At 39.7% G+C, this 144,179-nt stretch overlaps 2 protein-coding genes across 4 annotated transcripts in view; one reads left to right on the forward strand and one right to left on the reverse strand.

Moving 5' to 3' along the window:
* Positions 1-1,910: 1,910 nt before the first annotated feature.
* Positions 1,911-96,751, forward strand: Tspan12 (tetraspanin 12). 3 transcript variants are annotated; one of them, XM_042272823.2, is made up of 9 exons: positions 1,911-2,256; positions 29,354-29,509; positions 30,468-30,603; positions 43,439-43,521; positions 44,379-44,514; positions 66,998-67,072; positions 70,890-70,997; positions 74,782-74,925; positions 94,731-96,751. In XM_042272823.2, the coding sequence occupies exons 3-9, from the start codon at positions 30,538-30,540 to the stop codon at positions 95,034-95,036; spliced, it is 918 nt and encodes a 305-aa protein (XP_042128757.1). In that variant the 5' UTR covers positions 1,911-2,256; positions 29,354-29,509; positions 30,468-30,537; the 3' UTR covers positions 95,037-96,751. The 3 variants fall into 3 exon arrangements, with proteins under 3 accessions (XP_042128757.1, XP_042128758.1, XP_076422277.1); XM_042272824.2 differs by lacking the exon at positions 1,911-2,256 and adding an exon at positions 28,923-29,081; XM_076566162.1 differs by lacking the exon at positions 1,911-2,256 and adding an exon at positions 29,114-29,144.
* A 31,816-nt stretch (positions 96,752-128,567) lies between these two features.
* Positions 128,568-144,179, reverse strand: part of Kcnd2 (potassium voltage-gated channel subfamily D member 2) — a 498,401-nt gene continuing 482,789 nt past the window's right edge. Inside the window, exons 3-6 of the mRNA XM_006994492.4 lie at positions 135,948-136,043; positions 135,184-135,276; positions 132,186-132,433; positions 128,568-131,199 (exon numbers count right to left, since the gene is read on the reverse strand). Coding sequence (XP_006994554.1) covers positions 131,022-131,199; positions 132,186-132,433; positions 135,184-135,276; positions 135,948-136,043 — 615 coding nt within the window. The 3' untranslated portion in view covers positions 128,568-131,021. The remainder of the gene's footprint in view (positions 131,200-132,185; positions 132,434-135,183; positions 135,277-135,947; positions 136,044-144,179) is intronic.

A 144,179-nucleotide genomic window follows, 5' to 3' on the forward strand; every position in this document is an offset into this window, starting at 1 on the left:
GGATGAGGGCTGGGTCAGAGTGGGGAAGGTTAGGTGGGGGTGGGGGAGTAGGAAGAGGGGGATCTGTGGTTGGTATGTAAAAAGAATAATTTTTTAAATAAAAATAGTATATATATATATATATATATATATATATATATATATATATATATATAACTTTTGTGAGACCAAGTCAGCTAATCCTCATATGAACCAGATCAAAGAAAATTGTGGACTCTAGACAATAGAACATCCTCTTTGGAAATGCTATGGTTTTCGGGAAGTTGCCTAAAGTCTTAATGTCAAAGGAAATAGTCCAGAGGAAACCATCCCTGCAGCTTTGGATAGCAGCAATATCAATCCTATTGTTTAAACTAATATTTAAATCCTTGAGTAATGAGGGGAAGCTGAGTGCTTTTCATTCTTTCCTTTTTTTTCTATATTCTTTTCTTCTTGGTGTCTGGCTATAGTCGCTGCTTGTAGAGATTCTAGGAAGAAGGCAGGAGCGGTACAGTGCTAACAGAAAAAGATGATAAGGAGAATGTAGCATGAATCTTAAATGGTCTTATTAATAAAATCAAACCTGAAGCAGGTATTGGGGTGAATGCTGGAAGATCAGAGAAGCAGAACAAGCCACAGCCACCTCACTCTGCCAATTCCTCAGCTGATCCTGTTTCCTCAGACTGGAAGCCTCTGTGTCCTCATGCGGAATAGATCTCAGCTGAACTGCTTCTCGGAAGCCTGAAAGCTTAACCTGCACTAGTTCCTGGTCCTCGAGCCTTATATACCTTTCTGCTTTCTACAGATTAAAGGCTCACTTCCTGGGATTAAAAGCGTGAGTCACCATGCCTGGCTATTTCCAGTGTGGCCTTGAACTCACAGAGATCCAGACAGAGTTCTGCCTCTGGAATGCTAGGATTAAAGGTGTGAGTGCCACCATTTTCTAGCCTCTGTATCGAGTGGCTGTTCTGTTCTCTGACCCCAGATAAGTTTATTAGGGTGCACAATATTTTGGGGAACACAACACCACCACAGGAGGAGGGGATGGCTTCATTAATTATATATCACTGTAAGCTTAAAATAGCATATTCACTTTTTTAAATGCACAAGTTTAAAGAGGGGGAAAAAGCAAAGAGTCAGCACTGACTTATCAGCTCCCAAGTGTTTGCACTATCTCATCGAATCTTCGCATTGATTGCACAAGACGTTCCATTGGATTAGACGGGTCATCTTGTGATGACAAAGTTCAGTGGTTTAAAACAGCAAGGCTGATAGAGCAGGCGATTCTCAAAGGCATTGGCCATCCATAGCACTATAGCTGTGTACTTCATCATGCTAACACATACTTCTTAGATTGTTCCAGAAATGAAGAGTAGTTGCAAACTCTCCCAAGCCAATGCATCTTCCAGAACTGATATGTTACTTCTATTCGTCACTCATGGCTCAAACAAATGCATAAGCTCGAAAAGGAAGAGAATGCACAGCTCATAGGAGGAGAGTTACAGATACTGACAAGCAGTCTTGTTTGCCCCTAAAAGGCAATTTCCCTTTTTGAAGATGAGAATGTGAGATTCTGGAAGACATGGACATCTGAGACAAACTCATGTTCCCCTTTAATAAGCTGTTGGGATACACATCCCCCAAATCTTTTTTCTTTTGTATCTTGTTGCTTCACATACATTCACTTTTACATTCACATTAATGCAACACACAAAACAAATACATTACTTCCCTGGGGAGCAGTGAAGGTTGTAACTCATATCAAGGTTGGATCAGTGTCCCAGTTTTGGATGAGACACTGATACTGCATCATGTAGTTCCTTTACTGATATTGAGATAAATATTTTCAATTTCATAGTCCTATTTTGTTTTGTTTGCTTTGCTGTTCCAAAGTCCTTTAGCACTCATGAGGCCGTCAGGAAGCTCTGTGTGCACTTCCAGCCCAGTAAAACCATGGCATGTAGTTCAAAGAGAGGACACCAATTAAGCTAAGAACATTTTCCAGATTCAAGAGAGCCTCTGCATTTAGAGCATGGTCTATGGATCAGTGGAGATAGTAGTTCAAAGGGACCAGTCAGTTTCGTAAAATAAGCACCTTGGTTACCCATTAAATTTGCCTTTGTAAATAGAGCAGAGCCAGCTTCTCTTTGATCTTTGGAAGACAGTTCAGCATGCTATACATAGCACAGAGATGAAAGCAGATGAGGCTGCTTAATGTGAAATACACCACCGAGTGATATACAGCTTTGAAACTGCTGGGAGAGGCACACGTCGTTTGTAAGTAATATCCTTGTTTTGTAGTATTTTCATAGGGCGGTTGACATTAATTTCAGGGTTTTAAAGATTCATATAAATAAACAATGGGCACTGCAGGGAAAGTTATAAAACATGAGTCATAAATATGATCAATGGTCCATAATCGCCTGCATGTACCTATTTCCTTCCTTTAAAATTACATCTTACACTCACGTTATTTCATAAAAGGTCCTTTGTCAATCTCTCTGATGCTCAGGACAATGATTTTTTTTAATTTAATAGAAATGCTTCAATGACATACATTTGATTTTTTTTTTCACTAGCTGGTTGGAACGGCTCGTGTTTGTGTTGGTAGGGGATGGTGTGTTTGAAATAGAAAATAAAACACATTGTACTTTCTATCTCAATGACCAACTACTTGCTCCTGGTAACTTGTGTCTGAGGCATATCTCCCCTCCAAATGTCAAATTTTATCTTAGTTTTTAATGGCTGCAAGGCAAGGTCATTAAAGGTCTTCTCATATCTAGTTTTTTCTTTATTCTGTGTTTTGCCATTTTAGTACAGAATTTAAATCTAAAGGAATAAATCCCTGTTGGATTGGATTTTAACAAAGGTACGAGATGACATAGGGAGGGGCCTGGGTGGGATACAGTAACCGGTTTCCGCCCTCACTTATTTCACCCTGTAGAATTTCTTGCGAACAAATACACATGATATGTGAAATCATCTTACTTTAACCTTTTCTAATGTTTGCTTCAAAAATCCTTATTTTTAAAAGGGCTAAGTTATCTCCAAAGTCTGAGTTTTCAGTATTTACCAGATTACATTTTCTTTAATAAAAATTTTAAAGTGCCTACTTTTCAACTGTTTTTTATTTCCAATAAAATAATTTTATTTATTTTCAATAAACAATATCTTCTGTATTTCACTTAAAATTTATTTTTCAATAATGCTTATACTTGACAGTATGTCTTCATGTTTTAAAAATAAGTTTTGATATCTTTAAAAATTAGAAGAAAATTGGTTATAGACAAATACACAATTATGTAATGATATCTTAGATGCATATATGACCAAACACATGATGACTACACAAAGATACTCTGTTCAAATCTTTGGCAGCTACATGGAAGTGGTAGTTTGTTACAGCAATAAAAGAAAAATAATAAAGATTTTGGCACCAGGAATGCATTTGCACCTGTCCAACACATATCAGGTGTGTGTGTGTGTGTGTGTGTGTGTGTGTGTGTGTGTGTGTGTGTGCACGCACTGAGGACTGAATCTAGATTGGGTGCTCTTTCACTGAGCTACAGCTTCAGCCCATTTCATAAACTAGAGAAAATAAGTGTGAAGGAACTCAGTTTAATAATAAGAAATCTGAAAATGTAGGTTGCATACACAATTTTGCTTAATAACTTTTTATATGTATAATTTATATCTCCTTTTTAATGAAAATAGCTTTATTGATTTTCTCATTACACTGATAATAGAAGAACATTAACACAGGAGAAAAACCCCAAGCATAATCCAGTCCAAATTCATTTCAACTATTGTGAATTTCACCATTTTAAAACATCTGCAGTTAGCATTTTGATGATTTTTATGGAAATTGGAAATATATTCTATTCTTATACCAAATCATTATTTCAAGATAATACTAGACTTGTAATGACTTTAAATCAAGATTATAACACTTCTGACCTATACTTAATGTTGCCAGAAACAAGTCCAGGATGACCAATTAAATTTGAATTTTGAATAAGCAATGAATACTTTATTTTTGGTCAGTCCCTCTTGGACATACTAAATAGAAAAGAATATGGTTTATCCACTATTCAAATTTAATCAGGTACCCTACGTTTTTATTTTCTATGTGTAGCATGCTTCCAATATGATTTGGCTACCTTAACTAAGAACAGGTGATTGAACATACAGTTAGATGTTCTGAGCACATGTTGGCTTGACAATGTTGGGCAATGCCTATAAAAAGTAAGAGCCTCATACTTATCAATTCTCAGATACATTTTTTTCATATTTAACATGATTAAATTACAATCAGTGGCATTTTCTAATGTTGGTTGGACAGAATAGATTTGTATTTTATTGCCCACAGAAGCTTGTTATCACCACTAGTATTGAAGGCAACATATAGCCATAAATGTGTTTGTTAATCAGCAAACCATTCCAGGAGCATTTGGAGGAAAGACTGTAACTACTGCTGCTAGATATAGCCATGTTTTTGATGTGTTTCATTAGGATCTAGGATGTGCAATTATCAAATCTGAAGAAAAGATATATGGTTTGGAAGAAAACCTTGGATCTTTTCTTGGAAATGCTGCAGCCTCAATGTTATTGGTGGTACAGAGACAAGGTGTGTAGAACAGCATCAATGCCAATAACGTCAGGTCAAAAAGTGGCTGAATATAGTTAAACTCCAAGTGAGAAATACTACTTGGACTACTTTAAGTGCTTTGTTTTCTATTTGCTGTAGACAGTAGAGAGACATGGTAGAATCTGACCAAAATTAATCTGGGAGGACCTTTAGTTAGCATACGATGGTAAGTCTTAACCCCCATCTTTAAGAAGGTCATCACAGAATCAGGCAGATGTTCAGTGCTTAAGAGCACTTGCTTCTCTTGCAGAGGAACCAAGTTTGGTTCCCATTAGCTACATAGTGGCCGATAACCACACATAGCTTCAGGTCCAGGGATCCGGACACCTCCTTTTGACCTTCTGGGCACCACGCATTTATATGGCGCACATATATGCTTGCTGGCAAAACACTTATCCACATAAATAAATAAATACATACATAAATAAAAAAACAAACAAACATAAACAAATTACCTGGGAACAAAGGTTAATTGTGGAGTAGTAGCCCAGCATGCACCTGTCTGTGGGTTTGTTTCCCAGTACTTCTAAAACTCACAGGGAAGCAAGCAAATAAACCAACAAGTCACATGAGATTGTCATATTTTAATTGACAAAGTTTCATGTTCCCTAACGGAACATAAACTAATGTTCTATGCAATACTTACTAGGAAGTGAGCTGGAGACACAGCTTGATTGATAGAGTCCTTGCCTAGTCTGCAGGAAGCCCCAGATTGGATCCTAGCACTGCATGATCTGAATATGGTAGAAAACATATGTAACATCAGCAATTGGAAGAGGAGATGACGGAAGCCAGAAGATCAGACAGTCATGGTCATTCTCAGTTACATAGCAAGTTCAAAGCCAGCCTCAGATACACAAAAATCTGTCTCAAAACAATCAGACAAATATTAAAGAATCACACTATCAGTAGATCAATAAGAAGTTAGAGTAGATGAAACACAGTATTTGTTAATGATTTGTTAAAAGTGATGTTGAGTTTTGAAAAATATGTAACTCTCGTTATGGCTTTCATAAACCTAATTGATAATGGAATTATGTTTTATGTAACATAATTTACTCTTTAGAAGTAGTTTTCAGTGGGACTTCATTATGGAGACAATGTCATACATGGCCATTTTTGTCATTGTTATGCTGGGATCTCATAATAGGGTCAATGTTAAGAAGGAATTGGTGCTGAATAGAAACTAAAATAGTGATCCTTTTTTTCTTCATTGTCCATTAGTTTAGCTAATCTGCTTGTTACCTTTCTTTGAAATTATAATTTAATTGTAGCATTTCTCCATTCCCTGTCTTCGCTCCAAACCCTCCCATAATGCCTTCCTAATCTCCTTTACATTCATGGGGTCTTTGTTCATGAATTACTGTATGTACATATGTATATACCTATATATTCCGAAATATAACCTGTTCAGTCCATATAATGTTATTTGTATATTTGTTTTCAGGGCTGACCATTTGGAACTGGACAGCCAATTGGTGTGCTCCAGCCTTCCTCTGTAGTTGCCTAGAATTGCTTGTTATCTTTATCCAGGAATTACTGGTTCCACAGTGGGTAGATTTAGGAAACCAGTAGGTAATATTGAAATAGATGTTTCAAAACCAGTTCAATAATAAAACATTTTTTTGCAATTTCTGCTGACAAGTAAAGAAATAAATGGAAGGAATACATAAAAGTCAAACTTTAAATGAAATAATTTTAGTAACAAATATGTAATTTCATTTCTTGTATCCCGTATCCCCTCCCAGTTAGAGCATGTTCTAGCAATGATGAGGACACAGGAACAGGTAGGACAGATGTAAGGAAAAGCCTTGAACCAGCAGCTAGAGCATTTATAATGAAGTCCTGGCTGATGAGTAGTACACCATGTCTTCTCTCTCCTCTGATTATTCTCTGCAGTAAGCCTCTTAGCACTTCTACTGTGACTTTGTCGGGGCACTTGGAGGGAGTTTCCATTCCTGATTTTGGAACTGAGGGGATTTGAGAAACAGACAATGGATCCTAGAAGAGACAAAAAAGAAGCTGAGCAGCTTCTAGGCCCGCTAAACTTGACATCAGTTTGAGATAAAGTATTAATGGAACCTGAAAACACTGCAGATGAGAACCCCAGTGGCGTGCATATACAGGCAGCATCCATCTTGACTCCTGTGGCAGGAAGCAGTGCACAGCTTCTCCCTGGTCCCTTAGCAGAACTCACTCTTTCTTCCTCCTTCCCTGCTTCCCTCCTCTCTTTCTACTTCTTTCCTCCTCTCCCTGTCTCCATCCTTCCCTCTTCCCTTCCTGGCACCCCTCCCCCCATATCTAGAAGGCAACCTCCCCACAGGATGGACACAGACGTTTCGATCTTCTCGGCTCCCTTGTGTTCAGGAGCCTAGCTTTGGAGGTAGTAGATGAGATTGAACAATTACACTAGTAATATTTAGTTTAATGCACTGGGAAAGGATTATCAACTTCACTTCTTTTCATAGCCAAAGCTTTGTCTTTTATCCATTCTTCATCAATAATAAAGCGGGTATTGTGAGCTTCATCTACTTGACTCCATATTTGCTTTCTAGTGTCCAGAACTTGCTGAGAAGGAAGGGGTGTTACCTATCTGGCTCCTTTCAATCCTGACATAAGTTATCTCAGGTTGATGTCATTAATTACCCAATCATATTCTTACCTTCTCTTCTTTTGATCCCATGTTATCAAGAAGCCCTAGAATGGTAACCTTAGTCTTTATAAGGCTTATTTCTAGGAAAATAACGTGTGCAGCAGATTTTAAGTATCTGGTCTCTTTGGTATTTATATTACTCCTTGTGAATTAACAAATAGCCATTTGATTTGATACTTCTCTTTTTATTAACCTGAGCCTGGTTAATATGTATCTCCCACAAGAGAAAGGTCAAGCCACAAGATAATCTTGACATTTTTATGCCAAACAGGTAAAGTTATATGCTTTATCACTTTATCTGATATGCTTTTAATATCAGGAAGAGTTTCATTATTTGACTACTGAGAGAAAAATGTATGATTTCTTTACATTCAAATATGTTCATCCTGAGGTGTAAATTATATTTACTTACCTCAAGAACTGGGAAAAATAAAATCAAAATCAGAGATATGGTTATTTGGTTGAAAGTTAATAGACTATAAACTGACTTGAAATTGGATAGTGATATGATTCATTTATAATATATATGAGTCATGTCAGCATTTTCTCTTTTTAGTTTTGAAGTTCTTATTACAACGTACTATAATCAATTTAAAGGGCTCACAATGTTTTCATGTCATAGAAAAGATACAGTCTTGTCTTAGGGCTATCCTCCAATTATTGAGAAGCTTAGAAAATTATGGTGTGGGGGGACGGCTCAGTGCATAAAGAGCTGGGCTTGAGTTTGGATACCCAGCACCCATGTGAAAGCTGGTGCCACCTATAAACCCAGCTAAGAAGGGCTGAGGTAAAGGGGATCCTTGGAGTCCACTGGCCAGCTGGCCTAGCTAATGAGTGAATCCTAGGTTCAGTGAGAGAACCTGTCTATGAAACAAAGTGGATTCCCACAAATAGACCAAACTACACAACTGTCACACATATGTAGAGGGCCTAGGTCGATCCCATGAAGACTTCCTAGCTGTCGGTCCAGAGCCTGTGAGCTCCTATGAGCCCTGGTTAGTTGTTTCTGTGGGTTCCCTTGTGATGACTTTGACCCCCACTGGCTCATACAATCCTTCCTCCCTCTCTTCACCTATTGGTGGGACTCCTAGCAGTGGTATGTGAGCCTGTCCCTCATGCTTGAGCTGGCTTTTGAGAACCTATTCTCCATACTGGGTTGCCTTGCTCAGCCTTAATACAAAGGGAAGAGCTTAGTCCCACCTCAACATGATATGCCATGCTCTGTTGACATCCATGGGAGGCCTGCCCCTTTCTGAACAGAAACAGAGGAGAAGTGGATGGGAGGACAGAGGGGAGGCGGGAGGAGGGAATAGGAGGAGAGGAGGGAGGAGAAACTACAGTTGGGAGGTAAAGTAAATGAAAAAACTTTATAATAATAAAAAAGAAAGAAAACAAAGTGGAGCGAGATAGAGGAGTGCAGCCAACATTTCCTTCTGGCCTCCACATAATGTGTACCTACATACACCCGTGCGCACTCATGCCATACACCACACACACACACACACACACACACACACACACACACACACACACACAAATAATTTTGTGAGTTTTTCTTTGTGGAAAAGGTTATTGTCAATGGTAGGCTTTTGTAACAGTGTCTTGCTATTCAGTCTAGACCAATGGTTCTCAGCATGTGGGTCATGACCCACATATCAGATGCCCTGCATATCAGATATTGACATTAAAATTCATAACAATAGCAAAATTACAGTTTTGAAGTAGCAATGAAATAATTTTGTGGTTGGAGGTCACAACAACATGAGGAACTGTGGTAAAGGGACCCAGCATTAGCAATGTTGGGAACTACTATTAGATTGTTCTCACACTCATGATCTTTCTACACTAGCCTCCCTAGTGTTAGGTATCACAGTGAGCTTCAAAATGCATTTTTTCATGTCTAGGAAGATGTAGACTTCACTTTAGAAAGGTTCAAGGGAATCAAAATACAATATAAATTTTCCATTAATGTGTACATGTTTGCTATAAGAAATGGCTTGTGGGTTAAGAGCACTTACTGATCTTGGAGAAGTCCGATGTTCAGTTCCCAAAACTCACCTGGCAGCTCACAACAATCTCTAACTCCAATCCAAGGGAATCCAGTACCTTTTTCTGGTCTCCATAGGCACATGTACTTGGGCACATTAACTGATACAGGCACATTTGAGTGCGTGCACACACACACACACACACACACACACACAAATCATATTTAAAACCCACATTTACTTTCAGTGATAATTACATATTCCAAAAGTTCCCAAGCAAGTCAACTTTGGTAATAATGAAGATGACTTTGTACCTTTATTAATATAATTGACCTAACTTCTTAATGACCTTCTAAGACATTTAGAAGGTTTTTCCATGTCTCTGGGCCTAGCATGATGTATGGATAGATGGCTAGATATGAACAAGCAGACCTTGTGAATTCCAGGTGAACCTTATGCTCATTTTCAGAACTTGAACAAGATAAGAATCTTTAAACTCCTACTTTTCTAATTGGGTGATAACACATTATAGTGGTGTAGTAAAGTTTTAAAGTATTACATCAAAAAGCTTGTTTCACAGCTGACTCAGTGGATAACAGATGACATTTGTTTTTGTTTTCACACCAGAGCATCTAGCATGCTAGAAAGATGTGAACCACTGAACCACATCCCTAGTTCGGACATGATTCTGATGAGTGTATATAAACTGAGATGAGTAAGGGTTAATTTATTGCAGAGGAATGAGTGTGTGTGTGTGTGTGTGTGTGTGTGTGTGTGTGTGTGTGTGTGTGTGTGCAGAACCAGCTGCCTTGACAGCACTCTGTTGCAGTGAATCATGGCTGGCTGCCAGACAGAGGCTCCAAAGCCTCTTGTGCAAAGTTAGGTGATGAGCTGCATAGTATAAATGATATCATGCTGAAGCCCTGACTTCAGATTTCGTGGGGTAGGAGGCCCACACAAACTCCCAGAGAGCTCATACTCATTACAGTCAGAAAAGTCTGTAAGCCCAACAATTATCCATATGGCCTTTTGGGATGTTTACTTAATTCTTTAGGATTTCTTCCCTTCATCAACTATGTTCCCAGGTATTTTGGTCCCATGACCATTGAACGCTTGTCTACCTCCCCTCTATCCTCATGATCATTGGAACTAAATGAACAGAATTTGAACTGTTTATGGAACTTGTAAAAAAATTATCTTTCATATACTGTTGTGACTGGCATAATTCTGATATGGCATTTTATATCAAGCCACAACTCTAGCCTGCATTCAAATAACAAACAAGATGGTCTAGAGTTGAGGTGTGGGGGTCTAAGATGTTGACAAGATTCTGGATGTCAAGACTCTGAAACAGAGTGTGCGGATTTTTAAAAACAGCTACATAAGCCGGGTGGTGGTAGCGCATGCCTTTAATCTCAGCACTCGGGAGGCAGAAGCAGGCAGATCTCTGTGAGTTTGAGGCCAGACTGGTCTCCAACGTGAGTTCCAGAGAAGGCACAAAGCTACACAGAGAAACCCTGTCTCGAAAAACCAAAAGAACAACAAAAAAAACCAAAACAAAACAAAACAAAAAACAGCTACATAAAAAGGAAAACAATTCGTCCTGCATGGCAGACTTGTGGACATTAACTAGTTTTCTGTGAGTTCTTTGGATATATAAAGAGTCCTTTTATATGAAATAATAGAGATGTGATCTAATGAATGCCAGAAGAAAACTGATACCAATTCCACCAAGAGAGCTGAAATAAAATGCTTAACCATCATTCCAAATCTACTTGGCTGATATCTTCAGTCAGGTGTGCCAGTCAAAAATTCCTTCTTGACAAACTGCTTTGTGGGAGACCAGCTCCCACTTTTTTATGACAGGGAACCCTTGAGGAGAGAGGGATAAGAGCGTTAGGTAGAAATACAGAAGTAGAAGGATAGAGGGGAGAGAAACAGAAACACAGGATAGCCTCGGGAGGGCCCAGATCATTATCCACCTACCCCTCCTGTCTCGTCTAAAGGGCTATTTATAGGAATGCCAAGAGGTGGAGCAAAAGACCTCCCCCTAGCTCAGCCAAGTGTAGATCCTTCCAATCACCTAGTAACCATGCACATGGTCAAGCAGTCCTCTAATGCAGCTCTGCTGGGTAAAGCAAGCTCAGATCTCACTAGGAAGCCTTTGTGGGCCTCCACATTGCTTCATGGTTTTTTCCCCAGACTAGTCCAGATGAAACTAAAGGTTTTAATTATAAAATATATTTTGATTAATTACATTTTTTTCAAGTGTTAATTACATATCTTATGATAATACAGGCTTGGGTTGAGTAAAACATTTTTAGTTATTATTTTAGAGAAGTTAATTATTTTAGTTTGAAAAATGTTTTGAGACTGTTTCTAGAATAATGCTAATCCATTCGAGGATGAGCAATGGAAATTATATTTAAAAGGCTTGCTGGCTAATGACAAATATAGATGAAAAAGATGATTGTAAAGTATAATTTGCCTGTCCAAGGGGTTGATGTAATGCGTTCTGTGAGCATTGGTGAAGGGCATGTAACTATCCTGGGGCTGTGGGAAGTTTCGATTTTTGTGTACTGTATTGGAAATGCCAGTGGGTTGTCAGCAGAAAACTGGATTTACTTGTAGCAATTTCAAGTACAAGTTAGAGATAGGGCTAGGGAATATTCACAGTCATGGAAAAAAATCAAATGCCTCGAGAACATTGCTATTCACAAGGAAGTGTGTTATTCTTCATGGTGAGTTTTTTTTTTCTTATAAAGGAAAGATTTTAATTGGCAGAAGTTCAGCCCATTGTCACCATGGTGGGGAGCATGGCAGCGTGCAGGCAGACGTGGTGCTGGAAAAGTGCTGAGAGTCCTGCATCTGGATCTGCAGGCAGCAGGAAGGGTGGGAATCACTGGGCTTGAGCTTTGTGAAATCTCAAAGTCCACCCTCAGTGACATTCTTCCTCCCACAAGGCCTCACATTCTAAACCTTTCAAATAGTGCTTCTCCTTGATGACCAAGTATATGGAGATGCAGAATTTGGAGTTTGCCCTGCTGGTTTGGGGTCTTGCTTTGGTCCAGTATTTCCTCACTGTGCTCCTTTTCCTCACTATTGGAATGGTAATGAATATTTTGTATCCATTTCGTATGCTGAAAGTATGTGATCTGCTTTTTTGATTTTGATTTTACAGGGGTTATGGTTAAGAGATTGGCATCAGTCTCAGAAGAAACTTTGAACTTTGGACTTTCAAAGAATGTTGAGACTGTGATAAACTGTGGGGACTTTTGAAGTTGGACTAAATGAATTTTTTATTATTGCTCTAAGCCTAAGAAGGTCATGGAGTGAAATGTGGTTGTTTGAATGATAAGTTTTAAGAATATAGGAAAATGAAAACTAGTTTTAAGTATTATTTTGGGTGGCTTTAGATCTAATAGACAAAGATTTGATCATTTTTGTCAGGAATGATGCAAGAAAAAGCAAACTCCTTGGTTGGTTGTCCTAGTCTCAGATGCACAGTGCTTTTTGCTAGTTCCTATGACAGTCTATGAAATTAGTAAAAAAATTAATAAAAAATTGAAAGCAATAAAATAGCTACAAGTTGATACCAAAGGGTCAAATGTTTCAATTTAGCATACTTTCTTTGTGACTCTAGATATATTTTGGTCTATTTAAATTTTATTATGTTTTTCTCATAAGGTCAAATATGTGCTTTTAGTAAGGGGACCTGAAAAACATACAGAAATTGATGAGACTATTAAATCATTCTGAGTCTCTTAGTTCTGCTTCTTCCCTAGAGTTACTTATTATTCCTATATTTTCTACAATACACACACACACACACACACACACACACACACACACACACACACATATATATATATATATATATATATATATATATATATATATATATATTCACATGCTCAATTGTATTTTCTGATCTGTCTTATTTTGGGGATCATAAAAGCATTTCTATGGCCACTATTCCTGTAGCTATAGGGCACTAGCATAATCTAGCAAAAATAACTAAAAAATAAAATATCCAGATCTGTTATCTGGTTATTTTTATAAAGTGGGATAAATCGTTCAACAGCTTAGTTAGTTCTGGATTAAATTTCTAGCCATTTTTAAGTATGTAATCTTGGAACCTAGTTTAGGATATCTAAAAGGAAGTCTCAGAAATGAGAAGGGGACAAGCTAGACTATTTCAGGTAAAAGACACAATATATACAAAGATCCAGGGAAAGAAAAAGGCCAATATAGTTGAAAAACAAAAAGTGATTGACAAGCTGGGCGGTGGTGGCGCACGCCTTTAATCCCAGCATTTGGGAGGCAGAGCCAGGTAGATCTCTGTGAGTTCGAAGCCTGCCTGGTCTACAGGGACAGGGCAGGCACCAAAACAACACAGAGAAACCCTACCTCAGAAAACAAAAGAAAACAAAAAAAATGAAGAGTGATTGACAAGAAAGGACTGCACATGTGTTTGATGATGAGTTCAAGCAAGGCTTAATAACTGTAGGGAAGAGCTTGAATGATGGTTCATCAGGCAAGGGCACTCGCTTGTGACCTTGGTTTCACGTTTGGAATTCACGTAAAGTTGGCATGAAAGAACTGACTCTACAAAGTCGTCCTCTTGTCTTCACACACACACTGTGGCACACACTCATTCTAACAGTCAAATGCACATGCACACGTGTGCATGCACACACACATACACACACACACACACACACACACACACACACACACAATCATGTATGTGAATGTGAGCACCCACCTACACAAGGAACCAGGGTGATGAGTTTGTATTTCACTGTAACTGCATGAGGAATATATCTCAGTGTGTAGGCTTGCAAATTACCTATTTTCTCTGTGTGTTTATGGTCTCCTTTTTAGGGAGAGTGGATTAGTAAGGGTAATGCAGATGTGACACAGGCTGTGGAAGCAGTCCCCCAGGGGCATGACAGGCATTTGCTTAGGTTGATGGCAGTAGACACAGACTGAGAAACAACTGAACATCTTATTGGAGTAGAGTTGATAGAACTTACCATCCAAGTGACTACACCTAGGGATAAGAGTGACTGGAGGATTTAAAACTCGATTTCCAGTTGGGAAAAAATATTTTGAATAAATGGTGGTAATTCACCGCTTACTTGATGAGCAGTGTGGTAGTCTACCATGGAAATACATTGTATACATTAAACCTGAGATGATGTGTGAGTTTGGATACAAGAGTTTGGAGTTCCAGGCTAGGGTCAGAGTATACCTGTAATTTAAAGCCGGAGAACTAATTAGGACTATACAATGGGATGGAGTGACTGTGGAGCCAAAGGAAAAGAAGACAAACAGCTGGAAGAGACAAAATGCTCAGCCATGCAGCTGTTCTCTACCCTCAGAGCCCCGCAGAGTGAGCGGGCTCTTGAAATTAATCCTGGGTTAATTTTGCGGGGTAGGAAGGGAACAGTAGAGACATATATGAAACCCCTAAATAGAAACAGCTGCTCGCTCTTCTGCGTCGTAACCCGATGACTATTTATTTAGCTTCAGTAGAATACTTTGTTATAGGAAATATTCTTTGGCCGTGCGTATCTGACATTCTACCAATGCTTCTTTGACTGTATGGATACATTCACAGAAAGGCATTTTTAAGTAGAATTAGAATGTTTACAATGTATAGAAAATTTGGAGACATCATATGAGTTATTCCAATGAGCCTATGCTACTACTAAACTTGTAATGCTCTGTGTGTCATGGAAAACGAAGCCTCCTCTATCTATGCTCTGTACAGTTATCAAAGAAAGTAAGGTCACGTTGGAAATTTGCCTCTCCTAGCTCTGTTTCGTAAGTGATTGTTTTTTAGTTGGCATTTACTGGAAAGCAATAATTTAATAAGCCCATGATAGCTTTTAAATAATTATTTTGCAGACTAAGAAGTTTTTCTTCCTTCTCCTTATTTGGCCTCAAAGCCTGGAGTCTTTTGTTTGGCTCTGTTTTCTTTCTTTCCTTTTTCTAAGGCCTGAATGAGTTGAAAATCTAAAGCAACCCTGTGATGGTCTGTACTGGGGTTACTTAGTTAAAAAACAAGTTCAGCAAGTTTTAAAGAAAAGACCTGTTGGTTAAGTAGAAGGCAAATATTTTCTTTAGTGCTGAGTGGGAAAGGGGAAGTCTCAAGTGACATGTCACTGCCCATCACTTCTCACCAAAGCCCCCTTTATCGCACAGAATAGGGAAACAAGGTAATACATTTAAAATAAGGTGAATTTACATTAGTAAAAAGCCCATTTCCTCATATAATACAGAAAACGGCATGCTTTTATCCAGCACCTCTGATTCTGTTTTTGTAAGAAAAAAAACCCCAAGTTCTTACAATTATTTGGATATGTTTTTGACAAGGATGGACTAATTAAGGATGACAAAAGGAAGACACTAAATATAGAAAGGAAGACTAAAACAAGTATCTTCTTATGGCTGTCCCACTGTGAGCATGTGGTGGAGCCAGCACATCCCCTCATCCCAGATGCCTCTGAAGGCTTTAATGACCCCCTGGAAGACAGCCATGTCTGTGCACAATAGTAGTGACCTGAGATTTGCAATAAACTCTAGAGCAAAAGATTTTTCTTAACGGTGGTGATCGTAGTTCCAGAGTACTCAGTTTGAAAAGGGGAGAGCCAACATGTTCTGTGTTTGAGCTGTGAAAGTTAAATATTACTGACGAGGTTTGGTGTCTGCTACTCCGGGTGCCTTCAAAGTTTAAAGGGAATTTGTTCCAATGAAATACTCAAACTCAAAGTTTCTTTGGGAGTATATTGGAGTTCCAAAGCTTTCTGGTCATGACACAACATTCACAAAAGAAATGCTGTCCTTGTTGGAGAAGCCCCATGTTAGCTCCATAAATAGATATTCTTCTACTGAGGGACCAGGGCAAGAAAGGAGGCAAAATGTCATGATTTTCCAGCATCACGCCAAGCAACATCACTGGGGTAGAATTCAACAGTGGGAAAGCAAGTTCAGTCTTGTCTCTGAATCTGCTTTAATGATGCCTGCAGGCATGCTGAGGTAAGGCGGCCTTGTTGAAGGACAGAAGGGCATAAAACCTCGCAGTCTGAAAAGAGAAAAACCTTGTTGTTGAATATTACTTTAACTGTGTAAAGGTGTGTTACATTTGTTTATGCTGCATTGGTTTAATTATGCAAAGATGTGTTGCATTTGTTTCATCTGACCTGCCTGAGGCACCTGATTGGGCTAATAAAAAACTGAACGGCCAATAGTTAGGCAGAGGAGGGATGGGTGGGGCTGGTGGGCAGAGACAATAAGTAGGAGGAGAAATCTAGGCTCAAAAGAGGAGACGAAAGAATGAGAGAAGAAGGGGGAGGAAGAGGGGAAAAGAGAAGGACATGCCGGGGGCCAGAAGCCAGGCAGCCTCCAGCCAACCAGACACAAGAAATAGGAAAGTACAACATACATACATACATACATACATACATACATACATACATACATACATACACAGAGAGAGAAGGAAAGGTCAAAAGCCCTGAGGCAAAATATAGATAAGGAGAAACAGATTAAAATAAGAGCTAAGATAAGGCCGAGCATTCATAACTAATAATAAATCTCTGCATCATGATTTGGGACCTGGTTGGTGGCCTGCTGTGTCCTATGGTTATAATATTGTTCTTCTACTCTTATGGTTTCTGGAACTTGTAATATGTATCCATTAAGAGACAGTACTAAATATATTTATAGTCCAGACTTCAACAAATTAGGATGGGCATTCCAAACCTTTGGAGCATGATTTGGTAGTGAAAGTACTTAGAGTAGAACCGTGTTGTTCAGAAGAATACAATTATTTTCATGATTATTTTGATTATACCAATGCTTGTTAGAAGAATATGGTCTCTGGAAAAAGTGGACATAAATTCTAATTGAAAACTTCAATCAATGACATGTAGCATATATTTATTATACAAGTGGCAATCTCCACTTATATCATCATCATTATCATATATTATTTTACTAAATATCAATTCCGACAGAAAACTTTTCAGAAATACTTTTGAGACTCTCTTTATACTTCAGATGTACAATCAAAACAATTATTATCAAGTGACTTACTTATAAGTCCAAATAAATGCTCCATTTATATATTGAGACACAATGTTTTGTTTTTGTTTTTATTTTTCCAAGACAGGATTTCCCTGGGTAGCTCTGGCGGTCCTGGAACTCGTTCTGTAGACAAGGCTGGTCTTGAACTCAGAGATCCACCTGCCTCTGTCTCCTGAGTGCTGGGATTAAAAGCATGTGCAAGTGAGCCTGGCCACAATTTTTAATATATATACATGTATTTGAAATATCTCAGGACCATAGTATCACAAAATTTGGGAAAAATGCATTAAGCACTGCTTCTCCAAGCATGAGTTTTAGTGGACCATAATCTTTTCTATCCTTTGGTTATAAAGGAAGTTGTTTTGCCATCGTAAGCAAGTCGAGAGAACTCAAAACCTCTGTATTGGCTCTTGAATTGGTCTCATCTGTGGTTCTACTCGGAACGCCCAATGTATGCCCTGACCAAGGAAAATAGGGCACATGCATTAAATAGCTTTTCCATAACAGAACTAACTTCTCTTCTACCCTCCTGCAGACCCTGGTGATCCAAGTGCCACAGTTTTCAGGAGGCAGTAAGGGATGTGGTGCTGGCAAATAAATAGTCCAACAGGGTGGCTCAGAGCTCCCTTGGTTATAGAGGAAAGAAAATAAGCTATTAGGTAACTGTAGAACTTTATCTCTTCAAAAATAATAGGTCAAATTTAGTCTCTCTGCAATTTTCTTCAGAGACTTAGGGATGCTCAAAATGGGGCTGGGTAGATGGCTTAGCAGTTAAGAGCACTGACTGCTCTTACAGAGGACCTGTGTCTGATTGCCAACACCCCCAGGGTGGCTCACAACCATCTTTAACACCAGTGCCAGAGGATTTAATGCCTTCTTCTGGCTTATATGAACAGTAAGTGTACAGCGGTGCATATATGTGTGTGTGTATATATATATATGTAGGTTCTATCATCCATCTATCTATCTATCTGTCTGTCTGTCTATCTATTTATCTATGTAGGCAAAACACACTTGCACACATACACACAACAACCTCCAAGAAAGAAAGTAAAAGAAATGGCCACCAAAACAAGAAACAAAAGAAAAACAAACAAAAATGCCATTAATCACTTTCTTCTATAGGATAGGTAAGATGACAGATAATAGACAGACAGATAGATTGAGGGATTGGTAGATTATTGAAGACCGATGGGGATACACATTATATATATATAATCAGCCTTAGATCACCTGCTGAGCAATATGAACACAGCACGATCTCTGTGTTCCTGTTTCCACATCTTGCAAGCCATATTGTCAAGGCTTACTTTTCCATTTTTCCAGCGTTATTCCAGTGTCCTTTGCTCTCCATTTTCTCCTCCTCCTCCTCCTCCTCCTCCTCCTCTTCCTTCTTCTCCTCCCCCCAGCATCTTTCTTCTACCCACTGTTGTCTTCCCTCCTCCCTACTTTCTTCTCCCTTCTCTGCCTCACTACACCTGTCTTTTCTACCTCCGCTCACCTGGTGTTCCACTAATCCTTTCTTTTCTCTTCTAATGCTTCAATACCTACAATTAGCACCCATGATGGAAGTTTGGACAAGATTCTGAGGTGAGGAGGGTGTCTGGGAAAGGCTTTGGGGTACAGGTATTGTAAAATATTCATATGTGAACACACTCAGGTTTTGTATAATTAAGATGCCTACAAAAACATATAAATAGGTACAGATTAAACTCAATGTGCCTTTAGCTGCTCATTAATTAAATGAAGTGAATGCTTATGATTTGTTTTATCACTTTTACATTAAGAAAATTTCTCAAATGGAGGATAATTACAGCAGAAGCCTAATTACATGCTAACAGACCATAGTCTTTCTGTTCTGATGCATTAATGATTTCTTTTGTGTTGTAATTGTTGTATTCATCAGGGCATGGTAAGTGTTTCCTTTGCAATAATCATGTGGAGGATGCAGCGTGCCAATGGGAGATGTGACACTGAAGAATGAGCCAAGGGTTTGAAAAGTGTTTTTGATATTTCTAGCTGAATTCACTGCAGCTTGGCTACCTACATTATGAAAAAATTTTAAAAGATTTTGAAGTAAGCTTTCTTGTTAGACGATCTTTGGATTGCCAGCCCACAACTAATGACATGGAGACTTAATATTAATTATGAAAGCTTGGCCTTGGCTTATCCTTTTTTTTTTTTTTTTTTTTTTTTTTTTTTACAACTAGCTCTTATAACTTAACCTGCTGGGTGGTGGTGGTGCACACCTTTAATCCCAGCATTTGGGAGGCAGAGCCAGGTGGATCTCTATGAGTTCGAGGCCAACCAGGGCTACAAAGTGAGTTCCAGGAAAGGCGCAAAGCTACACAGAGAAACCCTGTCTCAAAAAACCAAAAAAAAACCTACTTAAATTAACCTTTCTCTATTAATCTACATTCTGCTGCATGGCTTGGTTATCTCTGTTCTGTACTGTATGTCCAACTTCTTCAGTGTCTCTGGTGAAATCTGGTGCCTAGATTCCTCCTCCTCTTCTTCTCTCTCACCAGAAATCCTCCCTATCCTCTCCTACCTAGCTATTGGCCATATCAGCTCTTTATTAAACCAAACAGAAGGTGCCTTAGGCAGAGACACATCTTTACAGTGTACACAAGCATTGTGCAACAACACTTGGGACTCTCCTGTGAGTTATAGCAGAAAACATGTCCTTTGGAAATCATACCTTTCCTTCATTCTCTTGAATTGAAAATCACAAGAACACTTTCACTGAGTTACTGCAGATCACTGATCCACTAATTATTTTGTGATGATTTTCAAGTTTTAAAAAAATCCAATAATATTGTCATTTGGCACTGTAAATGAATGAAAATAAACTAAGTGCATCATGATTTATGTGCTCGACTATGGGTCAGAAGAACAAACCAGTAGCTAGCTATTGGTTGATCCAGATTCAGAAAGTGCGATTACACTCACGATGAATGCTTGAGGTCTAAAAGAAATTATGAGTAAATATGAATGTAGGTGCCTTGTGAAACTGTGTATTTTAATTATAACTATTTTAAAACTTGAAAAGACAAGGGAGAACCAAAAGTAAAGCAGACTTAACGTTAAAATTCTTAGATGCACCCAGAAAAATGATGAATATTTGATGTATATAACACATGGGCCATTTCTGAAGTTCTCTTAAACAGGAGGTTTTTGTTATTGTTATTTTGGAGTAAAGAAAGTATGTAAACTAACTTTGTATCTTTGAAACCCTCCAGAACAGAGGTAGGGTTTGTCTCTATCAAAACTGTTAGGTTTCAAAAGCAGGACAAATAGCTGAGGCACCTATTTTACGTACCAAAGCTGACTGGCTGGCTGCTTCTCTTGTATTCTTGAGTGCCTACCTGTTACCGGACATCCTGGCTGGCATACCCCAACCCCTACCCTAACCTTCTCCAGCCCAGTGGCTGGGTTGCCCTTCCCTATAAAATCCAACCATTTTGGTTACCTGGTCCTTTTTAGAGTCATCTCTTTGGGCCTCCTGGCTGATGCACTTGGTTCCTCCCTCTTCCCTCTCCTTCCCTCCCCTTTTCCTCACATGGCTCAGGGTCACGTTCACTCTGGACTCTCCCAGCTGTCTCTGACTCTGGCCATGCTCTCCCACACGGCTGTAATAAGCCTTTTCCTCCACCACACCTAGGAGCATCCATGTCCTTTCCCCTTTTCTTTCTTTCTTTCTTTCTTTCTTTCTTTCTTTCTTTCTTTCTTTCTTTCTTTCTTTCTTTCTTTCTTTCTTTCTTTCTTTTTTTTCTTCTTCAAAAACATTGAGCTATTATTATCTATAGAATTAAAGGGCATACCCTTATCATACTAGCTGGTGAGGTTTCTAAGATTGGATGTTAGAATCATGAATATTCCTCTGGAACACAGAGGCCATCTGGAGAGGCCCGGAAACAAATGAGACTGTTCTCTGTTTCTACCTTGTGTGTCGTGATGTGCGGGCTGTGTTAGGACTAGCATTTCAGAGATGAGTACCAGGAAGTTACTGCTGAGAAGACGGAGGGCTGGCTTCCGAGCTCTGGGGCAGCAGCCACGGCAAGTCCTGTCCCTTCCTTTCCTTCCTCTGTCTCCTTTCTTTCCCTCTTCCTCTCTCCTTTTTCCTTATTTTCTTTCTCCCCTCTTTCTTGTTTTTACTTTGTCTCTAGCTATTTTCTATACACCTCCCTGTTCATCTCTCTTCCTCCCTCTCTCATACACAGTTTCCTTCCATTCCCGCTATAGTTCTGTGCTTTTATGCTTCACATCTCCTTCTTTGCCAAATCCTTTAGAATGACTCAGTATTTATAGAAATTAGTGCTTATTAAAGCATGTCCAATGGAGTACTAAGCTTATTTGGTGTTAATAAGAATCTCCCATATGTACACACTTAAATGTGTATACACACAACACACACACAATACACACCACACTTCTGACACATACACACACACACACACACACACACACACACACACACATATATATGTATATATATATATATATATATATATATATATATATATATATATATATATATATTAAAGGGAATTTCTTTCCTATAGGAGTTATCAGAACGGTACATTGAAGGGTTTGCCAATGTCTAGGAAACAAATATAATAGCTAGTGTTTCCCCTGCCCTTAGACTCTTTAAAAGATTAGTTTGTTCCCTGTGTTAAATACTGCCAATGGAGAAGGTCTTTTTCCCAGATCTCCTCCAGCACACCCTACCTACTGCAATCAAAATAATCTTCCTAACTGCTGTGCAGCCATTTGTGTCTAGGTATTTTGCTGGGCTACTAGGTCTTAGAGGACTAGGGCTAGACAACCTCGCATTGCATTTTTGTCTCTGGCCTTTATTTAACATGTTCTGCCTTGATTTCCTCATGACTGAGATGGACAGAGCATTAAATTGCCACCATTTGTATGATGCTTGAAGATAGTGCCTACCATTTAGTAAGTAATGTAAAACAAAACGAAAGTTTGCTTTTTTTTTTTTTGGTGGGGGAGGATTATGTGAAAGCTGAAAGTTCTAGGGTAGAGGCAGATAGTACATAAAATAGATAAATAAATAAACGAGATAGCTGTGCAGGCATCTACGTGAGAAGTTACCTGGAATTTGGAGCTGAAGCTTTCTTAGTCGGTGTGAGACACCAGCGAGAGGAGATATGGGGAGCGTAGAGACCACAGCAGTCTGGGACGTGCTAAAGCTTGTTCTGAGTGGTCTTTGTGGTGCTACAGAAGCCCCTCCTCATTCTTTGAGACATAAGTCAAAAGCAGAAGTGAGCCTAGGCTGTACTGGTGTCCTTTAGGAAACTTTTCCTGAAGGCTGTCACCTTCCGTAAGAAGGCTGGTGTGCAGAAGCTGGCAAGGTGGTCTGTACACTGCATCAGAAATCTGCAGGTGTTTCCTCCTTCTGGCCCCGTTCTTGAATCCCCAAAGGGAGTGAAAGTTGGAAACACTTTTACCCACTGCTCGTAGGAAAGTGGCTTAGCCTATTCTATTTAAACCTCCAAGGACAGTGTGACCCCAGCTAAATTTAGGCCACTCACCTATTACACAACCTCTATGGCCACTTCAGGAGGCAGAGGTACAGATAAGGAAACTGAGGTTGCTGGCAGTCTTTATCACTAGCAAGAGCGAGAACCAACACTCAAGTGGAGGCACCCCTTCAGACTTCTGCTGTGGTTTGCTGTGGTTCATTCACATATATCAACATGCAGCCATCACTGGCTCTAAACTCATGACAAGTTGCTCAACCCAGCATTAAAATCTTCAATCCAGAAGCTGCAAACTTTCCCAAGTATAATATTGGATTTTTAAAATTAGTCTCCCTGTAACCTTATTCCCTGATTTTGTATGGACTAGAGTTTAGATCTCAGGATCAGCCTCAGAGTTTGGGTTTGGCAAAGAGTGTCTAAGTCACCTTGACCGGAAAGGGAGTCTTGCTTCAGGGAGACTTTCTACACCCTCCCCCCCTCCGTCCCTCCCTCCCTCCATCCCTCCGTCCTTCCCTCCCTCCGTCCCTCCCTCCCTCCTTCTGTCTCTGTCTCTCTTTCTTCTGCCCGATTCGATTCCTTCCCCTTGAGATTTGTCCATCTGCCAGGGCACCTGCCCCACACCATTCGCTGTGCCTCTTTGACTGCCCTCTGCCTTCCTGCTGAGATTTCCACCTAGGGCTTGCCAATACATTCCCCTCATACTCCGTTCCGCTTGGCTGCCTGAATTTACACTGCCTTTTGATGAGTCTTTGCTCAAGTTCCAGTCACACTCTAATTGATTGGTCTAGATTTTAAGTTCTGGCCGTCCTCATCTGCTCCCATAACTGAGAGAAATGAGGCTGTGTGTGAAAGCTTCATGTGCTGTGGACTGGGTAAGTTTGTCTGGGAGAGTTGGAGGCTAATAGCATGAAGGTTGTGGATCAGAAGGAAAGGGGGAGCTGAACATATGATGTCATCGATCTATAGGTAAGTTCATGACAGCAAGGGGAAGGAGAAATGGGGAGAGAATCAATTTAGGTAGCACAAGTCTCCTGTTGGATTCTTAGTTTCACATGTGATTTAAGGAATGGCCATTGGGACTTACTTAATGAAATGACACTGTGGTCAGCTCTCCAGCCCTGGCTGGCCACTGCTGGTTCCTAAGCTTCCTTCCTGGAAACGGGGACCACTTTATCCCACACAGCAGACTTGGATAGATTTCACAGAGGTAACAGAGACTCATAAATCATCAGCAGAAAACTCTTTCTCTCTTTCTCTCTTACACACACACACACACACCACCACCAACAACAACAACAACAACAACAACAAAACCCTAAACATATTTTAATTCTTGCAATCCTGTTACGTTCCAAATCTGTTCTACTGCTAGTCACAGTGACTTACTTTGATCATAAAGTTAAGAGATGTACTCTAATGATGGAAACACCTATAAGTCATTGAAATTAATTGTGGGGGTTCACTATGGAATTCCTCTGCTGCTGGTACACATCACCACTTTCTCCTTTCCCCCTGAGATTAGTGGTCAGTTTATATTGCTTTCTGAGAAAGAAAATCAGCCCTAAAAAGATACAACATAATGGAAAACATCTGTGTCATTTAAGTAAATATAGCATCACCACTAAAAAGAGAATAAAGATATTAGTTTTTTCTCATCCTTCAATCATGTGTGCATCCATACTATGAAATATGAAATAGAAATTCACTGCAGCTCTAGATAAGAATATATGGTTTTGGCTATCAAACACACATAAGTACACCTTTATGCACACATGTGCACACAGACACACATAGATACACATATAATAAGAGAAAAATTTAAATCCCAATGACACTATTTTTGTAAAGGCTGAATTCTAATAACAAAATCACAGCAGACACTCCATATAATAGTTATCTCATACATGTTAGAATGAGCATATTTGTGTTTGAGGTAATTAAATAGATATCATTTTAAAAATCAAACATTTCAATATTATAAATGAATAAACATTTTATGAAGTGTCCAGTGGGAATAGGAACTGAAGGAGCAAAAGGCGAGGGCATGTCACAGATGGTTTAGTCTTTCTCTGATTGTACTGTGGACATAACCCAAAGCTGTCATCCTGATACAGTGGAGTGCTTGTGATAGCTCTGTTAAGGACAAAGGGTTTGGTGTCCTTGGAATAGTTAAATGCACTTGTATTTTTTCTTTTCTTTTTACATTCATTTTATTTTAAATAACTGAATTTAGGTTTTTCATAAAGGAAAGGCATTTTTAGAATTTCTAAGTTTTGCACCTGAAGAGAAAGTATGCCAACAAAGCTGTGACTTGAGAGTTGGAGTTTCTCTAGAACTTTGACTCTTTATGGTCTAAGTTTCTAATGATGATACCTACTGAGTACAACTGGGTTGTTGGTTCCAATCCCTGCTGGTTAATGAGTGCAAAATCTCTGAAGTTGGGACAAGAGTTGCCCCAGGTGCAGAGACTCTATTCTGATTGGTTTAATATCCATTGTGGTAAAGCCATACTTATTGCTAGCAACTAATTCATTCATGCCTATGTCACAGTGTCATAGGAAATGAGGCAAGAGTGACAACTTCCCATGCTACCTCTGAGGAAGTTTCTTTAATCCCTAGAGAGAGCCACAGGGAGGAAGCAGTTTCCTTTTCCTCCAGAGACAGTGACTGAATATGAAGTATGGATTCACATAGTGGCTTTGTGACTGTGAGAGGATATGGGATGGCTGAGGGCACTGAGATGATGCCTGTGTGTCAGAAGTCATAGGAGAGAAAAGACCTGGCCCCATGGCTGCTACCGAGTAAAAGAGCTATTTGCCAACTCCTTGTCCGGTAAAACGCTCTCCTTACTTAGTGTAGTGGCATTTTGCGTAGAATTTCTAGTTTCCAAGTTGTAGAAATGTTCAAATTTAGTTAAGAAAAATATAGGCTATTAGTTAAATAATGATTTCAGGTAAATACTGAAAGCTACATATAGTGGTATTAGTTCTGTGGAGCATGGGGACATTTTTTGTTTATTTGAAGTTTAAATCTGACCAGATATTTTGCCTTTTAAAAGTTTTCTTTTTCTTTTTGGGATAGGGTTTCACTGTGTGGTCCTGGCTGTCCTGAATTTCATTAAGTAGACCAGGCTGGCCTGGAACTCACAGGGATTCGCCTCCTTCTGCCTCCTGAATGCTAGGATTAAAGGCATGAGTTACCATGCTCAGCAAATACCTTGCATTTTATCTGGGTATTTTTAAACTTATAGTATCGTGAACATTACTTGATTCAGCAAAGAAAAGGCTTTTTTTGTTGTTGTTGTTGTTTTATTGGGCATGTGCTTTCAGGAAAAGAAGGTAAGGTTATATTCCATAGCTTGAGCATGTGTACTTGACCTAAAGCTAGTAGAAAATGACCAGTCTGTCTTCCTTCTTGGAGCCTGCCAATGTACCCCCACCCAGATTTGAGATGCTGTAATATAGGTTAACAGTGGAAATAGGAAGACAAACCTTATTTAGAAACTAAAATCTTAGATACCCCTTTACTAGCTACATGCATAGTCCTGAAGAACTCAGCTGAGTCTCAGTATCCCATCATGGTTCTGAGAAGTTCATGTGCCATTGTGGGAAGCAACCATTATGGTATGCGCATAAAACTTGTTAAAGAAAACTGTTAGCCTCTTTTGCTTGATGACTGTGAAGAGTTCAACTGCCTTTTATTCTCAGAAGCCAGCAAAACTCCTTCATTCATGCAACCAAACACCTGTGCTGTTCCTTCCTCTCCACACTGAGCAGCATGGGTAGACAAGCTGTGCACCAGGCAAGTGCCTGGTGCAGAGAAGAGCCTGTGCCTGTCTCACTGCGTGGCTGAGTTTTGCTTTTCACTCTGGGACTGATAGAAGAGTGCTCGTAAGTGCAGATCTTACTCATATTATTACCATTAAATAAACAGAAAGGAACTGTTGTGCCTTTTCTCAGCAGGCAGGGACTTAACATTTTTAACATCTTCAGCAGGAGGGAGGTACAGTAAGTGCCGTACACTCAAATAATACTTAATGAAGCACACACTGCCTTCGAATGGGTTCCTGCCTTCTGGGCAATGAGTAGAATATGCATTCCTAATATGCTGCTCCTTACTCCAATGGCAATGGTGCCCATGTAGTGAATGTGGTTTGAGAAAACTACAGAGCCTACAGAATGACAGCTGTGATACCCACCCCAGGAGAGGGAGGGGAAACTGACTACCCTCATGTAGCCCAAGAGCTCTCTGGTAGGAGACCTTGCTCAGGCTGTGGCTGCAAAAAGGTAAAATGAGGGTAGAGAAATTGCAAGCGGTATGGTCCGACTGAAACCATCACAACTGCCCTGTCCTGCAATGTTTTAAATGTGATGACGGCTCTTATATTGAAGGTGATTAAGCTCCTGAAGACCATTTGTCAGGAATGTTAGAGAAATAACTACAGTTGTTTTCCTCTTTCTTATAACGTGGGGGATACTCTTAGCTCATCAACTGGCAGGTGAGGAATTTCATCCTGCTCCATCTGAAGAGGCTCCTTGGCTCATTTGAGGCTTCCACGAAACCTTAGTAGATTTTTAAACTTTAGTGCACACTAAAGTTGCCTTGGGAATTTTGAAATAAATTACATGCTAAGGCTACACCTTTGGAGACTCTGACCTCAGTGTGCTGGAGTTCAAAGAGATCCTAACACAGTGACTTTGAGAAACACTAAACTGTTGTACTAGACAGACAGCTGGGATCCCCGCTAGCAGCATGGACTCTGATTGGACTAGGAGGTGATGTTAAACTATTACTTTGACTTTCTTTTGCTTCCACATTCGTTATTTACTATGCAAAGAGGCAACAAATGTGCCTCTAAAACACTTTTATCTACTTTATTATTTTATCATTCTAGGGTAGGTGACCCTTAAGCGCTAATCTTCTAACAATGGAGGGGGTGGGGGTTGTTCTGAGACGTGAGCATTGTTGGCATTCCTTTTCTCTATTTTAATGTCGAAGCCTCCCCTCTATGAGGAAATTTTTACCTCTCTCAGGAAGTGTGTGGCACTAACAGCATTTGGGTGGTGGTTTGTCTGATTTGCCTTCCTTGTGAAGCAGGCAGCTGACTTCACTTGTGAACACACCGATAAAGGATAAAAGCGCCTTCCTTGGCTCCTCCCCACAATTCCAGAAGTCACAGTGTTCCTGGGGTAGGAGTCATCTGATGGATGCTTCGCTTGGCAATTTGTGTGGATGGCTGTACTTCTTGTATGCCTTTTAGGGCTGACTGTCTTATGATCTGCTTAGGAAGAATGTTAAAAGCTTAGCCCTGGGCATCCACATTGTCTCACGGTGTTGACCTCAGTTCCAACCAATTTAGACCATGTCTCCCTGTCACTTTGGTCACACAGCAGACAGGTGATGATGGACACAGGCTACAGCTGCAAATTGTACCGAGGGCTCCAGTTATTAGTTTTCCTCAAAGATGTTTGGGTCTCAGGTAACTCACACTTATTAGTTTTTATTTGCTGTTAGATGTGGGAACAAATGATCACAGCAATGTCTACTGTTGTGAGGGATAAGACACAATCTCTTTTGGGGAGCAACATGTTCCAGCAATTTAATTTTTTTAGTGTGAAACTTCTTACTTCTGAAATAGAAGCTAGGTTTGCAGAGATGCTTTGTGGTTATCGTGATACTTCCTGAACTTCTAGTTTAAAAAACAGGGTGGTTTTCCGAAGACTCACCGCCCTGTGTGCATTTTGAGATTAATCACCACTTAGAACTTAGTCAACACAACCGGGTCGAGAGAAATTTGGAAAAGTTTGGATTACTTGTGAAAGAATTAGCTTGTTCTTTTCCCTATCTGAAATCTAAGCCTGGAGAGGGATACATTGATGATTTTGCAAATGTTAGTGGATCGGAGTGAGGCAGAACTATTGTTTTATATATTTATTTATTTATTTACTTATTTTTGATTGGGGAGTGCCACAAATCAATAAAGATCACAGGGCACCATGTTAATGACAAGTCACAGGAGGCGGCTCCATAAAGGTTGTGAAAACCAGTCTCTCATTGCAGGAATTGGGTTGGCCACCCGTGGCCCCCCTTCTCAAACACAAATATTTTCATATAATAAAAGCCTGTTTCCTTATGCTTATAACTCAACCTCCATTCCTGAGACGACGCCTCCATTTTAAAGGGATTTGCTGCGAGGACTCCTCCCGGCCTTGCAGGTTTTTATCTCTTCAGCATTCTATTTTGCAGAGTTGAAGAATCCCTCTGGGGTGTCACTCTGGGTGAGAGGGACAAGAAACACCCACTAGGACCCAACCCGGCAGCCAGCGGCCGAGCATGCGCTGAGAGTTTGTGCAGCTGGCCCTGGCTGCCGCGGCTGCCTTGTCCGGACTTGGCGAGGACTTGGGAGGGACAGCGGTGTTGGGAGGTGGCTTAGCAGAGACTTTCCAGCGACTGCTGCCCGGCACTTTTTTTTTTTTCTTTTTCCCAGGAGTCAGCGACGGCGACGGCTGGGGAGAGTAAGACAAGGAAGCGCCTGCTGCTGGAGCCAATGCCGCCCTTTGGCTCTCCGGGAGGAGCGTCCCTGCCCGGATGAGTGTCCGCAGTGTGTTCCCGACTGTCCCCCGGCGGGAGCGCTGCTCGGAAGGTGAGTGGCCACAAGTCCTGCATCTCTCCTGCCCGCGCTCCCCGCCGCCCGCCCGAGTGGCTTCTGCGCTGCACGGTGCGACCTGCCGGGGGCGCGCGGCCGCGGTGGCTTTGCCTGACCGCGCGGGCTTTGTGCTCTGCGGGCGGCTGGGACCTCAGGGTCGCGGCGGCGTGCAGGGCCCTGAGGTTGGGGGGTGGGTTAATGACCTGCCCGGAGTGGGCACAATTGCACCGGCCCTGATTCCCCAAAGTCCCCTCCCCGCCACCCCTCTACCCCGCCCCGGGCTCATCCATTATTCCCGGACGACAAACAGTGTTTCTCACATTCTCCCAAAGAAACCCTAGTCCCGGGGCGGAATCCCAGTTCTGCGCTGCGCCCCCTGTGGTCCCCCCGAGTTCACACCCGGGCTGTGCGACCTGGTGGTGGGGCGGGGAGCGCGGAGCTGGGACTCGGGAATTGTCCTGTTGAAAAGGGCACTTGTGTGCTCCGGTTCACTGTGTGTGTGTGTGTGTGTGTGTGTGTGTGTGTGTGTGTGTGTGTCCGTCCGTCTGGGGGAGTGAGGGTAGCAGTGGAGCCTGTGGCATCTCCAGAGACTTAAAGGTTTGTAACCTTTAGGACAGTTGCGAACAAACAGTCCCCTGGGAGGGAGCAAAGAAAGTCTCATCAGAATGCAGGAGGCCGCGCCGCAGGTCTCCTGGGAACCGGTTTACTGTACACCTTCATTCATCCGGAGAGTCAGCCTTTTCTCTTGGCAGCAGGTGTTATCTGAAGCCACGTTAGAACTTTTGGGAGTTTTGTTCCCTTTATGACTGTAACAAATGAGTTTTGATAAGACGATGTCTCGAACAAACTAGGCTTGGGGATCTTGGGGACCCATCCGAGGGCCAACAGAACACTAGGGCTGGCAGAGGGGCGCACTTGCTGTGAAGTTAGTTCTCTGCTGTACCCGCCCCTGCAGATCGCGGCTGCTTTGCCTGCCCCGGTAGGATGTGGTGAAAGGATGGGGCTTCTCCCTCCGGAGAGTCAAAATGGCCAGAGAAGATTCCGTGAAGTGTTTGCGCTGTTTGCTCTACGCCCTCAACCTGCTCTTTTGGGTAAGTCTACAGTTCCACCATCCCAGCAGGTGAGCATGGCTGGACCTGGTTTTCTGCACCACCAGAGAAGGCGCCAAGGGGCATGGCTCAGTATTAATTAACGACGTGAGATCACATCCTCTGTTTTTCAGAGAAGGAAAATTTGACCTTCTTAAAATGCCTTTGATCTAGCTCAAGTTCCATCTGCAATTAGAAAAAAAGTCCGCTCCTGTATACAAGTGCCAGTAACGTTAGACTTGAAGCTAATCTAAGGATATAAATAAATGCACGTGCTTGTACTGGTAGATAAGATAATTATGACATACTACTCGGGAACCGCTGGTTTGCAGGACTTTTAGATAACTGTGCAAGCCTTGCATTTTTTCTTTACATCATAACTCTGAGCCTATAAAACTTGGTTGGGGCAAACGGTCTTAATATGTCTTTAGAAGGATTCATACTTAGAGATCCTATCAAAAGTCTGGATAGGTTTTTAAAGGGAATTCCATACAGTCTAAAAGGTGGTTTTCACATAACTATTTCTAAGTTGGGATGTTTGAGGAATTTTATGTATGCTTTTGAGAAAAAAAAAAAGACACAGCCATTTAAGGAAACAAAATGCATAAAGTTTAACAGGCCCATGGAAATTATGCTGCATGAGTTAGTGACACTTCATGCTTTTATAAAGTGTTGATACTGTATTATTTATAATGCTTAGAAAAATGTAAATATTAAAACTGTGAACGCTACTTCAGAAGGCTGTCACGCTTAAGCAAATTCTCTTTTGCCACTTTCGTTTCCTTTCAGTAATTTATATTCAACATTTCCTGCTGGAAATTTCAGTGTGCAGTTTATTTATTTCTCTGTCTGTCGTCTGCCTAGCATTGGCCAGCCCCTTATTTCCTGACAGCTATTATATCAGGTCTCTAGAGGATGGCATTTTTGTTAAATTGCTCCTTTAGGATTGACACCATTCTAAGATGATGAATTAAGTCGTTAATAAGTCATCTGAACCATACCCAAAATGACAACTTTTAAAAAGTCAATATGAAAATTAAAGCATCGAGTAGTTACATGTGGCATTTGGAAATGGAAAAATCACTAATTGATTTCACTGTACTTTTCAGTTCTAAAAGGACATATTTTAAAGTGGGTCATTAAATTACTGATTTAGCTATCAAGTATTAAGACTCTGAACTCTGTAAAATGTGTATTATTACTCCTATTGCTGGTTTTTGACTTGCTTTCTAGTGACAGATTTGTTACCGTTGCAGTTTCTCACTAAAGGAACCTTTATGGAAGGCCTGTTGAACTTCCTTTCTTTGTAAATCAGGAAATTAAGAGCCAGTGAAATGGCATGTCAGAGGTCAGCTATTCTGATGGTGGTGCCAGGGACAGGGCGAAGCTCACCGGTACCTAGACGGTGCCTTTAACATGCAGCCCCTGCTCACCTCGGAACCTCCTCACTAACAAGATCTTTGTTGTTCAATTAAAAAAATAAATAAATAAAGCGTTTGGGGGAATTTCTTAATTTTTTCTTCCATTGGGGAAAATACCCAAATCATTCTGCAAAGGTATTACTCTTCTGAATAGAGAAATTTGCTTTAAACCACCCCCCACTTAATCATTTGCAGGCCCCTTTATGCTACTGCTAAGTGTTATTCTTTTACCGTTAGCCTGTCCTTCAGCTTTCTGACTGTGACAGTATGTGTGTTATGATTTGCAAGTAGATTGTTCCCTGCTCTGTCTCCAACCCTCCTCTCTCCCGTCCAGTATCTCCTCTGTAACAATCCAGCATGTCTTCTCCTGTGTTTTAATTTGTTTTAGACAATTGCTATCCACACGTATCCATTTTCATGTATGTTCATGATTTTTCATCTCATTATTTTTATAATTGCCAAAGACATGAGATTGCTTATACCAGAATACATGTGAAGACAGCAGTCACACAAAGACAGAAGCCTGGTTAATGTCAGTAAAATACGAAACTACAAAGTAGCTCCTATGTGGTTAGTATGTATTTGCTAGGTAAATTTAGTGCCTTGGTTTTCTAGTCTTTAAAATAGGTAAACCGGTTCCTGTAGTTTTAGGGGTGTGCTGAGCATTCAGAACAGTGGCACGTAGTGCTGTCAGTTTAGGAGCTGTGTGGCCAGCATGGTTACCACAATCTTGCTAATCTCCTCAAGGAGACAAACAGGAAGTGGATTGCTACTATTCCTGGTAGCAGGAGTGGTAAGTATTATTGTCCTGGTGAGAACACTGTTACTGCCACCACCACTGTGCTTTTGATCTAGTAACCTTGTTTCGGCATCTATAGCTTAGAAATAAAGTCATCACCGTATCTTACTATTTGTAACAAAGTATCTGTTGCTGCTTTGTTAAGAATACTGTGCTTTTCAATTTTGAACAATCTGAAAATGGAAAGTATTATGTTACTATTACTTTACCTTTTACCTCTCCCAATGCCGGCAAGAATTACCACCTGTAGTGAAACACATCTTTATAGCTTTTTTTTTTTTTTAAATACAAATATTCTGTAGACAGGTATGTGTTCTTTTATAGTGCCAACACCTTTTGTCTTGGTTAAGGTTGCTTTTTCCATATAGAATTTAAGATTTAAAAAAAGTGAGTGAGTGAGTGAGTGTGTGTGTGTGTGTGTGTGTGTGTGTGTGTGTGTGTGTGTGTATGTGTGTGTGATGTGTTTGTGGGTCTGCCAGTGTCATGGCCTGTGGGTGGACGTCACACGAAGATTTTGTGACATTAACACCCTTTTTCCACCTGTATATGGATTCAGTTGAACTCCGGTACTCAGGCTTGTGTGGCAAGCCTTTTCTGACTGAAATGTAGTGGTTTATTTATTTTTTATTCAGTTACAAATATCTACAGGACTGGGCATGATGTCTCATGCTTGCCATCCTAGCAGTAGGAAGGCTGAGACAGGAGGATTACTGTGAGTTCAAGTTCAGCCTGATTAGGTAAGAGGTCTAAGCCAGCTCTTGGATAAAAATGAAATTTTGTTTTAAAAATTAAAACAAGCAGCAGATAAACAAACAAACAAACAAACAAACAAACAAACCCTTCTGAAATGCTTGTTAAACTCTTATGAAATGATTATTCTAACTTTGGAAAAGCTGGCAGTATCTTTTAGAGAGAAAGCAAAATAGTTTCCTTTTTTAACCAATTCAGGGCAGCTTTTAGCCCCTTTACTGGGCCTGTCCCTGGGTTTGTACCTTCTAATTTTCGTCACTGCCCATACACAGGCTTTCTTTCTCCTTCCTTCCTTTTTTTTTTTTTTTTCTTTAGATAAAGCAGTACTCAGAAGAGTCCAGTAACATGCTAGGAAGCCTTAGAACAGGAAGTCCAGGTCCAGCTTTGTTTATTTATCCGTATGTAGAAAAGCTATACTGCTGGGAACCATGCTGAATGTATTTTCAGTGATGTCAAGTAAACCTCCTCAGTGGGGAAGGATTGGCTGTCCACCTGCTCATTCCAAGACCTCTAGAGCTGGCCTCTCAGTCCACAAAGTGCATGAAAGTCACCAGAGCATGCTGCTAAACTTCAGGCTCAGCTTCTCTGTGTGCCCTTGTGCACAGGTGTGTGTGTGTGTGTGTGTGTGTGTGTGTGTGTGTGTGTGTGTGTGTGCTGGAATTGAAATAAGGGCCTTGGACATGCCAGGCACGTGCTCTGCCACTGAGTTACATCCCTGGCTCTCAACATGTTAATGAAGTTTCTCTGTCATATAATTGGTCTGAGCCATTCCCTTAGTTATCTTTGGTATTACAAATGTGATATCTACATCCCATTTCCTAAATCAGACATCACATTCTGACTACAGAGAGGAGATTGTTTCTCTCTCTCTCTCTCTCTCTCTCTCTCTCTCTCTCTCTCTCTCTCTCTCTCTCTCTCGTTGGCAAATTGGCACACCTTCCCTTGTTACTCATACGGCTCCAAAGTAGAACCTTCTATGCTCCCCCCCCCCAAGACAGAGTTTCTCAGTGTAGTTTTGGTGCCTGTCCTCTGTAGATCAGGCTGGCCTCGAACTCACAGAGATCCGCCTGGCTCTGCCTCCAGGGTCCTGGGATTAAAGGCGTGTAACACTGCTGCCCGGCTCCCCGCTTCACATTTTAAATAGACAAACTCATACCTTTTATGTATTGTATTGACACTCAATCCCCTTTTCCCCACAGTGAGTTGTTTTTTTTTTTTTCTGCAGAAGAGAACAATATATTTTAATTGAGAAAACATAGACAACTTATATAATTTTTGCTTTGCTATACTCAGAATTGAAAAATCTTTAAGGAAAAGCATAGATCTTGAGTATTAACTTTCATAAGTACAAGGTGTCGATGTGTTTAAGAGGAAACAATCCACAGGTCCTCAGACCCCAGTGCCCTGTGTTCTCTTTGTTCCTGAGGAGCTGTCGCTCTGACCTGCTGTCTGTTGAGTGTCTTCCACGTTATGAAGAAGCTTGACCCTGCTGTGGTTGCACAGGGACGCTGGTGCCTAGTGTGTCATGGGTGCTGTGTAGCTGTGTGGGGAGCAGCGCACAGGGAGTGATTGACACTGGATCTCTGCTGCTGATAGCTTCTTGCTGCCCAAGATGCTGAAAGGATGGAGATTATTTCTATCTGAAGCATCACACACTTCCTGTTCAAAGGACACATTATTTAAAGAACTGAAAGCTTTCTTCTGTTTTAAAAATGACTTCTGTAGCTTTCTGATATGGGCATTATTCTTAGGTGATATGTGTCTGTTATTATAAAGAGAAGTAAGTATGATTTTTTTTAAGTTTGTAAAAATGGAAAACACTTTGTATTTCACAAAATGTGTATTTGTTTTTAATTTTCTCAAAGCGTGCTACCCTTTCTGCAATGTTCAACTCCCATTTCACTTTTCATATGAGTGTCATTGGTGTTTGCTTACCATTTTAAAAGATACTAAGAGTGGACTTTCCCTGAGTAAACATGAAAAGAGACCTAGAACGACTAAAAAGTGAACAGGAAATCTTGTTCATGGCTTAGGGATGGGCTGGGGATAGATGAAGAATCAGCAGATGGGGGAGAAATTCTCCTTGTGTTCTCTGGACATCAGCATCCGTAGTGAGATGCTTTTCTACTATATACTCCTTAAAAAGTTATACTTTCAGCAAGTGGGAGTTTATCTCCAAAAAAAAAAGTTATTTTGTCATATTAAAATACTTTTAAAATTGATACTTTTAGCTTAATACTACGAATGGTATTCAAGGGCTTAAAAAAAAAAAACTCTTCCTAAGTGGTGGTGAAAAGCCATGTGATTTTTTGAGCTTTCTTAAAAATAAATTTCCATCATGAAAAAAAAAATTAATCAAGGCAAAACTAGTATTTTAAAAATACAGCATGTCTCAGCTGTCACAGGCTCGAGTCCCTGTGTACCTCATGGAATGCTTCTGTGGAATAGATGGTAGATTCTGGATTACATCCACTCCCACTGGAGAGAGGAACATTGGCTCCTCACCCATCCTACCAACATCACTCAAGGAATGACCCTAAGCTAGCACTCTGGGACAGTGGAGTTGACTGCAGCTGGCCCAAACTGTAGTGCCGAGTGAAGCATTCTACCTTTCATTCATGACCATATTCATTCACTTGTAAACTAGTGTGATTTTGAGAATGAAGATGATAACTCCACTGATTATACCAGCACATCAGAGACTTAAAGTGAGTCTCTCTGGTCCAGGGAATGAAAATCTTCCTATGTAGGGAGGGATGATGATGCATGAAAACTCTCATTCTGAACTGTTATTCTGGGTGCTATTGATTGCCACCGCTGGCTGATTAATGCAGTCTGTGCTTAAATGATGCCCGTGAGTAATTTCCCAATCTTCTCTGGCCATTATTAACATTGTCTATTCTTTCAAGATGTTGATAAATAGTTTCATCGTTTGTACTTCTCTTCTGTCACCCACTCCAACAAGGGAAGCTGGGAAGGCACGCAGGGCAGGGGCGGAGGTATCATGGGAACACGTAGCTTCAGCCTCCAAACCAGCAAGAATTTATTTTACTTTTAAGTAAATAAAAAGTCATTTTTTAAAGAAACAATGCTCTTGCTTCAGTCTCAGCATTTACAAGATGAGTAGATGGAGCTTTCAAAAACCTGGGGTCTTTGTCTGCGTGCTCTTTGTGGAGACAGGAGAGCTAACCTCTAGACCTCGCTGACATTCTGTCCTTGCTAACAGAGTTGACACACAAAGGAAAGCTCAGGGAGGTAGCTCTAGACAATTATCATTCTTGAAGAGAATCTGTACCTCTGCCATGTTCTATGACTTATGTAAACAGTTGAAGAAGTCCAAAGCTTTGTGTTTGGCAATGACCTAGTTTGGGCAAACTATAGATATATACTTCATAACACAACTTAGAAAATGTGGATGCACACACAGTTCTGATTTGTAAAACAACTTGATTTAACACTCCTACCTACATAATTAGATTCAGGAAAAATCAGACCATGCTTTCAACAAAGCACATTTGACATTTCTAATTATTTGTGGAGAGCTAGCATTTTCCTAAGCATTTCACAAGACAGGATGCGGCAAACGACAAAGGCATATCTATGAAGTAATACTTGTGTTATTTTCTGCATGTTTTCTAGATGTTTAGACAACACATGACAGTACTGGAGATCATGAGTAACAGGTGAATAATTATGTCCCAGACTTGATCCATATGTATCAAATTCATAAATTAGAATACGAATACCCCATAAATACACATGGTATTTTATATGCTTAGTACAAAAAGGGGCAATGTTAAGTCTAAAACAAAATAAAATCTAATTTGGAGAATTGTGGGGCGTTTACCCACCACCCCCACAGCTTCCCAGAGTTTTCTTGAGTGCGAGCAGCAGGAAATATTAGATAGAAGGATTTATAGCGGAGAATCTTGCGGAGATAAACAGATAGAAAATAAAGGATAGCCTCGAGAGGGCCTGGAACCTATTCCAACAGGCCCGGACTGTCTCTGGTCCAGGGTTTTTATAGAGACGCCAAGGGGTGGAGCAAAAGACCTCCTCCCCCAGCACAGCCAAGTGCAGACCATCTCAGACACCTGCACTCAGGCCCGTGGTCCTGATCATCCTCTATTTGGACCTGCTGGGTAAAGCCACGAGGAACCCCAGAACGGGCTCCCACAGAGAATTCACAGAAAATACCGAGATTGAGTTAGAGGAGTGTGAGTTGTTCCTGGAAGTTACACTTCTGGGTTACATAATGTCAGGATGACTTTAGTGAAATGATTCTGTCGCATTTGGGTTTAGTTCCTTGATGTAGCCATGTGCCATTTGTGCCTTCTGTTGCCGCTTTCTGAGCCTCGGTGACTGCAATCACTCTCTGAGGATGAGATTGTGTTCAGGCCTTTAAGCCAGTTATTTTCAAAGGTGCTCGCTTACTGTGGTAGAAGGCGAAGTGTTGATATTTATCTTGACCAGTGTTCCAGACACTGCTACGATGTTTGATAGACACCGGTCTGCGTACACAGTGACACGTGGTAGAATGTAAAATTTACAGTTTAACGCATTCCTATACCAGTTTCCAACCTGCATTGTAAATCATTACATTGTCATTTGGCCAGCATCTCCCTACAGAAAGTTTCTAGCATGTGAAGTTCTCTTAAAGCGTCTAATTTTGTTAAAGATCTCTAATACTCATCTTGCTTAGAAAGCAGAAAACATTTCCATGCAGTTTAATTCTTTTCCCATTCACTCACCCAACTGGTATTAGGCCCTACTACTGAGTGAGTCCTCTTCAGTTGGGTAGGTAAAACAGGAAATGAGATAGAGGCTCCCCCAGGACTGTGGAGAGAGCATTCAGAGTGCTGTGGGTAGAGAGGGAGGCTGGAGACAGTCTTTCCACTCTGACAGATGTTTGGACTGTTCAAGGAGATGTGGAGGTTACTTTGCTTCTGAGGACTGGAAGGCTGGGGCGGGGCAGAGGCAACTGCAAAAGCCGACATGGAACATTGGGAGGTGTGCACAGTGCCCTTTGCAAGGACTTCCATCATTGTTCAACTATGGGGAGGAGTTGGCAGCAAACAGGATTGAAGAACTGGATTAAGGAGTGAGTAGGAGGGCCTTGTGTGACCTCTGCAAGGCATTTAAACTTTATTCTTTAGGAGGGAGATGGGGGAAGAGGCCGTAGGAGTTGGGGAATAGCATAGGGACAGCTATGTGTTGAAGCATGCTTGATCCTGCATTGTGGAACAGGAGTCTATGACCTGGAGATATATCTTATGAAGATGATTGCTACATCCTGTCAAGAGAGGATGGGGGCTTGAACTAGCAGCAGGAGATGGGGAGGGATTTGCCAGACACCTCTCAGGAACCATGTGAAGGATTCAAAACTAATTAAATGTCCAGCGAGGAAGGAGAGGTTCAGGCTGTCTGCCAAGTTGCCAGTTGATGTGATTGAAGGGTTCATTACTCCATTCACTAGGCTTGTAAACAGCGTGAGGGGCACAAAAGAACTAGCAGAGCTGAGATCAGCTTTAGACATGCTAAGATTGAGAATGGCCATCCAGTGGCTCTCTGTGCTGTCCACTTGGTAGACTTAACATATCCAGTAATTCCATTTCTGAACTGATTTGGGAATAGTCTAGACTCTTACATTGAGAAAGATTAAGAGAAACTCTTAGGTCAAAAGTGATATGTGATAATAATAGATAATCTATTTGTGCCCATTTCATCAAAAGAATTTTCCATAAAGCAGATTTTTTTTTTTTTTTTTTTTTTTTTTTTTTTTTTTTTTTGGTTTTTTCGAGACAGGGTTTCTCTGTGTAGCTTTGCGCCTTTCCTGGAGCTCACTTGGTAGCCCAGGCTGGCCTCGAACTCACAGAGATCCGCCTGGCTCTGCCTCCCGAGTGCTGGGATTAAAGGCGTGCGCCACCACGCCCGGCAAAGCAGATTTTTTTAAATGATGCTGTAAAAGAGAAAAAGCTCAAGACTAAGGAAAGAATAAAAGTCATACCAAAAGTTATCAGCTGAAAAGGTACAGAACTGGGGTTCCTACTTGGAGTTCAGAGTTCAATGGCTTCCCATTGTCATCATGGTCAAGGACACACACCTTTGAGGTGTCTTTGAAAGCTGTTACTTGACCCCTGCCTGCTTGTGCATTCCCACCAGGAGCAATTTCCCTTTCCTGAACATATCATTCAGCCTTGTACTCTAGAACCTATGCTCTTCTCTTTGATGGGAAAGTTCTTTTTATCCTTTTACTTCCTAATTAACTTGACATTGCTCTACAGATCTCAGCTACCCTAGAGAAACCCCTTTGACCCTGTGGAGTCGGAGTTGTTAAAGCATCGTGTAGTGTTTTTTGTTTTTTTTTTCCCTGCACTTAGTACAGTTTGCAGTCGTCCATTCATACCTCCTATGAGTTGGTAGTGTGTGTCCTCTTCCCTTAGTTAATTGCATCATAGAGATAGTATCAGTTTCTTCTCATTACTGTGTCTCTAGCACATAGCACAGTACTTGGCCAAGATCAATGCATATTCTTTGAATGGAATAATGACTTCAAAGCCAAGGCTTTATTCACCCTGCCTTTTAATAAATGTCTTGAAACATACAGTTAAAAAGAAATGAGTTCCTTTTTTCTATTTCTTTCTTTCTCTCCTTTTTTTTTTTCTATAAGTGGAAGAACTGTGTCTAGTGACCACTGTTAATCAATTTTACATAGTGAAGACTCAGGACTGTAATGTTGAAAATGGACTCAAAACACAAGGATGAGTTGGATGGGCGAGAAGAAGAGGTGGGTGATATGATTAAAACACATTTTACTCATGTAGGAAATTCTCAAAATGATTAAAAAGAAAAAAGAAAGCCATTCAAGGATGGAGATACAAAGATCATTTCTTACTTTGGAGAGCAATAAAAGGGTTCTTTATAGCTGCAAAATAATTTAAAATAATGGAATATCCTAACCCTGTGACATTTACAAGCTAAAGACCCACATATTGCCAAGTAGATGTGAGATGAAAGGTGTGTGATACAGCTTTGTAAACAAGTGATGGGAGAGTGAATTCATCCACTGGCTTCCCAGCGGAGCCATTCTTCATGGCTGGGAGGACATGAGCTCCTTGGAAGCTTTATCTAGAGAGCCTGTCTCAAGGTCACTGTGTGCGTCAGCTCAGCGTCGTTATCATCTTAGATGACTATCCCCTCAGCATTAACTCTGAAATGACAGATGTTCATCAAAATGCCAGACATGTTAAAAATCCAGTTAAGTCAAATTTCTTGAATGGTATACTATGTTTAAGAAAACAAAGACACATTTTGAAAAGACTTCAGATAAAAATAGGGAAATCTTCAGAACTCAGGAGCCAACTTTCCCTTTTAAGCAAAGGTTTCCAGGCAGAATCATTACCAACATGTTTTAGGTAGGTCTTTTTTCTTGCATTTTTGAGTTATGACAATTTTAAAACACATTTCAACTTGAAAGGGCTATAATTAACCTCTATTTCCTCACTGCTGCATGTCAGTAGATGCCAACACATGCTGCTCAACTTCCAGCCAACCTTACCTGCAGGACATGGTTCTTTATTACTGCCTCTCAGTCATAGTTAAATTTCATCCACAATTTACAATAGATCTCTAGAAAATAAGGGGCCTTTAAAAATAAAGTGAATTTGTATTCAGACCTAAAAGAATAGTCAAGTTCTTAGTTTTGTTTTGTTTTATTTGTTTGTTTGTTGTTTTTTTTTTTTGTTTGTTTGTTTTTTTTTTTTTTTTTTTTTGGTTTTTCAAGACAGGGTTTCTCTGTGTAGCTTTGTGCCTTTCCTGGAACTCACTTGGTAGCCCAGGCTGGCCTCGAACTCACAGAGATCTGCCTGGCTCTGCCTCCCGAATGCTGGGATTAAAGGCGTGCACCACTACCGCCCGGCTAAGTTCTTAGTATCTTTCAACATCTATTCAATGTTAAAATTTCTCCAGTTGTCTGTAGATTTCTTTGCAATTGATTTGTTGGAATCAGAGTTCAAAGCAGACCAACATACTGCATTGGGCAATCTCTTGAACTTCTTTTAATCTTTAACAGGTTTTCTTTCTTTCTTTTTTTAAAATTTTTATTTCAATGCCTATTTTTTAAATTGAAGAAGAAACAATCTTGTTTGTCTTGTGAAATAATTCATGTTCTTGACTTTATTTACTGTATCCTAGAGGTGGTGGTTAGATCTATACCTTGTAGTTTGTTCCTATATACTGATACAGCTGATGCTTAATTGGATTCAAGATTGACACTTTCATAAAAATACATTATATAGATTTGGGTGTAGCTAGAGTTTTCTTGCCTGGCCCACAGTCAGGACAAATCTTTGTCACCTACCAGTCCCACAGCCGCTCAGACCCAACCAAGTAAACACAGAGACTTATATTGCTTTACAAACTGTATGGCCATGGCAGGCTTCTTGCTAACTGTTCTTATAGCTTAAATTAACCCATTTCTACAAATCTATACCTTGCCATGTGGCACGTGGCTCGTGGCTCACCGGCATCTTTTTCTGTTGCTTATCAGGGTGGCGGCTGGCAATGACTCCTTCTGCCTTCCTGTTCTTTTATTTCTCCTCTCTGTTAGTCCCGCCTATACTTCCTGCCTAGCCACGGCCAATCAGGTTTTATTTATTGACCAATCAGAGCAACTTGACATACAGACCACCCCCAGCACAGCCAAGTGCAGACCATCTCAGACACCTGCACTCAGGCCCATGGTCCTAATCATCCTCTATGCGGACCTGCTGGGTAAAGCCACGAAGAACCCGAGAACGGGCTCCCACAGGACATACAGAATATCTCACAGCATTTGGGTACTGCTGGTTGCTCAGATCACAAGACCTACAGTGTCTGATTGTCTCTCTTATTGAACTAGATGGGTCAGTTGGGTCTGTGACCTGCAGTCTGGTCTTCTCATTCTCCACGCCTCTCTCAGCCTTTTATTGCTGCAGTGGTCCTCAGCCCTGCAAATGAGTTGGAATGACTGTGAAATTGTCACACTGTTGATGCTTTGTTCCTGCTCCAGGGGCTGGTCTACTGTGGGCTCAGGAAAGGTTTGAGTCCTGGGTGACTCTAATGTACAGATGAGACTGAGAATGTCTGATCTGCTAATTTTGTCTGGCATTGAAGAATTTCCTGAATAGCTCCAGTATTTCAGGAGAAGTTGTTAAATGATGTCACTGCGTACAATGGCTGCATGCATGACTAGCTATTCCACTATTAAAAATCTCACCCAGTCTTTGGTTCTGCCTTTACTTCATATAAGAGAAATAGAATAAAAATAAATAAATAAGAGGTTCATGTCATTTTTCCTGAATAGTGATTTGAGTATCTATCATGCTATAATGATCATCATTGATTTTGGAACATAACAGTCTTTCAAACCATTGCATTTATTGCTATTACTTTCATTCTAATGTCTACTTTGTTTGGGTTTTAGTCAATAGAAGCTCTTTTTTGGTGGCCCCTGGGACCCTTTTGACAATATTTAATTGTTCAGTAACCATATTTCATTGCTTCATTGTGTTTAAGAATGAGAGCTTTAGGTTCATCTTATTCATTTAGAAGCTGAATTGTTCTTAGGAAGTTTCTTCACTGAACTTGAAGCCACTCACTTAAGAGCTCGCTTGTCTATATCCTGTTTGCAGACATTCTATTTAATGTGCATGTGATGACTAAATGGACTAGTCAGATATTTATGGTGTTAATAAGATTCCATAGAAAGCCAATAGATAATTAGGAAAAACATGAAAATTATGTAACAAACCCTTCATTTAAGGTTGTTAATCTTCAAGTGAGTGCTGCATAAATCTCTGGTAACAAGTTTGTTATTTTTTCTCCTTAGTTAATGTCCATCAGTGTCTTGGCTGTTTCTGCTTGGATGAGGGACTACCTGAATAATGTTTTGACTTTAACTGCAGAAACAAGGTAGGTCTATTATTGCCTATCGAATTCTTTCACTTGCTCTCCCCAGATCCCAGTTTTTAAACATCTTTGCTTTGACCTGTTCATTGAACAGTTCTCCTATAACATCTTGAAGAACACCCTTTCCTGCACCAGCAACTTATTTGCTGGAATTCACATTTTTTTTTTCACATTCTCATTAAGGGATGCCACTAGTCCTTTGAGACATCAGGTAATAATACATTTACATGGACAGTTCTGTGATTAGTAATGCTCAAGTTGCCTGGTTTGTCCTGATCTCTGAGTGGAGACCGTAATATATACTACTCTGAGTATCAAGTAAGGATCAAGTGAGAAGAAACCTTTTCCAAAAGTCCTTAATATAACAGAGCTTATAAGCACTGAGTAATGGCTAAGTTTCATTATGGTCACTATCACAGACTCTGGTTAATGACTACGTATGTCCTAGCAAAAAGTCCGCTCCTTACCTTATCCTGTGACTATATCTCAATTTTCCTAGGCGTTCCTGTTTCCTCACATTAGAAAATGATTAATTATGAGGGATAATAAAAGTGGTATAGAGATTCCAAGATCAACGTAGAGGGCAATACCCCTGGTTGGGACTTCATGTGATTTCCTTAGGCTAGTGCTTTGGACCCTATATTTAAAATGTGTTGGGGTAGAAACACTAACGCCTACATAAAAACACTATAAAACTAAAGCAAAGGTAAACTAAGCAATAAAAGTCACCAGCTTTTGAAGGATGCTAATTTGCAGAACCACAGCTAATGGTGGCATTTGTTCAGTATCTGGGTCTGGGGAGCATTTTGATCTTTTTGATAATGTTCTATTTATCTTGTGATACGATCTTCCTCTTTTAGGGTAGAAGAGGCTGTCATCTTGACTTACTTCCCCGTGGTTCACCCTGTCATGATTGCTGTTTGCTGTTTCCTTATCATCGTGGGGATGTTGGGATATTGTGGAACAGTGAAGAGAAATCTCTTACTTCTTGCTTGGGTACAGTGTTTATACCTCGTCTTTATTATACTTAAAGCATCACACGATAACGCATTGTTATGAGCCCATCACTATATTATCAACTCTAAGAGGTAGTCAATATTCAGTATCCTGTCAGAAGGGACCTTTCTTTCCAAAGAGATGACTTTGGTACAAATATTTGCTATATTTGCATAATGAGGCAGGGAGACAACATATGCTATTTAATTATTTCACTCTGGCTCTGTTTTGATATTTTTCTTTTGAAAATAATTTTTTTTTTTTTTTAGTGGTACAGACCTTCCTGCCTTCAAGGCTAGAGTTGAGACATCATAATGGAAATTTTCTCTTTTTAACAACCCGCCTGGCTACCCTATTTAGAAATTCAGGGTGTGAGATGAGATGGATGTTATATTGTAATCCCCACGCTGCCTTATATGGTCTGGTGGATGCAAGAGTGTCTTGGTTTCTTTAGGCTAAATGTTTTGCTTTTTTTTTAAGTTCTGAAAGAGTTGTACTAAAGTAATTCTTAAATTGATTTTACTTTTTCAGCTTCTATAATTAGTCTTATAAATAAAGACTGCTAAACTTTAAAAATTAAAAATGAGAGTCAATTAAAAGAGTTTACCTGTACATTTCTAAAAGAATACTGAAAGCAAGTGACATTCCTATGCCACCAGGCAATGAGCCTGATAACACGTAAACAGCGGCCATGAGAGACCCCAGAAAGATTAATTCATCAGCTATATTCCTTTCTTTGTAGTAGGTTTTAAAATGAGTAGTTTGCTGGTGAACTGGAGCTTTGGGCAGAATGAAAGACCTACTTTTTAGCACTGAGACAATTTCCTTAGGGCAAATACTTCCAGCATGGCTGACTTCAAGTTACCATGATGACATCACTGCATGCTGGGCCGGGGAGGAGCGAGCACAGATGGGCTTGCCGTAGCCAGCTTGCTCCAATCTATGCTTGCCAGGCTCCCATCCATGCCAACTCAAACAGAATCTTACTGTGAAGCTGGTCACAGGAACAACCTTGGATAAATTCTCTGTACTTTCCTTGGAGAGTAACTCCCAGGTTGGAGAAAAGGAAAAAAAAAAAAAAAAGAAAAAGAAAAAAAGCTGTAGAACATAAACCATACTCATAGGGTGGAAAATGTGCCCAGCACCCTACTTCACATGTGGGCACATAGAGAAAAGGAGAATAGTGGTAGAAGAGTTTCTGAGCTCAAGTTGTTCTTATGATGTCTTTAAAATACTTGGGTAAGTTTAAGAATTCATGCGAATGACTTTATATGTCTCCTATAATCTGAATACTGCAAACATGTATTTCAACAGTAAGAAAATCTCAGCAGCCTTCTTAACAGCCACAACGCTACAATGGTCTCTCAAGACCAGTTTATTTTATATCCAGTTTCAGCATGATTGACATTTTCTGCTTCCTTCCAACTTTTACTCTGGATAGTCCTTGAAAAGTACGAGGTGAGGTGGGGTCAGGTATATTATGGAACCACAAAAACATTTGAGAACACATTTTAAAAACCATTTATGTATTCCATTAGGCCGTTTCAATGCTAGAAAAAAAAAAAAGCCAGTAGAGTAATTTGGTCTGCTACTTGACATATGACCCAGATTTGTGAATGAGTGTCTAGTTTGTGATGTGGAAAAAGGACTTATAATACAGAGTGGCACAAAGGACTGAGGTCCTATTGGCATTAACTCATTCATTCATTCATTCATTCATCCTTTAAACACTAGTGAGCATGTACATGCTGCATGACTTTTTTTTTTTTTTTTGCCAATGGAACAGTGCACATGATAGATGGATAATTCCACTATTCTCTGATAAGACCTCTAACAGGGTTTGCAGTGGGTACTCTGAGCCCAGAGACAAACAGCTCCAAGCACAGTCTTAAGGGTCAGTACCGGTCTAGGGTTGTAGTGGTGATGTTGAGCACATCTACCGTATGGCCCTGTTCTGTCTCTTCTCCCTTCGTTTCCGTGTGTACTGTTTTCATGAGGTACCTCCAGGCTATTGCTGCCCTCTTAGTCCATCGGTGCCGCCTGCATCCTGGTTCTTCCTCCCATCGACCGTCTTCGACACTCCAGTCTCCATTCTCCTCACAGCAAACTTCTAGACCTTGCTCTGTCTAGCTCCGAGCACAGCTTCTCCATGGCTAAAAATAAACTGCACTCTCAACTCCCAGTGGTCCATCACTCACAACTAATACGTATCTGCTGTTTCTCAAGCTGTTTATCCCCCAGCCTCCTCCCCAGGCTCCCCTGCCGTAGCCAGTCCCGACCGGTCCTGCTTCTACAACTGCAGGAGCTCAGCCCATTTTTTGTTCTTATTTGGTTTGCTCTTGGACAAGCTCTCGGAATACAGTTTTCTGCCTCCACTATTGCCTACTCTCACCCATTGTAGTTCGCTGAAGGCAATGCGACCATGATTATACTCCTCCTCGCATGCTCTAAGACTTTGAAAGTCTCCTCGTTGGGTAGTGAAGATTTTCCAGGCATATGGAACGTGCATCAAACCCTTCTACAGCTAAGCCTTCATCTGCCAGTTTTAACCCTCTCACCTACTGCGTTATTCTCTAGTGAGGGTGTATTTGCTGATCTCTGGGCAGTTCTTCTTCTCCCTTTTCCCTACTTTAATCCTTGCTGTCTCTTTAAGAGTCCTTTTCTTAATACTTTTGTCTGGCTATTACCATCCCATCATGACTTATCTGAAATGTTATCTCCTGAAATAAGAATGACAATGATGAGAAAAAGTAATAGGTAATATTTCCAAGATGCTTCTCATGCCAGACACTGTGGAGTTTTACCCAATTATTGTTATATGAAGATTCTGACATGAATTAATCAACTTTATTCTCCCCACAACTCGAATGAGATAGGTACTATTATTGTCAGATAATTTAGATGGGCAATCTAGATCGCAGAGATGTTAAGTGACTTCCCTGAGTCTGCATTGTTCTAACATAGAGAATCTGCCACTCAGACCACAACAAGCCACTTTGGATAACTTATATTTTGCTATCTTACTGTATAAACACTGACCTTTCCTAAGTTGTTAGTAATGTGTGTTGCAGCATATAAAGCATGTTAGATGTGGTTGTTGACTTCAAACATGACAGCAATAGTCTCTGTCTATTCAACTAAATGTTAAATGTAGCTCAGAGAGCTTAGTAACCAGCTCAAGGTCACTGAAGGCTGAGGACTATGGCTCTGGTTCAGACCTTGCTGCTTCTGATTGCCAAGGCCAATTCTCACTGGGCCCTTTCTCCAAATTGGAATTCCAGTGAGTTGCCCTTGTCATAAATTTCTTATTATGTGAAATCAGTCAAAACTACCATACTTTGAGCAACCGTTCACCTTTCCCATTGTTTGAGTAAATGTTTATTAAATACAGTTATGGTCATGAAATTAGCATGGTCAGAGAGAGAGCGACCAGCACATTAGAGTGAAGATAGTCCCTGGGATACAGTGTGAGTAGATGGATGAGCTTGGCTGTTGGGAAGATTTAGATTACAGAGAGCAAGGCTTGGCTAAGGGTCGGGGGGTCAAGTCAGTGCAGAATGTAACACTGGTAGGTCTTGGGTAAATATTTGTGATGCAATCATCATGGCTTCCTTCTAAGTGTCTCTGCCTTTTATCCTGATTGGGAAAATTAACTGGAGGTTTATTCCTTTTATTTTAGATATATAAAATACTTAAGTGTGTACAATGTGTTTCTCCAATGTATCTGTTTCCCTGTATTAGAACTTATTTCAGTTTTAAGACTTATAAGCCAGATTAGTGTGAAGAAGCTATTTTTGCTTTGTTTTATTTTTTCAAAACAATTGCTATTTCTGAGAGTTGATGCATCTCTTCAACAGTTAAGAAAACAGGACTTTCAGTGGGACTGGGAGGAAAAGAGTCATCATCCGACAGTCCGGTGGAAAACAGTGACAGGGTCTCCTTCCGAACAAATCCTTGTAACCAAGTTGCTCTTGCCAAGATCCACGCCCCAAGAAAGACACTAAATCAAACTATCTGTAAGCAAACAGGCTACCTATCAAAAACATCTGATGAATGATCATTAGTGTAACCCTTGTATTGAATTATTGGTTTATAGATGCAAGGGGTTAAAACACCCTGGTTTAAGTGCCCAAATAAGACACAAATTGTACAATTAAATTTAAGGTAAATAATGGATAATACTTTTATGTGAGTAGGTCATGTGTAAAGTTCAGAACATACATGTACCAAAAATATTATTTATTGTTTATGTGAGATTTAAGTAAGCATTCTGTATTTTTTAAGAATCTGCACACCTTACTCTGATTAGAAATATTTTCTCTATCATCTTTTTCTTTCTGGTGCTGGAGATAAAACCCAGGGCCTTGTATATACAATACATGTTACAGCCCAGTCCTAGATTTGATCTTAATAACTATGAAACTATCAGAGAATAAGAACATGCTTTTATACTTCTCTTTTAAAATAAGATTTATTTTCATGTGTATGAGTGTCTGACTTCATGTACGTAAGTGTACTATGTATGTGCCTGGTACCTGCAGAGGTCTGAAGAGAGCATTGGATTCCCTTGAACTGGAGTTACAATCAGTGTGAGCCTCCATGTGGGTGCTGGGAACCAAACCCAGCAGAGTAACAAGTGCTCTTAACCATGGAGCTATTTCTCCAGCCCTAGAAACATATATCCCTATGAATAGATTAGGAGTAATTAAATTCTAATTACAACTAGAACATTTTCATTTTCTCATAGGTCAGAAATAATTGGGAAAAGAAACTTGGACATGTAGTGACTTTCAAAGTAATTTCAGTAGCATGAATTCCCTCAATCTTTCAAAGAGAAATTGAAGTTAAATGGAAATTGGTTTTAAGCTTTAGATAGGTACTCCCCAAGGCTTTAGTAGGAGACTAAATGAAATTCATTTGTTATTGCAGTTCTGCTCCACTATTAAGGCAGGCATTAGCGAAGCCGTGCCAGCTCGGAGGGAATGTAAACAGACTAACAGACAGACACTCTTAGAGAGTCCGCAGCCGCCGACTGCGACCATCAGGTCATCATTGGCCAGAATGGAAAGCTAATGTTTCTGCTCCCATGTCAGCACATCACAGGTCACCAGTGGCCGGTCAGAAGGAAGCTGGTAGACATGTGGAGAACCTGTGGATTCCTTCAAGGAAGGTTATTCTTCCACTTTATCATTCCAGACAACTTGAATAAGATGATTGTGTTTGTGGAAGCATTTCAAATGCTTCCTCAAAATATGCAGTGATTGAACTGGCTCTGAACAGTTTCCTTCATGGAAATTAAAGAAATCTTCAACAACCTCAGGGGAGTTTCCTTCCTTCAATGGCATTGTTTAAAACCATAATAAAAAACTAATAGATCCTTATGTAGTAATAAATTTTCTACAAACCCTTGGTTAAAAATTGTCTCTTAGGTAGCTGAACATTTTATAGTTATAAAGCTATTCATTAGTTATCAAGTTAAAGTAGGTCTGTTAGGTAGAATGTTTCTTATCTGGTTTGAAGTTTTAAGTTGCAAATCCAACAACTTCAGGTTCCACTTCTAAACTGAGGTCCACTGTGTTATTCTCCACATGCTCAGCATCCATCAAGTTTTACCTTTGCCTTCTCAAAGTATTCATGACGATTAGCCTTTGGGCAGGCTAGTGACAGACGAGGAAAGGTAGCATGCCTGAAGATACACAGCTGGTAGTGCTGTGATTAACACTCAAATACAATCTGTGTGCAAAGCCCATGCACATTTCACCACAAAGTACCATTATAATACATCTGATCGGCTACAGGGGCCGTGCCTTTTTAATGCTTAGTTATGCTGTATTTATTACTCCTACCCACTTTATTTTTTTAAACATATAATCTTTATATTTTACTAAGACTTTTTTGCCACAGCTACTCTCTCTAATCCTGTCAAAGGACCAAACAGGATTAGATCTCCTCTTCCTGTTTCCTCCTCCCCACTGTCCTTTCCCGAGTTTATCACATGCACTGCCTTTGCAGCCTGTGATAGACTCTTCAGAGACAACAAGCAGAGCAATAGACAGATAGAATTTAGCAAAATACACACATTCAATTTATAAGTAAATTACTGTGGGAACCCAGAATCAGGAGCAGTGGAGACCCCTTAAAATGTTCAAAGGAGGGTGACGTTGCTCGGTGTTGAAAATGCATTAGGACTTTCCTGGTGGAGAAGAGGAGGGGGATTTGGAGTCACGTGAACAGCATTGCTGATAAAGGGTCATGACAGCCCAAGGCAGGTTAAGGCATTGGGTATGGCAGAGAGAGGACGAGATGAAGTAAGTCGCGTTGCGAAGTCTTTGTAGGAGTACCTTTAGATTCTAGAGAGCCGCTGACCAGAGAGAGAACCTGTGAGGATTTCCACGATGGCATGAAATGACTCTCATTTTTAGTAGCGGGCAGTAAGAAGCCTGGTGAGTAGTTGATGTGTGTACAAGAGCCCATGGCCTTGTTCTTTGACTGTTTCTGTCCCTGAAGCAGTGCTAGTATGTCTGGCTGCAAATGTGCCCTAAGGAAGCGTGTAAAGGCAAATTTAAAAGTAAATGTAGCATCAGCGACTAGGCCCCACGACGAGCCTGAGACTCACAGCCGTGGTGTTGGGAGAAGACCGTGAGTGCACATTGGCCCTTTTGCTTATTTTAGGGATCGAAGGGTGAACGGCTCTGGTTTTGGTATTCGGACCTGTGCGTTATTTACCTGTGTTCTGTCGTAATAAGGCACCTTGTTACAGACCGTTTCCTAATACATTTGGGATACTTTTTAGTTAGAGCTAAGTCGACATCCACTGAAGTAGTGACTGCTCTGAGGGTACGCAAAGTTTAAAGCCAGGTGCCTGTGTGGGGGCACCTCCTCACCCCGCCTTTAACTGCGGTTCACCGCTCCTGCTCCGTGTGCCCGTGCTGAGGAAAGCAGCCCGTGCTGAGGAAAGTAGCAATTGTGAAATGCTCCTGATCTCACCTCTGGTTTCACATTGCCTTTTCCCCACCCCCGAATTTCTTTGGCAAATATCAAGTGGTAGCTATTCACTTAAAATCGTGCAGTTCTTTAAATGGCTTGAGAGAAACTGCTCCTATTGCAGAGTCTGAAAACAAGAGGGCAAATAATGAAGGTGAAAAAGGAGAAAATTAAACCCTGTAAGCCAACAAAGAAACTAACTTTCAGGTAAACTTCTCAGATCACCTGTGTAATGGCCAATGGTATTAACTACTAAGCAATGTTATGAATGCAAAATCATTTAGAAATTTAGTTTTTAAAGATTGGAATCCATATGCCTTTATTCCTTGTCAGATAAAAAGTGGTAATAGGTCCTGGCTATGTGCTTGTAGGTTAAGATGAATCTTAGCAGCTCAAATGACAAAAGTAATTATTTGAATTTTATTTAAATGTGGAAATACCATAGTTGCACCTCTCTATTAAGCAATACACAGAATTACTCCAAAATAAACGGCTCTTCCTTTATTTTCCTTAGATTGTCATTACTTCTGTTTTATTACTCTAGAGCTTGGAAACTATAAATTTGCTCAAAATGATTGCACCTGTGAAGATGTTGTAGAAACAGTATATTCAAATAGATAGGAATTTTTATTGGTTGATGCTTGCTGAATTAAGAATTATTTCTAATTAAGTAAAAATACAAATGATTTCAGGGTATCTCCCAGGTAACACCCTCTTTAAATATTTTGCAGTTTCAAGTTCTGTTTAGGCTTTGCACCACCGAGTTTAAAGCATGGACTGAAAGCTTAACAGAATTGCCTTTCAGCATTAAAATATTTTAATCCCATAAACTTCTTTTGTGTGATTAAAAGTACCTTGGAAGAACTCAGAAACAATTGTCTTGTTCCTTGTAGGGTCTTTAATAAAGGTACACAAGGATACATCTGAGCTAAGACCTGAGGACTAAGGATAAAAGCAGGCACTGGTAGGAAATAGGGGGCAGGGGCAGAGCAGTGGCTACCAGGGCCCTTGTAAGAGCAGGGAACTTTTAAGGAACTAAACTGTTAATAAACAGAAACAGTCATTAAGAAGCTCGTGGTGACTAGGAGCAGGGCACACGTGTGTGCCTTGTAGAGTTGAGCTGGGCTATGCGAGTGAGCTGGGATAGGGTTAGGGACCGACAGTCCTGATATCACATGAATGATTGGCAGTCTGAAACTTTGAAGCAGAAGAGTGATGCCATCTAGCTCATCTTTGGGGTATATCCCTGGTAGCAGTGTTTGCTCTTAGCTACTTTGGGGCTTTTTGCTCAGCAGTTTGGAGGAAAATGACTACCTGACTACTCTGGACTAAGGGGGCCTTCTGTTTATAGATCCCTTTTTAATGACAAGAGAAAACAGAATAGATTCTTTAATACTCTCAAGATGCCTTTAGCTCTAAAAGTATCCATTGTAAATAAAACTGTGACAGTCTGAGTGTCTTTAGTGCAGATTTGCTAGCAAAAATATAGCCATCTAGCTAAATTGACACCAAGAAACTGCATGCTGGCCTAAGACATTTGTGGAGACAAGTGAGTGCCCAGAGACCTTGTTGGAGGGTACAAGAGTACAGTACTTATTTGACATGCTCTTGGATTTTTCTAGCCTCAGAGAAAACAGTTCCATAGACACTAGGGTATGATGGTACAAACCTATGATCTCTCACTGAGGAGACCAAGGGAAGTGGATTTCAAATTTGAGTCTAGCCTGTGCAACATAGAGAGAATTCCCACCAGTAAAAAGTTCTGCTACCAGCTAATTTATGTAAGGATTGTGGTAGAATTGGTTAACTTGCTTGAGATCCAGTTAATGCAGGTTGGAAGTGTTGACTTGGAGATAATGTATATGCTTTACTCAGTCATCATGTGTTTGTTTATGAAAAGCAGGTCTCTAAAGATCATTACTTTGCAGCATTGTTCTATTCAAATATTTGTTTGTAACAAAAGTGCATTTCTTTAAAATTGTTTTGAATGCATGTGGTTCAATTCATACTCTTCCAGCTATCATGTAGACCAGTGCTTCTCAACCTTCCTAATGCTGCAACTCTTCAGTGCAGTTTCTCATGCTCTGGTGACCACCAATCATAAAATTATTTCATTGCTACTTCATAACTGTAATTTTGCTGCCATTAGAAATCATAAAATAAATATCTGATATGCAGGATATCTGATGTGTGACCCCAAAGTGGTCATGGCCTACAGGTTGAGAAACACTAATCTAGACAGAACTATTGCTGTTTGGGCAACTTGAGAGTTAATGATTTTACCATTCACACACGATTTCCCTCCTTTGTACTCTAACCTTGACTGGCAATCAGATTGTATGAGTCCCCAAGAACTTTTTTCCTTTATTATTGTTATTATTATTATAGTATTGTGTATGCATGATGCATGTGCATGTGTGTGTGTACACGTGTGCACTCACACCTGCCAGGGTGTGCAAGTGGATGTCACAGGACAACTCTGGACAGTTGTTTCTCCCATCCTACCTTTGTGTGAGTCCTGGAGTTGAAGTGCCCTTAGCCAGGGAGCCATCTTACCAGCCCAAGAGTTCTGTTCTTGCAGCTGGCTCTTTGCCTTTCTACTGTGAACTGTACGGTAGACTTTTCTTTCTTGTGTGATGGATACAAACATGTAGCTAACAAGGAAAGTGTAAAACTCTAAGTGAAGCTTCATGGCTTCGCAGTGGCCGTTCTAACTATATAGAAATTCACTGAGACAATGGGGTTTGGGATGGGACAAGTGTTTGAGGGACTACCTTAATCGATCTGTGTGATATTTTTATTTGTGACTTTATTACAATAGAGTGATTTTATCTTATTTTAAAGAAAACATGTTCTTCACTCAGGAAGATGAAGTTATTTACTTGATTAGGTTAAAAATTATGAAAGAACAAGCTTGTCTATTTATACATATTTGATTATGTGGATTTAGGTAAATAAAAATTATTTTCTTTAACACTCTTCCAGGCAATACTGAGGACTGAATCCAGAGCTTCATGAATGCTAGGCAGGTGCTCTATGACAAAGTTATATTGCCCCGCTGGGTTAAAAAAACCCTTTCTTTCTAACACATAGGCATGAGTGTGTGTGTGTGTGTGTGTGTGTGTGTGTGTGTGTGTGTGTGTGTGTGTACAAACATAAATCAGATTGTATGGCGTAACTAAAAATAAAGGTAAAACAATGTGGTTGAGAACTTGCTTTCACAGTTGTGAGATTTTGAAGTTATTAGCAGGTTTTAAAGTTGAGTTTTCATACTTTTGTGACTTTCTTGTTGAATATTATCTTTTTAGACTTCCAGTTTCATCTCTTATTAGGATTATTGTCATAGTGATGCCTGCCACTGTCATGCTTGGGAAGGGCTGGCACATTTGGTTGGGTCTACATGAGATCACTCTCTGGGTCATCAAGTCTAGTGTGCTTGCCTCTGTTGCTTAGGTAATGTCTAAGGCAACTTTCCATTTGTGTGTTCATGCACAGGTTCTGAGAACAAGGGGCCCTGTCTCCCATTCTGAGGAATGGCCCAATAATCTGTAGCCATTGCCTCCTCAGAGACCAGGAACAGCCTGTAAATTATTTGAGATCTGGCTGTGTTTGCAGACTTGAGCTGACCTAACTTACATGGGAACAGAAGCTGTATACATGGTGACCTCTCTAGCATATCCAGCTGTTTTATTGCCTCACCCTTAATGCCTTCTCTCTCATGATATAGGTCATTGCTCCCAACCCCAACCTTGGGAGCTTATGGCACTCAGCCAGACCCTGAGATTCTGGCAGGACTTTTTCTCTGATGAGCTGTTGAAATACCACGTGATACAAACACTGATTTGAGGCTCACCAACAGCTTTGATAAAGACATTGGCTCAGCAAAGACCAGTAAAAATAAAATGGCAAAGGGAGTAGGTGAAGATACATTTTTGAAATGTATTTATATCCTATATAAATGTATATATCCTATACATTTTCAGATGTCAAGCGTGAATGTAAGATCGTAGCATGCCAATATTCACCCGAGCTTGGATTTCTGCCCATGTTGAGTAGTTATGAGACTGCAAGATTATTCCTTATACCACCCTTGTTCTAGTTTTTTCCAAAATGAGATTAACCTCATTCTGTTTATGATTGCTCAAAGGAAGGACATTCAGTGTTGCCTTTGATTTGAAAAGTTTGGAGGACGACCTTAGACTGATGTGCCTGCAGAATGTTCCCTCCCGACTCTGCTACCACTCCATGATGAGAGCTGTTGAGACAGAGGCTGTGTATATGTATGTTGTGTTTTAAGCAGCAAGTATTCTTGGGCTGTTAGCATTTCAGTCACTGTGAATTCCTAACAGAAGGGCAAACCATTCCATTATCTTGTACAAATATTTGGCGCTGGAATTCCCTTATTTACTAACTATAAGTAATATAATATTTTTAAACCTGCCGTCACCAAGGGAGGAAAAATAAACAACTGACATGAAGATACTCAGCACCGAGAGCTTGCAGAGTTCGGTATTTGACAGGGGAGAGACTGGAGTTTATCATTTATCATGTAGTGAACACAGGCCTTTAATCAAACTTTTTGTTTGCTCAAGGAGTTGTTATGTAACGGGGAGAAAAAGTCAAAGGGTCTGTGTTTTTAAAATATTAAAATGTCCAGTAAGGCATGTTGTATTTTGAAATTGACTTTATTTGGGAGAATTGGGTGAATTTTCCTAGATAAGCAATATAACCTTTTGTGGTTTTAAATTATGTGGGATATTATGAATGGAAAAAAATCTAACTGGTTAGTTATAAAGTTATAAAGAGGGGAGTATTCTTAACTTTTTATAGTGTTTATCACTTTTACTTTGTTTTAAAATCAGGAAGCATTCTCATAGAGTTTGGTGACACTTGGCAAATTATTTATTTTCTCACAAAATATACGTAAACATTACAATTTTTTGGTTGGAAAAAACTTCTTTTCCAATTGGTATTATGGCAGAATCTGGATGCATTAACAACGACCTTATTTTTTATGTTGCATACAGTGGTTTGGTTTTCATTCATAGTTTATACCACATAGTTCTTACTATAGAACTGAACGGAATAGTGTTAAGTGTTCCAGAGCACACTTCCACTAAAAGAGACTACTGTAATTAAAATATCCATTTTCTACATTTCTCAATGTCCTACTAGGAGGTTTAGCATGCTCCAAACATTGATTTTATTGGCAAAGATTAGTATTATAGTTCCATTAGATTGACAAAAGTTAGAAACAAAAATATTTAGGAAGTCAGCTTCCCTAATAATGAAAACTATTTAAAATATTTCATTAAAAACACATATTGCTTTCCTAGAAAGTTTTTTTTAAAATATTGTTAGTAATAAAGTAAAGAGGTAAAGATATGAAAAGAAATAAAATCACTTTCTCTTGTCAGTTTACTGAGCTTGGGGCACTCATCTGTCTAGTCCTTCCTTATAAAAATGTCACATGTAAGTAAAAATGAATTAATTGTATTGTTAGAAAGAAGCTAATCTGACCAAAGTTGAAACTATAAAAAGAAAAGAATGTGGAGCTGCTTTGTGATAAGATTTGTCAATGATGCAACAGAGTAATTAAGGTTGTGCCTTTAATTAGCCAGAGTGTGACAAAGGAAAAGGGGATTTTTTTAGAATGTCATTTTAAAAATGATGCCTTGGGTAATTTTTATCTTTCTGTAACCAGAAAGGTAAAAGATGGATACATGGGGTTTGGGGGATATTTCTTTCTAGTTTAAAGGCAGGAAGTGATTTTTCCTATATATATAAACATGTTACGTGTGTGTGTGTGTGTGTGTGTGTGTGTGTGTGCGCGCGCGCGCGCGCGTGCATGTAAGCAGAAGTCAGTAAGAGTGGCTGAGGAAAACTCTCAATGTGCATGCATACACGCAAACACACACACACACACACACACACACACACACACACACACACACACTTCCTACATATATATGAAAAAAAAAAAGATCCAGAATGAAGAGGAGTGCTGTGAAATACTGTCATCTTGGACATGACTTATGACTCACTAAACATTCCAGCATGGGTGAGGCGTGACCATGGAGCAGTTAGAAGGGGAAGGGAGGAGATAGCTCATCAAAATACACCGTCTATGTTTTTGGAATTCTCAAAGCATAAATTTAAAATATTAGTTAATTAAAAAGAAATGATAGCCTTATAATTTTTGAGTAGTAAATTGTATGAATATATGTAGAGATAACGTATGACTTGTATATGTATGTACATGTTAATGTGCATCTATGTATAAGTATTTGTGTATAAATAAGCTTGATTTTTTGCCTCCATTTTGATATATATGATTTGATTATACTCATATGTGGATATATTTCTTAGGTAAATAAATTCAGGTCTCAGGATAGTTACCCTTATTATGTCATCTTAAGCTTCATAAATTTGTTATTGAAACAAACTATTGTAGGAGATAATCTCACTCACACTGATTTAGGTAGAATGTGCATATGGTTTTCAAGAACAGTATTTCAGAAGACACCACGATTTCCAGCCAAGGTCAAGGCCATAAATTCACATTTAACTACATACTTCATGTGTTTTACTAAACCACTCCTATTTTGAACTACTGAAGGCATATTAACAAAGGAAGATAGTAACCTGAGCATTTTGGAAAGTTTCCGAATGCCACTCAAAACATTTGACTCTAATGGCCCTGCAATGTATTATTTCATGTACTTAGAATTTTCAGTATTTTGGAATGACTTCTTTGAGAATTAATTCATCAGTGTAAAGCATACTTAAAGTACTCTGGTGTCTACATCTTTTCTCCTGGCCCTGAGGCTGCAGGGGGAGATATCTGCTTTAAATTTTTGTCCTCCCTTCTATCAGAGTGGTCCATGGACATAATTTAGAGAGTTAATTTAGTGCTAAAAGCCTTATGAAATATAGAAGTCCTTCACCTCTGCCATTTCCCACTCCCAAAGGCAACCGCTATCAATTGTGCCTCAGCAGATTCCTCTGTCATTTACCTCCATATCTCTAAATCACATTTTTATGTAACGTTTCTCATTCTTCCAGGCTTAGTTTTAAGTACCATACATTGACTTCAGTAAAAGAGGGGACGCCTGGTCCTTTCTTGCCCACCATTGCTATATTTCTTCTCCTTGACCCAGAGGCATCACAGCTTTGGTTAGTTCAGTGTTTACAAGATTAGAACTATAGAAAAATCTATCCACAACTGGGCCAGCCATATAAAATAGTGCATTTATGCTTTATTTCTGGAATCATGATTTGTTAAAATTAATAACTTAGTTTCTTATTATAATTTTGCATAATCATAAATCCTCATGGGATCATTTTTCTTCACCTATTAAAATATATTGAACCATTTAGTTTTTCAGATCTTTCAGACTGTTTTAAACTTGGTCCTGTCTAGGTCTGTTGAAGTCGTAGCCATTCATCAGATGATCTTTTACCATTCTGGCATTTCATGTGCATTCTCTTGTTTTAAAAACATTTGCCTGGATTTTACCTCACTCCTTTTTTTTTTTTTTAATTCTCTCATTTCCCATTATAATTTCCTGACAAAGCACACGCAAGAGATTTTTTTTTTATGTCTATGACTGGAAATGGCTTTTTAAATGTTCACACATTGATTTTGGAGGGCGAAGCGTTACAGCTTGGAAGTCATGTTTTTGTCAGAATGTTGGAGACCCTTTCCCACTTTAAGCCCTTTAGCTTAACATCTTGTATTCATTCATTTGATTGAGTTTTGAAACTCTGTGGAAAGGTGTGAGACTTGACCTTCAGATCTGCTTTTATTGTACCTGCTGTTCCCTGGTGCAAGGCTCTCTTAGTACTTCCGTGGCCTCATCTTCTTTCTGGTGGAGACTGGGTAGTCACCCCAGCGCATGGTGTTGGCGGACGGGATAGCAAAGGGTCCAGTGTTTCTTTAAATGGGTTTTCAACAAATCTTTTTTCAGAAATAGCCACCCCTGGAAGTGAATTAAGCTGCCAGTACTCAATAGGAATTAAGTTGTTCAAGGATTTTCTTTCTCTCCATCCTTTAGCTTTTTCAGAATTGCCAATAGGTTTACTATTCTTCTGTTCTCTTTGCTCTTCCCTAAGAATGCCTGCTGCTGTGTCATTTCATGTTTTGTTTTCTCTGGGATGATACCTTTGTTATTATTTTAGTGACGTTTTGAGAGACATAACAGACAGACAGGCATGTGCTTAATCTGTTTACATTAGGGTGGAATCCTAGTGAAGGAGATATCAGGGAACCAGACCATTTCTGTAAATAACTGCCTCTTTAGCAAACTTGAGGATTTGCTATTGCTATAATCTTTGAAAGGGGTTGGCTATGAACACCCCTGTGTCTACTGAGAGATACATTTACCCATAAGTCACCAAGGACTTAAACATGTCTGGTCTTCACCCTTGTATTTTCCACTCCTAAAAGGTAGGCTGCCACACATTTCTCTTCCTCTTCAGAAACTTCCAGTGGACAAAGGCTAGTCATTGATGCCATGCAGGTCTGCTATGGGCAGACCTAGTTATTTTTAAATAACAAACACTTTGATTTCAATGCCTTACAAAAAAGAAGTTGACTTCTCCATCCTTCACACCATCCTGCTGAAGTTCTGTAACACAGACATTTTGAAAAGTTCCAGCTACGTTCTCTCTGGACAGATATTTTACTAATGATTTTAGCAAATAATCTTTGGGATTGTATTTTGTTGTGAGGATGATACTCATAGTTGCAAAAGGATGAACAATTTTCGACATGACCATCCTCTAGTCAAAATAACATAATAACATCAGTGCTGTACTGGCCATGTGCCGGGAGGTAAGCCTAGTCATTTTAAACATAATGTGTGTCCTAATAGCGTCTATTATGTGATTAAGAATGGCTACCATTATTTTAGGGAGTGGTCAGAATGCAAGGGCACATTATGTCATTGAATCCTGAGTATAGTACTGCTAAGCAATTCTCATTTTATGAAATAGGAAACAGTCTTTCTGGTTTGTGGAAGACCAGCAAGCTATTAGTTAAATTAGTCAGAACTGAAGCCAGGTCTATTATGTCAAGGGCCATGTTTTTCCATTACTATAACATTTTCAAAAAAGGCAGCAGTGCAACTCTACGTGTGTGTTGCATGTCCTATTATCAGAAAATCAGAGCATATTACTAGGTGCTTTTTTAAAAATTACAGTATTATGAGGGTAAAAACTGGTATGTATATCACAAATTTCAGTTTAGTTAGAACAGAGAGTCTTAACTATTTTAAGGAAACTTACATTGAATAATTTTACAAAGTAACCAAAATGTAATGAAAATAATTGCATTTGAGTTTCCCTACGGAAACATGCAATTTCTTTTTCTTACCTCTTTAAAATGCTTAGCTGCTAGTAGCCCAGGAAGATGGGAAGGGGCACAATGCCGCCCCCCTCTTTAACTGTGTAAATGGTCTTAAATGTTTCCAGGCACACTGGATTATCAGAGTGTAGTCTACAAAAATAGACATACATAAAACAAAGAGGCAGTATTTAAAATACAAATGTATAGACAAAAATCAAGGGAGTCAGATGTTAACAAGTAACTCAAGGTTCAAATTAGGGGGAAGAAACCTAAGGAAACGCTGAGATTGGCCTTTTGAGTTTGCAAACTGATCATTATTTCCACTGACATTTACTGAGTACGTGCTGTGTGACAGGTATTGCTCAGGCCCTGGGAATAAAATGATGTTTAAGAATAAGATCTTGCCAGCTGGAACTGGTGGCCTAGCTATTGACTGACGCAGTAATTTGTGGAGAAGACAGGCAACTGGCTTAAGCTTCTGAGGTCTAAAATACATACAGGGAGACCCGAATACACATAGGAAAGGAGAGTCCAGCCAGTGGTCAGGAGCAAAAGATAAAGTTTGGGAGGAAACTGTGTGGCGTTATGGACAAAAAGTCTGTGCTTGAAGAAAGAGAGGACCAATCAGGATTGCACTGAGTTTCACAAAGTAATACAGAAAAGCATTTGTAACACACTTCACATTTTCTGAAGCACTTCCTTGGGTACTAAGTCCCCTTGACAACTGCAAAGAAATCTTCCTTTTTATCTTCATTGTACAGATGAGCCAGTGGACAGCAGGGCAGTTAAATGAACAGGCCCAAATCACACTGCTATTTGGAGCTGGCTTTGAACTTAAATCTTATAGCACCAAATTCAGAACTTTCCATATTCCAGAAGGAAGGCACATGGGAAAAAACAGGCTGGGTTACTATGTAAGTGAAGCAGGTTCAGGGAACCCCATCAAACAAACCACATTGCAATGGAAAATTAGGAAGAGAGGTGCACCAAGAGAGCCATGCCAAGTGGGATGTTGATTGGATAATGTCCCTCCACTGTGTGGATGGACAGAGGATAGCTGTAGAATGCAGTGTGAGCATTCACTTCATACTGTAGCAGAGCTAGACTTGTTGCCTAATTCCTTGGCTAGCATTATTTTACTGAAGATAAAGATTAGCATCATGCATCAAGATGCTTCAAGCTCAGCTCATCTGTTAAAATGGTGATTGAATGGTTCTCTGCACATTGATCAGTAGGAGACTGACTTAATCAGATCTCATAAAAAAGAAAAGCAAAGAGTAAGTATAGTTAACTTGTGTGCTGTAAGGATGGACTTGACATGCAGAATGTTCCCAGAATGGATTTGACATTTTGAGTGTTCCTGGAACTAGGTGACTGAATGTTTCAGGTTAAAGTAATAATAACAGAGTAGAATAACAGACAGGAACATGTAGCATCCTCCATAAAAATATCTACTTGAATTAAATTATACATTTAATTTACTTCAAGAAACCCTGATAACATAATAAGGAATATTTTCAAACTCAAGGACAAACAAGTCAGTCTCCTTGAGTGTTAATGGAATAAAGGCAGAGTGCTTGTTTCATGTGGGATAACTTGCATCAGATGAAACCACTGAAATTTCCCATAGTTAAAAGAATGGCCAAGTCATATGGAATTTACCCTGTCAATCAGTTTTTGAGTTTTGGAATGAGAGCATGTTTTGATGTATATGCTTTACATATGCATATCTGTGGATGCTTAAGCAATGATGATGGCAACTCATTATAATGGTTCTTTTAAGAAACTGGGTGCAGGGGCTGGAGAGATGGCTCAGCTGGTAAGAGCACTTGCTATCCTTGAAGAGGACCAGGGGTTCGGTTCCCTGTAGCGGGTGACTCACAACTACATATAACTCCTATTCCAGGGGAACTTGCATACTCTTCAAACGGCTTCCATGGGCACCTGCATACACCCAGGTACATGGACACACACAATAATAAAAATATAAAGAAACTATTCATGATAGCATACCTGTTGTTCTAGGCCTGCAGCTTGAATCTATAGGCCTGGCAGTTCTTCATGTTATTGGACATATTACATACATCTGAGTATGTGCCTATGGCCAGGTCTTGGAACCTTTTCCGGACTCACCAGTGACTCCAGAAGGCAGGGAATGAGGATGCTAACTCAGCTGTGATTTCAAAGGATTTAGTTCAGGCCAGAAATATTTGTAGTAATCACCAATGAAGAGTCAGGATAGTTCCTTTTCCTAGCCAGCACACATATTTATCTTCAGTGATATTTTGCTTTTTGAGGGGACTGCTTTGGTTTTTACTGTGAGTGGACATCAGTTTTCTTTTCTTTTTTTAAATTTTAAATTTTAAATTTTTTAATTAACATTTTTCATTTATTTTACACGCTGACCACTGTTTCCCCTCCTTCTTCTTGTTCTTTTCCCTCCCAACCTCCCATCAACCCCCTCCCCATCCACTCCTCCTCCATTTCCATTCAGAAAAGGGTAGGACTTCCATGGGTTTGAGCACAGCATGGCACATCTAAGTTGAGGCTGGACCAAACGCCTCTCACTACATCAAGGCTGGGCTAGGTAATCCAGCTTAGTTCCCAAAAGCCAGCTAAACATCAGGGACAGGTCCTGATCTCACTGCTAGGGGCCTCACAAACAGACGAAGCTACACAGCTGTCACAAACATGCAGAGGGCCTAGGCTGGTCCCATGCAGGCTCCCTAACTGTTGGTCCAGAGTCCCTGAGCTCACAAGCTCAGGCCAGCTGTCTCTGTGGGTTCCTATGTCATTACCTTGACCCCTCTGGCTCCTCCCTTTCTTCAGGAGGACTCCCAGGCTCAGCCCAGTGCTTGGATCTCCGCATCTTCTTCCATCAGTTACTGGATAAAGACTCTTTGATGACAATTAGGGTATTCACCAATCTGATGTAGATTGCCAGTAGATGGTCAGTAGATGTAGATTGATAGTAGATGGCCATCTAGTTCAGGTACCATCTTTTTTTTTAAAACCATATTTTTTTATTGATTCTTTAGAAATTTTACATCATGCACCCCAATACCATCCATCTCCCACTCTCCCCATATCAGCCGCTCACCCCTGCAGAGTCCTTCCAAAGGAAAACCAAAAAAGAAAAAATAAAAGTAAGATAAAGATAATAACAAAAATAACAATAAAAATACAAAGAAGAATACCTATTTCAATTAAAAACCAACCAAAACACCACCACCACCACCACCAACAACAACAACAACAACAAACCCCAAACAAGCAAACAAACAAAACAACAACAAAAAGAAAAAAGAGAAAACAAAAGAATTCAGGTTAAGGCTCTGTGAAGGCATCCCATAGAATATTTTTTCCCTGGAGTCTCACTGCCTCCTAATATCTTTTTGTTTGCTTGTTTGTTTGTTTTTAAATCAAAGGTAAGAACATCAGTTAAGCAGAAAACTACCTAACACTTGATATCTTTGTAACACACTAGTAAACGTATTTTTCATGTTGAAATATTTCTTAAGTATTAGAGAGGGACTGACGTGGAGTAGCCAAGCTCACCAGAGTTGTTCTAGCTGGCCTTTCAAGGCTGAAATTTTTCAGTTCACCCCTAGAAATAACACTTCGAGATGAGATCTGAGTCCTGAAGCTGCCCGTGTCTGCATCTGTATTAAAGACTCTGGAAGAAGAGGTTCCTGGTGAGCTGGGAGCCCCTTGGCAAATGCTACTTTATCTTTTGAACCACTTACTGTTTCTAAGCTGTGTTACTTAGAGATTATGCAGTTGTATTTTTTGTTTGAATGCAAGAAATTTGAAGGAAGCAAGTTAAAACCACAAGCAGCGATTTCTATTTTTAAGTCGTGAGGACTATTTTGCAGAAATAGTAGGAAACTGTAATTTTCCACATTTTTGATTGCTCTTTTCTTTTTGACAAACTTTGAACAAAGACTCTAAAAATGTCAAGTCTTGAAAGCCAATAGTCCTGCACCAATGTGCTCCTTCCCTTCCTCCCCTCCTATCCTAGTTCAGCCATCCTTTGTGTAAATCTCATGACCTTGCTTTTTCTGTAAGTAAAACAGCCAGAAATTCTTTCATAGGGTACATCAGATCATGCCATCCATTCACGGTTTCATCACACTAAGAATAAAATGCCAAGTCCTTTCCCCAGCCTGCTGTACCTCAAAACATTGACTGGTATCTGCTCTATGGATCCAGCCACATCTGTGCTTTGGTTACCTTCAGCTTGATTAACTCACTCATCCACAGAGTGGCTTTGCGTTTGGTGCTTCCTGGTCTGAGATTTCTTTTTTTTTCTTTTTCTTTTTTTTTTGTTCTTTCTGGAATCCTAACAGCACTGCTTCCTCCTCCTCTTAAAGACCACCTTTATTAAGAAGTCCTTTCCCATCCATGAGCACAGCAACTACTGTTAGTTCACTCCGCATCGTTTTCACTTATTTTGTGTAGCAAGTATTTATCAAGCACTAACTATGTGATAAAGAACGCATTTCGGTGTCTGCTCTTCATAGAGCTTTGATTGCAAGGAAGGAATAATCTAAGGAACCACCACCATCCAGTGCTACCACCCAATCCCATACTGCACCAGAAATAGACTTGTGAGCTCAGTGGTGTTCTGTTCCTGCTGGAATCAGTGGTAAGAACTTCTAGAAAGCCCACTCTTTCTCAGATTTTTAATATTTGCTTCTGTAAGGTTACCTCTACCAAGGGGAGCGGTAAGGGAAACACACAGAACAACGCTGCAAAGATCTAATCCATGAAATTTATCAGTCACTTTCCTAAGTCACACGACTTACCTTTTGTACTTGTTTCCTTGTGTGTGAAATGGGACCAGCCTGTTTCTGAAGGCTTTTGACTAAATTATCAAGTTGAAAAATAGAACACTATCCGAAAGTTGCTCTGTTTTTTAAGAAGACAGTATTTTCCAGTCCCATGTCAGGTACCTGAGCTCTCAAGTAACACATCTAATGGAATGTGTTTCTATATTTTGTAAATAAAGTGCACGCTTTCATCCGTCCTCCCACAGAAGAGCTACTCCTTCCTATTCCTCTACTTTGGGGAGATACATCTTTCTCACTCAGTCTGTACATCCAGGTGGTCCAATGTCTTTTGCTGTATTGTTCCCCACTTGTTTGCAAGGCTGCCTCCTAAATTCATGTCTTTGCATCAAACCCCTGTTTGTTGCCTTCTCAGCTTGTCAACTCATCCCTCAGCCCTCCCCTTTCAAACTGATTAGTGTCCTGATATTATTTGACCCACTTATGCCTTTCTCTTATTCAGAAGCCCTGAGAGATACCACCTTACTGCCTTCATGGTATATTTAAAATCCATTAGTGGGTCATCTGGTGTCCCCCACAATCTGGCGTCAGTCTGCCTTTCAATTTTGTCTCTCATTTTTCTTTCTTCTGGGTATGTATGTTGTGTTCCTTGGCGCTTTGTTGTACAACCCACCTGCCTCTGTATATTTGTTTACGTCGTTTTTTATCTGCCCAAACTTCTCTATTCTCTTTGTCGAAGGTCTGCTTCCTGTTCAGGATCCTGCATAGTCTCTATTTCTCAGAAATACCTACTCATCGTTTGCATTTCTGTTTTCAATGTTGCATTCAATTTTCTTGCCTATTTGCTTTTGCATGCCTCCCAAGACCTCTTCCCACAGGAGAAACTGACAGTTCATTCTAAATTAGCATGAGTAGTAGAGATTTTGTTCTAGACTGTCATTTTTTTACAAGTGTAAATGAACCCCTCACCTCGTTACCCAAAAGAAAGTGAAAATACACACCAGGGGAAGCGTTGAAACTGCAGACCTCACCTCATTCATTCTGAGAAGAACTGGGTGTAATTTCTCAGAGAACTTGATTCAGCTTTATTAAATTACATCACATAAGTTCTTATTTAGCTCAATGAAACTATTGACATTTATAAAAGATTTACCCTAACAGCTGCCTAATGACAAAACAAAGCCCCAATTAGGCGAGTCCTGATGGCTACCCATAGCTGGCCCCAGGCTTGCTTGGGGAGACTTTTACCATATGCTCCCTGAAGAGGGATCCTGTGTACTCTTGTCGTAGATAAACACAAGCCTGAGTAACATTTGCCTCTGATGGATTCATGCTAACTGCTCTCTCCGTATTTCTGCAGTACTTCGGGACATTACTTGTCATCTTCTGTGTGGAACTGGCTTGTGGCGTGTGGACATACGAGCAGGAGGTTATGGTGAGTTCCCAGAGGGACAGTGCGGGACACTGGAGAGGGACTGTGCTACATGGTTCTTGCTTTGCGTGATCACATTACACGCTAAGGGTGAACATTCCTGACACTTCTGAAAACTCGTATATTTTCCCCCCAATGACTAAGTGATAATTTAAAATCTTTATCTTGGGGTACTGTGATACATCGTTAATTCCATAGATTTCTTGAACATGGACATCATGGATTAGAACTAGTCTAAGACATTTACACCAAATTCTGAGTTAATAATGAGGGAGATTAGCATGTGCTTGTTGGAGAGTGCTAGACCTCCTCCTTTACGCCCATCCTTGCTGACCACAGCAGAAAGCAGGGAGGAGGCCAGTATCTCCTGATTGCAACAAGCTGAACCATATTGCCCTTTAAGAAGCGCATTTGAAGAATTGCTGTGTGCTTGCCGTGGTGGAAACACTCGCACAGCTTGAGATTTGGCTGCTTGAAAACAGCAGTTCAGCATTTTCCCTCTTATTTCAGCCATTGAAACCACTAGAAAAAAACCTTGATAGCTTTCTTAGAATAACGGAGGAGTTTTTCAGCCCTTTCCACCAGTTGCTTTGCCCCTACCCTCTTCTCCCCAACAGCCTCCCACCCCAACCCTGGCTATTGCTTAGCTTGTCCACTTCAGTGGTGAAATCAGTACAGCTGTTCCCCGTGAGCAATGGAGTTCCTTTGCATGTCTGTGATGCTGGCTGGTCTCATGCCTCACAGAGGAATTCTGCTTCTGCAAAATGGTGCCTTTCAACGTGTTGCCCTTGAGCCTTCCGGGCAGGCTCGAAAGGTGATTTTTAATCAGGTGTGTTCCGTTGTTCTAGTCCAGATGTGCTCAGCTGGAACAGAGGGAAAGGATGGGGCCTGGGCATCTGACGAGTTTCTGGTGAATTTTAAACATTTAAAATTTCAAGACCTCTTAAGAGAGGGTGACTGTTTTGTATTTGTTCCAGAGATGAGCAGCGCATTAGGCATTTGTTTAATACAATTGATGTCATTTCCATTGTCGGTACAGTTATTAAAGATTCTGTGGCCAATCTGTAGTGTTCTGAGGTTGTGGATATTCAGCGGCTCCTGCAGATTAATGGTCGAAGTTGACCTGTGCAGGTCGCTGTACTGGCGTTCAGAGCTCTCTGAAGACACTCATACTCCCACGAATGAGGACGCCTGGGAAGAGGAATCTGTGCAAAGTTGAAGGGTCAGGGTCAGTCTTAACTAGCTCGATGTAAAATTGAGAATGTATAGGAAAAAATAATTCCCCTAAAATGGGAGTTCACTTGCTTTCTTTTAGTCACATTTTCACGTTATCTCTAGAAACTTTCTATGTTAGAAAAATGAAAAGGCAGTAGGCCCCCAGAGTTTTGTTTTAGCTATAAGGAGATTTACCCTGTTTTCAGTTTTCAAAAATAACCTACACTCCTGACAAGCAAACAACGGAAGAATAAATCTTATAAATAATTCTTAATTCTTTTAACCCCAGCTTTTGGTTGTATTCTATTTAGTAATTAAAATATTTTTTGAAATGAGTATCTTTCTACGGATTCATTTATTTATTTGATTTAGAGGCAGGATCTTCATTGCCCAAGCTGGCCTAGAACTCATTATGCAATGCAGGCTGTCCTCATATTCATGGCAATCCTCCTGCCTCAGCCATCTGAGTGCTACAGTTACTGTCATGAGGCAGCACACCCCCTTCTTTCTATGGATTTTCCAGATGGGTTGTGAAGTACATGTATGCATCCTACTGATATGTGATGAATCTCCAAAGCTGTGGGAGGCTTAGAACGAGTTAATTCAGCCTGTTTGAGAGGGCTGCACCCATGCTAAGAAGCATAAGAAAACAAAGGAATTTCCACTTACTCAGCTGCTGCTCACTATTCAGGGACTGTCCTCCATGGCTTCAACTCCTGGGGCACTAAATGAATGCACACCACCAGCCATTTCAGTCATGAGCACACGTCATTGCTTTGCCTGTGTAAATCTTCCCCATTACATCACCAAGGAGAGAGGAAGGAAGGGCTGTTTAAAAGTGGAATGTGCCAAGCAGCCTTGCAGAAAAAGAGAAGTTGGCTTTGCAATTTTTATGGCTTCTGTACTAATAACAATGTAAAAGAAAAGTGTCATTAAAGTTTATTATCTGCCAGATTTCGCAGAATCCAACCTTTACATAGAATGGGCTTTGTGCACTGAGCTGTTTCATGCAAGCAAGCTGTTCAGTGTGTGTTCTGCTTTATGGCCAGAGCCCAGGATTTCGTGCCAGAACCTCAATGGTCCTCTGTTCTCTTGCCACATTTGGTTTCAGATTGATGGTGGCCACAGTGAAGAAACAACCAGTGTTTATTTTGGAAAGCAAAAATCTAGAAAAAAGTTATTCTATTAACTAAATCAAGAGAGTTGACATCTGTCTACTCCTCCATTAATTTTATTGTTTCTACATACTCAGCTCCTATCAATACTCCAGTTAAAATCTGCCAATAATATTAACTGTTTCAGATGATGTATTTCTTGAAAATTTATTTTACTTCCATTCACTTTATGTCCTAACGGATATGAGATAATGATCATTATAGTGGGCAGCTTGAACTTTGTCTAGTTTTCTAAACTTTATTAAACCATAAGAAGAGAATGTATACCCAACCAACTTGCTATTTTTTGTATTACATGTTTCCAAGTGATTATTAAAATATTAGAAAATAAATAAAATTGAAGAATTTCTGTGCCTACGGAATTTTAACCTTACTCCTACTAATATTACTTTTTTTTTTTTTTTTCCTGAGGTAGCTCTGGCTGTCCTTGTACTTGCTTTGTAGACCAGACTGGCCTTGAACTTTCAGAGATCCACCTGTCTCTGCCTCCCAGCTGTTATTACTATTTTTAAGTTTAATTTTTAATTAAAATGTATGCATATATGTACAGTGTATGTGTGTGTGTGTGTGTGTGTGTGTGTGTTCACAGTGTCTGCAGGTGAACATACACACGTTCAGATGCTGAGGCCAGAGGAGAACTGGTGTCGTCCTCCACTGATCTCTGCCTTATTCCTTTGAGACAGTATCTCTCACTGAATCTGGAGCTTGGCATTTTCTGCTAGGTTGGTACCCGTAAGCTCCAGTGGTCCTCTGCTCTCTGCCCTTCCTACTTCCGGAAGTGCTGGGATTACAGGCGCATGTGGCCATATCCAGACTTTTCTGTAGGATGGAGATCTGAGGTCAGGTCTTAAGGCTGTGCAGCATGCCCTCTTACACACGGAGCCCTCTCTCAGCTTGGTATTACTGTTTTTAATAAGATTTCAAAATTACCCTGGTCTTAGGTTTTAGAGCAATACCTTTTAACCCCAGGGTCAGGACTTCAGGGGTCAAATGACCCTTTCACAGAGGTAGTCTAAGACCATTGGAAAACACAGATATCATTCATCAAAGTAACAAAATTACAGCTATGAAGTAGCAATGAACGTAATTTTATGGTTAGGGGTCATCGCAACATGAAAAACTGTATTAAAGGGTCACAGCATTAGGAAGGTTGAGAAGCCATGTTTTCAAGGCTTATATATGCACCTCTCTGTTCTATATCCTAGTTCTAGATCCCCATGTCAGTTTCTTGAATGCCAGCCTTGTTGGTGTGAGCTTAATTTAGTCTATAAACGAGTATAAATTGGAACGGTATGTATCAGCTTTAACACAGTCTGTGTACATGTGGTGTTGTGTTGTCTGGATGCTGACAGTTGTAGATTTACATGTGTAAGAAAGCCTTTGCCTGGCTAGTTGGGCTTATGTGTTGATGTTCTGCTTTTTATCTCTAGGTGCCAGTACAGTGGTCAGATATGGTTACTTTGAAAGCCAGAATGACAAATTATGGCTTGCCCAGGTATAGATGGCTTACACATGCTTGGAACTTTTTTCAGAGAGAGGTAAGTGCTGCTGTTCCTGGGGGGTGGGACACAGAGAAGAGGTGGCAAGTTGTCAAGGCAGGTCTTCAAGCTTTGATCATTTTCTGCAGGGAAACTGAGCCTCGGCCTCAGTCATCACTGGTGCCACTTTTTTTCCCTGCATGCCTCCTCAGGTCACTCCCTGATTGTCTTTTCTTCTCATTTACACCTTTTCACCTCCGTTCCTTCTGGTCCACTTGTGTTTGTTAAGAAGTTGTATTGCTCAACTACTCTGAAGTTTCTTTTTCATGAGTTATTTAATAAATGGCAAAAGTTTTACTCAGAAATTTCCCTTTCATGATACTTTTACTGCTTTTAGAGTTACCCATGCTGTGAACATTATTTCAACATTTTAAATGGTTACTTCCATCTGTGAACTTCGTTAGTGTGAACATCATTACCAGCCTGTTTTTTTTTTTTTTCTTGTCAGATGCCCTTGGTTCGAATCCTAGCTTTACTAGTTATCATTTCACTTAACTCCTTGGGCCTCAGTTTCCACACCCATGACACGGGAACAATACAGGAACTCACCTCTTGGAGTGCTGAGAAGAGTGAGGAGGAGTGAATGACATCATGGACCTGATCTCATTTAGCTTATGCTTATTAAGAGTGATATTACAAAATGCACTTTTGTTCCCAAACTCGTTTACATTTCCTCCAAGCATCTTAAATGGGAACTGTTTTCTAGATGTTTAAAATCCAATGACTTGAGATTAAACATTGATCTTGCTTCCAACCAGCTCTCCTAAGCATTTTCCTTGCGACTGGAGTGTCATTTCTAGAAGAACAGGCATCTTAGTTTACTTTCCTTTCTCTTGCTCTGGACTAAGAAGCGTTTGAGAATGGATGTCTTGCTGGACAGCCAGCCCTGTTTATGCCTGTGGCAGAGGTTCAAGTCTAGGACAATCTCCAAACCTGGCTTTGTGTCACAATTGTTGAGATGGTAAAATTATCAGTGTCACACAGATTTCCTGTTTTTTCACTGTTTCCCGACTTTGTTTGTTTGTGGCACAATTATAGTACAAACAACACAATGAGAAGACATGCGAAGTACTGGGACGTTTACAGTAAGCTGTGTTTAGGGACTGTCCTGGGTAGAGCCCCAAAGTCTTTACTTCTCAGAACTGATGATACAAACTGCAGTAAACCAGGTTGAGAAACGGTGGACTTGTTTTCCTCCTTATGGGGCTCTGGCTCCATGCACAGTTTACACGTTAGTTTCACTTGGCACGTTGTTCTCTCTTATCCCCAATGCCCGTTTGCATACAAAGAGTGGTGAACACATTCAAATCCCTGAAAGACTTTCAAAACTCTTTGCCCTGGTCTGATAGGACTGCCATCGTTAAGTGTCACAGACAGGGTCACTTAAGACAAGTGTTTGTTCACTACTCTAGCGGGTAAAAGTTCAAGACTGGCAATATTGATGTCTTTTGAAGCCTCTCCCCTTGGATGATAGATGGCCTTTCCTCCGTGTCTTCTCATTGTCTTGACTTTATCTGTGCCTGTGTTTGATTTTCCTCTTCCTGTGAGGATGTTATTCATACCTAATTATGGCCCGTGGTGATGGCCTTATGTGAAATTAGTTACTCCGCTAATGGCGCTTTCGCCATAAACAGTCACATTCTGTGGCTCGAGGGCTAGAATTTGAACATGTAAATTTAGATCAAGAGAGACAACTCAGCCTAGGATGCTTTTCTTCCACAATAAATCATAGGCCAGAAAATCCCCTGGTCGCGCTTGAGCCCTAGAAGTCCCTCATTCACTGTTATCCTGTGGATCTTGTATAATTCTTAGTGGCACTTACTAATATCCCCTTTAAAACCCCCATTTTAAAAATGTATCGATTTTAACACAGTCGTGCTTGTATAAGCTTTGGAGTCACAGTTGCTGCCGTACACTGACCTATGATTTTGGAATGTGACTTCACCCAGCAAGGACTTCAGTTTCTTTACATGTAAAATAATGATTCTATGGTACTTTGCACAGCTTGACATCATATCAGCTTGGAGTGGAGCACTCTTGGCAGGTAGTGGGAGAGCACAGACTAGCACTGGGGCAATACTGAGTTCCTCTTGAGGAGGTCAGGAAGCCTCCGTACAGAACCACTGTCCTCTGTTGGACAGGCCAGACAATTGCAGAGAGGAGGGCGGATGTCAGTGGCTCCTCAACAATGTTGGCACAGAACACGGCACGTCTGTTATTTGGAAAAGCCATTGCTGTGGAAATCTTCACTTCCTGACAAAGCCAGATAAATGGGCCACTCCACTGTCACTGGAGGTAGAGTCACAGTGTCACTGATGTCAGCTCGAAAAGGCCTCCTGTCCCTAGGGAATTTGTGAGGGGAAAGACTTTCTCTGGGTGAAAGGCTTTGAATACACTGACCACAAAATGCGATAGTTTGCATTTGGAGTGGGGAGTTTTTGAATTATGTGCTTTATTTTTGGGATTCCCAATGCTTTGTGCCAGTGTGTGTGAGACATCAGATTAGTCCATCTGTGATGTTTATGTTACACCTGCAGTGCTTAGGATGTGTCTTAGTTTGTGGTACACCCATGGTTTTAAAACAATACAGAAAATATTTTTAAAGTTTCTGAAAACTCTTAATATTAATGGCTCCCAGTGATTATCATTCAAAGTGCTTTTCAGATGCCTTTTTTTTTCTTTTTAAACCATAAGCTCTTTAAATCATAAGCTGTTTAGGCATATGAGTGAAAACATACCAAGTACGTTGAACATTTTCCTCGCTTGCTGTTGCATGAGGAATTCAGAATTCTTCCAAGTTTCAGTTAATCTTTGAAATGGCACTGGATTGTGATATTTTATGATTCAGTGTTAATCGTGAGCGCAGATTGGTCTCCTGGGCTATGTTATTTGCATAGCCATCACTCTTGGCAGGGTTCTTCGAAGTGACTGCCCACATTCCTTCCTTCTGATTGCATAGAGGAGAACTTCTCTTTTATCCCAGGGCAAAGCTCTCCTCATCACATTTATTTTTTCTGAATGCAGTCTGCACCTGCCTTCAAGCAGTGTTTCTAAGCCTTCATCAAAGTTTTTAATAGTCTATGGTGGACTGCAACAAAAAGCAGTCTTCTTAAACATGGTTTAGAGAAAGGCAAGCTCACCTTTCTTAAGTCCAACTACATTCAAGCTAGGCACACCACCTTTTTTCCCCGAGTTTATAATGATACAACAGGATAGTATATCAAGCACTCCATCCTATTGGGTGATAATAAGTTGGACAAATTATTTACAAAATTTTTGCCCTGGCTAAGGAATCTGAGAGTTTGTATTGGGGGCTTTGGTCATCAAATCTTTCCATAGACTTTGTGGAAACTTTTATCACAATAGTTGAATTTGTTGAGAAGTAATGCCAGTGAATGAATAAGAAATAAAAACAATTAGCTGCTTTCTATTGACTAGGAGTTAATGATAACGAAAGTTCAGCTACTGAATTTGTAAGTATGTGTGTGAAGTCTATCATCCTTGTGATCATCCGCAGAAGATCCTCAAGCTGGAGAGTGAGACACAGATATGCTTTTAGGTGGGGTGGGTATTGTTGTTCAGAACCGTTCCAGTATGGGATGGTTACTTTGATAATCCTTGATGATGTTTCTGTCGTCAAGATAGAATGCTTTACATAGCATTAGCTGATAAATGAGTTTAACTCTGAGTACACACACTTAAGAAATCTACTCTCTCATCTCTTTTGAGTTAAACAAAGGCTATTTTGTGTAGTTCCTAAGTGTGGCTGGTAACTCTTTTTCAGTTTAAGTGTTGTGGAGTGGTGTACTTCACTGACTGGCTGGAAATGACAGAGATGGACTGGCCTCCAGATTCCTGCTGTGTTAGGGAATTCCCGGGATGCTCCAAGCAGGCCCACCAGGAAGATCTCAGTGACCTTTACCAAGAGGTAAGACTATGTACGGTCATCATATCATGGACAAACCTTCTCAAAAGAACCTTTAATGCTATTCCGATTAAATTTTCATTTTCTGGGTAAATCTTTAGATCTGAAACTTTTCTCTGATATATACAGCAACAAGGAAACAATGTGAAAAAAATCACTAACCATATTTTAACAAAGGAGAGTGGGAAAGACCTAGTTATGTTATTAATTGAATTTTATTTTATTATTTTAAAAAATGACTCTTCCTGTTGATTAGATTTTACACTCTAACGCCTAGAGCCAATTTCTGTTGTGATCTAGGGCTCCTTTGAATGTAAACATGTGTAGATTATGTAGCTGACTGGATCTGTGGGAAGCCTGGGCTTTGCAGTTCCTGGGCGGACTCTATTTTAGGGCCCTTATGTCAGGGGAAAGAAAACTCTCCTGAGAAAAACCCTGTGTGCTGCTCTTTGGTTCCCCCTGCTGGTGATAACTGGTAACCTCAGTTTTGGTTTGCAGAAGCAGTTTTACATTAAATTAAATTAATCATTTGGTGCCAAAAAATTTACAGATTGTGTGTACTTCCAGGATTTATCCCAATCATCAGTTGCCCTTTCTTAGAAGTTTTTATGTCCCTTCATATTTAGTGGTTTCACAATTAGTAACGGAATATCATTCTCAAATTAAAATATAAAGTTTTACTGTAAGCTGGGCTACAGAGATGGTTCCGTGGTTAAGAACACTTACTGCTCTTCCAGAGAACCCGGTTTCAGTTCCCAGCACCCACCTGGTGGCTCACAACCATCTGCTACTCCTTCTGACCCCCACAGGCTCCTACACACACGCATATGTTTAAATGCAGGCCTACACATATACACATGAGATTAAACAAATGAAAACAATTTAAAGTTTTACAGTAGTCACTGGCTATGTGTGGTTATTTTCACTAAATTAAATCGAGTAATTAAATTAAGATTTTATTCCCTCGGTTGCCCTAAGTACAGTCCTATCTGTGGATGTATTGGTCGTTCCATCTTGGGACACTGCTGAACACTTTGGACTTACTTTGGGCTTAACATAAATACTTAGACTTTTTTTTTTTTTTCAGAGACAGGGTTTCTCTGTGTAGCTTTGTGCCTTTCCTGGAACTCGCTTTGTAGACCAGTCTGGCCTCAAACTCACAGAGATACACCTGCCCCTGCCTCTCGAGTGCTGGGATTAAAGGCGTGCGCCACCACTGCCCAGCAAATACTTAGACTTTTTATACTACAATCAGAATATGTATTTATGTATCATGTGTATCTATGATATGGCTGTAACACTAAAAGATCCGTGTGTGTGTGTGTGTGTGTGTGTGTGTGTGTGTGTGTGTGTGTTATGTATATCTATGCAGGTGCACTCACTCACATATGTGCATGCGGAAGCCAGAGGTTGATTTCACTTCTCTTCCTCCATTGCTCCACCTTCTTTTTGAAGTAGGGTCTCTCACCAAACCTGGAGCTTGCTGACTTGGCGAGGCTGATTAGCAAGCAAACCTCCGGCACCTGCCTGTCTCTGCTAGCCCAGTGCTGGAGCTGCAGAGATGGTGCTGCTGTGTCCAGCATTTATGTAGGTGCTGGGGATTTGAACTCAGGTTCTAAGGTTTGCATAACAAATAAATACTTTACCCACTGAGCGCCCCTCCTCCCAGCCTCAGGACTTTCAAGATATATGCCTTGTATGCACTTTAGGAGAATATACTTTTTTTTTGCCACACAACATTGTATATTCACTTTATTTTAAGGCTGCCTACCAAAGTCAGTTGTGGAGATACATATTTTGTATTGCGCACTAATTGATTTGAATTAATTTCAACACAGTGCTGCAAGCTGAGCGGCCTCAACAACAGAAACAGGTTTGCAGTTCCACCAAGTAGAAATTCAAGATCACTATGCTTGCAAGGTCAGGTCAGATCCTTCCAAGGCCCGGGAGGAAGGGCATTGTGTGCCTCTCCCCAGAAGCTGGTTTTGCAGAAAAGTTGTCCTGACCTGTGTTTTCTCTTCACATGGTATTTTCCATGTGAGTTTCTGTCTCCAAATTTCCCTGGGAAGGTCACCTTGGAGTCCACTGCTCTGCAGTCTGGGTTTATCCTCACTTCATTACAGCTTCAACCACCCAGTTGTCATAAAATCACATCCTGAACTGTGAAGAGAACAGATTAAATATAAATTTCTCGAGGACATAGTCTAACCTATAACAGGAATTGTTGTAACAATTGAGTAACTCAGCTTGTTTATTTTAAAAGATAATAAAAACATGTATTGCGATTCCGATTCCTTATATTACTGATAATATGGTGTTTTGGCTTTTATTGTTTTCAACATGTTATGATTAGATGTATTCGGCTTCAACGACACAAAGGATGCATCAGATACAGTTAACTGAACAAGACATTTTGAGCCAATGTTTCTAGGTCCCTCAGTGATTGTGCTCAGGTGAAAGTCGACTGCTCTGTTGTCTAGCGAATATTGTAGAACATGATGAAATGCAACCAAGCCATGCTTTTTCTATGCTTCCGAACAAAGGACTCAGCATTTTTGAGAGTGTTATACAGACAGTACTGTGGAGGTCTAAATGCATTGTTATTTACTGCTATCCATGAAAAGAACAGGGCTTACAACATGTATGTGTATAGACATGGGAAATGAACCCTATGAGTGTTCCTAGTGTATATGTTACTCATTGGTTGGTTCTGAGAAACAGCGAATCTGTATTGAAAATGACTGGGCTCCAGCCCAGTGATGTGACTTCTGCCTTGATATTGATGGTTAGAACCATGGCAGAGATCCTAAGAGTACAGCACCATTGTGCTTCAAAGCCTAGTGTGGTTAATCTCTCCTCCATTTTACTTTATTTAGCTTAAAATTGTTCATTTTTTAATTTGCTACAATTTTCTTCTTGTAAAACTCATTCCCTCCCCACCCCCCACCCCCCCAGTGACTTAGATTATTTCTACTTCCTAATGGGATGCTTCCTTTTGGTGACTTATTTTCAGGATGTCTAATGGAAAGATTGGAGGAAGCCTGGTTGTGGTCCTTGTGCATACTGGTAACCCAGATTAATTTAAGTGTTTTCCTATTTTAATCAGAAGACTTTCAGTAGTCAGCTGGTATGAGCAGTTATAAATCAATTTTGACACAGACCTCTGGCTAGCTTGTATTAGAACAATCTGCTTCTGCGTTTTACAATTAACAACCGATGCTGATATTAGTAATGATAACAGTACACAGTTATATGCATAATTGACTTTCAAAAGTGGATCGTTTAGTAGCTTTATGGCTCAAGTACAATTAGGTCCATAATTAAGAAATAAGCATCCTGAGATCATCCAGTAGCAAAATGAGTGTTTAAGAGGAGAATGGGTGACTAAGAGCTGGGGGATTTGAGAGGATTCTTTTGAAGTTGAGAAAACTAAGGGAAAATATTTTAGACGTTTTCAAATATCTCAAAATTCAAAATTCAGAACAGGAATGAGGCACACACAGTATTGCTCCAAGGGCCAGAAGTTACAGGAAGGAAATCTTGCATCAATGGAAGGAAGACCTTGCTCATCAACCTCTGTCCAATCATGAAACAGGTTATCTTGTAAGATAGTGTCTCGTCATTGAAAATATTAAAGTCAAGGTCGGATGGCTGCGTCATTGGGTGCTGTAGAATGTGTTTTTAAATTAAGAGTGAATCTGTACTAGATAGACTTCAAGGTTCCTTTATCTCCCATATTCTGTGAGCTCGGAGATAAGTACTAGCTTTCTTCCTGTACTCTTTCTTCAGAAGTCTGAAATCAGGGAAATAAATCATTCTCAACCATCTGGTGGCCTGCCTGGTTCCCTGACCCAATAATATTTTATGACACATTTTGAAACCTGTGAAAAATGATAGGGCAGAAATATAGCAACAACTGCACATTTTTTGAAATATCCTCACCAGAGGTGCGGTTAGGTTTGGCACACAAACCCTTGAATGTCCATAATAAACGACATACACACTTGAATAAAATATGGGCTTAATAATTATACATGTGACTATCTCTGACTTTTACTTTGATTTTGTATATTCATTTACCAAAAATATTTTGTGATTGTTTTGAGTTCTGCATGTAGTGTTGAGTGTCGTGGACAAAATTCTTCCTGATAGCTTAAAAGAGTAGTAATGTAGACGTAGATGCTTAGCAACAAGAAGAAAAAGACAGTTACAGAAAGATAAAACAAAAGGTGGTAGAAACACTTTGAAGGCTTTGAACTCAGTAATAGGGTGAGGCTTTATTGGTGAGGGTGCTTCTTTGGATAGCATGAGGCTATCATGACAGGTAGAATTTCAGTTGAAACCAATTGGTGACAGGGACTTACTCAGCTGTGCAGGGTCTGTGAAGAGTATTTTTGTCTTAGGAAACTGCAAGTATCAACATTCAGGAGGCCTGGGCCAAGGACCACTGGCTTCCTGGTACCCCATTCTTGGGAAGTGTCTATGTCATGTCCTCAAATGCAGGGCGTTAGACTTGGCCTCAGCCAAGCTTTAAACTCAGAGTTGAAGTTGGTGAAATTCAGCGTGTTCCACTTCTCCTTTCTCCCCTTACAAATGTGCAATGGTTAGGCATGGCCTGGAGGACACAAACAGAGAGGAGAAAATACATGAAGGATGTTAGGAAGTTCAACACAGCAGGGACTCCAGGTCTGCTGCCCATGGATGTGGGCTGTTCTTGGAAGAACTACACGTTACAGCATCAAACAAACTCACCTTCAGGATTTTGCGTGCATTTTGCTGATGAGCAGTAGTCATAGCTTTCATGGACTCTTTGAGAGCTTTGTTTGGGAGAATAGCTGTAGTCCTTATCTCAGAGGGGAAACAAACAGACCCTGCAAGGGAACCTGAAGGCTTTAGTGCTCAATCTCAAGAAAAATGCGTAAAGCTAAACAAGCTCAGAGCAGCTCTACTTCAAATGGACGCACTCAAAATGTAAAAGCAAAGAGGGACCAAAAACCAACCGAAATATGTCTAGAGACACATTTCTTTGTTTTGTAGTTAAAACAGAGACAGTTGTTAAGATATACCAACTACTTCTCAAGAAAAGTAGTATTCTCAGTAATGTACATAATAAGGGCAGGACAGAGTGAGACCCTTTACACAGCAGGGTGCTTTGGGGCCATTTTTCCTTTCAACCCTTATACTTTCTATATTTCATGTGTTGGGTATGAATCCCAAATAATCAGTGATTTTTCTCTCAAGCAATTACGTTGCTATAAACCATGTTTGACTTTAGATCAGTTGTTCCCAACCTGTGGGTCATGACCCTTTTTAGGGGTCAAACTACCCTTTCACAGGGTCACATATTGGATATCCTGTATATCATACAGTTCATAACAGTAGCAAAACTACAGTTACAGAGTGGCAACAAAAATAATTTTATTGTTGGGGGATCACCAAAACGTGAGGAACTGTATTATAGGGTCTTGGCCTTAGGAAGGTTGATAACCACTGCTTTACCTGGTAGTTTATTTCTTCTTCCACTACCATCAATGAGTAAAGGAAGTCAGAAAGGGCAGCAAGTGTGGAAGTGAAGGCATGCCCCCCTTTTCTGTTATTTGGCCTTCAGGACACAGTGAATCTAGACAAAGACTAGTGTGTATAGATCTTCAAATACAACATGGACTGGGGACCAGGGGCAGGGGCTTGGTTAAGGAGTGGGTGAGCATCAGTGAATGGAAAGTTACTGAAAGGAAACCTTAGGAGCAAGGGGCATTCGAGCTAAGAGGAGACAACAGAATTCTTGCTGAGGGCAGACCAGTGTGACCAGACTTTCACAAGGGGATCTGGGATGAAGGATGAGACACGAAGAATGGGGAACTCCAGGTAAGTCAACAGAAGAATTCTTGCTAAAATTGGGGCATACAATGGGCATGGAGTAGTTGAAAGGAACTAAGAATAACCTAGAATTTGGTCCTCAGTACTGTCTGAAGTCTTCTTACTCTCATCAGAGTATTGTATGATATGTGGGCTGAGTGTAATGAATTCACACTGTTTATCATCACTGAGATGCTGTGTATTCTGTTCTTGATGTTTTTTTGTATTCTTCTGTACTCAAAGAATAATCATTATACATTCTCTTTTTTTTTTCTGAGCAACATCCCTGCCTTCTCTGCTGGTTGTTAATATCCCTCTCCTGTTAGCATTGTTGACCAAGTGTAATGATTAGTATTCTGTGTGTATGGAAACATTTTTCACGCATGACATCCTATTATAATTTTCCCTAGCATTTCTGAGCTGAGGTAGGAAATACAGCTAAGGTACAAAATGCTCTGGCGGGAAGTAAGTGTGGCGTTTTGTAAAGATCTACCTACTGATGGGGCCAGTAGTTTTTCACCTAGGTCAGCCCATTCTTTGGTTGTGTGGGATTCTCCTTAGGACCAAGAAAGTCTTCACACATGATACAGGTGAGAAATCAGGAGTGAGAATTACAGAGACATACAGAGAGGGGGAGGAGGAGGAGGTTAGACCTTCAGGTGAGTTGGCCAAGTCACTAACAGAATAGTCACAACAGGGCCTAGAAAATGAAGTAAGAATTAGATCCTCTAACCTTGGTTTCAACAATTCTCGCTCATATAAACCCTCCCCTTTCTCGCTGATTAGACTCCCGGAGCTCCACCTGGGGGCCTAGCCGTGGATGTCTGCATCCAGATTCCTCAGTCCTTGGATGGGGTTTCTGGCACAACTATTATGGTGTTTGGCCATCCCATCACCAGAGTAGGTCAGTCCCGGCTGTCTCTCGGCCATTGCCAGCAGTCTTTTGTGGATCTTTGTGGATTTCTGTGGGCCTCTTTAGCACTTTGTTTCTTCCTTTTCTCATGTGGTCTTCATTTACCATGGTATCCTATTCCTTGTTCTCCCTCTCTGTTCTTGATCCAGCTGGGATCACAGGAACAAATAGCCAAACGAAGGGAAACACATGAACTATGAACCAAAGGCTGAGGGGCCCCCAACTGGATCAGGCCCTCTGAATAGGTGAGACAGTTGATTGGCTTGATCTGTTTGGGAGGCATCTAGGCAGTGGTACCAGGTCCTGGGCTCACTGCATGAGTTGGCTGTTTGAAACCTGGGACTTATTCAGGGAAGCTTGGCTCAGTCTGGGAGGAGGGGACTGGACCTGCCTGGACTGAGTCTACCAGGTCGATCTCAGTCCTTGGGGGGGGCTTTGCCCTGGAGGAGGTGGGTATGGGGGGCTGGCTGGGGGGAAGGGAAGGGGGGCAGGAGGGGGGAGAACAAGGGAATCTGTGGCTGTTATGTAGAACTGAATAGTATTGTAAAATAAAATAAAATAAAATAAAATAAAATAAAATAAAATAAAATAAAATAAAAAATGAATTAGATCCTCTGGAAGGCAGGCCCAAAAAGGAGCAGGTACGGAATAGGCAATCCTTAGTTGTTGCGCTCCAGATGTGCCATGGGAGGAACACATAGCATGGTGGTATCTCACGGGCCTTTCAGTCTAAAGGGTAAGTAGGTGTTATCCAAGCAAAGAAAGCATTTGATTGGCAGGTGGCAGAGAAGGCCATTTCCAGCTAAGCAGTGGTACAAAGTTAGAACTGACAGCAAGTGAAGAGAATGGCCTGTCACTGTGATGCGCGGAGCAGGGGCTGGGTTATGAATAGCCCTGTATGTTCTAACACACAGATTTTATTCTCAAGTCTGTAATTGCCTAGTCAAAAGGCAAACGTGCTCACAAATTTAAGGCATTGCTATGAAAGGGAGGCTTAGGACAAAGTGATCATGGGATACTGATTTATTAATAATGAATCTCCACTGCCAGATAAACACACAGAGAGCCCCCCTGCCCAGATGGTAAACGGCAGGCAGCTTTTCAGGCTCAGCGGTTATTTAGATGGAATTTCCCCAAGAAGTTTCTTTCTCAGGGTTCTTTGTATAGACTCAGAGATCTTCCCCTGCCTTTCTTCTGACTTCATTATCTCTTTCTAATGGCCAGCAGGATCAGGTTGACTCTGGCTTGGGGTGGTGCCTGTTTTATCAAAGCCCCTGCAGGACCAGTTTGGGTTGTTTGTGGCTGACAGGGGGGGCCAGGGATCGGCTTTTATCTTCAGGCTTCACTTGATTTAATCTGGCCTGGAAATTGCAGTTTTGCTGCAGGTATACAAATGCATTGTTCTTTTCTTTGGCTGTCTTTCTTGACATAGTCCAATTGCGAGTTTCCTGTTCCTTATTGACTGTTCAAAAAGACCACTTTCCTCCTCTGCTTTATTAATAGAGACTAGCAATGTTTGCCTGCAGAATGTAGTGCCATGAAAAAGCCTTTGTCCTGTTTTGGCCTGAGAAAGTATGATTCACAGCAATAACTTTATATCTGTCCTTAACAATCATAATGATGGTGTTGTAAAGAGTGGGATGAGGCAGGGAATTAAGGTGCGAAGCCGGTCTTGAAGTAGGAAAGTTAGGTCAGAGACTGATGGATAATTCATATGATTGTAAGGGCTAGGATTCAGCGCATGGCATTGAGAATAGGGTGGAGGGAACAGTTATGAAAGGCACTTAAAATCAAGAACAGAAAGGATGGGTGCAGAGCGTGGGTCATGGCAGTGAAGCTGCAAGCGTGCTAGCTTTGATTTGGACCCTGGATAGATGAAGCCTGTAGTGAGGAGGTGGGGCTGATTAGGTTCTAACTGTATCGATGTGGAAATGCTGCATTTAAGGCTATGGTTAGGTACAGGTTGATGCAGAAACCCAGGAGATAATATGGAGCTCGGGAGGCAGAATTCAGCTAGAGATGTGAATTTTGTGTGTACCAATTAAAGAAAGACTAGTTCAGTGGCTTGGATGAGGTAGGAGTTTGTTTCTCTTTCCTAGAGCAGCCAGCTAGTTTGAGCTGCCAGTCAGCTTTGAGGTCAAGCATGTTCAGGGGCCAATGGTGATATAACCTTGCCATCTTAAGTACCTGTCTGTCAGAGTTACTCCTACTTTCTTCAAGGGCCCTGGGCAGAAGGAAAGGGTGCAAAGTGGGATCATAGCCTATCCCAGAAAGGCTTGTATGCATGTTGTGGTTTGGCTTCCCTTAGTCAAGGGTTGGAAGCTCTATGGGAGGCAAAGTACAATACTGTTTCCTCAACCAGGCAAAGGGTCGTGGCTGATGCTGTGGAAAGACAGCTTAAACACTTACTCAAGAGAACTTTTACACAAGAGGGTGCCCTGAGCAAGGAAAACCCAGACACCTAGAGAACATTGCTGCCTGAAATGAATGAATGAAGCATGGAGTAGTGGAGAAACATGTCCAGACAAAAGGGATATGAGCTAGTGATGGTCAACCAGAGAGGAAGGATGTCAGCAAGACCAGTTGCAGACATTTGTTTCTTTATCATAGTCCCTGGCCCCTAAATGTGGGGCTAGACACCTGTCCCTGGATTTCCACAGGGAGGAGGAGGTTAGAAAAGAAGTCTTTAGGTTTTATGGCTTGCTTCAGAGTACCAGAAGTCTAGTATCCGTACCTCGATTTGAGGGAAGAAAGGGGGGTGGACAGGGGAGAGGAGAGCAGGAGGAAGTCCTGAGACCTTGCTTCTGCAGTGGTTTTTCATGGTCAGCCTAAAACCCACTGTGACCCTGAGGGTAGGCTGTGTGCAAGCTCTGACAGACACACTGAGGTTTTAAACTAGAAGACTCGCCTATATGATGTTGTGAGTAGAGGGGTTGAGGGCATTGTCTCATTGAGGCCCCAAGACAATTCTCTCCATACTATCAGCATTTTGTGGAAAAGTGGCCCAGGAAAAGATGAGTTGATTTGGCCTCAGGTTGTAAGGCTGTGAGTGACGAAGCTTTTGTGAGTGACGAAGCTTGAGTCTGCTTGTCTCAGGAGCCCAGGCTGAGATTTCTCGGGTGTTGAATACATGATCAAGAGCAAGCTGAGTTCGTTAAAACTTCTCAAGTTCCTTGTCTGTTAGATAAGATATCAACAGTACAAAGATAAACACAAATCCTCTGTACACCACTTGGCATGTAATAAACACTTGGCATTTTCAGTGCGCAGTGGTAGCTAATGATGCCAATAACAGCAATTTATTAAAGGGCTTATTGAATTAAATAGCAAAAGTAGTGATCTGCAATCAGATTTTCAACTAGCTGTGTGGCCCTCATTTTGCTCAGACTGACAGAAACGTCTGCATTTTCTGGTTATGTGATTTTGTGCTAACGGAAGGTGGACTTTTCAGGTCAAGGATTTTGATATTCTGCGGTTTCTCCTTCCCCCCTTAGGTAGTTGGACAGCCAGGGTGGGCAGAGCACATTAGATGGGACCTACACATGACTCCCAGTGCGAGGCAGGCCTAGGGCTGCTGGGGAAACCTGGGAGTTCCTGCTGAGGTGTTAGACTCTAGTCTCTTTATATTTAGTTTTGAGAAAATTGTAAAATGCGCAGCAAAAACAGGGTTTTTTTTATACACTTGATAATGTTGTCTTTATTCTGTGGACATTATGAAGATTCAGTGAGCTATGAGGCTCTGTCATACATTCAAAAATAATAAAGTAACTTCTGCATTTGTGTTTCTGGTGCCTGGATAAACGTACTCTTTAGAGGTCATAAAGTTTTGTTTTAGTGCATGTTGTCAAAGTTTTTTCTTTAAGGAAGCATTTATTTCCATTCTGGGTTTAAGATTCTTAGTGATGAATTTTTGACCAACCTGTTTAACACCTATGAACTCATGAACTGATATCATTCAGTTCTTAGACGCTAAAAGAATGAAAGCTGAAGATTATATATTTGTATCTGATAATTACCACAGTCATTTCAAACTTGAGAGTCATGCTTATCATCAGAAATCAATTACAAAAATATCAATACTTTTATGCATATATTGGTGCCTAGATCTTACTTATACTTCATCTTCATAACCCTTTCAAGGCCTGCCTAGCTTTCTGATGTGGCCTGAGAATATTGAGTACTGAAAAGCCACGGGTGTTCTTCCAATTTTAGAAACTCATTTTGGAGATAGATCAGAGAATAATTTCAAGTGTATAATTTCCTCAAGTGAAATGAGGCATCCTGACGTGCCTTCAAATAGATGCCAGGAACTGTAGAGATTCATATGTGTGTATTTTTTTCCCATATCATAAATGTAGCATTGTTATTTATGGTTAATAGTTGGCCAGAATTTTAATACAGCAGCAAGGAAAGTAGGTGAGCCAAGAAGTCTTATTCATACCTTTGAATTATCTGAGGTTATTAACATAGGGCTCTCACATGGCTTTATTCAAGATAAAAACGTATTCAAGTAAAATCAACTCAGAATATTTTATCTGCAAATAAGCAAATGAATGGAATTCAGTTATTTCCTATGGTGAATAAAAATGAAACCCATTTTTGTCTATCATTTCTATCTCTTACTCATAGAAGTTTGTGTCTACAACTACACATCTATGAACAGTGACAGATGTTGCAAGCAAACACCCCACTTGTTTTGTTTAGAGCTAGGATCCCACTTTTCAACAATTCAGTTTTATGCTGGAAAACTACAAATTGATTTCAGTGGTTCAGAATAAGCTCAGGGTTGTGTTATGACTCGTGTTTGCACCAAGAAGAGTGGAGCAAGATGAAAACAGAATGCTAGAGCTATTTCTGTGACAAATTTAGACAAGGAAAGGAGAGGAAAATGACCACACATAGAGGAATGTTGGTTTGGAAAGTTCGTCTGTTCATTTGACTTTAAGCACTTCTGGAAATGATTCACTGATGCCCAGCATAATGTTTATTATGCTGCAAGATTGTTCCAAGTCATCCAAGAGGTGTTAAATTGTGTGCACCTTAGAGGAATTTGTGCTATTATTTATATGCTCATACCTTGTGCCTTTTATTAAATAAAGAATCTAATTTGGCATATAAGATGCAGTGTATTAGTAATAATGAAATACAAATAGAATTGAAAAGTCAAGGTGAAAAGGAAAGGGAAAAGAGAGGAGATGCGCTCAATATGAAGCTTACTGGTTGCTGTAGTTGAGTGTCTGGTTGCATCTGAGCTTCCTGACAAATCCTGCGCAGGATGTGTGCTTTTCTGCATAAGCCTGATGCTGGAAGAGATAATAGTTTCATTTCTCAAAGGGAGGAAAATTCTGAAGTACTGTTTTTCAGGTGGGATTTTATGTGTACAGCTTATAATTATACATAAATTATAATTTATGTAGAAAAATATCTTCAAGATTATTTTCACCAGTTTAGAGATGGACTTTCCACAGGGTTTTTCAAAACCTCTCAACAAAATACCTTAGTGGGACATAATTCATAGAAGCCCAATATTGCACATTGGCAGAGTTTGGTGATCTGGTTTGCTGGCACAAGGAGATGCCACTTTATTTTACTTCATTTGAATAATCCATAGATAATACTTCTAAGAAGCTCTTAATAGAGAAAATGTAATATAATTTCATATGGGGCAAACTTAAGGACTAAATATTCTGTCATGTTTGAAGGGTGAACTTTGCAGACAAAATGATGAAGTGGTAAGATAGACACACTGATTGAAAAGCAGAGGACTCCAGTAGGATCTCTTCTCTGATTAAACTATGTTCTCACCTCAAAATGGAGATCAAGTCTTTTCATGGCCTTCCGGTGTAGAGGGCAATCATACCCAGTCTAGTGGTACAACAATACAAACCCGTGTTTGATAATCTGAGTGAGCCAAAAAGCTTATTTCTCACCTGGATCCAAACTTATTTATGATAGCCTTTGTTTTCTTAAAATTCTATTGCATTTTCTAGGGTTTTTTTTTTTTTTGAAGTTAAGAAGCCTTACCATTTTTAATGTAACATTGACAAATTCAGCATTATCCAGAAAAAGATCACTAGAGGACCTGGCGGTGGTGGCGCACGCCTTTCATTAATCACAGCCCTCTGGAGGCAGAGACGGGAGGATCTTTATGAGTTTGAGACCAGCCTGGTCTACAGACTAGGACAGCTAGGACTACGCAGTGAAACCTTGTCTTGAAAAACAAACAAATAATCAAGCAAAAATCACCACCACCACCACCGCCACTGCTGCCACCGCCATCAAAAGAACAAAAAAGATCATTAGGAGCTAGGCATATATTTTTGGAAAGCTAGAAGGAACTAGATACATGCATTATGGGGTAAAGTGTGGCAGCATTGGCCCGGTTGTATGGGAAGGAATGGGCTGAGCACAGAACGGGGACCAGCTCATACTGTTAGAAAGGTACTTCCGGTGCAGAAATGACAGGTAGGAGCTAGTTGTATGGGGGTACTTAGCTCGGTTGGAAGAGTGCATATGTGGTATGCAGGAATCCTTGGATTTGGTCCCCAGCATCACATAAGTCAGGCGTGGTAGCACACAGCTGTAGCCTCTGCACTCAGGAAGTAGCCATTCTTAGCCACATAGTGAACTAATTTGAGGCCAGTTTGGCATGTAGGAGACCCTGTCAGCAAGAGTAGGAGCTGTGTGGGTAAGAGTCACCAGTGAGACTGGGGAAATCCTCTTGTTAGATGTGCACCTTGATGATTCCTTTAAAAGATTTTTATGCTATGCATGTGAGCCTTTCTTCTTTCTTTCCATATCTTGTAATTATTTCTTTCTTTTCTCCTTTCCTCCCTCCCTCCCTCTCCTCCCTCCTTCCTTCCTACCTTCATTACCCTTCTCTTTACTTGTATCTTTCTTCCTTGTTTCCTTTTTGTCCTTCCAGCTAGGCATTTCACATAAGTTAAGAACCCCTCCACCCTATGCCATAAAAGTTTCTTGTGGTTGCCTGTTGACCTATTGAGTTTTCTACACTAATTATATGCTGTCTGTGTTATTCTTTGTTATGAATGGCCTTTGAAGTCTCTGCTCAGGTAGTTTGGGGTCAGTTAATCAATGCACAGGGATTTCCTTAGATGATTGGAGCCGGTAAATCGTTTAGCTTACTGAATCTACCAGGTTGAGCTGAATCCCCAGGGGAGTCTTTGCCCTGGAGGAGATGGGAATGGGAGGTGGGCTGCGGGGAAGGCCGGTGGGGGGGGGGGAGGATGGGGGAGGACAAGGGAATCCATGGCTGATATGTAAAATTAAATTAAATTAGAAAAGAAAAGAAAAGAAAATCTCCTAGCCTTTTCTCAAGGATTCACAGACTCTCAAGGCCATTGAGAAATGAGATGTTAGGACCTTCTCAGGTCTTTACCAAGCTCATGTATAACCTTGGGCATATATGTAATTTTCTAGATCCTCAAAAATTGACAAGAACTCTTCCAATCACACCATGGAGTCATTATTCTCCAACTGTGATGTCTCCTAAGCATTTGTTTGGCTCCCCAAAATGTACAAATGTCAATCAACATCTCTAGCAGCCTCTGTGATCAGCAGACACTCTGTCTTTAGTGGACATTTCCAGGGCCAAGCTGATCCATTGGCTGAGCTCTAGGGTCACACAACAACAACCTAGAGTTTCAGAGAATCACCAGATTTGACAAATAATGGCAATTCTCATTAGGAATTAGGTTTTAAAAAGGCATCAACTCCATCCTGTTCTTCTGTGCCCAGCATCCACCATGGATGTAGGTAGACTGCTAGTTTTCAAGACTACTGCAGAGTTGGGGAGAAAGATGGAACAGGGGACATCCAAATGCCACAAAGCTTTTTGCTCTTGTTGAAAGCCAGGTGCTTTCTGGAATAAATGCTGCTCATATTGCTGCAAACCTTTGGCTGATTTCCAGAGTTCTGAAAAAGTTGAGTCTGACTGATTCTGCTCTGCTGTCATTGATTGTGTGAAAGACACTGCCCGGTAGTCTTACTGGGCCCACTTTGCTGATGTCACTAATTTTCAGCCATGCTTTTAAAAAAAAATGACAAGGGAGCCTACTGATTTCCAAGATCCACCTCACTCTAGAACAGTCTATATTAACTAATGTATCTCATTCCCAATGCATCCTGGATAATACAATTTACTGTGCCTTTTAAAAGCTAAATTTGATGTTGAAAAATATCAGCACCAAGTTTCCGTAATGCCAAAATATGAAGCCCAACAGATTGTACTTGACCAACTTCTGTTACGCTTTACCTGCATATTTGAAAAAGAAATACTACCTCTCCTATGAGCTTTCTGTCAAATATGAATAATTCTAAAGGGAAGAGAGACTTGATGCAAAAATGAAAAATATATAGGCAAAATTTAAGTTCCAGAGACTATTGAAGGGGTAAAAATGAAATAATTGGTATATTGTAGTTCAAAGGATTGAGCCACCAGCATGGATATTTTCTGAATGCTTTGCTTTTTAAATACATTAATAACTATAGTCACTGTGTTACATAATAGATCCTTTGAACTTACTTTTCCCATTTAATTGAAAATTTGGATCCCTGAATGGTTTACCTTTCATTCTAAAACTTATTATTAACTAAATATTAGAATTTCCATGCTAATTTTTCATACACATTAAAGACTCATATTTATACCCCAATACTGGCAAACAGGGACAAAGACCAGCCCACATCACCCAAGGCACTTTTATTTTCATTTCCTGAGACACTGATAGAATATGATACATATTTCTCAGTGATAAAGTTAAAGGAGGTATCTATCTACATTAACTTTCAATGTGTTTGAAACTTCTGAATTTAAATGGTTTTGAAGTAACTTTTTCTAATTATATAAACTATTTGTCAGCTTGGTCAGGAGGCTAGCTAGCGGGCTAAGCTCCCAATAGCAGGTAGACATTTTGGATAGTAATTTCACTTTCCTGGAAAAATATTGACGACCACTTTGGCTCTTGTAGCAAAGGTTAAAACATCAGTATTTGTTGGTGAAATCATGCTATATTTTTGGTATTTTTGTCATTTACTTTATATCTGCTGGCCATCCAATTCTCCATCTGCATTTAGTTTCTAATCCATAGGCTGATACAGAGATCAGAATTAGTATTCACTTTGCTCTAGGTGTGTTCTAGACACAATTCTGAGTGTTTGTTATTTGATCCTCCCAATATCCCAAACAAGTGGCTCCTATTGTCTGTTTTAAGGTGAGAATACTGAAGCTTTATTCATTAATAATGGTACTACAGTGTTCCACATAAAGATTACACATGAACATTTTTAAAATGGTTAGGCTCCAATAGATACCTGAGTGGAACAGTTTAAAATGTTGTTGAACTTTGTTAAATTGTCTTGGTGATGAGTATTTTGGTTTTCTACAGATTACTTGTGCAGGTCAGTGTGTGTGCTCGCCTCTCTTACTGTGGTAAGAAAGCCAGAAACATGACTACAAGTTGATGTTAAATGTTATAAACTCTTAAGAACTTTAAATTTACTTTTGGTAAGATGGATAACTCTTTGTTTTTTGTTTTTTTTTCTTTAAAGTTTTTATTACCAGGCAAAGGCACTTATTGCAAAGTATCTGACTACTTTTATAGGGTTTCTTATTGCTTTGATGTGATTCATTATTGGAGTAAAATTACCAACTAGTATTTTTGCAAATGGAAGAACTTCCCTCCACTAAGATATGTGAAATGATAACTGGTTCCATGTTTAGTTCTCATAGTCATAAGAATTCTTTGTGGACTCTGGTAAAGGAGACAAGGAGGCAGTAATTTAAACATTTATGAATTTCCTTGTATTCAAGTGGCTGTCTTTATAGGATAAACACTAAGTCACTTTTACTGGAAACCAAAAGCTTTCAAGGTTTTTAAGATGTATTCTTAAATGATATCTCAGCTATTCACCTTAATTTAAAATTAAATTCCCTTTAGCAGAGTGTATTATTTCTGAGCCATGTGCTCACCATGGACACAGGTCCCCAGAGACAAGACACTGGTTTCTCAAGAAGATGACGGTGCAGATATTGTCACAGTACCGTCTCTTCGTTTCTATTCTCTATTTTTCTGTCGTGATTTTTCCTCCTTTTACTTTTATTCATGCATGAGTACTGTGTTTGCATCTCTTGCACCCCACATTCACCCTCCGTCAGCTCTTCCCATTCCCCTCTCCCCACTCTCTCTCAGCTTCGTGGCTTCTTCTTTAATTACTATGGTTATAAAACTATATGTATGTATAAACACAACACAGTAGGTTCATTTAGTGTTAATCATCCTTACACATGTTTAGGGCTGACCACTTGGGGTTGGAGAGACTCTCAGAACCTGTCTCTGGAACACATGGATTCTCGTTCTCTCTTAGAAGTCATTAATTGCTGATAGCTCTTCATCTAAGAGTAGGGTTTTGTGAGATTTCTCCTGTCTGGGTTGGGATATCAACTGGTGTTGCCATTGTGCAGGTCTTTTAAGTCACCATTTTGTTGAGAATTCACGCATGCAGCTCCCTATAATAAATAGGTGACAAGTATCTTGCAGTTGACATTCTGGTCCTCTGAATCTTCAAATCTTTCTACCCCGTCTTCTGAGATGTTTTCTGTGCCTTAGGTGTAGGGCTTGTGTTGTAGGCGCATCAGTGGGGGAAGAACACTCTACAGTTAATTGTCATCTGCACTGTGACCAGTTGTGGATTTCTGTAATGGTTTCTCCATGCTGCAAAAAGAACCTTTGGTGAGAGGTGAGAAGCAAGTGAGGTCATGGGCCCTAGACAGCCTACAATTGTCACGTTCCTAAATCAATGTGATTCGCAGTTGCTTTCTAAATACCTATCCTTATAGGACAGAGAGTAGTTCTCCTTCTGCTACTTTTGTGTCCCTTCCCCTTCCTTCCTGTTATACGATGCAGGTTCTTGTTAGACGCTTCTCATGAAACTAAGCACCACCAGTGACCTTGTAAACCTTTTTCTCAAGTCAAGTTATCTGTGACCTGTATGGGAACTTAATATGTATGCTTCAGATCCGTACCTGGTAGGACAGATGTTACATTGTGACAGAAACATCCCCATTCATTCCCTTTCTGCAGTATACAGAGCTAGTGAGGGACACAGCTCTACTCACTTGCAACAGCATGTTTGGAAGCAGACTGAGGAGATGCTTTTGATTTTTAGGGGAAAGGTATCTTATCAAGTGAGGCATTACTACAGCCCAGCAGCAAATAAATTATTAATAATAATAATAATAATAATAATAATAATAATCCATTGTTTTGAAATAATCTGGATAAATCTAGGTTGGAGTCAGCAGACTCTGCTGGCCTTGAGCTAAATCTGGCCTGGTGCATTTCTGTGCAAGGAACTTCATAGCAGCACCCACCTCCATTCACTAGCTACTGTCAGCGTCTGTTTCCGCATTGCAATGGCAGAAATACAAAGTTTCAATATAGACCCTATAGACTGCAAAGCCTGAGATACTCTCTAGCTAGTCCTTTTCGTGTACACCAAGAACTTGCCAACTTTCTTTAGATCATAACTTCTTAAACTGGCTTGTGATCACACGTGGGGTGTTATAAAAGTGTTGGCAACAGTAAAGGATTTCTGAACGTGAAGTGACCAAAAGTGAATTCAAGATCAAACCTGTAATGAAGCCAAGGTGTTTTTAACAGCATCTGTCCGTGTCACATCACAAGGGTCACTGCAGCTTTGGTTCCGGGTACACTTGTTTTTGTTCATTCCATACAGAGACAACAGCAATGCCTAAGACACTCAGCTCGGACATGTGACTATCATACACTACCAATTGCAGTGCTTTTAACTGTGAAAACAAAATTGAATGCTTTTATAGAAACAAGTGTGTAACTGTGAAAAATATTATTTTCCTACCATCATTCTGCACCATGTAAAAATTATACTAATATATCTTTAGATTATACTGTAGAAGAATTAGGACTTTAAGATTGCTTTATTTGTTACTGATTTTAGTTTATTAAAAATTATAAAGTGAATGCTGACTAGGGATTAAAATAGAATTTCCAACAGTTTATTTCTGAAATGGACCTAAACATACTCCTGCCACTATGTATTTTATCCAAAACAGTATCCTTGGTATTGGAGATTATATAAAATCATTGGTCAACTCTGAAGCATATGGTAGGATAAAACATAGCAATCTGAAATGTTCAACCAAGATTCAATTCTTCATGTTAAAAACAAGTGCACCCATTTAATATTATGCAAATTTTCTTCAGCTTTTCATAAATGGTAAATTTATATGCATACTAAATTTTAAAAATATCTATTTACTTATTTATTTGTATATGTGTAGTGTGTGTGTGTGTGTGTGTGTGTGTGTGTGTGTGTGTGTGTGTGTCTGTCTGTCTGTCTGTCTGTGTGCAGCTGTATTAGCCTGTGTTTAATTACAAAAATCAGAAGAGGGCATCTGGTGCCCTCCTCTGTTGCTCTCTGTCTTTTAGACAGGGTCTCTCCCCAAATGTGGGCCCAGGCGGGAAACCCCATTAATCCTCCTGTCTCACTGTCTTGAACTTGGAGGTTCAGGCATGCACAAGACATCTGTCTTGTTTCATGGGTGCTTGCATCGAACGCTGGTCCTAATTGTGAAGCAAGCACTCTTAACAGCCGAGTTACCTCTCCAGTCCCAAAGAACTATTTTAAAATACATTTCTTTATGATTTATTATCAGTAAATATTTTATTGGTATAGCTATTTTATAAACCTATATACCCAAGGTTATATTAAAATTCTCAAGTGAAAAGCAGCTACCATTACAAAATATTTAATAAGTCTAGAGGCTGGGTTTTATGTAAGTCTGTGTGTATGTAAAACAAAAAAAGGTTGGGCGGGATTTAGCTAAGTGGACTTTTCAAGGTACATACCACCCTCTATGGGTTGAAAATCACTAACTTAAAATTCATGAACTTAACTGATTCAGATTATTTTTTTAAATCATTGTTTTTGACAGTGTAACACAGAAAACGTGAAATTGATTATGTTGCTTCTTTTCCAGGGTTGTGGGAAGAAAATGTATTCCTTTTTGAGAGGAACCAAGCAACTGCAAGTGCTAAGGTTTCTGGGAATCTCCATTGGTGTGACACAAATCCTGGCCATGATTCTCACCATTACTCTGCTCTGGGCTCTGTATTACGATAGAAGGGAGCCTGGGACAGACCAAATGCTGTCTCTGAAGAATGATACTTCTCAGCACCTGTCATGTCACTCAGTAGAACTGTTAAAACCAAGCCTTTCAAGGATCTTTGAGCATACGTCAATGGCAAACAGCTTCAATACACACTTTGAGATGGAAGAATTATGAAGAATGTCAAAAGGAAATCACAAACTTGTGGCACTAGTGAGTTTTGGTGTGCACAGTTATCTGTTTCAGAAAGTTTTAAACATTCTGCAAAAGAATGTCTAAGCATATAATTTCCACTCTTTAAAACAAAGAAAGATTTGTAGTAGGCTTTCTTGGACTGCTAGCACCCAAATCATAACATGGAGACTTATTAGTTATGAATGCTCGGCCTTATCTTATGCTTGTAACACTAACTCTTATAACTTAGATTAACCTGTTTCTCTTCATCTATGTTTTGCCTCAGGGCCTCTTACCGTCCTTTCATTCTGTATGTCCTACTTTTCCTGCTTCCTCTGTGTCTGGCTGGCTGGTGGCTGGGTGACTGGCTGGCCCTGGGCATCTCCCTCTCTTTTCCTCTTGTTCTCTCTTCTCTTGTTCTCTCTCAAGCCTTGATTCCTCCTCTAACTTATTCTCGCTGCCCACCAGCCCTGCCTATCCTTCCTTTGCCCAGCTATTGGCTGTTCAGCCTTTTATTAGACCAATCAGGTGCCTTAGGCAGGCAAAGCAACATGTCTTTACATTGTTAAACAAATGCAGCATTAACGAATGTAACACACCTTTACATAGTTAAAGTAATGTTCCACAGCAAAGGTTCCACATGATAACACACAGACGATGATTGGTGCTCTTCAAAATGCTAAGGGTAGTGTTAACAACCACTGCATGCTTTTTGTTTGTTTGTTTTTTGAGCACAATGATGTTTTGAGGTGACACAGTTTGAGCACCGTTTCTGCATCCATTCATGGAAATGAACCATTCATGGTGGCATTGGAGCTACTGTGAGGGTAACTAACTTCCTCTGGCTAGCCTATAAACTATCAGCTGACTGCTAACATAGGAATTTAAACAATACTAATGACCTTTATTACCTGATGATGTATTGTTTTGAGGATGATTCAATTATATATAAAAACCTTTTAAGATTGGTGACTACCTAAATACAATTTTTGTTGGTTACTAAAATAATCTTATTAATAACACTTGTAAGAGCTAACACATTGTCTTAAACTTATCAGGGATATATATGTATATAAGTCTGTGCTGTGTCTGTATAATTCAGTAGATAACGATATTTGAAAATGATAAATTTGTCTTATATAGCACTATTACTTTTTGTCTTTCCCACCAACAGAGCTTTTAAATTCTGTCTTGGGTCTGTATTACATCCGTAACTGTTAATTTAAGTTCTTAACCACTAATTTTGGAAATTACCAGTGTGATACATAAGAATCATTGTAACTCTGGCTACAGGAAGTATTAACTACAAATTTATACATAGTTGATTCAGCAGAAATTCTGATGCTTTTTTCTCCCAAGTGAAGATTCTTCTTGATAATAAACACTTCGTCAAAGAGCTCATGCTTTTCTTTTGCAAAGTAGAAGCAACAGTCTTGAAGTCGATGCAGTTTTACAGAGAAACAACATGATCTGCAGAGAGATGCTCATGGGAATCTCTAAATTAAGTGATAGATTAACTAGAGGGAACTTTTGCTTTATTTCACCAGTTAATACACTGTGGCAAATTACACAGAACATTAATTTTTTTTAAAAAAAGTAGAAGATATTTATTTGAAATGGGAAAAGTGCATTTTACTGTATTTTGTGTACTGTGTTTATTTCTTGGATTATGGAAAGAAAATTAATACAGGTGTCAATAAATATTTTCTAGAGCCTGATGGTTGTGTGTATTTATTTTCAAGACAAGGTCTCACTATGTAGTTCCGGACTGTGTGCACATTTTTGTATACAACAGATTTTTATCAGTGAAGAGACTAGCGAGGTGGGGCATGAGAATGGGAGGGGCAGGCATGGGCAGAGGCCTGCATGATTGAAAATGGTGCAGCCCACAGTCCCAGGACATGTTCCTCAAGATCCTCCACCATACCACCACCATCTTCAGGGATGCCTGGAGTAGAGCATTGCATTTGGGTTGAAGTGCACCCTTGATGGCATCCTCAAGTGGTCACCTAAAGATCAACAACTATATAAGGAGGAACAGCATGTCTGGATAAGGACGCCTTCACCTGAAAACAAAGTCACAGGCCCCAGCCCCAGTGGGCATGGCCCACTTGTATCTGCCACTTGTAGGCAGATAACACCTTCGATGTCCTGTGCTTTGAGCCCTTCTGGAGCTTTCTGATGTTTCCAGATGTGATGAAGCCTTGGAGCTCTGGAGGCAGCATCATGAGCAAGCTGTGTAATGAGGGTCCCAGACCAGATCCAGAGGCCCATTCCTTCCTGTGAAAGAAATTAGAGTGTTTGTCTGGTGTCTGCCTCTTTCTCTGAGTTCTGTGCCATACCAGGCATCAAGGTCCCTAAGATTGACCCAACTCCATTTCTTTTGAGGCTCTCCCTTGCCAAGATGTCCAGCTTTGTACTTGGCACAGCTGTCCCTCAAAGCAACCATGAGGACCTTGGTTGCCCTGAGGGTCAAGTCCTTCTCACTCCCTAGCCAGCTACAGAGGAGAGGACTGAAAAGCCAGCCTTGAGCCAACCTGTGGGTCAGGGACAAAAGACATCCCTTCAGACACACAGACACACACACACACACACACACATATACACACACAGATGCCCTTTGTCTTGTTTCAGGTCTTCCTAGCTAAGGGCCAAAGGTCAGAAGCAGAACAGGCTTTGTGAGTCCTTCATATGTCTCAAGTAATCAGGGTCAATGATAAGTCTTCTATTTTTTTTTCACTATACAAGGGTAGGGTGGGATGTGTTATGAAGTATAAAATAAAGTCTACAGACCTGTCCTTCAAATTATTGGACACAATATTACTAATTTTCAAACTCAGTAACTAATATGTAAGCTGCATCTTCACTGAAAAGAAAATGTCTTTATTTTTCAAACTCGTATTTTAGCTAAAATGATAGTGTAATTTGATGTAATAAGTATGCTCACTTCTGTGAATTTATCTTCTCTGTGCTTTTCATTTAAGATTTCATTGTTGTTAATTTGTAAAAGCAAAAGAGTTTTTGTTGAATTGCTACATTCCTGTAATCTCACCTCCTTGGAGGGCAGAAGCAGGAAGACCACTTCAGTCCAAGAGTTCAAGGCCAGTCTGGGCAACAAAGGGAGCCTCTTGCTATTTAGAGAGAAAGAGAGGAAGGGAGAAACAGAATATGAAGTTATATAGGATGAAACTTCAATAAATCACTTTCTCAGATTTCACCTATGCTACCCAAAGATTAACAAAGCTATGCATTTCACCTGAATTATTTAGATAGCTGTTCAGTTTGGTTGCATCTCTTTTGATGTATCTCATAGTCATGTAGCATGCCTATATCATATTGAGCATAGGAGGAAAATGCCAGTCTTCAAATGATAGGAGTTGACTTTTTAAAACAGGTATTTTGATATATTACCCGATTTAGTACACTCTAGAATAGTCACCATAAATTTAGACAATCATCTTCTATATAATACATTTGCTTAATGGGAACAAATGACATTTATAGCTGTGGTCCATGAAGGCCTCTTATGGTAGCGGTGCACCTGGAATAATAAAGCTGCAAGGAACTTTACAAAGTGCATTTAATACCATAGAGCTGAGGGACTTCTCTGTTTGGGTACAGTGGGGGAAAACTGTTAACTATGTCTTTGGGAACTTTAAAAAGCTTTTTTGGGTAAAATCACAGGTTTTGAAATAAAAAATTTAAGAGATTATTTTTAGACTGGTTAACAGGCAATTCAAAGCACTCCTGAGACTCTGAGAAGGCAATTAGAAATGATGTCTGTTATAAAGCTTATAAAACCCAGGTTAGAGACGCTTGTGATAAACCCAGGAAAAGTAAATAAAGGAGTACCCAGTGAGTGTGGCCGTCCTGAGCAAGAAGAGGAGGAAAGTGGAATGAAGCCAGTTCCACCAGGGAAATGATCCTGGAGCAGAGTTAAGGAGGAGTAAAACTTACCCTGCTCATAGCAACATCCCATGAGTCAAGGCTCTGAGATTTAAATACCTGTACATGATTGTGAAGGTAGGACCCATAGTTCAGTGTGACTGCATAGCATCGGATGCTGGAACGAATACCAGGGAGAGGAAGTGGGTGAAATGTGGGCTTGGGACTTCATTCTGTAGATTACCATGTTAAGCTGCTGACATGTTTTCAGAAAAGGAAATGCATGACTCAGAACTTCCACTGTTTTATCCAAGGAAGAGGCCCAGGGGAACAGGAACAGCCATCCTACCAGTCCCTGGGGACAAGGCATGCTGTACTCTGGCCCAGTAAAAAGGAGACCTCTGGAGCTTCAACTCTGCAAACTCAGGGTAAAGAGCAGATAGACTTTTTCTGGACTTGTGTCGAGAGAGAAAGATCCTCCCCAGAAGATGGAAGTCAAGGAACATGGTGCATAAAACAGACTTGACTACTACAGTATGCAAGTTAGCAGCAGGTTGACATTGGGGTTATGGGATAGAAAGTAAAATAACCAATATTTCTAGATTTTGTACCTGGTACGTTAGCAATGGCATTAACCTAGATAGAAGGTTGGAGGAGAATGAGAGTCTGGAAGCGTAATTAATTTGGTTTGGGATGTACTGAGTTGGAGATGCCTACAGGACATGCAGATGGAGAAGTCTACAGGCAGCTGTAAATTCCAGTCTGCCGCTGCGGAGAATTCACCATGGAGCCTGAGAATTTTTTATGCATTGCTTTCCCATTTCAGGAAGCCTGACAGAAAATGGGCTGAGGACCAAATCTCATGAAGAGAATCTTAAACAGGGTGCAACAACAGCTTCTCTTTGTCTGAACTCCTATTCTTACAGATGTGTCAAAGGAGGTAAAGAAATGAGAAATAAATAAGCTACTGAGCCTTCTATGACAAAAGAGCCCACCTCCTTTGAAAATACACTGCCAGCGGCCATGTTGCTTCCATCGCCTGCTCTTGTTCATTCTTAGGATCCTGAGATTTAAAAACGCATTTTCCTTTCCGATGAACTGAGTACTTACCAAGCAAATCCCAGACACACATACAGAAGAATCTTGAACATCACCTTGAATGCTCTTTTATTTTCCATTTTAACATGATAATTGTAGGCTTCTGTGCATTCATTCATGAGAGCCTCATAAGTGGCAGGCAGGCACAGCCTGCAAGGTTCCAGACACGTATTTCCACTGTTCTCCATGGTTATTTTTCACTTTGTACGCACCATTAATTCCATTTTACCAACAAAGAAAAGCAACTTAGACTATTGATCTAGTACATACCAAATTAGAACTCCAATTCCCTGCTCTCCACTTTGTTATACAGCGTCTTTATCACCTGCGATGAGGCTCAGTGTCTTCCTCCAGTGAGAAAGCCAGATCCTCCTGCATGAGATTCAGTATCTTCAGGCACGATTGTCCTTCAAAGTCTTCCTTCAGAGTGGTCCCTTACTCCATCTAATTTCATCCCTTCTACTAATCCAGAATAAGTCCAAATTGTATTGAGTTTTGATTGATGCCATGCATTTCTCTGTTTCTTTTCAGTGCTACTCTATTAGTGGTCTATCTTGTATACACCAGAAGATCCGAGTTAATTTCATTAGGCAACTTTATCGAGGTGCCTGTCTTAGTATATATAGCATGCAAACACTTATGTAACCATAGCCACAGTCAAGAGGTAGACCATTAATACTGTCTCAGAAATGCCTTCTTTCTGCTCTCTTGTAAATCCTGCAAACTCTATTCCTAGTCTCAGTCAACATGGTCCTGGCAAATGGCATTAACCCAGAGGGTCTTTATTCTCAAGAAGACAGAACTATCTAACTCAGTAGCATATGTATCATTTATAACTCACTTTGGAATACATAAAGGTCAGAAGTCATTAGCTATCCCAAGACTTGACTGCTTAACACCACGATTATAAGAAAGCAATGGCTCAATCCATAGACTGATGTTTCATGTTAGAGAGTTCAAAATACTAATTGGCTAAACAAAATTGAGGAGCAGTTACATTTCAGGAAGCACATGTGTGAATAGTAGTCTCAAGCGTGTCAGCCTGATGGCATTGTTATTCTCTTCTCTTCTGCTAGCTTTCCCAGCTTACACAGTCACATCCCAGGAAGTGTGTATCACTTCCACTCTTCCAACCATGCATAAGGGAGACTGGTAAACAGTCTTCATTCTGGACACCCATGCATGCAGCTAACTGGGAAATTATATGACCATTCTTCAGCATCTACAGAATAGTCTTCCATTTGTAACTGCTTTTCTGAATGAATACCTTAATACTTTCTTATCCAGCCTGGACTCATCAACTCAAAGTCTGTAACACACTATGTATTCCAGATCTTTTTGATTTTTTTGGTCACATCATGGACTTCCCTAACATACTTTATCTCAGACAAGCAACTAATTCTTTCATGAAATGTCTTTTTTTCCTGGCCACTGCAAGCCCTCTTTTAGTTCCATCTAAATTTGTATTCTGTATTTTATATTATACTTTTCTGCTTATATTGTTTTTTTTATTTGTCTGAATTCTGTTGACAAAAAATATTTTTTTATTTTTTATTATTTCTACTAAGTGTGTGCATACATAGGTCCAGGTGTTATTTCCGATGTTTTATTTGTACATTTATTTACAATATGTATAAATTAATATGTGCATAAACAATGAGCACAGTAAGTAAATCTGAAAGTCATTGTCCATGATAATTAAGAAGGACAACCCACAGGAAAGGAGGCCATTGATTTTTCCTGATTTGGACAGAGAACTCAGGGTTATCAAGGGCTAAGCACTCATTTAGCTACAAATGGATGTAGATTGGATCTGCAGAATGTGTTTAGGGTGCAGTCAAGTCTTATAAATGTTTGAGTGAACTCTCAAATTGTACTTGCGGTCTAACAATATAATAGTGCCTTAGATTTATAAAGTGCTTTTACGCCTAACCCTGGATCGCTCAACTTTCAATATACATTTATTTGATTGGTCACATGCAGAATAAAAAGCTACATATACATCACTAAGGAAACCCCTGGAGAGAGAGAGACAGAAGCAGGTGATTTCAAATTGCAGTTTCTATGCTACTTTAGAAAGGGGCTTGAAAAAAAAAGGAGGCATCGGAAATGCTTGTGCCTGAGTAACCAACAGCACGCAGTGGCTCTTCTCAAAACCCCCCTGAGCTCCATTGTGTTAACCAGAAAAGAGACTGAAGAACACTGGCAGGTAAACGACAGACTGGCACTTACCCAGGTTTGCTTAGCTCCACAGCCCACACTCTTAACTACTGTATAAAGGAGCTGCTGTGCTAACAGACTCGCAAAATCATTTCTCATGGTTGTGACATATTGTTAGATCAGCATATTGCATTATGTAGATGGTATTCTTTAAGAAGTTTGTTTTATTGTGTAAGTGTATTTATCCTTGACACATATTGTATAGAGAAGAAGCTACGCTCTTGTAAATGTATTTATTTTCACCTAAAAAATTGGAAGATGTACACCCCGTCTTAACCTCTATCAACACTGGAAGTGAGAACACTGGACATTCTCTTCCAGTCAAGACAGAATGACAGGAACCAGGGACCAGATTTAACTTCCTACCTGACATAAGTAATTTAAAACTTTGTGCCTAAATATTTTAAACTAATTATTTTTGACAATGTCCATCAGGTAATAAAAGAACAGGATCAGTGTGAAATTGGTGAAAATGAGTTCAGTCCTATGATTCCCCAGTGCACGGCTTTGTGTGGTCTTCCAGGATGTGGTAAAGAGAAGCTAGGTACAGCCCAGAGGATACAATGAATAAAAGAGGTGCCACAGAGAGTTCAGGCACACCAAAGTAATACAATTTGGAATTAAGTGTAAAGAGGTGTAAACAGCCATACCGGGAGGTGAGCGTCCTGTTTGATTATTCAGTAGGATATTACTGACATGAGAGGATCTGAATACATTCTCCTGGTGCCTGCAGAAGGCTGGGAATAGTGTCCTGGAAAATCTCATTGTTCATGGAGCATTGTGTGGAGCACTCAGGACAGTCCCACCTCAGGTCCTGGGCCAAAACAAACCTTAGAATAAACACAGCTCTTCCTGCACCAGTGAGTCACCAAGGAAAGACCCTGAATCATCACACTGCTTCTATGTGGCTTAACTGCACCCAGAAAGAATCTTAAGAAGATTCAGTGTCCAAAAAAGACTCTCACAGTGTTAGACATTCAATAACAATTATCAAGGAAAGCCTGAAAAGTTAAGAAAATGGGATCCATAATGAAAAGGAAATATCAACAGAAATAGACCTGGACTGTCACTAATGTTATAACTATTGAAAAGGCAGCAGAGACAGTAACTATGGAAGTAATCCACACATTCAAGAAGTTAAGAAATAAGGAAGATGTATGGTTGAAAGGCTGAAATCAAACTTACAGATGAAAAAAATCAGGGAAGATATTATGAATAGAATTAACATATTTCTCTTCATAAAAGAACAAATTAGCAAACATCAAAACATAGAAATATAAATCGTAGAAAGAGAAAAGGTAAAATAATTATAAGGTGATCAAGCTTTACAAACTTCAAGTGACCTAATGTGTATGTAACTTGATCCTCAAGGAAGAAAGCAAGATTTGAATAAATGTTAGACGAGTTTCCAATTTTTTTTAATAAAATGACTTTATTTGACTGAACTCACTAATAAAACCATCACACAGGTAGATTAAAGTAGCTGTGACCATTTGTCCAGCCCCAAGCTCCATACATTGCCATTCTGAAGCACTGGAACTTCACTTAGAATTTGATATTTTAATTATCAATTATATTTTTCTGCATCTATACAACACAGAAAAAAAAGTTCCCATTGTAGTTTTAAAACTAGAGAGCCAATTAGCTCTATATCTTTCACGAACAAATTTGATTATTAAAAGATGCAAGAATCTAAGAGGACCCCAAGAAATAAAAATACTCCACAAGGAAAAATATGATCAAATTTCTCTAACTCAGTCATACATAGAAACATTTATTGCAGCCAGAGGAAAAAGTCTCATATGCTTAACCTGAGGATGACAGACAACTTCCTAACAAGGAGTTTGCAACATAGTATCCCCTACTAAAACAAAAAATATCACTATCCATGGTATGGATGTTAGTTTTATGTCAACTGGACACAAGTTAGAGTTATCTGGAAATGAGGAACCTCAACTGAGAGAATGACCCCATAAGATCCTCCTGTAGGGCATTTTCACAGGAGGCCCAGCCCACTGTGGGTGGTACAATCCTGGGCTGTGGTCCTGGGTCCTATATATAACAAAGCAGGCCGAGTAAGCCACTTAGCAGCACCCCTCCATGACCTCTGCCTCAGCTCTTGTCTCCAGGTTCCAGTTCCTGTCCTGTGAGTTCTGGATGTTTGGGTGGGAGCTCCACCTCAACCCCTGGCACCCTGGCATCCCTATACCAAAAGGGTCTGGAATGTTCTGGTGGAAGATCACTTCAACTCCCCTCCCTCATCTCTTTCGCAAAACCCACCCCTTTAAAAGCGCCAAACACAGCTCCTCCCCGAGAGACGCTCAAGACCACTCCCACAGGGCATGTATGCTGCATCCCAGAAAACAGACACATGGTTCTTCTGGTCTCTCATCCCAGTCTCCTCTCTGAGGGGCTGGGGAATCAACAGGGACACTTTACCCATTAAACCTGGGCTTTTCCTGATTTGGATTGCTGGTTGGCAGAGAGGCCTATCAGGGTGCAAAAAACTTATCAATTGTCTATATTCATGTTATAATCTTGAAAATGACGTTTCCCCCATTTTATTACTTTATTTTAAAATTAAATTTTGGTTGTTGCTCTATATACAATGGGTTTAAATAGGACATTTTTATGTACAAATATTGTATTTTGCTCATATCCACCTCCCCACTACCTTCCCTTTTCCTTGTCCTACTTCTGGTGGTTCTATTCCTCCTTTATGTAGTTATGTGTAGATGTATTCACACACTATATATACTAAATACAGGGAAACCTAACCTTTTAACCTGTGAGAGGAAATGTGATACATGGTCCTTCTTAGTCCGCAATACGTTCTCTTCCCCTCTTCTCTTTATATTCATTCCTCAAAGATAATCTCTTCTCTGTTTTCCTGCTATCTATATCTACACACACACACACACACACACACACACACACACACACACACACACACACACACTCACACACACATCTGCATATGAGTGTCCAGATTCTGCACATGAGAGAAAACATACACAATTTGTCTTTCTGAGTATGGCATATTTTATTTAGCATGGTGAACTTCATAGTCTTTCACATGATTTTCTGCAAATGATAGAATTTTGTTTTTTATTTGTGGCGGAATAAAACTCCATTAAGTGTTTATAGCACATTTTTTTATGTGTTCATCTGTTGGTGAGAACCTCGGTAGGTTTCATATCTTGGCTATTGTGAATGGCTTTGCCATAAACACGGACGTGCAAGTATCTCTGTGTTATGATTCCTTCGGGTATATCTAGGGGTGGCAGAGCTTGGTCATCCGACAGTTCTGTTTTCGTTTTTATTTAGAAACCTCCGTACTCCTTCTCATAGAAGACGCACTTGTTTGCATTCCCACCAGCGGTGAACAAAGGTCCTTTACTCTCCACCTCTCTCCTGTCCTTGTCAGAATTTGTTGTCATGTTTTTCTCCTAGAAGACACCTATTCTGACTCAGTAATCATTCTGACCTCAGTATAGTTTCAATTTGTATTACTCTGATGGCTAAGGATGCTTAACAGGTTTTTACATGTATTTATTAACCATGTATATTTCTTTTTTGATCTGTCTGTTCATTTCATTTGCCCATTTGTTGACTCAATGATTTGGTGTTTAAGATTTTAAAAATTACTCTTAGTTTCTGGGCATTAAGTTCCTATTATATGAATATTCACAAAGATTCTTCTCCCAGTCTCTAAACTGTCTCTTCACTCTGCTCTTTGAGAAACAATTTTTGTTTGTTTTGTTTTTATTGGTTTATGAAAATATTACCTGAAAGTTAATAAATAGGAACAAAGCCACATTGTCACAGGTATGCTAGGTAAGTGAAGAGGCATCCCTGACAGCGTTCAAAACCTGCTTTCCCACAGGCCGGGTCCTCACGTGACTGGTTCAACTTTGCTTCACTTCTTGTTCTGCTCCTGCTGCAATCGATGTCTCCGGCTTAGTCTGAATCTGGTCAACTCGACACCCCTTCTTCAGTAACCATGTTAGCAATTGTGAGGACTTGGCTAAGTTTCTCTATTTTAGTTAAAGGTAGTTTACTATGAATAGAGCTAAACACATCAAATGTAGATCTTACTCTTAAAGCTAATATGCCAGGCACTTGCAGCAGAAATTCAGTAAGCAAGGAAGTCCCTTACATTACATTACATACATACATGCATACATACATACATACATAAAAGGATACATCCCTTTTTATTCTTATGGATAAATTTGCAAACCTAAGTGAGGAAGAAAAACTTTGTCTGATCTCTTAGAAAAGTAAGCAAACAAATTTTTGAGATGTGGTCTTGCTGTATTACCCAGGGTGATCCTTAATTCCTGAGTTCAAACAGTCTTCCTGCCTCAGCCTTCCAAATAGCTGGGAGACAGTCACAGGCTACCTTGCTGGCTAGTTTTGTCTTTATAACTCATCGTTCCATAGATTGTCTAAGGGCAGGGTACTGTAAGAATAGCAAAAGAAAAAAATAGGTATTTTTAAGAAATTTAAAATGAAGACTATTGCTTTTTATGCTTTATAGAATAAACACGAGAATTTAACACATATAGGTTAAAAATCTTGTATCTGTGGAAAGCTGTTCCCTAGCACATTCAGAAGAAGGAAATTATGATGCGGAAGGCCGTGCTATTATTCTGCTTGAGGTTCAATGGGAATCAATCTGACAATCAAATGTCTAATGGTAATTCCTAATTCTCTTCTATTGTCTCCTAGTTTTACTTGGAATTCATTTTCTTATTTTCTCCTGCCAAGTTTGTGAGCAATTCAATTCAAGTCAGGAAGAAATATCAAGCATCTGCTCCAGAGAATAAGTTAGGATGGGCACTAGAGACTAGAAGAAAATTATAAAATCCAATCTCTGACTCAAGGAGTTCTCTGTTTACTTGAGCAAAGAGGCGTGTGGACACGGAGTAGTTATTGAGTGCCTGGTGTAGTCTCTGCTACGGTGAAGGAATTCATTAGTCTGTGAACTGAATGAGGCCACTCTGAAAAAAAAATGACATAAGGCTCCATAAAAATATATGGGGTAAAGATGTAGGGTGCCATAAAATGAAGGTATCCAGGAATGCAGAAGCTTGCAGAGAGCACTCAAAGGTCATGCTTCTATAAGGCAGATTTGAAAGAGAAAAAATATGATTGGTAATCTAGGTTGGGTTAAATAAAAGAATCAGAGATGTGTGTGTGTGTGTGTGTGTGTGTGTGTGTGTGTGTGTGTGTGTGTGTGTGGTCTAGAAGGACCATACTCTGGCTGGACAAGGTGGAGGAGATAGAAACAGGAATGAAAAGACTTCATGAGAATTCTGGGATTTATTCAGAAAACATGGAGAATCCCTTACAGGTTCTACATTAATGTTTCTCCCAGGAGAGACTAAGAAACAAATACCACCAAGACAAGGAGATGCAAATAGAGAAACTGCCCGAGTATTGGTTACTTTCAGTAAGGTCGTAGCATTTTCGAGAAAGAAGAAACTAACTTCGGGATGTACAGAACAGTGAAGTGTACTGACCAAGGAGATAGCAGTAAAGAGGAGCTCTATGCTTTAAAAGTCAAAGATTGAGAGGAACACAGTCAGAAGGCGAAAAGAGCAAAGACAGGCTTGTACAGAGGGCTATGTTTTCGGATTCACTTTTGAGAATGTTTTGGCAATCAGGATGATACAGTTTTAAAGGGAGAGAGTGAGCTGAGGGCTGGGTATTTCTAGACAGGTGGGGGCAGGTCCTTGGCAACAACTGGGCTGTCTTTTACCTCACTACCATCCCTGCCCCTGAGTGTTCTTTCATTCTGTGTTTCATAAGCCTGAAACTAGCTCATGAAATGCTTTTCTTTTGTGGTTTTGGAGTTATTACTATAACAGACACTTTAAGAAATTCAGAAGCCCACTTCTCACATCTTGTGACTGCTAGGCTGGATTTTCATTGGTGACTTTGTCTCAAGAATTCTTGCTTTTAGACTATGGGACACATTCCTCCCATATCCAAGTACAATATTAAATCCCTTTCTACTAAAAATTCATTAAGAAGAACCTACTTTCTCATGAATCCTGAGACTCAGGCATACTCCCTATAGAGAGAAGATTAACAATGGCTGAGATCAAGCTACATTTCATGGGGGGATAAATTGGAGAAGAAATAGACAGCAAAACCCACAGAATATCCTGGAAGTTTTGAAAAGCAAAACAAAACAAAACCTGAGCTCAATCTGTAATAGAACTCAAAGTGTGTATATGTGTTGGGATGGAGGGAGCAAGAGTTTTTTGTTGTTTGTTTGTTTTTGTTTTTGTTTTTTTTTGTTTTGTTTTTCAAGTAAAGGGATGAAGCAGAGAAAAGGAGACTGTATCCTGAGCAAAAGGGGGCATATCGACTGGTTGAATGACAACTTGTGAGAATTTCAATATATTCCATTCCAGGATCAACATGACATTTGGTAAGACATGGAGATGATTTAGGTCTCTGGAATTTGGTAGCAACAGGATTCCAAGTTGACACAGACCCCAAATTACTATAGCTGCTCTTCAGTACAGTTCCTGGGCAAAAAGAGAGTTGACAGAGTTAATAGTGGTGGACTAGGTTTTCATTAGGAGACCCATAATGACAACTATAAGTAGGAAAGCATAGATGGGCAGTGTGACACACAAACTTTAGGACCCTGTAAGTTGAAGGGAAAAAGCCAGCCCAAGTGAAGGATGCCACTTTTAATTACAATGCTTCATTTCTTAATAATAATAATAGATGTATCTGAACCAAGGCAAAACACTAACATTTGTTGGCGCTTAATGGTGTGAAGACAAATGTTTGTTTATGCTTTCTAATTTTCAGTATTTTCAAAATATTTCATATTAAGATATTTTAACATCTTTAACAATTGAAATGAAACTAACACTTGTAACTAAATACGTCTGTAGTACAGTTCATATTGTGAAAACATTGCCTGTTGGAAAAAGCAATTTTAAAAATAAAAATCCTTGGAGAGAGTTATTTTCTAAAATGCCTACTGAACTGTGAGTGTAGCTCAATGGTACAGCATTTGCCTTTGGGTTCTAGTAACGCGCGCGCGCGCGCATACACACACATACATACATACATACATACATACATACACACACACATACACAGAGAAAGAGAGAACAGAGAGAGAGACCTCTAAAAGACAAAGACAGAAATTAATGAATAAATGAAATTTGTTTTTGATTTTTGAAATAAATCTATTTTTATTTTTTGCCAGGTTCACACATGTGTATAATGGATGTTAGTCCTTACCTCTTTCTGTCCTGTCTTATTCTCACCTACTCTCTGGCTGGAACTCTTCTTCTTTCCCCAAATCCCCCCTTCTACTTTCTTGTCATTTTGCTGTGTGTGATCCACTAAGTTTGGATTAGGTGGCCTGCATGAGCATGGGCGGGTGGCTATATACCGGAGCTGGGCAACTGGGTAGTTATGCCACGGAGGAAAGTGACATCCCTTCTCCCAGCTACTATGCTTGTGCGGCCTCACGAGCCATTTCTTCCAGAATGAAGTGTTGAATGGCTCAGTCTTGTGTGGTTCTTGTGCAGGTAATCACAGCTGCTGAGCTCATGCCAGCATCCACCCTGTCAGGTCCACAAGACCCTGTTTCCCAACAGTGCTCTCCAATCCCCGGCTCTTACAATCTTTCATTCCCTCCTCTCTGATGTTCTCCAAGCCTAGCTCTCCACAGTCACTTGTTCTTTGCACTTGAACGGTGATGAGTCTCTGTATCAACCCAACTGCAAAAAGTAGTATTCTGATGGAGGCTGAGAGCTGCAATAATCCATGGCTATAAAGATAAATATTCAGGAGACAGTTTGATACTATATTCATTTTGCAGGATAAGACTAGTAGGTTTTCTGCTAGTGCCCATGTCTTTCCATGATTTACATTTTTAGTAATTTTTAAATACAGAAATGCTGGTTTTATGTGTCATGTTTTTGAGTAGTTAATGGGACTGATTGGCTCAGTCTGGTAGTCTTACTCATCTCTTCTTGGTGATCTGCTGCTTCTTTCAAGCATGGGGTACTCCTCCCTAGAGTTATGAAAGGAGAAACACAGTAAATGAAACACTTAAGTCTGATACCATCGCTGTCTCAATAACTGACAATGAATACACACCCGGTTTAACAATTTTCTTTTGTAAAGGGTCCTGCTGAAAGCTCGAGCTTTCTGCGGGAAAGTCACCTTTAATTTGATCGCCTGCTTATAATGGGCTGCTCTGATTAGTATCATTCTTTTCAGTGATTCCAAAGGAGAGAAATCAGAGTAGGTACTGAGGCTCAAAATCCCAGATGTCTTGATTCAGGTTCAGATATGCCATAGAATTTCCTGTGTGTTTAATTCAGATTTTTTTAAAAAGCTCATACCAAGAATTATGAAAGAGAACGAAGAATAAACTATTTGAAAAGTAAAATGTAAGAATAATTGAATCATGTATAAGAGGCTATATGGAGATGACACTCAGATAGAAATGCGTGCTCTGGAATATGAGATACTAGGCAATTACAGTATGTGAGGAAGTTGAAGAGGAACATTCAAGGTCACGAGAAAAAAATGCAGCTGCATTATTGGCCTCTGTCCAGCATCAACAATAATGTCCATGTGATGGAATGAGTCCACAGGATGGTAGGCATGATTGTCCTAAATCCTGTACATTTAAAGGGCATTTACGTGCCTCACTTTATTTAACCCTCCCTCACTGACAATGCAGGACTAGTAGATCATCTCAGAAAGGGAAGAAACAAGGTTACACACACTGGGTAGATTTCCATGGTCTTACAGCAGCCATTATAACTGCAACCTTTGAATTCTTTACTGGGTACTACGTCTTGCCCTTACAATACTGGTGACGCTGGAAAAGACTTAAAGGGATCCCGTTTGGAACGCCTTATCAAAACCCCAATACACTGTAACTAGCCTCTAAGAGGTCATGTTTCGTTAAGAGAAATACTATAGGGCAGGCAGTATTTAACTAGACTAGTTGAAGGTAGAGGATGTTAGCTGCAGAGTACCATGCCATTGGATCATATTTTTATGTGGAGAAAACAGTATTGTTTTCCAAATACACTTACCAGTCATGATTTATTTTTTCTTAGGACCAGAGCAATAAGAATGTTGGGAAGAAACTTATTATGCATAGCTACATGACATTTTCTGCTCCATTATGCTGATACATTCACCATTTATTGCCTACTAACACATTACCCCCAAAGCTTTGCAGTATCAAATGACAAACTTTTATTATCTCAAAATTTTGGAGCGCCATTTTTTCCTAGATATTCTGTTTTGGAAGATGCAGGAAAGATGTTGAATGAGGCTGTGGTTACCCAGATCCTCAAGTAAGTCTCAAAGATCCACTTTAAAGACTACATTACTCACATGGTAGCCAGTCGACTGTGCCTGTTGGTCAAGGTTCTCAGATCTCCACATGGACCTTCCCTCTACACAGCTCACCTCAGAGCAAATGACTCCAGAGAAAGTCAGCAAGAGTCAAGATGGGAGCTGCAGTGTCTTTGTCATCTAATCTCGAGCTGCTACTCCACAGCACTGCCAGACTTGATTAATTAGAAGTGAGTCATTAAATGTTGCCCACACACAGGGAAGGAAATTAAGCTATTTCTCAGATGAAGGCTTATCAAAGAATTTGTGGACACAGCTTTAAAACCTTGCCTTCCCCAATTCTCAGCTTTTGCAGGAAGAGAAAGAACATAAAGTAGATTTATTCCTCTTCAGCTGGTTCACACACTAGTAAAACTGATAAAAACAGATGAAAGCTCTCAGGCTCTGTCCCATCCTTCACTGATGGTTCCTTTTATTTTCCCACCGCCCCTCCTCTGCATGCCTTTGAAGGCTAGATGCTTCCATCTGCTCAGGGCCTCTTCTTTATGTTCACGCTCACCTTACAGCTTCATCCAATACCACACTTTATATACCATCTCCATTCTCATCATTCTTCTATTTCTGTCTCCAGCCCTGACCTTGCCTTTCAATTTCAATTTTATATATGCAGCTTCTCCTTGACACTTCCACATAGAACACATCAATTTCAAACATACCACAGCTAAAATGGAACTCTTGAGTACGCTGCTTCTCTTCCAGCCTACTCATTTTTAGTGAATCTACCTACCTGCTTAAATTCTTCCTGTCTCATAGCTGAATCCCAGACTAGTCTTGTTAGCATCTCTTTCAAAATTTAACTTAATCTTTCTCAAATTTCTCTATATCTACTGCTAACACCCTAGCTCAACCTACCACTATTTACCACCTGGAGACCTTTAAGAGTACTCCAGTCCTTTCTCCCTTACCTTTCCCTTCCTCTCTTTTTCCTTCCCTCCCTCCCTCTCTCCCTCTTCCCTTCCTTTCCTTCCTTCTCCATCCCCCTCCCTCCCTCTCTCCCTCTTCCCTTCCTTTCCTTCCTTCTCCATCCCCCTCCCTCCCTGCCTCTCTCTCTTTTCCTTTTTTCTAGGTATTTCACTATTCTTTGTGCATTACAACCATCATGCTATTTTGAAAAGTAAATCAGTACAGTTTACTCATTAAAAATTCTTGTGGCCTTTTATTTCATTTAAAATAGATCCAAACTTGATGTGACAGTTTTTTTTAAATATATGTTCCTTTTCTCTGCTGACTAGCAAGACATACTTGCATTATTTGTATTTCCTCTTCCATAAGCACAGACTGTGTGCATATGTACTTCTGTGTTTATGGATATATATATATATATATATATATATATATATATATATATATGTGTGTGTGTGTGTGTGTGTGTGTTGGTGCCTCCAGTATGAGTTAGTGTAGCAAGTGTGTGGATATGCCTGAGTGTGTTTCTTGAGTTTATGCGTGCGTGTGTGTGTGTGTGTGTGTGTGTGTGTGTGTGTGTGTGTGTTTGTGTGCTCATATACATGGTGTGTATATCTGGTTACAGGGTCACTCTGACTGATAGGCTGTTTAGACAGAATAGGTAGTATAGACAGGGTTTTTGAGAATTCCCAGGGGTCTCATTTCTCTAGAGATTCATGAAATTTATGTGGTCCCCTGTCAAATGCAAATGTCTAGGGATTCACATTGTCATTGTACCTTCCTTTGAGTCATTGTAGTTGTACTGCCCTCCTTGCCACCTTGCCCATGACAGTCAAAGATAAGAATGTGTAGACAAGTCTCAGCAATGGAAACACCAGGGCCTTTGGTTTTTTTGGTGGGTAGCATGCTGGTTGTGGTGACATGCCCATGTATTATAGTCTACCCCTCACCAATAGGACTGGGCAACACCCGGAGTCAGAGAAGTCCCTCCCCAGTTCCTGTTGGGCATCTTCAGAGCCTCCTCAGCCTCTTGCTTTGAAGGTCCCCCTAATGATTGGTATTTTCCTTTTCATTCAGAAAGGTGAGCATACAAGCCTGTTCCCTGGAGATGCAGTCACCCCTCAGTAGGCACAAGCAAAGAGCAGTAAGAGTGTGCATTAGTGACTGTCTCCTGTCACACACAGTCACACAGGAGAGTGTAGCTAGAGTTTTCCTGCCTTGCCCACAGTCAGGACAAATCTTTGTCACCCGCCAGTCCCACAGCCACTCAGACCCAACCAAGTAAACACAGAGACTTATATTGCATACAAACTGTATGGCCGTGGCAGGCTTCTTTCTAACTGTTCTTATAGCTTAAATTAATCCATTTCTATAAGTCTATACCTTGCCATGTGGCTTGTGGCTTACCAGCATCTTCACATGCTGTTTGTCATGGCTGCGGCTGGCAGTGACCCCCCTTCCCTTCCTGTTCCCTCCTTTCTCCTCTCTGTTAGTCCCACCTATACTTCCTGCCTGGCCACTGGCCAATAAGTGTTTTATTTATTGACAAATCAGAGTAATTGGACATACAGACCGTCCCACAGCAGGAGAGCCTTCATTGACATCCCAGCTTTGAAAGCCAGCTTTGTCCTGGGTTTCTTTCCTCATATGTCCTGATTCAATGTCCCTTTGTCTCTCCTACTTTTTCACAGACATTCCTCATTCTACTTCTCTTTCAGGCCATACCACTTCTTCATTTCTCAGACTTTAGATTATTGCTGCAGGATTTGAGTGTGCTATTTTATATCCTATCATGTTGAGAAAATAGAAAACTCACCCATTTATCCAACCCCTAACCATGAACTTCTCCTTTAGCCCCTTCAGAAGATAGTTCAGTTCTGACCTGTGCTCAGAACCAAGTACTTCAACAGTTTTCTTCTCTTGCAGCTCTAGGTCTATCCAGGTTTTTACTTTGTGTGATTTGCTCAGCGAAGCAATGGTCACCAAAGCTCATCAACCTTTTTCAGTTCCTACTCTACTGAGCATTTCAGCAGGTCAGTGAAGTAACCCACTCATCTCAAAAACTTCCTCATGTCTTCTTGGCTTCCTTCTGTCACTCTGGACACCCTCACACTACTGTACAGTCCTTTCTGGTTCACTCCATGGAGCTCTCTCTTACTCTGCACCTTCAATACATTTCAACTTAAATTCCCCCTCTATGCTGCAGTTTCTGCATAAATTATTCTCAGACTTTCTTCTGGGACACACAATGCTGTATCTAGCTTGTTTTTTTTTAAAAAAATAAAGAAGAGATATTACTGGAATTGTTTTGTTTTGAAGCTTTGGAATAAGAGTCAGAACTCTAGGTGTCCATTTTCATCTTACAATATAGAATCAAGTGCTTTAAACATCCTAACTTCAAAATCTTGCCTGACAAATAGTCATGGTAAGTATATACTAATTCTTCTTGTCATTGCTATTATTTGTTCCTCCCGGATGACTCATGGACATAGTCAAAACAGGATTTCTGATCATATCAACAAATGACATTTTACTCTGTCAGTCACCTACTAAAATCAGACATTGATGACTTCCCTTTGTATCTCTCAAATGGACACTAATCATCACCCAGGATCCTTCACTTTGGTTCCAAACTGTCATGCCAATCACATAGTTCTCTCAGGTCCCACCTTAAATCAGCTGCACCTCACTTCTCACTTGAGTTCCTTACTGTAATGATTTCCAAATTGGTCTCCTGGCTTCATCTGCCCTTTCCTCAACTTGCTTTTGGGCACACAGCAACTAGGCTGAATTTTTAAAAGCATAAATTGGATCATGTCACTCCTCATCTCAAAATTTTTCCCATCAGACCAAGGACAAGCTCCAGTAGTCTTAGGTGGAAAGTTCAATAAGTTCATCCATGACAAGTATCCCATCCTATTTCTGATCCATAGGCACTGCTTCCTCCAGTCACTGCGAATTAGCTGCCCAGTCTTTTTAGGAAGTTCCAAAGCTTAGAAAACCTTTTATATTCTGCGGATAATCATTTTGTCTCTAGAATATGCCTGGAAAATTATTTCTCCCTGTTTAGATAGTGTCCACTTCATTTGACCCGAATGATCCAATTATTTATTCTTTAAAGAAAGCTTTTCTGAACTTAGGACTTTAACTGCAAATCCCCTTCCCAATGCATTTCATGGTGCCCATGAATTTTCATTATGTCATCACTAATTGCAATGATATGTTATCTCTCTATTTAATTGATTAATAGTTTTCCTAAATAGACACAAATGTTATAATGACATTGATAATATCTGCCTTGTAATTGTTTTAAGTGTCTAGAGGAGCATCTGTCTCAGATGAGGTACTTCGTATTTGCTGGATTGATAAAGTGAATGAGTAAAATGTGAATAATAACTGCTTCCTGGTCATCTCAGTGGTGCAGGCGCCACTAGTGTGCAATTCATATGTAAGTGGTCACAAGAGGCTCCCCTTCTTTTGCCCTTAAGTGATTAAATCTAGAATGGCAGGTTGCACCCAGCTTGAATAGTATTTCACTGTAGTTTTTCAGTAGAAAAGTTTTGTTGAGGAAGTGGATGGCCTTTGCTGTGGGAGCTTGGTCTGAATCTCCCCCCAAAGTGGCCTTGGGCCAGTAACTTCGCTTCTCTAGGTTTCAGTAATCCTTGTGTTGAAAATGGCTTTCTTAACACCATCTTACATGGGCATAGCAGAGAAATAAAATTAAAAGAAAGGCTTGCATTGATTGGTTAATTGATAAATGTTAACTGTTGTATTTCACTGAACAACCTTTATATTGGCACTTACCTAGGAAAGGGACATACACAGGAAACAAGGCTGATATACCAGTGATTTACTTATCTGTCAAAATTTTGGCTGAAATTATTAAATGTTTGACCTTGGGCAATAGAGATGTAAAAGCATTTAAAAGCTGTGAATGCTATTCACCAATAGATTGCTTCTTTACATTCTAGTGGTAACTGTATGTGTGCTTCTCAGGTCTGCAATGAGGTTGGTGGTGGATTACTTCAGCTCTCATGTGCCTTTCCTACTAGGATCATTCTCATTTACATGTCATACAGCCCTGAATTTCCATTTGATTGTTGATGTGAACATTCTAGATGTTTTTATTTTCCCCAGGATGTATCTTACTATAGATTATTGTGCTGTGGATATCTCTCTATATAAATAAAACACTGATGGCCAGTGACCAGGCAGGAAGTATAGGCGGGACAAAGAGAGAGGAGAATTGGGGAAACAGGAAGAAGGAGGAGAGACACTGCAGCCACCGCCAGGACAAGCAGCATGTAGAGACTCTGGTAAGCCACCAGCCACGTGGCAAGGTGTAGATTTATAGAAATGGGTTAATTTAAGATAAAAGAACAGTTAGCAAGAAGCCTGCCACGGCCATACAGTTTATAAGTGATATAAGCGTCTGAGTGATTATTTTATAAGTGGATTGTGGGACTGCGGAGCTTGGGGAACCTGGAGAGAAGCTCTCCAGCAACAAATGGTGCCCAACGGCTTGAGTTTCCACCTTAAACCTGAGAATATTTAATAACCAATTCTAAACAGAGCCAAAACCAGGTTCCTGCTTCTTGTCTCATACGGACAGCTAGACGCTGCAAAACACAGGTTTGAACACTGGCGGGTTCCTGGTGTGTGCGTTTGACCGGCAGTATGGCAGAAATGAGGCGTCTGCCAGCGGCACATTACGCTCTGTGGTAGATTTAGTCTTTACTAGTATTTAAAGAGAGAGAGAGAGAGAGAGAGAGAGAGAGAGAGAGAGAGAGAGAGAGAGAGAGAGAGAGAGGTTTCTGGACTACATGCTGCTTTGATAAAAGCTTAGACCCACTATTTCTGAGACTTGATGACTCCCAGAGCTGGCGGAAAACGTACCACTGCCATGTTGGGAAGCTGAAGTGGGCGGAGCCAACAGCCGCAGCGCTGTTTCAGGCTTAGAAGGATGCAGTTTAAAGCAATAGGCTCATAAAAAGACTGATTCAGATAACATCGTTTACAATGTGTGTAAAATATATGTAGGCTTGAAAGAGACAAAAAAATTAATGTAAAAAGCCACGTAAAGATGAATATTACACAGACAATCTGGATTGTGTTGTCTTTGGGATTTTTAACTGCAAAAAAAAACATTTGATCAAAAAAGATGTTGAATTAAACCAATATGTGTATTTTAAGGGTAACTTGACTTCAAAATTTGGATTTAAGGATATGTTGCTTTGGAAAAGAGGTTCTGCTTTTGTTTCCACAGAAAGCCAGAGGCTATGGATTTGTTCCATATTAAGATACATCAGGTTTGACCAGCCAAGACCCCCTGAAAGATATCCGATGACATCATGGCCCAGATGATCCAACATCTAGAACGGTTTCAAGGCAACTGGCTCCCACAATACAGCCTCAAGGACTACCCCATAGGCCTAAAATTTTCTTTTGCGTCCCCATAAGATACAGCGCCCCCCTCCAGCAGGAAGTAGTAAGAGATGCTACGCCCAAATTCCCAAATATACCAAGCTGGCTTTAGAGGTGGAATTGGCTCACTCCCCCTCTAAACCCAGACATATTGCTTAAAAAAAAATGGTTAAGAGATTCTTGTGTCCCAAATCAGAAGAGCCCTCTGGTGTGGGACAGAGAAAAACCAATATTTTTATTTAAAACAGGTTGATTATAAATGTGATCTCTTTCTAAAAAAGAAAAAGGGGATATGATTAGATATATAGGAGGATATGGAGATGATAAGATAAAAGGGTAGATTAATGAACCTACTTTTTTTTTTTTTTTGGTTTTTTCGAGACAGGGTTTCTCTGTGTAGCTTTGCGCCTTTCCTGGAGCTCACTTGGTAGCCCAGGCTGGCCTCGAAATCACAAAGATCCGCCTGCCTCTGCCTCCCGAGTGCTGGGATTAAAGGCGTGCGCCACCACGCCCGGCTACCCTTTGAACCTACTTTTAAAGAAAAACTTTTTTAAAATGTTTTACATTGGTGTGGATTTTGGTTTGTTGATACGGGCTTGGGGTTGGTTTTGTTATACTGTATATATATATTTCTATTCTTGTTTGAGGTATTGTGTTTATGTAACTCATTTAAAATTGTAATGGATAATTAAAAATAGATTAATAATTAGTCATCTATGATAATCATATTTGTAGCCATGTTAGTTAAGTCTTCTAGGTATACATAGATATATTTCAGATAGATAGGTAATCTTCAAACACTTCATAGACCTAGAGAATATGGCATTTAAATAACTTAAAATTCTGTTGACGTGAGACACAATTGCTCCTGGCTGCACCAGTTGATCCCGAGAGAATGTTGGGCTTCTAAGACATTTCCATTTGGAAGTTTGTCTTTTTGGCACAAAATGGCCTACTGGGCAAAGAACTGCCCTTGCCTTGATGGCTGACAGTACAAATGCAATGCTGTCCTTTCTGGACAAGCAGGACACAAGGAAAGCGACCACTGTACTCTGCCAAGACAGGGTAAGATGGTCTTTCAGAAATCCTGCTTCTGAAAGTGGTCTGTCACATACTCTAGGCCTGTAGCCAATTTAAATGCACCAACAATGCTGAGAAACATTAGGTGACTGTCCAGGCTGCCAGCTGTCTTGGTCTACTCTTGCAAGATTCTCGAAAGTTGCTTGCATCCATCTACCATTTCTCAGATACCATTATGTTCCTTCTCAGGTCTTTGATGTGGTTAAAGACTAGATAGTTTTAATTTTCTCAATATGATAAAAGATAAGTTAGATATAAAACTTTAAACTCACAAATATAAGATAGATAGGACATCTTTAATATTGTAACTGCAATTCTTGCTCGATAATTGTTTTGTTATATGTAATTTTACCGTGTTAAAGTTAAAACCTTCCTTTTTAAAAAAAGAAGAAAAGGGGAAGTGCTGTGGATATCTCTCTATATAAATAAAACACTGATGGCCAGTGACCAGGCAGGAAGTATAGGTGGGACAAAGAGAGAGGAGAATTGGGGAAACAGGAAGAAGGAGGAGAGACACTGCAGCCACCGCCAGGACAAGCAGCATGTAGAGACTCTGGTAAGCCACCAGCCACGTGGCAAGGTATAGATTTATAGAAATGGGTTAATTTAAGATAAAAGAACAGTTAGCAAGAAGCCTGCCACGGCCATACAGTTTATAAGTGATATAAGCGTCTGAGTGATTATTTTATAAGTGGATTGTGGGACTGCGGGGCTTGGGGAACCTGGAGAGAAGCTCTCCAGCAACATTATTGCAAACTACTTGGGGTCCAAAACAACAACACACTACAGATACTGCTGAAAGAGGATTTTTGGTATTATTCTGCTCCTAGCATCTGGAATACACATCTCACTCACAAAGAAGATGGATAAGAGGAATTGCTACACAGTGTGATTTTCAGTAGATCCTTTAGTCTTAGCTGAAATGTCATATAATGATCATCGTAAGAGAGGGCGAAAGTTCATCATCTTTAGATACTTTCCTGAAATTTGCTTAATTTATTTCTTGGACTTGTGCTGTTTATGAAGGAAACATACACCTTTCTTGAGCTGTGCTTCATGTTTTTTGATATTTAGGGCACATACCAAATCATCATTGAAGGGACTTTGTCGCCTTTATCTAGATGTGTCCTTAGTCCTCCATGAAGTATCATGTACAGCAATTAATGAGGGACAGTGAATGTGGGTTTTAGACAGCTGTGACCCTTATAAAAGACAAAATCCAAAGAATGTTACTTAACCAGGTTAGAAGCTCATAAACTTATTTAGTGAAAAACTATTTGATATTTTGGTTATTTGATATTTGTGTTCTTTAATTTCATAGTCCCGAAATAGAAGTTTAGGTTTTACAACATCACCATCAGATGTACTTACCTTAAATTTTAAAACAAATAAATCTAAGAGACTGATTATATTTTAAGAAAACCTTCTTAACATAAAGGATAAATTGGTGATCATAAAACAAATTCCATGATTTTTGGTAGGCTTTTTTGTTTTGGCATTCTTTGTCTTATTGGTTTTGTTTGTTTAGATTTTCGTGTGTGTGTGTGTGTGTGTGTGTGTGTGTGTGTGTGTGTGTGACTGTGTATGTTAGAGAGAGAAAGCACATGAGAGAGTGCATAAAGTTAGGTAGCTAAAGAGATGGGGAGAATCTGGGAGAAGTTGAGAAAAAGGGAATCAAAATATATTATATAAATATATACAAATATATATCAAAATATATTATATAAAATACTTTAAAATAAAAAGGTAGTATTTTCAATTCAATAAACAGTGGTGATTCTCTTTTTCATATGTGTCTTCATCAGTCATTTCCACTTTAGCTCCTCTTTTAGTCGTTAGTGCAGGTTTCAGGCTCCCGGGAGTTTCATCTTCAGAGAAAAGCTAACACTGTTCAGTAATATTACAGATGCTACTTTAAATAGCTTCTTTTAGAGAAGTACATTAAAAAGCCTAGTATAGACATTATCATATGATAATTTTCTACAACTGAGAAAGAAAACAAAACCCTAGAACGTGTAATGGTTTCTAGGAAGAAGACTTTTTTTTTTAACCCAGATCCATTTCACATTTTTCAGGCTGTACATTATGTTGGGACATCTCATTCTGCCTGTCTAGATTTGTATATGTAGTACATATGTGTGTATAAGATTTGTGTATGTAGTACATATGTGTGGATAAGATTTGTGTATGTAGTACATATGTGTGTATAGTTTGTCTGTGTACACAGTTCTTCACTGCTTTCTTTAGAGCTTTTTCCTTCTAAGTTTTATTTGAGACATGAAAGACAGATATTTCATGATAAAATGATTGAAAATAGAAACATATATATAATAAATTTCTCAAACACTCATATTTTTGTCATGTGAATTTATGTATCTCTTTTATGAGGAATTCACCGACTGTTTAAATCAGTATATTTGGCTTCCTCTCATAGTGTACAAAATAGGTTTTTGTTTTGTTGATTTTTTTGGTTTTCTGAGACAGGGCTTCTCTGTGTAGCTTTGCACCTTTCCTGGAATTCATTCTGTAGCCCAGGCTGGCCTCGAACTCACAGAGATCCACCTGGCTCTGCCTCCTGAGAGCTGGGATTAAAGGCGTGCTCCACCATCGTCCGGCCAAAATAGGTTTTTGAAATTAAGCTTTTATGACATATTTTGGACACGCAATATATTTTTCTCTTTTGAAGTAATATACAAACATATCTAATTGGAAACTCAGAGTGTTAGTCATCCCTCATCTTATTCCATCTAATGCTCATATTTGAATTTATCAACTAACACTAAGGTCTATTGAAAAGCCATATCAAAGCCTATTACTGTAGATGCTTTATAAAATATATACATGTATAAAAAGAGTTTAAATGGAGTTACCATATGATGAGGGAGACAATACCCTCACTAGACATCATATGCTACTAAACAAAAGCTCAATAGTAGGGATGGGTTACATCTTTTTGAGATGTTTGCAAAAAAAAAAAAAAAAAAAAAAAAAAAAAAAAAAAAATGGTCCCAAAGGGACCAACTGCTCCCCCCAAACATTGCAGATTGTTGCCAATGCTTCTGTTTACCTTCCATAACCCAATGTTAAGACCCTATTGCTGAAGACACTACATACTTAAGGCATGGAAAAATCTAGCTGATACTCAACTGGAAGCTTCACTCCTATGGCTAATCTTCATAGTGCTATGCATGTTACCAGAGGTGAAAAGTAATCATCAATTTCATCTAACTATGAATTCTTCTATTTATAATAACCTACTTGCAAGCTGGGTTTACTGATGCAAAAAATGTTAGGGGAGTACCCAACTATTTTTTAAATGGATTTAACTTTCATTCCATGAGATAGGACCTATGCCTAATACCGTTAATAAGAACAAGAACACCAGACTAGATAGACCATAGGCACTGGGGGAAAACTTAATATTATTCCAATAAAAGAACACAACAATAAAAAAACACCTAGTGACATATTGTTATATCCATGTATCCTGTGCATTGGTTAAATCTCATCAGAGAAGTTTGTTCTTGCAGTGAAGGGTAATTGACACAGAAACCCACAACCACACAGTGTGCAAAGTGAGAAACTTTGCACACTCATCACTAAATGAGATGTTTTCATCAAACCACAAGGCTCAGGGATCCATGTGGAAGAAGAGACAGAAAAAGACAGTGGTGGTAGGTGGCTTGAAGGAAACAACATTTTTCAGGCCCAGCAGAGCTGATGTACATATGAACTCACAAGGACTATGGCATCATGTGTAAGACTTTCATAAGTTCAAGCTAGACAAAGTCCCAGCATGGAGAAGGGGAGTTGGTCCAACTCCTAGTCAAGGAACTATTTGCAATTGACAGCTGATGAGAGAGGGAAAAATCACACTATCACACTACAAGGCAGGCCTTGTGTATGTGGGCATGTATGTGTGTGCTTTAAGTATTTTTGAGAGATAAAGAGCACCAAGTTGGGTGAGTATATAGCAAGGATGGATATGACAGGCATTGGGAAAGGGAAAGAATATGATAAAAATATATTGTATGAAAAATTTAAAATAGCAAAAGAATTATAGTCTTAAAAAAGAGAAAACAATGGGTTTTCTGACCATTTGTATTTAAATTTTGAATACGGTTCAGAAGAGTTAAAAATATTTAATCAGAACCAGAGACATTCAATCACAGAAACTAAACATGTCTCTGATTTTTGCCCCGAATCTCAGTCTCCAAATTGAGTTCATTGTAATCTCTTCCACATTTGCTAAAAATTTGTCTGTCATAGTATAATTAGAAGAAATAGCTAATACAGAGAGGTACTGTAGTGAATTAATTTTAGTCACTCTTACAAAATTAGTAAGTCTATATCTAATTATAAATAATTTCATCAAAATCTAACTAAATTCTGGGAATTTTTGCTAATAAATTAAATTCTAATCCCAAATCACTCAAGGCTTCATAGCTTGGATCCTTGAAAGACTTTCTGGGTTCCAGTTCTTTGAGCCACTCATGACTTAATTATTTGGCTCTTCTATCCTTGGGTGAATAGATGCATTTTGTTTCAGAGAGTGGCACCTTCCAATGTATCTCCTTTTTATATGTAGTATGCACTTATGCTAGAGTTTACTTCATAGATAATCCTAGTGTGGAAAATCATCCAGAAATGATAGTTCTCTTTCTGAATGCAATTTTGAGAAGTCATATCTTTATAGAATAAAAAAATTTTATAAAACTATAATTTGTCAGATCAAATTTATATAATTTATTATCTGGATTGCACAACAATAAGCTGTATGCAACATGTGTTCTCACATGCATGTCTTTTAATGTTAACTACACCTCAAAGATTCATGTCAAAGAAGTTTTGGGGAAAATACAATGAGTAATAAATTTACCATTTGAGTGGTAGAAAGGGAAAGGTTGAAAGGGAGGATAAAGAGAAATTATTATTAGGCTAGTGTTATTTTTGAGCATAAAACAAGAAAACGATGAAGCCAAAAGAAGAAGTTTTATGGCAGGCAGTTACCTCCCAAGTACCATTTAAAAAGGTACATTAAATTTCCTACAGTTCCCTATAAATCAAATGCCTGTGTTTACACTTTATTGAAGCTTTTTTATTTTATTAGGGACAAATAAAATTTTTGAATTTCTTTGTAAAGATGGAAACAACCAGGAGTATTTTAACTTTACCATATTTATTCAGAATGCTGAGGGATGCAGTTTTGCTCGGCAGGGTCTCTTAGTGCCTCATTTTGCATGTGGTATTAGATGCCAATAGATCCTTTGCGGACATTCTCTGAAATTTTCTGCAAGGCTTTAGGAAGTTAGAAATGGTAGTAAAGTGGAGAAACCAAGGTTATTTATATAATTTTAGAATATTTATATTCTTCTATCCCAAGCCTCTAGGATGTAGACTGTAATTGCACAGTTGGTCGGAGACTTAGAAAGTTTTGACAGTTTTTACTTCAAAATGAAAGCAAGGTGATCTAACACAGTCTTCTCCATTCCCATTGACACACATACTGATACACTGTCATGGGTTTCCTGAGAAAATCTTTGTTATTTAGAACAGTATTGCATAGCTACTTTTCATTTTACTTGAATTTGCCAATAGTGAATCCAGAAGCAGTTCTTAGCAGCATACTTTTTTTTTTTTTGAGGTGAAGAACATTTCTGGATTGAGAAAAAAGAAAGAAAAAATGATTATCTCTCTTGATAACGTTTGCATTTAGAAGAACTATGGCATCACAATATTTCTACACAACAGAACCATTCACAGAGCAACATGTTTCAATTAAAAATGTTATATATTTTTAATTAGGAAAAATCCAGACTTGTTATTTCTCAGTTTTGGGATTTTCTGCAGTTACCTCGTGGGTGGGTATATTGTTTTTACATTTTCATGGTTATTATAGTTCATCATTATTTAGTGCTCAATGTGAATCTATTTTAACAGCTGTATACTGAAAAGAGCATGTTAGGGTTTGAGTTCTATGATTTGTGCACTGATTTCTTACCAGGTTGACTGTGAGGGCACAAATACTGTAGGGTTAGCTTGAGTCTTATATAACATTGTCAAGTACATAATATTTTACCTTAATTTTCATATATTCTGATATAAAATCTTCCATCCCTCCAAGAAGGCATTTTAATAGGGAAATCTGAGGAACTGTTGAAGCCAATTCAAAGTTCTTTCAACTTTCTCACGTGTCTTTTTTGCAGTTCTTAGGACTTATCCCGTACTGTGTTGTCTTAGGTTTTATTCTCTGCTGTGCATGGAGTCAGACTCTCTTTGAATCTCTGAGAGTAATTACTAAAAACTGATAATAGGTTAAGATGCCTTTTGGTGTTTTAGTTTGTAACTCCAACAAAGCAATTGACCAGATTAAAATAAAATGTTAAAAATGTTGGCTCATCAACTAAAATTGAATAAAAGTCTGCTTTTTTACTACGATTTAGTCCCCAACACGCTCCTCTCCTCTCCTCTCCTCTACCAGTGTTCTTCCAAATCTGCCTCTGGTTCTTTGGCTTCGCTCACGCCATGTGCTCTGCCAGCTCTTCCCACGCTTTGGAGTTGCCATAGATGATCTGGATCCATATTTCTGTTGCGTTCTGGATAGGCGCTTCTTTTTAGATGTCCTACCAGCTCATATATGTCTATAAGATTAAGTATAAACTCATTTGAGGTATGCTGTGAGGAATCCCAGCAGCATAATTACCATTGGAGAAAATCTAATTCTAATAACTGCTTTTATATTCTCTGAAACTATGATATTAAATGTGGAGTAGCAACCCAAGGAAAGGGTATTCTTTTTCCCAATGATCAAACCTCTGCCTCTGTTTTGGATTTGTTTCCTTTTCCTGGGTTTTCTCTGAATAAGCAGGAATCCATGTGTTGACCTTTTGCCCATGGTAGAAAAGGAACCATTGCCTACACAGAGACGGTTTCAATAGCATGGTGGAATGATCCGAGAAAGGACTTTAAAGAAAATTGTTTACATATAGTGCTTCTCAGGGAAATGTCTTCAGGAGATTGAGGCAAAATAGTGCTTGAATATGCCAGAACTTTGCAGTATAGGCTTGTTTGTAGCATGGAGACATAGATGCATCCAGCCATTGCCACTATGTAATTCCTACCTTCCCCTCCTTTTGTTGAAAATAGATTTTTTTCTAATACAATACATTCTGATAAGATTCCCCTCCCTACTCCTCCCAGTTCTTTCCCAGGGTTCCACCTCTCGTTACAAAACAAACAGGAGCCAGAAGGTGGTGGTGCACGCCTTTAATCCCAGTACTCGGGAGGCAGAGGCAGGTGAATCTCTGTGAGTTTGAGCCAGCCTGGTCTACAGAGCGAGATCCAGGATAGGCACCAAAACTACACAGAGAAACCATGTATCGAAAACAAACAAACAAACAAACAAACAAACAAACAAAGAACAAATCAGAAGGAAAAGAACTCAAGAAAAGGCACCTGAAAGAGAATTAGACCCAGAGACATACTTGTTCACACAGTTAGGAATCCCATAAAAACACCAAACCAGAAGCCATAACATAAATGCAAAACATGTAGGATAAACACACAATAAAACAAACATAAATGAAATAAAATTTATAAAAATGTCCTCACAGACATTGTGGGACCCAGAACCTCCAATGATCCCATTGAGTTCTGTTGGCTGTTGGGTCTAATTTCTTCATTGTTATTTCTCTTAGTGCTCAACACAGTGTCCAGTTTGTAATACATATTCAGGACATTGAGTTATGAGTAGAATGAATGGAATATGCCTAATGAATTTCTGTAGAAAATACAGAAGAAGAAATGACTAGGGAAAGGAGGAAGCAACCAGAGTAATTAATGCCTGAAGAGAAAAGAAGGAAATGTAAAGTGAGCAGTAAACAGCAAAACATTAGAAAATGTGGGCTGATTTCATGGGAAAACCTTTGCTTGAAATGTAACTACTACAAACATGCTTTATTATATAATGTATGTTATATCATATATGTTAAATATTAATAGCTTAGAAATAAAACAATGATTTGATAATAAAGGGTATTCTCTTAAATGCAACTAGCTGAGATAGAAATAGTTTAAGTTCTTATTTTTAGTGAAAAATGGTCTGTCTACACAGTTGTATTGAAAAATCTGTGGAGGTTCGTTCACACTGCAATAACTATCCTTACACTGAGTTAACAAAGCAAACACTGCAATAACTCTTCAGGGAAGGAGCATGTCTATCTTATGAGACTCAGAGGACTCGTGTTTGATATCAAGAACTGTTTTTATTCTTTTGAGCAGTGTTGCTGGCAGACATGAGTATAACTCCCCAGAGGCTATTTCCAAGCGATTGTTGTGACTAAAGTGAAGGGAAGAGAGATGCAATGAACCCTTTTAATGCAAGACTGATACCTCAGGAAGTCACAGCCCATCATGGAAAATAATTAACAAGAATATGGATACTGTATACCCCAAGTGATAATATACAGAAAGCGAAAATTAGTCTCTCTACTAAGTAGCTTGTCTCTTTTCCTTCTAAAAATTCATTAAAAATTTAATTTCTCCCTTTTGTCTCCTCCAGGATATTGAAAAGGCTGCCAGTACATGCATATATTTTAAACAGGGATGAGCTCCCTCGTTGTCTAATACAAAGTGGTCATTCCTGAAACTATATACACAAACAATAGAAATGGACTCTGTAGATTGTATTTATATATTTGCCCATATATGAGTGCAACAGTAATCAGAAAGAGGCTATCAATTTGGGGGGAGCATGGGAAAGGTTAGAGAGCCTGGACATGGGAGGGGCTTGAGGGAAGAACGGGAAAGGGTCGTGATGTAATTATATTTTAATTGAAAATGTGAAAATTATAATACATTTTAAGACAAAACTTTATGCCTGTCATCTATGTATCTCATATCTCTCATCTGTCTGTCTATCTATCTATCTATCTATCTATCTATCTATCTATCTATCTATCTATCTATCTATCTATCTATCTATCCGTCTGTCTATCTATCTATCTATCTATCTATCTATCTATCTATCTATCTATCTATCTATCTATCTATCTATCTATCTATTTATCTATCTGTCACCTTCTATCTTTCTATTGGTCATTTATCATCTATGTACACACATAACTAGAGACATATAAATCACCCATTTTCCTACCCTAAACTCCTCTTTGACTAAGAATTGAGCTGAGGTCCGACTAATGCTGGCCCTTCAATGCTTCACTTTGCTTGCTATGAGCAAGAGTGGGAAGTGTGTACGTAGTTTAAAGTCTGGGCTTTCTAAGTTTTTTTTTTTTTCCCCATAAAGTCTCTTCCTGGTGGCCCACTGTCCCACTGTTGAAAAGCTATTGTCTTAACCAGTTTAGATTATGGTGAACTACTGAGGGTTTTTTTTTTTTTTTAAGTCTGTATGAGTGTAGGATTCTCTTAGATTTATTATGAGTGTGAGACATCTTTGGAAAGGAATTACATCTAAGAAAAAAAGGGCCACAGTCAACCATATTGTCCTGTTCAAGCATGCACATGTTTTATTTAAGTATTCTCCAAAATTCTATTTTTCCAGCATAATGCAGATATTATGCTATCCTTTGAAATAAGATATATGAATTTCAAACAAAATTGTCAAAAACAATGACCTTAGCTACTCCGTATGATACACAGAAATAATTACATGTCACTTACAATACAGATGCACTTAACACAGTCATCAATAATCATTCACCACCATCACAGTACAGTTTTAAATCACCTAAAACATCAAAAGTTTTTTTAATTTCTTTTCTATGAAAATCTGAAGAAATTAATAATTTGTGATAAATGACAATTCAAAAGAGGAAGAATAATTATCAACCAAAATCAACTAAGTGTATTTCATTTATTTGTACTACTAAGAACATGAAAATAGAACTTCTTATTGGGAATCAAAAGATGTTAAGTGTTCCTGATTGTATTTTCCTTAGTCTATATTTTAAAAGGTTTGTCAATAAATGCCATCAAAGAAGTTTCACTATATATTTGCTCTAGAAGCATAAAGTGACAAGAGGCTGGTGTTAATAGAATTGTTAATATTCACGCCGGAGGAAGATTAGTAACTTTTAAAAAAATGCACGAGGAATAAAGCCAGGTCTTTCCAAGAGAAAGCTGAGTTCTCCTTCCTGTCACTCAGCTGTTGATGAAGATCTACTGTGTGCCTAGCACAGTTCTAGAAGCTATTCTATAAACGGGAACCGATGACTTCTGGCTTTACCTGAAAATAATTGGATTAATTCCTTTTTATGGTAAATTGTGATAAGCATTTCAAAATCTCTATGACAGAGGAGTAATCATTAACTTTTTCCATGTATAGAAACTAAGCTTTCGTTCTTACAGTGGTGGTTTGGAATGAACAAAACTTTTCATGACATAAAACTTTTTACACTGTCACGTGCAGACATGTCTGCGGATATTTAAGGGTGAAAAGATAGCAAGACTTTTCACTTCAATATACATAGTGGTCAGCTTCACATCATCACACTCCTGTCCTAATTTTGCAGAGAACTTTGTGCCTTGTGATACACAGGGTCTTTTGAGATAAATTGCTGCTTTCTTGGATGGCATCAAAAGCCTGCTCTCATTAAATATTGCTATATGAAGCACTTCAGTTTACCTCTGCATTTCAGGTGTTCTCAAATGTATTCAAGATCTGAAGCAATAGAAATAACACACTGAGACAGATTCTGCGATCATCCATTCTGTGACTGTTAGTCCCACCTAACTCCTCTCATGAAACACATAAGGGTGTTTCCAGGGTCTGCGTTTTCCTCAATAGTGAGAACACTGGAGACGGTTCATGTCAACTCCTTTACTCTAGTTTTTGTCAAGGGGATTGATGACAGTCTACTTATAATAACCAGTTGGGAAATACAAAAGCAGGAAACTTTTTTTTTTTTAACTACAGTAAGTACTAATCCTGTCATTAGTGAGTAAACCGGAGAGAAAGACACTAGAGAGATCTAGGAACAGATGATGCACTGGGTCACTGGAATACAGTGGACCAAAGAATACTACCAAAAACATTCATGACACAATAGTTTTGGATTAAAAAGTCGCCTAAAACCTGGCCACACCAGAATGTTTTCTATGAATGTGGCTCTTACTGTATCTATGAATATATGGAGAGTCCAAAAAAAAATTCCTGATTCCTGATACAACAGATATAGAATGAATTATTGCAGTTATAACAATGACTAGGTGCAAGGTTAAACAATAATTAATACTGAACTATCCAAACACTTTAGATTTACTAGTGTGCATCCCCATGAGAAACACTGCAGTGCTAAAAGGAGTTTATTTGCACAGCCCACCGTGGAACATGGACAATCAGCTCACTGTAAGTGCACAGAAAGTTCCCCTTTCTACAGGTATAGTTTATCATGCCTATTCTGAAGACAACATAAGGAAACTGAGATCACTGCTCCAAAGAATTCTAGCATGCATTAGGATGGTTTCCTTCAGTCCATACAAATGGATCGTATGAGTTTGTTCATCTACGATAATCTTCACCAGAGCCAATGTTCATGGTTTTAACAGGAAAAATTTTTATCAAAATGTTTTCCATATTTTTTTTGTTTTGCATTCAACTGGAACATTATGTTCAAAGATTCATTTTATTTGTTTTATTAAAAAAGAGTTCTGATCATAAGAAGCATCAATAGGTGGCATTTCATTGTGCTCATTCACAAAGTCAAAGGGTCACAGAGACTTCCTCTGTGAGCAGGTTGAACTCTGTCTTGAAATGCCATTTGCTGTTTTGATTCACATCCTCAACTTTGAAAGCTTTATTTTTTTTTCACTTCCAACCTTCACTTTGCTGTCTTAATCTGCAAAAAAAGGGTTATTATTTCTTCTTTCTTCTACTTTAGATTCTTTCCATATTCAGGGCTCCGATTCTCTTAGACCTGTGACAAGGTCTGTGTCTTACAAAGCAGACACCCTGACGATATTTCCTCCTGAGTACTCAGGAGACTCCGGCCTGTCGTCACCTTCTGGTGTGGTTACTGGAGGTGTTGGGATGCTTATTATTGCTGTGGTCACGTAAGGTTGTTCACAGTTTAGTTTAACGCACTCTTCCATTTTGGCATTTAAGCTGGATCGGCTGATGAGGGAGAAAAGTAGGTTTGAACAGGTTAGGCTATTTATTAAAAACTTTTTTCTTGTAACTGAAGAATGTATATTTTACTACTAATAAATAACATTTAAATATATAAGAAATATCACATTTACAACATTTTAATATATATGATCTTAAATGCTAGTTAATTAAAATGAGTTATATTCTTAAAATCATGCTCAACTTAGTTCAATCGTTTCTCAAAGTATGTTCTATACAAATATAAGGAAAAGGGCTCAGATAACAACTATATGTCTGGGATGAGCAAAGTGAAATAGTTTCTTTGGTGAGAACTTTGAAAGGCTTAAAGGTGCCAACATGGAATGTCATTCCATAGAGATTTTATAATATTTCTGGCCATAAAATCTTAGGGGTGGTGTTTTTCTGAAATGTACAGTTCCTTGAAAGTACCCCACTTAATGATGGTCATATGTTAAGAACCTCAAAATAATAGCTCTAAGTATCTAAAACCTGAAGTTTTCTATACGTGATAGTGTTATGGCAAACCTCCCATGAGGACAAGGAGGAGGGAAGAGCAGGGGTTCCATGTTGGGTGTCTTCCTGGTCACTCTCCACCTTATGTATCGAGACATGTATTGAGATCTGCTGACTCACCAATTCCAGCTAGTCTAGCTACCTAACTTGTCCCCAGGATTGCCTGTCTCTGCCTCCCAATTGATAGGATTATATGCACTTGCAATGAATGACCGGCTTTTATGTGGATTCTAGGGGATCTGAACTCAAGTCCTTAGGCCTCCATGGCAATCAATGTATCCAACAAGCCATCTCCTCTGCCTTTTAATGCCACTTTGACCCTTATTGGATATGCTTGTTCTGTTTTTTTTTTTTTTTTTTTTTTTTTTCCCAGTTTTGTCTCCCTGGTTTCCTTGGAACTGGGACTTAGAGGTGACAGCAGATGTGGTCTATGACTCAGGACAGGCATTTACATAGTACAGTTCAATTCCAAGTACCTGTTGGATAGCGGAGTTCTCTCTACACATCTGATCTGAATTGTACTGAGTTCTTGCACACTGCCTCTATGACTTCCCGACACATTGGCGTTAGGAATGCGGAACGTTTTTTTGTGTCGCCGTGAGCAGCAAGTGCTGGTGACCCCTTGTTGTGAAGACATAGAGGGACTGTGGCTTGAAGGACGATTAACTGTGGCAACTTCCATGCAGCTTTCTTCGAAGACTTGCTCATCCACAAACTCATGGTTCTGTGGGAGAGTTGTGAGAGAATGTGAAGAAAGCAGATAAATGATTTTTTAATTTGAAAGAGATTAAGAGATTAAATATCATTATTTTAAAAATTGGTTAGACTTGATCCAATAGGTAAGTAACATGACTGTCCAAAACACTAAAATATCAAAGTGAAAATTCCTTGAGGGGAAATTTTTGTGGAAAAGAATCTTTATAGCTAGATCTAGAGATTGACATGGGCAAGCTAATCCAGTGTTTATTACAAGCCAACATTTTCTTTTTTTTTACAAATATCATTTGTTACCTTAAGCATAAAATCAGGATGTTATGCATAAAAAACACCAAAAATCTTAAATGAATATAAATAATAACCACAAGGAATTTATAAACTCATAGTGACTTTACTAGGCAAACTAAACTTATAAAAAGAGACTACTGCAATAGAATGTCTTAAGTTAGACTGCTTACTATATATTAACAAATACCTTCATGTATTACAGAAACATTTTTAATTAGAAATCAAGAAACCTCAGGCATTTCCATTTCTTTTGATGCTACCCTAAAATTCTCAATATATAGAAAATTATTATTTTTTAATAAATAATGTAATAGATGTACGTATCTCACAAGAGATTAGTTCCAAGCTTTTGTGGTCTCTTTTCTTATCTCTGTTCATTACCTCTATTTTCCTGACCCCCCACTCAGAGACATACAGTAAGGTGCATCATTTCACATACCACACTTTACAGACCACATATAAATTTTAATTTAAAAACAGGAAAAAAATTACCTCCTGCAATGCCTACATAAGAATTTTGCCTCAGAAATGTAAGAGCAAACATTCTTTAGCCTGAATTGCTGGAGAATGACTTCAATTACTATTTTATCTCTCTCTGTGTAGAAATAGCCTTATAATGAATGGCTTTGCACATTTTGGATTTCACTTAGCCATCTCTCATCCTAAAATATTAGTAAAACAACTGAAGCAATTCATGACCTAATGGGAAATAGATTGTTTTAGTTACTCATTTTGTCATTTCTTTGCTGAGAATAGCATTTTGAAGTACGTAGAATTCAACATTCTATTGTTCTGAGTACAGAGGACAACGATTAGGTGACAGAATTTCATGTTAATTCTTGCCGCACAAAGGATTCATAATCTGTGTTTTTCTCTCACAGTGCACATGCAATACACATGATAACAGCCAGAATGCACAGCAGTCGGACTTATCTCATTAGGGACTGGAATAAAAGAAGCTGCTCTGTTTCTGGTTGCTGTGGATTTTTCTAGGTAGCTCAGACTCTATTTCTTGGGGTTAAAGACATTTATTTTATTAGAAATATCTTTCCATGGTAAAACAGTGAAAAAGAAAAGATAGGAGAAGGACAAATAAATCAGTCCTTATCATTAACTTTCAAGGTGTTCTATTACGTTAGAAGTGCATGTGTAACTTTATTTAAAATTTAAATATAATTATGTAACTACCCTAATTAATTCTCTAAATTTTCTACTTATCATAAGATAATCATCACCTATCTATCTCCACAGCACAGAATCTGGCTATTGTCTTTCCCTCGGCATCTTCCTGTACCTCTTGGTGACCTTCAGATTCTTTCTCTGCCTCCTCATCCATTTGTCTGTTCTCTATCTTTACTTATATAATCTTGTTAAGTGTGAGTCTGAGCCTTTTGTGGCGGAGCTATTTCTCAAGCCCTTACATTGTCTTTGCTGTCTCCATGTCCTCCCAATTTCAAGTTCATTTGTATCTCTCAAGCCCTCCAAAGAAATGAGAGGTGGGCAGGGAGGATTTCTTGAGTCTGTCTGCTCATGGCCCCTCATTGCTTCAACTGTGGCCCCTGTCTTGCTTACACATCTTACTACTCTTCCCCAGTACATCCACCTTTCCTGTTTTGCCCTATCAATGGAGGCTTGATGGTGATGGATTTATACTGGTTTCACAAAATCTTGGATCTGCCTCACTAGTGGGTGCAGAACAGGCAAGTGATATATATTTGCTGAATGACTATCTAGATAAACAAGTTGATGGGAGATATGTTAGAATTCAGTCTCCTTATGTATAATGTATAATTTATAATATATGATTTATCATGTATCACTGATGAGTGAGCTGACCCCATTCGTACATGATAAACATTTCATTTGACTCAGTGGTCACAGACTGTGATGTGCATGAACAGCTAGCTTAATAATGAGTGACCGGGCTGTGGGAGAATTCCCACAGTCAGTACACAAGTGAGGAGATGGAGACTTCTTTGTATCTAGGGACACTCTGTTATTATCATTTTATTGTACTAAAAAGATAATTTTAAAATGTCTATCTCTATTCATTATACCTGTGAATAAAAGAAATATGTGCTTTCTCATCCTTTCCTCTTTTGTGATGGCTTTGACAGTTAATTTACACTTGAAATTTTATTATTTTCTTATTTAAATTATTTTACAAACAGAAGAAGCAATATTTCATTCGGTAGTTATTGGAAGATATCTTTCTCTCTTTATTCATCTGGTGTCCTGGATAAGACTTAATGCAGCCACTTAGGGCCAAGCATCTATAAGAACTATAGCAATTTCCAAGTTGAATCATTACTAAGTAATTTCAATTACTGTGGAATTTTCTGTAACCGTTCTTTTAGCATATTTTGTAGAGATGCCGAGACTCAAATCCTGCTTGGAGACATCACGTTTGCACAGAGGTGGACAGAATTGCTGTCAGGGTGCAAGACTGCAGCCCTGCTGGCCTCTTACCGTGGTTTTCTCCAGGCAGTGAAGCAAGTGGTGGTGTTGTGTCTCGAAGCTGGATCCGGATTTGCTAACGAAGGCCGGCTCATCCTCTGAAGACTGTAACACAGAGAAGACACAGAACCTTCTTTTAATTTATAAGCCAGGGGAATCTGGGCTACCCATGTGCACAGAGACTCCTGGCCTGCTTTCTGAGACTCACTAAAAAAAGACATCTGTAATTAAGTCTGGGTGATCAGCGAGTACATTTCCATTTGGTCTTTTAAGACTACACCTTCTTGAAGTGAAAATTCAATTCCCTCCTAGACTAAGTTTATCAAGAGTTTATCAAGTTCTACTTCGACCATGTGGCCTTTGTAACACTGAACACTTCTCTCTCTTCCTCAGAAGTAGAGAAAGATCTCATCCCAGACCCCTATCAAAGTGTACTTTAAGGAACACATGTAATTTTGAGATAAAATGAAGCATTGGAATGATTGACATTTTTTTTTAAGTCATCGATGTCACCGTGGACAGGATGTCAGTGGACAACATGGGGCTGGAATTCATTCCTGGAAACAGAAATCATGACCACTGGTAATATCTCCTAGCACAGTTTCTAAGCTGTTATAGGCAACTACAACGTACAGTGGAAAGTTATAAAAATGACATTCTGTTGTTCCACCAGTCATTTTCATAATTACTGCAATAAAATCATATGGTTAAGTGGAGATGAATGACTATCATGCTGATGAGCCCATGGATACAAAGAAGCGAACGCTTGGCTGTACCTGCAACTGGTTGCTGAGTAGCCCATTCCGCTTGCTCTGCATGTAGGCGTTCGCACTTCCACTTTTGGCTGCCCGGATCCTGGCCAGCCTTGCTTTCTACAGGAGAAGAAAAAACCCAAACACCCTGTGAACACTTACGAATTCTGTTTGTAAGTCAGAGAATGAACATTTTGAAGAGAAATTATTATTTGTTATTATGGTGTCCATGATGTGTGTGGATGTGCATGCCACAGCTCACATGTGTGGCAGTCAGAGGACAGGTCTGAGGGCCAGAGCTCTCATCCTGTTTTTCTGAATGTCAAACCCAGGTCTTGGGATACAAAGCCTTTACCCACTGAGCCGTGGGGCTGGCCTGCAGAAAATGCGTTCTGTGTATTGCTCTGGTCAACAGACGTATTTTGAAAGGAAGCCGCCTTGCCAGATGAAACAACTGAAAACGGTCCTCCAAGCTTTGAGTGTTTTCTTGTTAGCTGTCTCGGAGCTGCCTTATGCATTCAGAATTGGGATGCATCTTTACAGTGAAATCAGATTATCTTGTTATTCTCTCAGTTTTGCCAGGAGCTAAATAACAGTATCTCTTGACTTATGCTTACACTTTCTCTGATCGGAGCAACCTAATGAAGTGGAGACCACAGACCCAGCAGAGCATCTGTCAATTCCCGTTCACGTCGCTTGTTTCTTTTGTTTCCAGGAACCAGTTGAGACTCCCACCCCACTTCTCTACCATGTTCTCATTTCCCTCTCTACTCCCTCCCTCCCTTGCTTTTCCTCTTTCTTCCTCTAGCTTTCCTACTTTCCCATTTCCCTTCTTCCCTCACTCCCCCTCTCCCTTTCTCTTCCTTCTTTCTCTCTTTACCCCTCTCCTTCACTCCCAATCTTTTTCTAAATTCACTATTCACCGGCACCTGTAGATCCTAACTCAATTGTTTTATTTGCAGTTATGCTGTTCAATTGATCAAAGGGGAGCCCATGCTGAGTAACACATAATCTTTAAATCCTTGAACTTAGGTAATTCGATGTCTGCACACGTCTATACATTGATATATTCATTTGATTTCTAGTTCACTTGTGAACCTGTTGAGATGAAGACTGCAGTGAGTCTATCCAAAGGGATTTATAAGACTCCTTACATTTTCAAAGCATTTTCCATAGACTGCTCTTCTGTTTGGAGAATTTCAGGTGGTCATTCAGTTGGTCACAGTTCCAATGGGATCATCAGTGCAGGGTTACCAGCACTACAACTGGTGGCTAGCTCTCTTTTTACGATATCTGCCACATGGTTGCCTTCTTACTGTGGTGGAGGTATCCTGCTCTCCCCCCCTGGACAGCACATTCTGAGGACCACTCTTTACGACTCATGGTTAATAAGCATATGCAACAAAGCAAGAAGTTTCTTGCAAACTCACTCTGAGAAACCCACCGATTCCTTCATGAACAATCCATAACCATACTACCTTCAGTCTCAAGCTCTCGAATGCTGTTTTGTGTAAAAATTCAAAGATTACTTCCATTCTAAAAATAGAAAAGAGATATGTGCCTATGAAAAAATTGCCAATACCACAAAGACACACACCAGGCAAATACTGTGACCTATGGCCATTCTCCCTTATGCTTTGTAGCCAAGGGCTGGTGTATGTCCTGTTAGAAGCTAAGTATGTGCATGTACATATCTTAACACAGCTGGAAGAACACATCTCACAGTCTTCTGGAGTTTATTTAATTTCTACACCTGGAACCTTCATCTCTGAACACACACAAAGATCACTATAAATTTTATGGCTGTATGATATGTCACTGTTCCGATGAAGCATGCTTTATTTAGTCAACTACCGATTAATTTGTTTTTTAAGTACTGAGAATGGAAACCAGGGTTTATGCATGTGGGGCAAGTGCTCTACTGTTGATTTTCCTCCCCAGTCTTTTCTGTTTTTTTTTGTTTTTTGTTTTTTTGACAGGAACTATACAAGGGTGGTGTGTGGAAGAGGGTGGAGCCAGGGCACATGGGAGGAGTTGGAGGGAAATGACATAATTATGTCGAATCCCCTGGAGCTGCAATTACAGATAGTTTTGAACCACTCAGGTGTCCTGGTAGGAACTGAACTCTAGTCTTCTGGAAGAGCAGCAAGCACTCTTAACTGCTGGTCCATCTCTTCAGTCACTGTGTTTTATTTAATACTTTTGAGAAAGGAATTTTCTAAGTGGTGGAGGCTAGTCCTGAACTGATGATTTTGCTTCAGGCTCCAGAGAAGCTGGAATCACGGGCATGTTTTAGCACAATTAACTTTTGTTTGTTGTGGTGGTTTTGAGACAGGCTCTTATGAAACTCAGGTTGGCCCTGAATATATTAAATAGCTGAGGCTGGCTGTTGGAAGGCCTTGCTGGCTGGACAGAGGTTGCAGTCTATCATGGCCTGGCAGCTTTTTCCAAAACCTTGACAACATGGAGACTTCCTCCTTCCCTAGCAAAACTACCTGCTCTTTCCCTGCCCTTATCTGGAGAATGTCCCTGTGCCTGGAGGACTGACCTTATCTAAAAGCTGTCTCTAAGCCAGATAGCTGATTCATCTTTAGCTTGACCCTTGGCACAGATTCCTGCTAGAAGACTTGTACTAAGAGCTCTGCTATAGGACCCTACTGCCACATAGGAAGCCTTGTGATAGGAATGTGCCATTTAATGCAAATTAGGGTTTGTCTCCAGGATCCCCAATCCTGTATATTCCTTATGCTCTGGAATAAAGTTGAGCTGGTTCACCGAGTCTGTCTCCCAGAGGGCTGTCTCTGCCATACCCACAGCCCTGCAAACTCGGTTGCCCATTTCTGCTTCCTCCACCCTCATGGACAAATTCAGTCAATGACCTGGAGGAAGAAGCAGAGCCACAGCTGGCCTCAAGGTTGTCATTGAATTCCTTAGCCTCCTGCCTCCACTTCTCAAATTCTGGAACCACAGGCATGCATCATCAAGTAAAAATTTAAGCAGCCTTTGCACAGCAAGCAAGACAGCTGCTTCGAGCATGGTGGTGACAAGTTTCAGACGGAAGGCTTGTTTTCATATCAGAGGAGTGTGTGTGTGTGTGTGTGTGTGTGTGTGTGTGTGTGTGTGTGTGTGTTGGCAGGTTTTATGGAATTTCATCTATTTTTTTGAGAGCAGTACTGAGCTGTCTCAAACACCATTTATCGTTATGGCTTCAGTTCTACTCCTTCCTCCTTCACCTTTAAGTTCGTGCTTTGTGTATGTCGATTCCATTTTAAAACAGTACACTGTATCAAGATCATTTTTGTATGTGATGGGAAAAATTGTCAAATTTCATTTTTGTTGTCAGTATCATGCTTAGGTCACTGAAAATATTTAGCCAGGCCTGGAGAATTACATTGGGAGGCAGAAAGAAACCCTTTATCTTTTGTGAATCAGGTTTGGGTTTTCAGGCCAAAACTGAACAAAACAATGGCCTTGACAGGCATGCTGGGAAATGACCTAGAATTGCCCCAGTCATTTACAAACAAGCAAAGTACCCACTGGTGTCCAGACAGTGCACTTGTGGTTTCTGTCCTTTCAGCTCCTCAAACATCCACTGCCTTATTTGATCCACCTTCTCCCTTCGGTTTCTCTGCTGCTTCAAACTCCTCCCTTCTCCATCTCCTGCATTTCCGGGCTTCTTTCCTCTCCTCGCTCTTTCTCCCTGTACCCCTCCATCCCTGTATATTGCATTTCCTACATCACAGTTGCTTCTCTCACCTGTGTTAATTCTCTAAGCACTAGGCAGCCATTTGAGTAAGTTGGAATATTTTCCTTTGAGACATGTACCATAAGCAAAACTCCTGTCCATAACAGGAGAATGGCATACCGTTCATCACATAATAAGACTTTATAAATGGTAGCAACCTCTAACACCTATAGAGTCTTAGCCTCCTGTAAAAAAAAAAAAAAAAAAAAAAAAAAAGGTGGGGGGGAGGACAAGGGAGAGTTGGCAGGCTGAACAATCCTGCCACAACCCAGGCCCGGAACCAGAGTTATGGGTTGGCCCACCCCAGGATACACCCCATCTGTGATCTGCTGGAGCACGTGAACAGACTGGTTCTGCAGACCAAAAGCTGCAGGATTTCTGCAACACAGGTCAACAGTAGGATAACCTAGAGGAGCCCCGGTGAGGGCCCAGCCTCGATAGTGTAGCAGAAACCAGAGGCCTCGGACCAGACCAGTGACTCTTGGCAATGAACTTCCAAGAAAAGATGTATGGACAAAAGAGTTTACTGTGTGACTCGCTACGACACACTACAGCTTCCATGATGAGATGTCGGCCCCCTTTTTTTCTTTTTCTCTTAAATTTTAATTTTTTTTGGGGGGGGGAGCTGCAAGGGCAGAGAGTGGATACACGGGGATGGGAAATGAATGGGACCAAGATGCATGATGCGAAAGACACAAAGAATAACTAAAAAGAAAGTTAAAAAAAATTTGTTTTAAAAGACAGAACAGCCATGTTTGTTAAGCCATGTACTGTATTAGTAAAAGAACCACCTGTCCGTCTGTCTTAACTGCACCCACAGCTTTTCTTCCAGTCTGATGTAACACTGTGGGTTAACTGGCTTAATTCATCCTGTGGCGTACCGTACCAAATATGTTGAATTCCAGCCTTTACCATCTGTGATTACAGCTTCGGTTCCAGCAGGTAATTGAAGGAGACTACTTTACAAAGCTGCTTCAGAAACTCTCTTTTCGTGGGACTTACTCAGTGTGACCGTCATGGCCATTCTGGCTGTGTGATGAGAGGCTAGGAGAGAACAGTCTCTTCAACCCCCTACTTGCCCCTGTAGGGAAGAGCAGCATCTTTCCACAGCAAGTGCCAGCAGTGTGAGTGCAAATTAGGATGAGGTTTTAGTAAGTGTTTTGAACCATAGTGGTACTGAATCAAAAAACATTTTCAAGACTTTAGGGAAATGAAGGTATCCCAGGCAACCTAGTGATTGAGATAATGTCTCTCTTCTTACTAATCTGAGACAATTCATTATTCCTTAAATATTAGCCCCCACATTCCCTAAATGTGTTCCAGACATCACACTACAGTTTGTTTCTTTCATTCAACACTCAAATGTTCCACGTGGACGTAGCCTAGGAAGCTTTGTCAGCTCTGAAGGTCTGAGGAGTTTATTGGATTATTTCCATTTGCTAAGGAAAATAGCTGCCCTAGAATTGAAACAAGCCAAATCCATGGACAATGAGAGTGGAGGACAGTGTCTTAGACCATGTGCTAGTCTAAAGTGTGGGTAATCCCAGAGAGGGCAGGGTTGGCAGGCACAGTGCTGGGGTTTACCCCAGTGGAAAGAATGAGTGAGTGAAATGAAGTCAGCAAGAGGCCTCACGGCCAGGAGAGGTAAACATGGAAACATGTAAGAGGGCATCAGAGGCGCTGTCCTCCATATATAGAATATATTTTGATATTCTAATATATAGGGGAAATTAACATATAGATATTTGAATCATGCTAAAGTTTTCTGGTCTTGGGATTAAACCAATAGGTGTGTGATCACATGAAAGGCCTCTGTAAAACTGAAATAATGATACAACCTTTGCAAGTGATTGTAAATATGAGGACACATTAAAATCACCCATGGCATAGTAGAAACCCTGGATGGAGACAGTTGTTTGAGTATTATGAAATTATCATTATTCCATGGAAAATTCAGGATACCTTTGAATAGGCAGATGACTGTGTAATCTCACTCATATTTTAAAACAGGATAGCTTCTTGCTTCAAAACGTCACCCTTATGATCTGGTACTCTACCAATTAAGACTTACTTCTGGCAAATAAACTCTATTTAATAAGTAATTTTTGAATGATGGAATGAAAAATAAATCTAGTAAGATGCAATTGCCAGTAAGTAGAAGAGCTTACCACAGACGATATCCGTCTTCACTCCCAAGTCAGTGTTGAGTAAAGACTACCAAGGGTGGGGAGGAGCGGAGCAAACCATGCATTGGCTTTAAAGGTGGGAATGTGTAGGAGAAACAGAAAGAAGATGTGATATGTGGAGGGCCTAGAAGGAAAATCCCCTGACAGTCCTGACAGGAAATCTCTCACACACATGCAATGTATGTTTCCTGTCTTGTTCAAGGTTGGAGCTGGCCACAGGCCCAAACACAGAAAACAACAACTTTATAATACTATTTTAATTGGTCCATTTGAGTGTTGCTGCTATTGAATTGTTACTGAGGACAGTGCTTGCTTGACTAAATTATTGGTTATTTTTGTGCACCTGTGATACCTATTAAGTCACTGAGGCTTCAGGCACAGATTAATATAAAGCATCTTAGTCTAATGGAAATCTAGTCTGTTTTGTTTTCAGTCTCTCAGGATAGAGAGTAAGAAACAGTCCTTGGTAACTTATTTTATTTAATATACATGTTCTTCCTGAGATTATGCTCAGTTTATTGGGCATAGGCTTTTTTACTGGACATACTATATTAGGTTATTTTATCTGGCTTTATTAAGTCTATTTCTCTAGTCGTTACATGCAAAATTCATTACACTGTGGCAGAAGTTTAGGATATAAACAATAGTTTGAAAATGCCAAAAAAATTCATAAAGTACACTTTTCAATTATTGTGCTTCATAACATCACATTTATTTAGTTTTGGTCTTCAAATTTATTTAGGTACAAATACTTCCAAGCACTTTTCTGGCTTTGGAACTGGTCCCATCACCGAGTTTCGACATGCTTGTCAGCACTGTATGGCATCAGTCAAGTACAACCTCTCACAAGGTAGCCCTTGAATAACTGTCCATGAGCTCATGTAGGTACAGGGCACATTCTGCCCAGATCTTATTTATGTCAGGTATCAGAACATGCTTTCTTTGAACTTGTTTAGCTTTAGAACTGCTTGCTTTAAGGAATTTATAGTATTGTAAAGATATTCTCAGATTTTTTATTATTATACATGATGTTCTTTGCAAAAAAAAAATCCACAGATAATTGTACCTCGGATTGTTTGTAAGTAGTTCTTATACTAACAGAAGGCTTACAATGGCGACAGGTAAATGGTCGGAGTTAAGCTCTTTGGAGGATGACTGATATTTCAGATAGTGTCTGTGAGTGCCTTGTGGAGGGATTTTACTGTGTGGCTACAGCCACATAAAAGGTTCCTTGTAGAGGAGCCTGAAACCGATCCTTAGAGCTCTGCTTTCCAAATGTGTCCTGCAAGAGACGGGAGCAGCCAGAGTGCCTGCCTGTCTTCCTCCTCCTTTCCTCCTTGCTTTCTCTTTCTTAACATTTCTAGCCCAGTGCATTATTAGAAATCCACATAAGTGTTGTCTGAATTATTTATTACTGCTCTGGATAATAATTTAAAGCTAGCTATTTGTTCACCAAGGGAGGAATTCCTTAAAGGTTGACCACAATGAAGGGAAAATGCTCTCTGACGTTGTACACAAATGAGGTCTCTGTTGAACGTGCCTATCCCTTCAAGGAATCACTGAAATTATCCAAGGATTACCTTTTGAGGGTTTATAATTTATTGGTGCCACACATTGCTGACCACCATGTTTAAACTCCATTATGGGACCATTCACAAAGCCAGTAGAGAACTGCATTAAATTGCTGATGATGTCTTGCAGGTGCACTAGATTATCTAGGTTGTGCACAAAATGAAACATAGTTGTGAATGGAGTTTGGTTATTTAAAAAATGATGCTTTCTGGAAAGGAGAAAAATGCAATGGCCATGAAGAATACTGGAAATTATTCTGTTCTTAGAATGCTACACATTGTAAGAACAGAAAAAGAAACAAGAAAGATTTTCAAAGTGATTTCTGAGCAAAAGAGGCTCTTCATCATGGTGACTAATTTGATGAAGAACGAGGAAGGCACATGCACTAACTAACACGCATCCAGTTTTTCTGACAAGCAGGCAATGCCAGGGTTAAGTGTTTTATTCAAATTAGATTTTTAAATCGAATTTACATGGTGTCTTACCAATTAGTCTCAAGATGGTTCCAATAGAAGGGGACTATCAAAGGGCACCAAGCTATGTCTCAGATGTTCTTCCCAGTTGGCACAGGATGTAGGAAATAGCTGAGCTCTGCCCTCCCCCTGCTCAGACTGGCTTACACTGAACGGCTGCTCTTCAACTGTTTAGTTACACTATCTTAGGATGGCTTGGTTCCTAGAAACTTAAGGATTCCCACTCCTTAAACTGGCAGAATGATGGCAACCAAATCTTAGAGTTTGGTGAAGACTATAT

Source organism: Peromyscus maniculatus, chromosome 3, assembly GCF_049852395.1.
Source record: "Peromyscus maniculatus bairdii isolate BWxNUB_F1_BW_parent chromosome 3, HU_Pman_BW_mat_3.1, whole genome shotgun sequence".
NCBI classification, from domain to species: Eukaryota; Metazoa; Chordata; class Mammalia; order Rodentia; family Cricetidae; genus Peromyscus; species Peromyscus maniculatus.

Coding starts and splice junctions, on each gene's coding strand:
- Tspan12 (XM_042272823.2), top strand. CDS start 30,538: ATGGCCAGAGAAGATTCCGTGAAGTGTTTGCGCTGTTTGCTCTACGCC. Junction 70,998..74,781: donor GGAACTTTTTTCAGAGAGAG/GTAAGTGCTGCT, acceptor ACTCTTTTTCAG/TTTAAGTGTTGTGGAGTGGT. Junction 74,926..94,730: donor TCAGTGACCTTTACCAAGAG/GTAAGACTATGT, acceptor CTTCTTTTCCAG/GGTTGTGGGAAGAAAATGTA.